Source organism: Oncorhynchus masou, chromosome 30 (assembly GCF_036934945.1).
Source record: "Oncorhynchus masou masou isolate Uvic2021 chromosome 30, UVic_Omas_1.1, whole genome shotgun sequence".
Classification (NCBI taxonomy): Eukaryota; Metazoa; Chordata; class Actinopteri; order Salmoniformes; family Salmonidae; genus Oncorhynchus; species Oncorhynchus masou.
In genome coordinates, this window is record NC_088241.1 from 24477395 (window position 1) to 24621573 (window position 144179).

Consider the following 144179-nt stretch of genomic DNA (forward strand, 5'->3'; position numbering starts at 1 on the left):
TTGGTCTTTTTACAGTTAACTTGTAATTGACCAATACGAAAAGTTCTACCGTATTATCTTTCTTATTAGATGTAAAATAAATATAGAGAATATTAAGCATAACCATGGCCAATAACATTTGTTACATAACATTAACCAAATGTATTGTTTGAGGTTAACACAAAAAACGGCAAGCGTGGTGGTTTGGGTTTGACAAAGCATCAGGCCTGCAAGCTGGAGCCAGTTAACTCTCCTACCCTCCCCCCACCCCACACTGGCGACTGACCTGTGATAATGACATAGTACGTCTGTAGTCGCCCCCCAACTAAAACAACTCCTTTGGCCTCAGTCCGACCTCCTCCGCCCCAAACCACCTCCCTGAACTCTCCTACTCGCCTCCTCTTCAACCTTGTCTCCTAGATAGCATTGACACTGCAGCTGAGAAATGGACTCCCTCAAAACTCTAGATAGATGCGTTCTTTCCCTTTAAAAAAAAGAGGCTACAATGAATCTCTCAAAGGCATACTGTGTTCAACCCACAAGGGAAACAGAGAGAAAGAGGCAGAGAAGGAGGCAGAGAAGGAGACAGAGAAGGAGACAGAGAAGGAGGCAGAGAAGGAGGCAGAGAAGGAGACAGAGAAGGAGACAGAGAAGGAGACAGAGAAGGAGGGAGACAGGGAGGGAGACAGGGAGGGAGACAGGGAGGGAGTCAAGGAGGGAGACAGGGAGGGAGTCAAGGAGGGAGTCAGGGAGGGAGGGAGGGAGGCCTCACATGCCTGTGTTGACCTTTGTTTTGAACTCTAGTGCCTTTAATTTATGGCAAAAAGTTAATTTATTTGCTGTGTTGTCTTGCTTGTATTACTTAGCAGCCTTTTTGCAAACGTAATGGATGATTTGGAGTGGATTATTTAACACAGGTTTCTTTCTTTTCACATTGCCATACAGGCTGTCACGACTTCTGCCGAAGTCGGTTGCTCTCCTTGTCCGGGCGGCGCTCTGCGGTCAACGTCGATGGTCTTCCAGCCATCGCCGATCCACTTTTAATTTTCCATTGGTTTTGTCTTTGTTTCCCACACACCTGATTTTAATTTCCCAATTACTGGTCATGTATTTAACCCTCTGTTTCCCCCATGTCTTTGTGTGTGATTGTTTATGGTTCAGGTCGGTACATTTCCGGTTGGTTTTGTCCAGGTGCTGTTTTCACCCGTGTTTTGTGGCAACCGTTATTGTTCGCACATTGGTACTGTTACTTGTGTAACAGTACCAATGTAAAGTGCGTTGTTCACTCATCTCTGCTCTCCTGCGCCTGACTTCATACACCAGCTACACCCACCGCCTGACACAGGCCAGTAATATGGAGTGAATGCAATATTGTTGATCCCTTTGTATTTTCAAGTATTGTGATGGCAGCATCATGTTATGGGTATGCTTGTCACTGGCAGAGACTGGGGAGTTTGTTAGAATCAAAATAAATATAAAAGAAGCAAAACCCAGGTAAAATGTATTCTGAAAACCTAACCCTGGCATATGGTTTTATTTTTCTGTGGGACAATTACACACATTGTTATGCAAAAGACACAACAAAATGGCTTTCCAAGTGGTGTTGAGTGATCCCGAGTGGTCTAATCTCAGCCCTGACTTAAATCTGCTTTAAAAATCAGAGACTAAGTTAGAATATGACTATCCATCAATGATTCCCAAATAAATTTACTGACCCTGACAATTTTGACCAAAACTATGAATATATGTTGTCCTAAGAGTTGCAAAATTGGTAGAGTCTTAATGAAAATGATAACACATCTTTAATGGCTGCTAAAGGTACTTCCAAGTATTAACTCAGCGGAGTGATGATTTATCCAATTATGATATTTCAGTTTTATTATGTTTTCTTAATTTGGACAATTTTCTATAACTTTCTTTCACTTAGAAAATGTGAAGAAGGTTGTGTAGATCTATGGGATTTGTTTTTATTTAATCCCTTTTTAAATGTAATTTTAAGATCGCAAAATGTGAAAAAAAAGTTCAAAGGGGTGTAGACTTTCTATAGGCCCTGTATACATGTCACTAATATTATTTAGCTGGTAGAATATAGAAAAAGTCAATATATGGAGTTCAATGTCTGCAGGAATCAAATTAGCATACTACTTTCATTGACGTTACATTCATCGAAATCCATGACTTTAAGCTAGAGACTTCTGGTTGGGTTGCGTCTCAATCCACTGCATCCACCATTGTCGGCCATTTGGTTCTGCGGTGGAAAACAGCTGACATACAACAGAGTTTGTGGGACGAGGAGACAACCCGGAAATAGGTCTTCTCATGAAAACATTTGTAAAGTCTGAACAGTTTGAGATTGTACTATTTTGATTCTAGACTATTTTGATTCTATATTGCCAGGCTAATGATAGTTATGCCCCTGTCTTGTGAAATTAAGTGAGTTAAATGTGAGTTAGTTAAAAAAACTACATGGTTGGGTCAATTCCAATACAACACAGAGTGAAACCCCCTCTATTTAATGGGTTATTATGGTTATGCATGTAATTTCAGGGATTGGGGAGTTTGTCAGGATCAAAATAAATATGAATGGAGCAAAGCTCAGGTAAAATGTTAGAGGAAAGGGGGGATCAGTCTTCTGAAAACCAACCCTGAGTTTTATTTTTCTGACATTTTAATGCCAAAGACACCAGAATGGCTTTCCAAGTGGTGTTGAGTAGGTTTGAATATTGGTTTGAATATGGCTGTGATGCTGTCCATCAATGATTCCCAACCAAATTGAATGAGCTTGAGCAATACCAAACATAAGGAACGCCTTCCTAATATTGAGTTGAACAGCCTCAATTCATTCAATTCACAGCATGAACTCAACAGGGTGTCGAAAGTGTTCCACAGGGATGCTGGTCCATGTTGACTCATGCATCCCACAGTTGTGTCAAGTTGGCTGGATGTCCTTTGGGTGGTGGACCATTCTTGATACACCCAGCAATGTTGCAGTTCTTGACACAAACCGGTGCACCTGGCACCTGCTATCATACCACGTTCAAAGGCACTTCAATCTTTTGTCTTGCCCATTCACCCTATATTCTTAATGTTTTGTATTCTCAGTGTATGTTGCCCTAAGAATTTAGAATATGTTCTATAACTTTTTTCACTTTGAAAATGTGGAGTAGGCTGTGTAGATCTCGAGGAAAAATTTGTGGAAGTAGTGGATACAGCACCGGGCGAAGTCAAATCCCAAGCCCCCTTCTCTCAGTTGATGTCCTATACGGTATATGAGTCACCAAGTTTGAGTCCCTCTACTCTACTGCCTCCACTCAGACAGGAACCCCAGGAACGGTATGCGGGTGCCTTGTGGCACTCCGGGCTGCAATTTGGTTAACACGTAAACAAGCCTTCCTGCCAACCAAGTCAAAGCATGTTTCAGATTCCCAGTTATTCCCAGCTATTCCTGGTCTATGGCAAAGAAAGAAAAAGGAGGATGTTAAAAAAAGAATTACCACACAAAAAAAAATAATTTTCGACTGTCTACTAGTACCCTGTTCAAGGCTACAGTGGGATTATGATTTTAGATCATGAGGCGTTTATACATGATAATCAATGGGTATCATTCATTCAATTATTTAAACAAAATGGCTGTAAATATCAGAGTAGGACTTTAAGGCTGTGAAACCTTGTGCAATCTTTTTGTTTCGTTCACCTGGGGGCAAACGTCCTTGTTTATCAAAGGAGGATTTCCTTGCTGATGGAGCTAATTTATAACAGGGTGTCTTTTGGTCAAGGAGTTCTAACTACTAAACACGAATGGCTTATGAGGACTAATGGCTTGTTTATGAGGAAAAAGCTGAAAGCCTCAGGAAGAGAGAAGCCCTTGTTTAGCAAGGCCAATAAAAAAAACTTGGCCAATCAAAGAGACACTTTTTCAGTAGTGGAAATGACCCTGTATTGTCACATTTGTGTTTTTGGGCCTACAAAAAGCAAGACATTGATTTACTACCCCAACCCAACCAATGAGCACTCCCTTGGGACAAAATCTGCCAATCAGGTGCCAGACAAATCCACATTGTCCCGTCACTAATGTGTCCATGCGCCAATGATAAACTTCCTGGAGCCCCAGCAGGTTTCAAGTCCTCACAACCATCATCCTCTCTATGAAAACACATAACCACCTCACCCGGTCCCGTAGACACTGTACTGTATATACACAGACAGACAACTAGACTTACAGACTCAGCCTGTGGAACTCTGTGACTCTGTGAACTGTCTCACAGATGTGAGCTATAATTACAAGCTCTTAATTCTTTCTTAGCTTCTCACATCTGTTACGGGAAAGAGATGAAGAGGTGAAATGTTAACCAAAGGCAACCATATGCATCGGATGAGGGTTGCATGAATCATAAGGATGCCGGTTTAGACCATAGACTGTATAAAGGAATACCCCCATTGAGGATTATAAACTGTAAAAAGGATAGACCCATGCCTTGCCAAAGCCACGGAGACAAACCTCACAGGACCAGATCTGTGTTAAAATATTGTTCAAAAACTTTGAGCGTTGGCTTTAGCCTGTACCAGGTAGACGTGTTTGCACATTTGGGACATTTTTATTGGTTCCTTTGCAACAGGCAATATCAATCAAGCACAGGTAAAGTATTTGAAATGATTTAAAATAGTATTTGAACCCAGGTCTGGATGGATGCGTGCCTCACCACAGCCAAGGAGACAAACGATCACAACACAGCCTTCCACATAATGACATGGAAACTAACTGGCAGCAACAATTTGATTCCGATAACAAACAATCTGTTTCCAGTCATCCGCTTCCCATAGTTTAATGCCTGGACTTGTGCATAGTGTATACAGTATGAATACTGAAATAACACAGAAAAAATGTGTACACATTCTAGCATTTAAACTATAAATTAATGTAGACTATACTGTGTGTGTGTGCTGGAGGCACTTGTTGGGGCATTTGTTGTTGTGTGTGTGTGTGTGTGTGTGTGTGTGTGTGTGTGTGTGTGTGTGTGTGTGTGTGTGTGTGTGTGTGTGTGTGTGTGTGCGTATTCGTGCATGCTTGTGTCTGTGTGTGTGCATTCGTGCATGCTTGTGTTTGTGTGTGTGGCTTCGTGCATGCGTTTGTGTGTGTGTGCATTCGTGCATGCGTCTGTCTGTCTGTCTGTCTGTCTGTCTGTCTGTCTTATGATGACGCAATACAGATCCATTAGCACCAGAGCTCTCCCTTTCATTAAGATGGAGCCTACATGAGCGTGCTAGAGAGGAGGAGTATGATCAGGATAATGACAGGGTGACACACATACTGATGATAGGCAATGGAGACCAGAGCCAGGTTAACAGACCAGGCCCACTGCACATTTACTGCAGTTGATCACCAGGTTCACTGCATATTCTTTCCCCAGCACAGGACCCAACAAGCCCAGGCTAGGAGAGGGGAGGGAGAGGACATGCCTATCCTGATGTTCCTCAACTTTGTGTTCTGTCTGTCTGTATCTCTCACACACACACACACACACTGTAGTCTACAATAGTTGTATTCCACACATCTACATGCTAGACAGACAATATGCACATTTTTCTGTGTGGTATTTCAATATGCTTACTGTATAAACAAGTCCAGGCATTTTGAGATATTTAACCTGAACTGTCTCCGTCTCCAATCCCCAAATGATTTGAAACACTAAAAATGTTTGTCTTCTGAATCACTCAGATTTCCTCTTACTGTTCCTTTCAACTTCAGATGGCTGCTGGCTAACTCAATCCCCATGCAATCCCTCGTCGCAGTGACCCTCCCCTCCCTCCCTCTGCCGGTAACTGTTGACTCAGAGTTAATTAAAATAAACAGACTGAGTTAGTGGCATCCTCCTGGGCTGGAGTCATTACTGCATGGTGGCTGCTCGGTCATTTGGCCTCCACCGGTTTAACGACCCAGGAGTGCTGCTCAAAGGACACCAGCACTAATGACAACAGGAAGCACTGCTTTTCATCACAGTCCATCCACAAGGAAAAGATTGACACTCCACATTCATCATTGGGGTTTAGACATACGGCAAGTGCGAAAGGAGTCTGGCCTCTTAGAAATGGGTGAAGAGCATATTCCAATGAGCAACATACTGTAATTCAAATGGGGTTTTAAGGCAAGAGTACTGCAAACAAAGAACCATGGGTTTTAGTTACACATGGCTGTAGTAAGGATATGCAAATGTCGTATTTTACTCTGTCACCATGGTAGTTTATAGATAAAACACAGTCTAAAATCCTATGGACCAATTGTCTCCTTCTTTTACATGGAGGTTAGATCAGCTTTAATATTGCAGATAGATTGTAGGTTCTATCAATTTAATTGTTTACATCATTATTGATCCCAATTTATATTTTCTCTAAATAGTTTTTCCCCCGTACCATCCCTATCCTAATTGGACTAAAGGACAAATCTTCTACTGCTATTTACAGCTATTTCACTCACATCTTTGGTACCTGTAGTTAAATAATTATACATATATTCCTAATTTCCTCTTTCTTCAACTGCTAGATTGTCACCCACAGCGGCCAATCCACCATTCATTCTGATTTTTAACTCCAACCCACCAATGTTCACAGATCAAGAGTTCATTTGGATGTATATGAGACTGGCCTTTATGTTAGAAGTGCAGCAAGACATAGACTGTTCTCTCTGCTATCGCCTGGCAAGCAGTACCAGAGCTGTGACCAAAAGGCTCTTGAACAGCTTCTACCCCCAAACCACAAGACTGCTGAACAGTTAATCAAATGGTTACTCTGACAATTTACAGTGACCCCTTCATTATTTATTCATCTTAATTGTTTTTGCACTGACTCATAGACACACTTTACATGTGCTTCTGCTACTCTGTTTATTCTATATCCTGATTGCCTGGTTACCAATAACCACATATACACACTGTAAAAAAAGGTTCCTGAAGTATCCTTTACAGGTTCTTCAAATTTGAACTGTGGGGGAACCCCTATAAGTTCTTCATAGAACTCCTTTTAATGGATACTCGAAGAACCTTTTGGGGTACTACCCCCGTCCCCTATTATTATTAATAACACCCATAACAATAACACAATAATTTAGCTGTCAGTGTTTATTATGATTTTAGTGGCAAAACAGAATAAAGAAATCCAAATATAAGGTTAACTTGTGAGGACAGATGCTGGGAGACGAGAAGCCAGTACAGGGAGTGAACACTTAATAAACAACGGGCACAAAACAGACCACGGACAGCGTGTGGACAGGGAAAACATAAACGACAATAATGCTGACACGGGATGAAATAGAGGAACAGACAAATATAGAGAAGGCAATCAAAACGTGAAGTAGTACAGGTGAGTTCAATAAAGCGCTGATGTGCGTAACGAAGGGGACCGATGTGCGTAATGATAGGCAGCCTGGCGCCCTCGAGAGCCATGGAGGGGGAGCAGACAAGACAGAGTACAGGTGAGTCCAATGAAGCGCTGATGCGCGTAATGAAGGTGACCGGTGTGCGTAATGATGGGCAGCCTGGCGCTCTGGAGCAGGTGTGACAAAACTCCCTGCAGAGCCCCAATGGGTATATCCTCTGGTGTGTTGATGTTAATGTGTTGATGTTCTCTGTATCCATTGCCAGAATTATTTTATAGTGCATGGTAACTCTGGCTGGATTCCAATAGGAATTACACATCACCTTGCAAGGCAGCTTAATGTAACTTGCAAAATTTGGGTAAATTTCCCAGGGTTTCCAGAAATCCCAGTTAAAAGATTCCTGGAAATCCTCCAACCAGGATTTTTTTTTTTTACATCTGGGAATTTGGGGAAAATTACTGGAATTATGCAACCCTACTTGCAGGCCTGATGTGGCCACTGTATTAGGATAAAGATAGGCCTCAAAATAAGTCCTTATGAGATACAATATGTAATGTACTGACATAACAGGTTTAATTGTAATGATAATATTCACTTTGGAACTCACATGGTGAAGGCCACTAACAAAATTAGTCATGGGTGGCAACTCTACAATTCACTCAAAAAATAAATGATATTGGAGGAGAGGCTTTTCAAGCTGAGAACTCAAATTTGGCTCCGCTACAGCACAGGTTTCAAACTCATTCCAAGGAGGGCCGAGTGTCTGTGGGTTTCCGCTCCTTCCATGTCCTTGATTGATGGATTAAGGACAATAATTAGTAAGGAACTCCCCACACCTAATTATCTATTATAATATAATAATACTATCAATAAGCATTTTTCTACGGCTGGCCATGCTTTCCACTTGGCTACCCCTACCCTGGTCAACAGCCCTGCACCCCCCACAGCAACCCGCCCAAGCCTCCCCGTGTCTCCTTCACCCAAATCCAGATAGCTGATGTTCTGAAAGAGCAGCAAAATCTGGATCCCTACAAATCAGCCGGGCTAGACAATCTGGATCTCTCTTTCTAAAATTATCTGCCGAAATTGTTGCAACCCCTATTACTAGCCTGTTCAACCTCTCTGTCGTATCGTCTGAGATTTCCAAAGATTGGAAAGCTGCCGCGGTCATTCCCCTCTTCGAAGGGGGAGACACTCTAGACCCAAACTGCTACAGACCTAACTTGCCTTTCTAAGGTCGAAGGAGATATTAGTGTGCAGCCGTATTCATCGACCTGGCCAAGGCTTTCGACTCTTGTCAATCACCACATTCTTATCGGCAGACTCAACAGCCTTGGTTTCTCAAATGAATGCTTTGCCTGGTTCACCAACTACTTCTCTGATAGAGTTCAGTGTGTCAAATAGGAGGGCCTGTTGTCCGGACCTCTGGCAGTCTCTATGGGTGTGCCACAGTGTTCAATCCTCGGGCAGACTCTCTTCTGATGTCGCTCTTGCTGCTGGTGATTCTCTGATCCATCTCTACGCAGACGACACCATTCTGTATACCTCTGGCCCATCTTTAACTAACCTCCAGAGCTTCAATGCAATACAACTCTCCTTCTGTGGCCTCCAACTGCTCTTAATTGCAAGTAAAACTAAACACATGCTCTTCAACCAATCACTGCCCGCCCGTCCAGCATCACTACTCTGGACGGTTCTGACTTAGAATATGTGGACAACTACAAATACCTAGGTGTCTGGTTAGACTGTATACTCTCCTTCCAGACTCACATTAAGCATCCCCAATCCAAAATTAAATCTAGAATCAGCTTCCTATTTCGCAACAAAGCATCCTTCACTCATGCAGCCAAACATACCCCTGTAAAACTTACCATCCTACCAATCCTTGACTTCGGCGATGTCATTTACAAAATAGCCTCAAACACTCTACTCAGCAAATTGAATGCAGTCTATCACAGTGCCATCCGTTTTGTCACCAAAGCCCCATATACTACCCACCACTGCGACCTGTACGCTCCTGTTAGCTGTCCCTCGCTTCTTACTCGTCGCCAAACCCACTGGCTCCAGGTAATCTACAAGTCTCTGCTAGGTAAAGCACCGCCTTATCTCAGCTCATTGGTCACCATAGCAGCACCCACTTGTAGCACACACTCCAGCAGGTATATCTCACTGGTCACCCCCAAAGCCAATTCTTCCTTTGGCTGCCTTTCCTTTCAGTTCTCTGCTGCCAATGACTGGAACAAACTGCAAAAATCACTGAAGCTGGAGACTCATATCTCCCTCACTAGCTTTAAGCACCAGCGGTCAGAACAGCTCACAGATCACTGCACCTGTACATAGCCCATCTGTAAATGGCCCACCCAACTACCTCATCCCCATACTGTATTTATTTATTTTTCTTGCTCCTTTGCACCCAAGTATCTCTACTGCACATTCATCTTCTGCACATCTACCATTCCAGTGTTTAATTGCTATATTGTAATTACTTCACCACCATGGCCTATTTATTGGCTTGATTCCCTTATCCTACCTCATTTGCACATATTGTATATAGACCTTTTCTACTGTATGTTTGTTTATTCCATGTGTAACTCTGTGTTGTTGTATGTGTCAAACTGCTTTGCTTTATCTTGGCCAGGTCACAGTTGTAAATGAGAACTTGTTCTCAACTAGCCTACTTGGTTAAATAAAGGTGAAACGAAAATAAAATAAAATAAAATCCAGGGCTTAATTGAAAGGAAAATCCATAAATCTGCAAACATTAGGCCTTCCACAGGAAGAGTTTGACACCTCTGCCCTACATGGTCACAGTGACTCTGTAGAGCAGACTACAAAATCACTTTAAGTAACTGTACTCAGATATATTAAGTGCAACGAGCTTCCTCAAAAGTTGACAGCACATTGGGGTTGACAGTGCCATGTACAAATCACCATCATAGCCACATCTTGTTTGAACCTTTATCATCAATGCATAGACCTCAAAGGATGCATTAATACCAAAATGACTTAATCAGTATCTCCTCTGCTCCACACACTCATCCCTTTGTGTACAGTTAGCCCATGTCGAAGCATGGCGCCTACTCTAGAATAGGCTCTTCTTCCTGCTGAGAATAGACACTGCCTATTCATTACTGTCCATCACATTTACAAGGGATCTCCTTTCCCTCCTCTACCTGGACCCGCCTCCACTGATTACTGTCCAATAAAGGGAAAGGGGGATACCTAGTCAGTTGTCCAACTGAATGTATTCATACGGTGTCCTTATTAGGAGGGAGGGCTGAAATTTAGAGAGTTCCGAGGGTCCATGCAATGATAGTATTGGCCTTATAAGATATTAAGAGGCCTTATTCACAGCCCATGCATGTGGATATCAATTTGAGCACTTTCATCCAAAACCTGGGAATTGAAACCCATCTTTTCAGCCCATTATAGAGCCTGGTGCGGCAATTTCCCCCAAGCCCAGACCATCAGCATTCTTTGCCTAACGACAAATCACTTCATAACAGAAGTAGTACACACAGCCAACTTTTACTGAGATAGATCTCCTTGATCCACCCCAGGGAATGCACAACTAGAATTCCATAACTCAGATAGATATAGGCTTCCCTTGTGCACACCAAATACATCAACTGAGTACCAGTTCAGAGTACAGTACGTGAAGGCCATATTTTCTGCACTGTGTAGGGGTGCATGTGTGTGTGTGTGTGTGTGTGTGGGGGATTGGTTTACATTGCATTTCTCAGCTCTCTCTTGACAGTGGAATGCAAATACACAACTCCCTCGAAGTCCAACCATCTGCTTCACTTGTAATCGGCTTGTGCCGTGTCAGAGTGTTTACAGTGAGACCGAGCAGTTTGAAAAACCCTCAGACTCCACCATGAATCAATTTCCACACAGGACGTATGAAGACACACACAGAGAGCACACGCACATACAGACACATGCACGCACATACACACAGACCAATGAAGAGACACACATGCGTATGTACAGTGGTGGAAAAAGTACCCAATTGTCATGCTTGAGTCAAATTAAAGATGCCTTCATAGAAAATGACCCAAGTAAAAGTGAAAGTCACCCAGTAAAATACTACTTGAGTAAAAGTCTAAAAGTATTTGGTTTTAATTATACTTAAGTATTGAATGTAAATGTAATTGCTATACTATCAAAAGTCAAAGTATAAATCATTTCAAATTCCTTAAGCAAACCAGACGGCACTATTTTCTTGTTTTTTTATTTCTTTACAGATTGCACAGTCCAACACTCAGACATAATTTACAAACAAACATTTGTGTTTAGTGAGTCCGCCAGATCAGAGGCAGTAGAGATGACCATGGAAGTTCTCTTGATAAGTGTGTGATTTGGACCATTTTCCTGTCCAGCTATGCATTCAAAGAGTACTTTTACATTATTTTCTTTAGGAATGTAGTGAAGTAAAAGTAATCAAAAATATAAATCGTAATGTACAGATACCCCCGAAAAACGACTTAATTAGTACTTAAAATATTTGTACTTAAGTACTTTACACCACTGCGTATGAAGACACACACACACGCATGCTGGCAAATAGATTATTCACCCTAACTATGCTGTGTGTTGCTTATCAGCAATGACTTCATGTTTAGGGTCAAGCCAGAGAGCTCTGCCCAGAAACATGGTGGTGTTAATAGGCACCTCTAACTGCTGTGGAGGGTCCACATACATCAGACTTTAACTGCCAATCCATATCATTTATGGCATCAGATGAAATCTACAATAGTGGATGGAAATGTGAACACACATAACCTAAGATATTATAATTAAGATTTCATAGAGTGATACATTGTAATTCATTTGAAAAAAGAACAAGAAAATAAATGAATTAAATGAAGATAAAAATACGAAATTGTTATTTGAGCAATTAGCATGTCACATCTATACTGACCAAAAATATCAACCCAACATGTAACGTGATGGTCCCATGATTCATGATCAGAAATAAAAGATCCCAGAAATGTTCCATACACATATTTATTTCTCTTTATTTCTCACTTATTTCTCTCAAATGTGCACAATTTTGTTTACATCCTGGTTAGTGAGCATTTCTCCTTTGCCAAGATAATCCATCCACCTGACAGTTGTGGCATATCAAGAAGCTGATTAAACAGCATGACCATTACACAGGTGCACCTTGTGCTGGGGACAATAAAAGGACACTCTAAAATGTGCAGTTTTGTCACACAACACAATGCTACAAATGTCTCAAGTTTTGAGTGAGCTTGCAACTGGCATGCTGACTGCAGGAATGTCCACCAGAGCTGTTACAAGAGAATGCAATGTTAATTTCTCTACCATAAGCCACCTCAAATGTCATTTTAGAGAATTTGGCAATACGTTCAACCGGCCTCACAACCGCAGACCACGTGTAACCGCACACCAGCCCAGGACCTCCACATCTGGCTTCTTCACCTGCTGGATCGTCTGAGATTAGCCACCCGGACAGCTGATGAAACTGAGGAAAATTTCTGTCTGTAATAAAGCCCTTTTGAAGGAAAAACATTTATTCTGATTGGCTGGGCCTGGCTCCCCAGTGAGTGGGCCTAATGGCCTCCTTGATCCATCCATGGCTGCGCCCCTGCCCAGTCATGTGAAATCCATAGATTAGGGCCTAATAAATTCATTTAAATTGACTGATTTCCTTCTATGAACTGTAACGCAATAAAATTGTTGAAATTGTTACATGTTGGCTTTATATTGTTGTTCAGTATAGTTCTATCCTTCTAAAGTTATTTCAAAAGGGAGATGGAGTCTTGAGAGGGCTGTGCATGGGCTATGAAACACCTTGATTCTTTATTATTAAAGAATGCAGAGCCTCCAGGGTGCTTTGTCTGCTCTCTGCATACAGTACAATGAACCCTATGGCATTCATTCAGTCACACAATCCATGGAAATATCCTTTTGCTCCACTGGGTGAAATATAATAAACATCTCTTGTTACAGCACACGCATTCCATCCGTGCAGCTGTAGCCACCATCTACAAAGCAGGCCTGGCTTTAGTGATGCATATGTGCCTCAGTTTCTCGAACAGACCTGGGTTCATATACTATTTCAAATTATTTCAAACACTTTAGCTTGGCTTGATTGAGCTTGCCTGGCCCAATGGAACCAATAGAACCGTCATGGAAAGTGCAAACCCCTTCCATCTGCCATCCAAGGCATGTCAAAGGAAACACTTAATGCCTTAGAATCGTTTTTTAACCTAGGTCTGCTCGTAGATGTTTCACCTTCCGAAACAGCACGTAACACAAGTCCATATGTCCCCATCACTTAAACACCATATTTCTCGAGGGTGCCATAGGGTGATATTTATATTGGATATAGATCATTAAAGGCCCAGTGCAGTCAAAAATGTGATTTCCTGTGTTATATATATATATTTCCACACAATGAGGTTGTAATAATACTGTGAAATTGTGGAAATTATGATAATGCCATTTTAATGTAAGAGCTGTTTGAAAAGCCTGAAAATTCAGTCTGTTTTGCTGGAATGGAGTTTCGGCCTTACATGGTGACATCACCATTACGTAAATGAGTTAATAAACCAACAAGAAAGAGTTCCAAATGGCTCTGCCAAAAACAACTAATTCTCAGTTCCCCCCCCACTCACAGTCCTAGCAAAACTCTTCCTTGAGATATTGCTCTTTGCTACGAAGCATTTTTTTCTTATTTTTGAACATTTTATTTGAAAACAATCACAGTAAGGTATTTAATTGTTCCCCAGAATTGTGTTGATAATGAGATAAAAACGGCTGCACTGGTCCTTTAAGTTGGACTAAACCATCAAATGGAAAATTGGGTGGAAATGCCAAGATGTGATTTGAGAGTTAGTCCAGGATTAATGCTTGGTAGGTTAAGAATGTTTAGCACGGTGACCCTAAGTCCAAACCAAACATCACTCCCGGATTACATTTGTCTATGGAATCTTGATTCTTGATTTAAAGGCCAGCCTACAGCTTGGACACTCAATGACATGATTATATTATTATGAACATTTAAAAAATAATTCAGAGTATTACAGACAGGTCACTGGTCACAGTAGCTTTTATTTCACAGGTCTGAGATCAGTATAGATGGGGATCATTCCCTGGCCAGCTAATGGTCGATTTTTTATGAGGGTGGGGACCACAAAAAATCTAAACTAATCATCAGGGGCCCAGTGGCTTGCGGGTCTGCGTACCCACATCCATTCCCACACATGCAGTCAGAGTCGAGCCGTCTGTAGCCTTTTGGGGGCCCTGAGCAAAACTTTGTTGCAGTTCTAAAGGATTTTTGCTGCAATTCTATACATTTTGCCATGGGGCAGAGAGAAGATTTAGCAATTTTATAGCAAATTTCATGCACTTCTACAAATTTTGCCATTGGTCTTAGAGGGAAAAAAATAAAGTTTTACAGCTAATTTCCTAAAATTCTACACATTTTGCCATAGGGTTGAGATACGTTTTTGCAGTTTTTATTATGATATCTGAGTGCGAGTGACTGACAAGATTATTGAAATCCCCCTGGTTGGTAATTCGACCAGGATAACTACAAGTTCAGATAGCCGTCAACTTAATTATGCAAGAAATGGTGGCTTAAAAAAACCTTTATGAGCAAATATTGATATAATAATCATCGTATCGAAGTAAACTTGGATTCAATCGTTGTGTTGTCCTCCCACGACGATTCGGGAAAGCATAAAGTATATTAGGCTACAGATTAAATCAATTATGATGAGCTTCACAGGGTGGTGAAAGTCAGTGGTGGGCCGTCAGGGCCAGCAAGGCCTTCTCTGCTGGCCTAAACATCATCAGAATATATATTTTTTTAAATATATTTTTCCACAAATATGTATTAAATTATTCCCCAGAGTAAGAGTTACACTCTTCATTTCATAGCGTTCCTCTTGGTTGCACTGCTTCCAGCCCCAGGTTGAGATTTGGAGGGCTGGTCTTTATGTTAGATATTTTATCCAATCATATTCAGCCTGCACGTCTTTTGATTCGATTACCAATATTGAGAGGCAGGTCCTATATGGGCAGGTCTCAGAACTAGGAAACTGAAATTGATCAACAAATTACTACTAATCTGTTTTTTCAACCCACAATGGCGGAAGGAGAAGATATCGATTTGGTTGAGGATATAATTATAACGCCATTCTCAAGACAAACTTTTCAAGAAAGGTTAGACATTGTCAGGAGAGGTAGACACCAACGCTACAAAGCCGACGCTACAAAGACAGGCTCCGAGAAGCACTGCAAACTGTACTGCTGGGAATGCCTATTATTTGCAAGTGATCGATTTGGTGTTTGGAGCCACACTGGCTTTGCAAACCTGAGTTGTCTAACCAAGGCAGCAACGAGACACCAAAGTACAGCTGGGCACTTACAAACAATGGTGCTTTTGAAAACTTTTGGGGACACCCGAGTGGATCTTCAGCTCAACGAACAAGCACGCAGGGCAACGAAGCTGCACAATGAAAAGGTATTGTACTCTTCCCCTGCAATTCTCTGAATAAAAATGTCAATTTCAAGATGACGCAACGCCTGGTTATACTGCGTTTCTGTCTAAATGTACAGTGTCTAGAGCCATGGCATCATAATGATGGTAATAAGAGGTGGATTAATTTTGGTGGGACTGTGTAGGACTTCACTGAAGGCCCAGGCCCCAGAACCACGGCACGCTACTGGTGAAAGTGCACCTTTAATGAGCTTGATGCTCCTTTCCAATAAATACTGAGGATATTAAATTCTTATTCTGGTGACATGATGATCAATTCTTGGATTCCTTTTGACAAATAAAAATAATTTTGTCCATAATAATCTCATCATGTAGGAAAACCTACACACACTGTATCTGTGAGCTGTTGGCTAGTGTGCATGTACCAAGACCAAAAATATAACAACAAATATTTGTCGACAAAACCATTAGCAGAGTTGAAAATGCAAGGGAAACCCATTTCACTTGTATTTTTTATTGGGTAAATGGGAATTTAACCTGCAAAAGTCATTATGTGCATAATGTCATCATGCACATCCTTTTATCCTCAACAAGTCAATTAGATGGAAACATCTCTGGTGGGAAAATGTGCAGATTTTTTTTAATATTAAAACTTGTCAGTGACTGACATAAGAGAAACTGCTGATGCACATCCACATTTTGAAATTGCACCTTGTGTATTCTACTATTCTCATTCTCAACAGTAAATTGAGACCCCACCCCCAAAAATAGTTTTATTACATTATTATTTATATATTTTTTCAGGAACATAATGTCAGGATCTAAGCCTAGCAGCCCTCCAGTTGCCAGGTCAGATCTGGCACTGTCATTCCCGATAGTCTGGGACTGTCGGTCCCGTGTCTCCTTATTTTAAACTAATCTTTGCTCATCCTAAAATTATCTGGCCTAGAATTGAAACAAATTAGATTTTCAGACAAACCACCGATATGTTCTGTGGAAATGAGTTGTACAGCATCCATATTTAGAAGTTGTCAGACAAAACTCTCAGTTCTCAGTTTTCAAACCATTCAAAACAGTATCACTGTGTCTCAAAGGGTTTGTCACATTGAAATCATTGTTGTTCTATCTCTAACCAAAAATAAAAGTATGTAAGGTCAGACGCGTAGCCTGGAAATGTGGACATGGTGAGTTCACTCCAGGACACAGACAAAAAGAAAACTGCCTCACAAATAATTCCCTGGAAACTAAAAGCTGTTTGTTGGGGCAATAAGTAAAGCTTCAAGTCTTTCCTCCCCAGGTGGGTTTGCCTGAGTTTTATGCCAGAGCATAAACACAGCTGACACCTGCCCTGGCAGAGTTCACTGTAAACAACCTGAAAATCCTCAAGGATGGATGTGCACGAACGCACACACACACACACACACACAGGCGTATGAAGACACACACAGACCTACGAAGAAACACATATGAAGACACACACACACACAGACCTACGAAGAAACACATATGAAGAACGGCACACACACACACAGTCCATTCACAGGTATGCTCCACCCTCTTGTATGTGCCTAATAGAGAATTGAAGGTCTTGCAGTAAACCACAGTGCCTTGTTCTCCTCCCCTCTCTCTCCTGCAGAGCCTTCCACGTCGTCCACCGTCTGCAGGCCTACTGTGCTGCAATGTTATCAGCTGGTGTGGATGGACCAGGTGTTTTGAATGAGGGTGTCTACGTAACTTCACCTAATGAGCACACACACACACACACCTCAGTGATGGAGGACAGAGGTGACCGTGTGGATGATGGAGGGTGATTGGTGGAGGAGCCTAATAAATAACAGAAGCACCCTGCTCTGCCTTTAAAGCTCCATTTTACAATGGGGTTCTCATTTTTCAACAAAAGCACTACAGCACAAAATGCAATCTCGCCCCAGTGCCAAGATATCCAAAGCATTTCCACAGACGGAAGATAGATATACTGCCCAGGCTTACAGGCTTATTTTATTACCGTTTGGAGAGATGTGAAGCGCCTCAAATCCTAGGTTTGAGTTTCTTTCATGTGCAGAACTTGAGTCTGTCCTTAGGCCTGTGCTTGCTTTTCTTCAGGGAATGTGTTGACTAATCGTTTTGCGTACATGGCTTGGTTTACACCATTCTTTGGTTGATCAAATGTCTGATTTGGGTTTTAATTCAGTTCAATCACATTCAAATCAAACAGAGAAAAAACCCATCGGGTTTCATGTTTGCTGAAGCTGAAATACCCTCTTTGGTAACTGAATTCAATTAACGCAGGAAGATATGTTGTTGGCGTAATATTCTGGGCTTGACTGAAACAGTTAATTTCTCCTTGTTATTTCAGTGTTTCTTAACATAGAACGGTCTGAGACTACGTCACCACCCAGAGAAAGTGTAAAGTTATGACCTTTCTACCACGTTTTTCAAATGCAAACAAATTATAGACTGTCAGGAATTCAAAAGCGACAGCCTAAAAAAACCTCCTCAAAATGTAAAATAAAACTCTACTGCTCTTAGAATGTCTAAATCAAACTCCAAGGTTTTTATTTTCCAAATCTGACAAAAGGTCCGTGGCACAACACCCATGTACTGTGATATACTGCTATCAGGAAGTTGGATCACTTTGCAACTCCTCATTGGATATAGACTGAACATTTACAAATTAATTAACTAAATTAAAACTATTTGGGATTGTATTTGAAAGATTTCATATATATTTCCATAGTTAGACCCTAGGTTATGTGGAAAGCTATGATATATAGAGTATATGGAAAATGGTATAGTGCCGTTCAGTTCAGCAGTAAGACAGCACATATTTCACACTACAGAAACACCATCCTTTACACACGCCTGGAATGAAAACATAAACACACTTCTTTACTTTGGCTAGAAAGGTGAGGACACTGTCGAGGACGCATCCCAGCTCGCAATGAGTAATCAGCCCAGAAGCGCCCCTTCTTCCGGGGGGCATGAACTGATTGAATCGACCCGGAATGACTGCCCTGAATCGGCCGAAGTACATCGGAATGCTTCCGACTTTGCCGGCATCTTACCAGAATCTCCCCAGAAGCGGCCACATGCAAATGTAAATAAATGTAGACAAAATTAGCCGAAATCAGTCATTTTAAATATTACTACTATACATGTTATACATACAAATTCTACCCATCCACAAAGAAAACATTTTGTGTCTGAGGAAACACCGTACACCTGGTGACCGTGTCAGCGTGCATGCGCCTGGCCTGCCACAGGAGTCGCGATGAGACAAGGACATCCCGGCCAGCCAAACCCTCCCCTAACTCTGACAATTGTGCGTTGCCTCGTGGGTCTCCCGGTCGCATCTGGCACGTGTCTCGGGATGCTCCATCCAAAGTTTTTAATGCTTATCAATTGCCTTGCACAAAGTATCAAAATACAAAAATACTACACACCACTCTTAATTTAAATGAAATGTTAATTGTATTTTTTGATCACAGAAACAATGACAAAATATGGAAAAATAAATAATGAAATGTTAATTACATAAAGCAGCCTGTGTAATCATCTGCCAGAATGTAGCCTCAATCGGCCTGAGCCCCAAGTAATATATTTGGGCCAGAAACGCTCACCGGAATTGTCCAAAGCTCAATCCTCGCATCCTAGCCATAAGTAATACTGCCGAAGGTAGACCAGCCTCGGGCCACATGACTTCGGCCGAGTCTGACTCTCAGCCAGAATCTGCCCAGATCCACTGTGGTAGCTGGGTTGTAATGATGTCGCCCAGACCGAGCCCCTTCTCCTCAGCCAAATCTTTAAAATGATTGACAGTGACGGCTTGACCTCATAACAGACCATATACTGCACCAGGTGACCCCCACAACACTGTCTGGATAGTAGCTATTCCAGCCACAGAGCTCCATTGGTTGTTCTTCCCTCACTCCCCTGGTTCTCTCCTCAAAATAAATAAATAAAAACAATAATGCTTTGTTTAAAAAGTAACATATTTTGGAGATTTCATTTTCATTTAACCTGGAGTGAGAAAAAGGCAATTCTTGAACATGGGGTGAGACTTTCTCCCTAATTTGTAAATAAAGCCAGTTTTTATTAGAATTATTTATTTCTGGAGAAACCTAACTTGATTATTTAGCAGACAACACTTGCTTATATTCAGTCAAGACACAGTTGAAATCGGAAGTTTACATACACTTAGGTTGGAGTTTTTAAAACTCGTTTATAAACCACTCCACAAATTTCTTGTTAACAAACTATAGTTTTGGCAAGAAGGTTAGGACATCTACTTTGTGCTTGACAAGTAATTTTTCCAACAATTGGTTACAGACAGATTATTTCACTTATCACAATTCCAGTGGGTCAGAAGTTTACATACACTAAGTTGACTGTGCCTTTAAACAGCATGGATAATTCCAGAAAATGTCATGGCTTTAGAAGATTCTGATAGGCTAATTGACATAATTTGAGTCAATTGGAGGTGTACCTGTGGATGTTTTTCAAGGCCTACCTTCAAACTCAGTGGCTCTTTGCTTGACATCATGGGAAAATCAAAAGAAATCAGCCAAGACCTCAGAAACAAAATTGTAAATCTGGTTCTTCCTTGGGAGAAATTTCCAAACGCCTGAAGGTACCATGTTCATCTGTACAAACAATAGTACGCAAGTATAAATACCATGAGACCACGCAGCCGCCATATCGCTCAGGAAGGAGGCGCGTTCTGTCTCCATGAGATGAACGTACTTTGGTGCAAAAAGTGCAAATCAATCCCAGAACAACAGCAAAGGACCTTGTGAAGAAGCTGGAGGAAACAGGTACAAAAGTATCTATATCCACAGTAAAACAAGTCCTGTATCGACATAACCTGAAAGGCCGCTCAGCAAGGAAGAAGCCACTGCTACAAAACCACCATAAAAAAGCCAGACTACGGTTTGCCACTGCACATAGGGACAAAGATCATACTTCTTGGAGAATTGTCCTCTGGTCTGATTAAACAAAAATAGAATTGTTTGGCCATAATGACCATCGTTATGTTAGGAGGAAAAAGGGTGAGGCTTGCAAGCCGAAGAACACCATCCCAACCGTTATGCACGGGGTGGCAGCATCATGTTGTGGGGGTGCTTTGCTGCAGGAGTGACTGGTGCACATCACAATATAGATGGCAACATGAGGAAGGACAAAATATCCACATAATGTAGGCAACATCAGTCAGGAAGTTAAAGCTTGGTCGCAAATGGGTCTTCCAAATGGACAATGACCCCAAGCATACTTCCAAAGTTGTGGCAAAATGGCTCAAGGACAACAAAGTCAAGGTATTGGAGTGGCCTATAGAAAATGTGTGGGCAGAGCTGAAAAAGCGTGTGTGAACAAGGAGGCCTACAAACCTGCCTTAGTTATACCAGCTCTGTCAGGAGGAATGGGCCAAAATTCACCCAACTTATTGTGGGAAGCTTGTGGAAGGCAACCCGAAACATTTGATCCAAGTTAAAAAATTTAAAGGCAATGCTACCAAATAGTAATTGAGTGTATGTAAACTTCTGACCCACTGGGAACGTGATGAAAGAAATAAAAGCTGAAATAAATCACTCTACTCCTATTCTGACATTTCACATTCTTAAAATTAAGTAGTTATCCTTTTCTGACATAAGACAGGGACTTTTAACTCGGATTAAATGTCAGGAATTGTAAAAAACTGAGTTTAAATGTATTGAGCTAAGTAAGGTGTATGTAAACTTCCGACTTCAACTGTAATCTTAAGAATATCATGGAATATCATTGAACATTTTAGTTTCTCCATGCTTGTCTGAGAGCAGCACAAAACGGTGCTGAAATAGACATTCACAGCGGGAAGGCTATATACTGCATAATGTTTTTTAATTTAATTTTCTTTAAATGACAGTGAGCGATTGTAATCTGAATAAAGGCCAAAATATATCCCTGCTAATAGCCATGATGATGCTGTACAATGTGATCTGTTTGAAAGAGTACTTTCCAGTAAGCAACCATTTGTTTGCCTTCATTAGACAACTTTGTTCCAATATTTTTTGTAATTCAGTGATAATTATTCCCATAGTAATTCATTATGGATCCATAACTGAAAGAGTATTTTTATCATTATTTTATTAACGAAAGCATAAAGATGCTGATGAAGAAATGCAGTACTGTACAGGCTATGCTTTTATATTTGGATAATAACGCATTTAAAGCATTTTGAAGATATAAGCCACCTGCATTTGTTTATTGGGCTACTGTGCAGTCTGACAAGTAAACATAACCTACAATACATACTGTAGTAAACATGGGAAAGTGTAGAATTCCTTACATAAGGGAGAGCAGGCAATGTCCAGACTTTCTCGGTGACCTCAAGTACCCTTAATTAATGGCTGTACTAGAGAATGCGGGCACGTGGGAGACCAGGGTTCAATTCCCTGATGGGCGTAAGGAGTAGGCTGTCCTTGAAAATAAGAATTTGCTCTTAACTGACTTGCCTAGTTAAATAAAGGTTACACTAAGAGCATAGTATTTCTACAACCTAATTTTTTTATATGACGTGACTCTCCGCCAATAATTACATCGAGGATATTTCTGTAATTTAGTGATATTTATTCCCATAGTAATTATTTATAGATCCATAACTAAATAAACATCGGCATTTGAAAGAGAATTTGTATCATTATTTTTTTTAATGAAAGCATAAAGATGCCATTATTAGTTACATTGTTTTAGTTTCAAAGTGCAGACTGGCACTAAGAACAGAACAGCGGGAACGTTTCCCGAGTCAGCTCCATTATTAGTGCAATCCCCTTTAAATATTTTGGAGATTTCGTTTTCAAATAATGTAAAATGAGCGAGAAAAAGGCCATTCTTGAACATGCGGTGAGACATCATTACTAATTTGTAAATAAAGCCAGTTGGTTATTTAGAATGATTTATTTATGTTTTTAGATGGAGAAAAATCAAAAACCTACAGTCATGTCTCCCAGTCGAGGCCAGCACGGGTATTGAACCAGGATCTGTAGCAACACAGCTTGTGGTGTCTCAGACCATTGCACCACTCAGGCACTGTACAACAACACTGGTCGGGAGAGGCCTACAAGTACTACAGTAAGAGCAAAATAATCATAAAATAAAATAAGAAAAACCTTAGTGTAACAACAGTTTTAGTAAGTAATACTGAAGTCGTGCACAATTATCAGTTTCTATTTAGGTTTATGTCACCCATTCATTGTCAGTTAGAGACACAGTAGGAATCAAAAGCATAATCAGTGCTCTAACTCCCCCCTTGCGCTGGTCTGGAGCAACGAAGTGGTGACGCAGGGTACTGTACTAAACCACAAATGACCTCTAAGTCCCAAGGCATGAGCTTGCAACTTTCAAAGGAGGAACCACTGTAGGTCGATGTATGGTAAATATGCAACTTATTAATAGTCACATTATGTAAGCCAACCGAGTTGCAGTAAAATGTACCTCCCAAAAACATACACATACGCAGCCAGCCAGCCACACACACTAACTCACGTACACAGTCCTGTGCCGAGCTCATCCTGTTCTTTGATGAGAGCTAAAGTGGTGGGCTTTAACAGATTAAGCTGGGCTCTGAAGTTTGGGGGCTTTAATTAGAGACTATTTACTGCATGTTACAGGGAGATGTGCTCCGACCACCTCCCACCCACACCAAAGCCTCCTTTTGAAGGGGCAGATTGAGACAGAGGAAGTCCAAGGGCTACTTCCCATCACTAGACAGAGGGGAAGAAAAGGAGGTTGTTTTAAGATCAGGAGTGGAATTAGGGGGGGGGGGGGGTTAGAATCACTCCATGAAACTCCCAAAGCAACATCCTAGGAAAAACCCTTTTTATATGTCATATAACTCTGTCCGTCCAATTCCACCTCTGGTTATGTTTGTACCGACACCATCATCCATAGCCCTGGAAAGCCTCAAACAGCACGGTTGGAAAATCCATGCACCTTCAGTTTTCTGCTGCTAATGATATATGTTCATCCCAGTGAAAGTAATAAAGCAACGGATATACTTAAAAGTAAATCACGTGTGATATGAGTCGCCATTCCCCTTTTGTTTCCTACAGTCACCCAAGGTGAGAAGGTAACACGGTAGGCTAAGCTACTGTGTGAGCCGCATGCACCTCAAAGTGCTCAATCTATTCAACAGACCCATATCAGCTTTCCTTAAATGTGGTGCCTGTAAATTCGGTTCATGTGAATAGAACTGTTCTACGACAGAGTAGGAAAGTGAAAAGTATGAGCCCCAAGACAAAGAGAGCACTTGCATTAAATAACTAGATAAAAGGTGTTAAATCTGTTTTAGCAGTCAATTGTTTCAGGCTTTCTGTTGAACAAGCCCAGTAGCATTCACGTCAAGCAATGTACAGACATCCCCGAAACAAGACTGGACCAAGAGTAGGCAACCATTGACGTCATCCTTTAAAATGTTGAAGCTCGGCCACATAATGAAAACATCACATATTTCACTGGCAAACGTGGTGAATGTACAATAATTGAATTGTCCGTGTCATCTAATTTGTGAGCAAGAAGTGAGAGGTTGAGGGAGTATGCTTCTACACATCATTAGGAAGGGAAAGTGTGGAAAGTAAGACAGCAGAGTTTCTTTCCCCCAGCATTCCCAATGCTCCTGGCTGGAACCAAAGTGAAGCTCAGCCCGATGTTTCCTCATTCCCTGGGAGCAGTGCGTGCGTGTGTGTGCTGACGGTGTGAATGGGGCCAGCTGTTAGAGTCGTAATCACTGAGTGTTCTGAGGCCTTACCAAGACATTCCCCACATTTGGCTGGAGCTAGACCTCTGTGGGATAGGTGAGGGCGTGTATAAGTATGTGTGTGTGTCTATATCCATTAAGTTGGGCTGCACTTGGGTCTATCATCCAGCGAGACCGCTAGAGTATTTGAGTAAGAGTGATATTGACTAAATGGCAGCAAAAAAAAACGTTTTGCTACGGTGTGCCCCAATAAACCCAACCCCAGTATGGTAGGAGGAGCAAAAGTGAGACAAGACACCAACGTTATCTAGTACAGTTGTGGATATTAAAAAGGTTCCTTTTCAAAATGTCTGTTGCAGCAACGGTCCATTGTTACTGTGACAATCTCTCTTGCTGGGTGACGCCAAGCAGCAACTTCATCAGCGAACATCTAGCAATAACCTATGCAGTTGAATACATTTCTGAACTGCAGTGCAGGTTAACTTTAGCATGCCCACGCCTGTATGATTACCTTGACCAGTCCTAAGACATACTATTAGTAAAATTCCAAACACCAACAAAACACCACTCCACAAATGTACACATGAACATACTCAATACTGTTCTGCACAGTGTCCTCATACATGTATAGAAACTCAAACATGCATACTCTTGTACGTGTTTCGTGCACACATGCTTGCATGTTCGCACAGGGACACAACACATACACGCATTTGCACACACACACACACACACGGACAGGCAACCAGAGCTTGCGCACACACACACACAGCCACACACACACACACACACACGGGCAGGCAGCCAGAGCTTGCACACACACACACACACACACACACACACACACACACGGGCAGGCAGCCAGAGCTTGCGCACACACAGCCACACACCCCTCCTTGTTCAGCTTGTGGTGGGCCGGTATCCTGCGTTGACAGCGCGGACAAGGACTCCCATTGAAAAGTTCCCTCTTCTTCCCCCCCCCTGGCAGATGTTCACAGTTAGCGGGCAGTTTGACAATGACAGATACGCTCACACGCCATTTTAGATATCCCAAATACCCTGTGACATGGCATGGGCAGAGGGAGAGAGGCAAAGAAGGAAGAGAAACCATGCATACCACACATGCTAAATGGATGGGATCGTCTTGTGTGACTCAGTTGGTGGCGCTAGCAATGTCAAGGGTTCAATTCCCACAGGGATCACATAGACATACTAAAAACGTATGCAGTCATTAAGTGGCACGTATTAAGTTACCTTACATTGCTGTATGCAGAAATCGACAAGTGAATTGACATCTATGAATCTCTATGGTACAGAGGAGTGACCCTTTGAATGCACGAGAGTTACAAAAAATCTTCACCCCTTCAGAGGACTCTAAATGAAACACGTCTCTTTATTGCCCAAATTCCAATCCTCTCTAGCACAGTGACCAGACTCCGATGCGCCATTCTTTGAAGAATCAAACATGTTATTTATCCTAATTCCTAGAGCGGGCCCAGTTCAGTTGGATCATCTCTCACCCCAGAGAGTTATGTAAGAAGTACATTTCTCCACGTGGAGCAGAGTGGAGTCCAGAGAGAAATATGAAAGGAAACCCCCATTGCCCTGCAACATGTCAAACACGAACACTGTGTGCCTGTGCTGCACAAAACGGGATGAGAAAGAATCATTAATGCCCACTCCAAACAGACAAGAACAAGTGCCAAGTTGGCCAAAGACAGGGCCGCTGCAATAGCTACACTGCAGTGAGAGAGAGAGAGAGAGAGAGCAAAAGATTGAGCGAAAAACAGACAGAAAAATACAAAGGGAAAGAGAGAGAGAGCGAGAGCGCAGTAGTGGGCAGCTGAAAGCAATCATCTGTCATGGGAAGAGGCCGTTACTGATGTGTTTCAGATGATGATGATGACTTAGTGGTTATGTTGCAGGTACAGCATGTGTAGGTTTCGTAGAAATGGCCTCTAAAATCCCTAGAGTTCATGAGGGTACACAATAACAAAACGCTGCAACGGAAAACGAGCATGTTCAAACAGTACCTTGCCGCATCACTCCGTTTCGGACCATTTTCCCTGGTCACAACCCTGGTCTCAGTCAGAGGTGGGTAGGTGGTGGGGTTGATGCTGGACTCATGCGTCAGGAAGAGAAGATCAGCCTGTGATTGGACGTGAGCGGCTAAAACAGATCGGAAATTTGGATTGATTACACTCAATATACTCTGGACATTCTCCTATTTAAAACGTTGTTGTATCACATTACGTCAATTACACAGTTATTGAGACAGTCAGTTGTAATCAGGGGTGGAATAGGTAAAAACTCACTCTGGATACAGACCATGTAGAATCGTAGGAATTCACCTTCAAAACCATTGCCTGACAACTCAAACTGAATTCTTCCTCTGCTCTGTTTGCTACACACTCCATTCGGAGACTGTCATGGTTGAAGTCGCTTGTGAAGTCGTTTGTGGTGACATCAAAATGAGGGGTGTTGTACAAAACAAAGTCATCAGCGATTGGATCATCTCTAACTAACCAGAGTATCAAAGCCAAAATGTTGAATTTTCAAAACGCTGCTTTACCCACGTATGTTCTGGCTCTTGCCAAACCCATTGATTTCATGGAATCAATCAGAATAGTTAGAATGTTCTGTTTGCGTTCTAGAAATCGGTGGAGAGGTACTCAGATCCAGACTCATTGCGGAGAAGGAACTAGCGGTGTGTGTGATCGGAGCAAGGAGTTTGGGGAACCAGGCAATGAAAAAAACACTTTTACATGTCATGTTTACTTGTCTTGTGCAGAACAAGTCTTTCACTGAGAGCAGTGATGTGTGGTGAACACTGGCCTATGCAGTTGTCTTCATTGATTTCGATTGGACACTCCGCAGATCTACATCCCATAACTGACTCCAATGCCACAAAGTATTTATTTTAGCTGGCACCAGCTTTACAAATGTGTCGAAAGTCAGTAACCCTTGTTGGATTTGTCTGTCCCCTTTAATGTGGGGACAGAAATAAGCCCTTGTGGTTTGGACGAGAGACCCAGATGGATTTCTAGGTCCTATTTAATGTGGAATTCAGAACACCATTAGTGGTATCAACTTCAGCAATGATGACTGGATCTGTGTCCATCCATCTAGGTCTGATTAAATCAACAGGAAGATGTCATTCTGTGGCTATAAACTGCATCACTAAACAAATAAAATCTCATTCCTACATAGTCACTCAGTCACCGCAGTGACTGTACAACTAAACTCCCCTGTGGACAATGAATCCTTCAGTTTATTGCATCTTAATCCAGTCTTAGATCTTTGAGTTTATTTCCTGTATTTACTAGAGTGAGGGAACAAAAAAATGACAGAAATATATGAAACTAGAGGGATAGTTGTTTGAACAACAAATGAAGGGCAGGAATCTTTTCTCCAAGTGTTTTCCCTGGCCGCTCACATGGAAACCTTATGCACATCCTGAACGAAGAAGAGATGCCTCGAGCAGCAACAGAACCTCCGCAAACACAAAGTAGATGCTCAGAGGAAAGTCATCAAAACACTGACGATGAGATGAGTGGGTGACACACAGGACACATCAAAACTGGGATGTAAACGGAAGAAAATGTCCTGAAACAGGTTGGGACTACCTGAATTTGTCCAATAAGAAACACTTGTTTTCGTTTTCAACTGTGTGCCCTAATCAATAGGACCCTGTAGTCAGTTAAGTCAATCATTCTAATCTAAACTACCTGACTGTTGATTTCCAACCTTGGACACTGAAGTGTTTACAATAGACTTCAACATGATCAGTTGTGGCATCTTTAAGACTCCGCAAAATGAGATCATCTTTGTTGACGTTGGCGTGGCATGAAAGCCAAACCCTAATGAGCTAAATCAGGACATCATGACAATGGCGAAGCCAAAGTGTAATGCCTTTTGTTCGGAGCCTGCCAGAGAACGCATCAGCCCAACAGGATCGACAGCTGAAACGCACCCACTTCAATTGAAACGCATCTGCATAGTGAAACATAACAAATTCATTACTAGAATGGAGGGATAAAAGATCTTCATACGAAAAATTTGGCTGCACCCTCAGAATGTCCGCTTGAACGGGGACATCCATTCCAGTAATTCTATTAATATGGTTGGCAGCTCGGAGCTATTGAGCCGACCCTCGTGGAGACCCCCCTTCTCCCCCAGCTAAGGAAAAACGGGTGGGGTACAGCCAAGCCTCCAGTTGCCAAGGCCCAGCCAACCATGACATACTCTAGTTTTAGGGGTCTCTGAGGGATGGGCAAGGCTCTGTAGCGTGTCAAACCCCTCGTCTGTCCACACATACATTGTGCCGTTGCTGAGAGACTGCTAGGTCACGGAGTGATGCGAGGTTTGGCAGGAGCTTAGGTGACCTGTTTCAAATCCCTCGGACGTCATCAGAGCAAGTTGAAAGCAAAGCAGCCGCATGGCGGAGTTCTTGTACAGACAGGAACTGAAAAACATAAGCTATCCAATCAGTGTAATAATAATTTACTTTAGTCCTTTTCATCTCGTGGGGACATAAGATAGTAAAAATCTTTTGTCACTGGAGTCTTTGGCCACAGCTTGCGGCCTATCCTAGTCCAGCTCAGCCGCTACTATAAATAAGATTTTTTAATAAGGCCCATCCATAACTCTAAATTATCTCACCGGAATCCATGTTACTGGACCGATCAGGAGCTTGTGTGCATTAGCAAATGCAAAGAAGTGTAAAGAAATTAATCCCCCGCTAGGATGTGTGTTTAAAAGGGATGAGGTGAGGCAGCAGAGTAGGGGCACATAACCGCGGTGCAGGGGGACCAGCAGGGGCCTTCCTGTTGGAGCAAATCTACCTTGGCCCATGGTCCAAAACTCCCTCAGAGAGAAAAGACACTGTTTCAATTGAGTATTACACACACACACCTCTGCAGGGAGTCGATACACATTCTGTAACAGTATGAGACAGACTGAAGAGTAATAACTACAGGAAGATAACCATTCCTTTCCATTTTGTGAACTGAGTACATAGGATTTCATTGACGATTTAGGATTAAACACTTGGGGTTATCATTACTACACAATATCTGGTGTTCTTGGTTATAGATAGAGCAAATATATTTATATTCTTTGAGAAAGTACTCCACCTACTGGCAATGACAGGAAGTATTGTCAACATTTCACATGAAATAAAATGGTAGGACTAGCGTACTTTTCCATATCAAAGTTTATTGCTGACATGCATGTAGAGATTTGATGAAGTACAAAAATATGTCTTTTATACAAACTTTTTTTTTCATCTGTACAATTAGCCAGGTTTTTGTATTAGATGCTCATATCCAACAAAGCAGCTTACAACAAATCCTGCTGGTTTTCAACCATTTTTTACCACCACATCATACACCATCTATTTTCCAGTTGTAATATTCAGCAAATCAAATACATCGTTAAACTGACAGATATTTCCCATATTTTTTGAATTATAGTAAAAATGAAAACTTAAGTTGAATGTTCATTAAATGAAAAATCGGTTGTATTATGAAAAACATTAGGTTTTTCTGTAAGACTCAAATTCCCAATTCTTCCTGGTTGGTTGATTTCAGGCAATTATAATTGTGGGACCACCTTGCAAGTAAAAAATAAAAATCATGCTAAATCACATTTTACAAAGAGCTCAAGATCATGCTTCATATGGTGCTTTCAGTCCACATAACATCTATGAAGGGGACAACTTTCATAGACAAATGGGACAAGTCCAACAGCCAAATGTGAACACTATCTTGATAATGCTTCAGATAATACATTACTATCAAGGGTCTTACCTAATAAACCTGCATATTTATATCCAATAGTGGGTTATGGTCACCCCCAAGTAAGACGGGATCACAAATTTGCCTTCAACTTCAGCAAGGGCTGTGGAGTTCACAAAATACCCTTCTCATGAACTACTGACACACTATCAACTACAATACTGCTTTTATACCCAGAAATTCACATTGAGGTGGGAAAAAAGCTAACATCTCAATCTCATTACATGTATTTATTTTTCTCAAAAGGTGGTGGCTAGCATTGCCTCTAATGCATGTCTATATATAATTTGTGTTAAAGCGGAGCTGTTCAAGAGTGTGCAATGTTACAAAACGTTCAGATGAAGATATGATTTCCTGTCATGTTGAATTTGGAATCATGTCAGTTCTATTCAACACATTCCTATCTGCAACATATCACCTTACTGAATGTACCCCTGATCAGAGCTGGTATCGTTCCACTAGATGGAAGCTCTACTGGTGTTGTCGCTGTAATGATGGTATTATATTTACATACTGACCAAAAGTCTGGTATGGGGCGATAAACAGTTGGCCTGGTCCCAGATCTGTTTGTGCTGGTCATTGTCAAGGAAACAGGAGTTGGCAAGTCTGCACAAACAGAACTGGGATCCGGGTAATAAACAGATCACTACCATAAATCATCATAATGCACGATTATTTGTGTAAAAAAATAGAACTATGCAGAGTCAGTCTCATTATTAGTGTAGCTTAAATCGACCACGAGTGTGTGGCAATGGTAAAATAAAATATAAAAAGAGATCTTTAATGAACATGGCTGATAGAGAAAAAACTGCAATGGCGGCCCAAGTTTGAATGTTTGGAGAAACAAATGAAACCAGAACACTTCTTGCTTAAAGCTAAAAATGGAAAATAGATTTGATGCCTGAAAATGGACAGTGAATAAATAACAAAATTAACATACATGAAATTGAGGAAAAAGACAATATACAATGAAATAGAACAAAACTGACTCAAGTTTCTACTCGTGATCAATTTGGATATAAATAGGGTGAAGGTCTAAGCAATGCGAATACCCATAAAGATGGGCAAGCTTATGTGAACCGATGACTAATATTGTTCACGAGTTAGTAGCTTAGCAACATTGGCAGCTATTTTTGACAAACTTTGCTAACAAATGACAACATTGCCATCTGTCTAAAGTAAATTTGCCGACATAATGGCAAACATTTTTCGTACTAAATGTCTTCCTACTTTAGCAATGTCATCGTATTTCAAGGACACTAGTGTACTTTAGACGAAACAGCCGTTAGCGTCTGTGCAGAATGATTGGATTGATCATGACGTTTGGCACCACTATGGCACCGCCAGCAGAGGGAGGCTTGAGAATGTGCATAACGCGACAGACAACCTCACTGTTGAGTTTCTCTATGAAATATTACACTATTTAATTACCACTATCAACACCATAGTAAGTATTTCATGCTCAGCTACTACTATATAACTTACAACAGCTAAAAGGGAGAGCTACTACGATCATCACGGTTTTGTTTGATTTTAAACTTGGCTACGCACTAGAGCATTCACAACTAAGACAGGGGCAAAATGAGGGATGCCCATCTTTCATAGCGGACACATGCAGTCCAGCCAGTCTTAGAAAAGCCTGTATGTTCTCAGTGTGTGCGAGCAACTGAGGCAGGCAAGATAAACAGATTGGGAAGGATGGTTAGTTTAAGGATCTGCACTGAATCACTGGGCTTCAATAACGTGGCTCGAGTCGGCACCTACCACTGAAAAGGCCCTGGCTTAGTCTAATACACCCCTGGCCCAAATCACACTTATCTACACAATGACAATCACTGGCATTACCATTCACTCAAATTCATGCCCAATACCTGTCTCACAATGATGATGTCACAGGATAAAACGGGAAGTTGAATACCTGGAAGTTGTTCAGTGGTGAATGAGGGGGAGGTATCATTTCCTTGGCTAACAATCAGTTAAGACACGCCATGATTTTACCACCCACCCCCCAAAGAATTAGTGTCCACGTCGTGATTAACCAAAGATGCCAATTAGAAGAGCAATAATGGGAGAGGATCAACATTAAACATCTAATAAACGTCGCCTCATCCAGCTCTTCCAGGTACTTGACACCTAAATGCAAAAAAATGGGGGTGAGAGCGAAAGCAATATAATCTGCTAGACTTAAAGACAGAAGTAGTCGATTTGGCCACCCTTTGATAGTTAGCATTTTCAATGTAGAATAGATAGAAGGGTAAAATGCTACTTATTAGTCATAAGGAAAAAAGCTTATTCATATTCCACATTCCAAACCATTATGCACCAAAACATAGTAATGCTTTCTGTCTACGTTGACAACACTACCCCGAATATTCCTTGTTTTCCGAGAATGGTGGACATGGCTTAAAATGCACACAAAAAAATAAAAGTAAAGATTGAGAGAGGTAGATTTGAAGGCTTCAGTTTAGAGACGGGACTAGTCCAGATAATTTTGGTTATGAGGAAACTAAAGAATTACATCCATGATCAAGTGATCTTAGTTTGGAGAGTTGAGGAGAGGGAGGTTAGAGGAAGGCTGCTACATGGTTCTTCTGGCCCTGTATTGCTCAGGGTTTTCAAGAATAAATGGGGGTAGGTAGGAGGGCGATGGCCAGGTCTAAGCAGAGAGAAACAAATTGGGGGGGGCATTTCCATGTCCAAACACACACATGCGTGTCTGGTATCCGCCTAGCTGGCTGGCTGGCTGAGTCCATATGTGCCCATAGCTGGCTGGCTGGCTGAGTCCATATGTGCCCATAGCTAGCTGGCTGGCTGAGTCCATATGTGCCCATAGCTAGCTGGCTGGCTGAGTCCATATGTGCCCATAGCTAGCTGGCTGGCTGAGTCCATATGTGCCCATAGCTAGCTGGCTGGCTGAGTCCATATGTGCCCATAGCTAGCTGGCTGGCTGAGTCCATATGTGCCCATAGCTAGCTGGCTGGCTGAGTCCATATGTGCCCATAGCTAGCTGGCTGGCTGAGTCCATATGTGCCCATAGCTAGCTGGCTGGCTGAGTCCATATGTGCCCATAGCTAGCTGGCTGGCTGAGTCCATATGTGCCCATAGCTAGCTGGCTGGCTGAGTCCATATGTGCCCATAGCTAGCTGGCTGGCTGAGTCCATATGTGCCCATAGCTAGCTGGCTGGCTGAGCCCATATGTGCCCATAGCTAGCTGGCTGGCTGAGTCCATATGTGCCCATAGCTGGCTGGCTGGCTGAGTCCATATGTGCCCATAGCTGGCTGGCTGAGGGGTGGGTTCAGTGGGAGCCTTTGGTTGAGATCTTCAGATTCTCCAGCCATGTCATTCCTGTGCACATCACCAACACCCAGACTTGAAGTGTGAAAACTATGAGGTTGTCAGGTGAGTGATCAGTTCTGCCCCCCCCCCCCCCCTTCTGTTCCCACTCCACCTATCTAACTCTCCACAGCTAGGGATCCCTCTACACAAGGGAGGGTCGGGCTAAGCTCCCATAGGTACTAGTTTCAGGGTACCTTCCCAACCCAACCCTTCTCCCCCACCCCACAAGGTGATGGGTGAGGGGGCTACTTCCGGAGGAAGCGCTGGGCCAGTATGGCTGCGTCCAGAGGGCTGACGGGTGTGGCATCGTGGCCTAGGCGCCGCACGGGCGGGATGGCGCTGAACTGGCGCTTGGCGAGGAAACTGGCCTTGGCCTCGTGAATAGTGTTCTTCTCCTCGGCCAACAACAGCTGCTGGCGCATGTAGTTCTCAAACTCGTACTGTGACGACTCCTCCGTCATTTTCGCCTGGGATAGAGAGACAAATACTTATTAGTTAGTTACACACTGGGTCGTGTTCATCAGGGCAGTGGTTTTCAAAACTCTTTTCAGTGACCCACAGACATTTTACAATTTTGTTATTGATTAGTTTAAATCAGGTGTACTAGATCTGGTATAGCTAAAACACATGGAATGGATGGGTGTCCCTGAGGAGAGGTTTGAAAACCCCTGCATTAGAGGACATGGAAAATGTCTTAAGACATTTTCCAACAGGTTGGACCAGGTCTACCAAGTACAGGTAGTCCCTTCCCAGTTTGTTAGTTGTCTTCTGTTTGGTGCCCACTGAACACGACCCTGCTGTTACACAGAGATACTGTTACCCAATAAAAACAAGTTAGAGAGCCTGGTTAATGATCAAGAGATCAGCATCCTCAAAACAGAGCTGATTAACTTACGCCACCATTCTCATCGACGGGGCTGTAGTGGAGCAGGTAGAGAACTTCCAGTTCCTTGGTGTCCATGTCACCAACAAACTAACATGGCCCCAGCACACCAATACAGTCGTGAAGAGGGCACAACAAAACCTATGCCCCTTCGATTTGGCACGGTTCCTCAAATCCTCAAAAGGTTCTACAGCTGCACCATCGAGAGCATCCTGACTGGTTGTATCAGTGCCTGGCATGGCAAATCCTCGACCTCCGACCGCAAGGCACTACAGAGGGTTGTGCATACGGCCCAGTACGTCAATCTTCCTGCCATCCAGGACCTCTATACCAGGCGGTGTCAGAGGAAGGCCTTAAATTGTCAAAGACTCCAGCCACCCTAGTCATAGACTGTTCTCTCTGCTACCGCAAGGCAAGCAGTACCGGAGCACCAAGTCGAGGTCCAAGAGGCTTCTAAACATCATCTACCACCAAGCCATAAGACTTATTTATTAGAACATCTAATAAAATTGATACCTGGACTATTACACTTTTACACTGCTGCTACTCTTGTTATCTATGCATAGTCACTTTAACTCTACCTACATGTACATAGTACTTCAACTAACCGGTGTCCCCTCACATTGACTCTGCACCGGTGCCAACTGTATATAGCCTCGCTATTGTTATTTTACAACTGCCCTTTTAATTATTTGTTACTTTTATTTATTACTATTAAGAAAAGTCTGCATTGTTAATTAGGGCTTGTAAGCATTTCACTGTAAGGTCTACACCTGCTGTATTCGGCACATGTGACAAATACAATTTGATTGTGATTTGAAAATACAGCTTTATGACTGAGAATGTTTGTCAAGCCACACTTGTACACACTTTATTTCTTACAACACCTTTAGATTTAAAAAGACTGGATTCAAATGTAATGAAAGTGCTTGCCTCATGGTGGCACTGTGAGAACAAACACCAAGGCACCAGTCAGTAAGGGAGGAGCATTTGGCTCTGTTCCCCAGAAGGCTATGGATGAGCTGAAGTTCTGAGGATTAGCCATGCACTAATGATAAAGGCTGAAGGAGGGTCAGGGGGTTGTTGACCACAGGGATCTCACCTCCTGGAGATGCTCTGGGTGGCTGACCTGGTCATCGATGTCCGGTACAACCTGAAGAGGACCGGTCAAAGAGGATACCGACTGCCTACAAAGCACACACACAAAAAGACAGTTTATCGACACAGCAAGGGTTGACTGGTGATTCTATTGTGCAGCGTTTAAATTAACCTATTACGCTATGTTGCACCAAGTTAAACATCTTGATGTCATTATAGATGGTATTCTCACACCAGATGAGTATATTGTTAAGCACTTTTTCAACCACAAACCACTACTGGCAATATTTACAGTTCTCTCCCTGTCCACCAGGAGGGCGTGACTCACCATGAGGCAATAATGCCACTTAGAGACTCCAGGACCTCGGCAGCGGTCAGCCTCTGCTGGGGGTCCAGCACCAGCAGCTTCCGTATAAGACCCACAGTGTTCTCCGACACACGCCCGTCCCTGAGGGGAGAAAAAGGAAGAAAGAGAGAGGGAGAAAGGGGGAAGGGTTATATTTATGGCCTTCAGTACCAGAATGAGAAACTGTTGAATAATACATAGGAGGAACCAACAAAAGCATGGTCCTCTGTAGCTCAGTTGGTATAGCGTAGCATTTGCAACGCCAGGATAGTGGGTTCGATTTCCCAGGACCAACTGTACATAAAATGTCACTTTGGATAAAAGCATCTGCTAAATGGCATATATTACTATAAGTTCAGAACTTTTACGCAAGTCTTCCAAAGTCCTTGAGTAGACCAACTGTCATTAGCATCATTGTAGAGTCTTCCAATTCACACCAACGCAGTATAAAAAGGGCCTTGAGCAATGCCTGTGTGGCGCTGTATGGAATGGAAGGTGTCGTATGACATGTAGCACACAACACTGTATGGGGGTGCATGGAACAATAATGCTTGTGTGGTTTTGAATGGGATGTGGTATTTTATTGGTGGGCGGGGAGGGGTTGTATGTTGACCTACTCTGGGATGGAGTACTCTGCAGCCTTGATCTTGCGGAATAGCTCCTGAGGTATGCTGTCGTAGAAGGGGAACTGGCCGTAGAGCATGGTGAACAGCACCACTCCAAGGGCCCACATGTCACTGGGCTTTCCGTGATATGGCCGGCCTGCAAAGGAAGACGTTGGATTCATTTAAATTGTTTCACAAGCTCGGTCTCTTTTCAATTGGCGACAGCCTACATGAGATTACTGTTCTGAACAACAAAAATTGCGCAAGTTTTTATTTGTCAAACGGCAGCCAAGCATCGTCAATATTGATGCGAGAATAAGACCCTTGATATTTATTGGAAAGGAGCATCAAGCACATTATGCACTTTCACCATCCTGTGAAGTTAATAATTTATTTCATCTGTAGCCTAATAAACTGCATGCTTTTGCGTGCAGTCATTGTTGGAAGTCAGTGGGACCAAACAACGTCTTGGGACCAAGTTATCAATATGTTATTATATTAATGAGCATAAAAGCATTTCAAACAGCGTTTCACATAATTTTCCTGACAATTTTTTTTTTTTAAATTGTATTTTTTGTTTTGTCAACAATTGGAAAGTTTACCGTTTCCATCAGGCCTGTTGTCAGACACAAAGTGTCAAATGTTCTCACATAAAAAGTTTGGATGGAAACCTGGTAAATGTTTGACGTTTTGCAACTGAGAAAATGACGCTTCCTTAAAAACATGTTTTGCATATAGGCTTACATATGATGTAACAGTAGGGTGCATGTACATACATGTACATACATGCACCAGTACAATCACACTCAAATCTTAATTCAACCACAAACATGGTTTGTTGTTACTCCTCAACCCACTGTCCTCCTCTAAAACCATACGTAATACCCAAAATATCTCACGAATGATTAACCAATGGAACACAAACCGAAGACAATGTGACTACCACTCTAACTGCAGGTCTAGGCTTATCTTTCCAAAATTCCCAACCACATCTGGCAAAACCGTACCGCCATTATGCTTAAACCTATGAAACAGTAAAAGCATGATGAGTCAGAAGCCAGTGATGGTAAGGGAGGAGCAATGAGCATGGTGCTCTGCTTTAAGAGCAGAGGCAAGTGTTGTTATAAAGAAGAGGCGGCAGTTGCTTCCCTCCCTCCGCTCATGGGGCAATAAAGGTAATGCAGTTGACACACACAGGGGGGAGGGCTTTGGAGTAGTTTCCCCTCTCGGTGAGTCATCAGTGTGACTCACTAGAGGTCAGTTTCATTGTTCTGTTTTGAACTTGTCAATGTTCCGCTCATATATGCCTAGGTTGTGTGTTTTAATGGAGAGGGGAAGCAAACACCAGACAAATCTGCTCTTTTCACACATTTCCCGCCAATTGTGTCTAGACCGAAGGGCTGAGAATAACTTTTCAAATGGTTAGAACCCCAGTGTATGCATGACGTTCCTGCACAAACTACCGAGTGATGGAATATTGTGTGCCGTCTCTGCAGCAAGCGATTAAACTAACAGCAAAACACAGTAACATGTTTGCAATAAAACCAAACAAATCAACAACACATACCATAATAAATGGCTTATCACGAGAGAAGATCATGCAACAGATGATCAAGTCAATAAATGAAAAAAAAAAAGAGCCTTGAGATACTTTTAGCCACTGTCAGCCTGCACTAAATGTTCCAAATTTGCAAAATAGGCGGCGTTGCCTAATAACCGGAAAAACCAACAGTGGACTGCCAAACATTACGCAAGCCTCCTGACTGACTCGCAGATTCCCAGCTCGACCCAGATTAAACTAGACTGACCCTTATTTTCAACAGAACAGTAAAATAAATAACAGGAGTTTATCAGTCAAACCACATTACAAAAATAACATGTGAATTACACTTGGAAATCAATAGGCCTACATGATTTGCATCCTCTTGTTACATAAAGTAAGCATGGAGATATGGAAGTTTCAATTGAACTGTTGCGATTGTGTTTGGCATCAGTCAGTAGCATTCGTGACAGACTTATAGAGGACTTCCTTCTCCTTTCCCCTTCACATGCCATCTGTGTGTGTGTGTGTGTGTGTGTGTGTGTGTGTGTGTGTGTGTGTGTGTGTGTGTGTGTGTGTGTGTGTGTGTGTGTGTGTGTCCTCTCACCACTCAGTACGTCAGGACTGATGTAGGCTGGACTTCCTCGCTGGTCCTTCAGCAGGTCGTCCTCACTCACCAGGTGCTTGCCCAGGCAGAAGTTGGTGACGGTAATCCGATGAGTTCTAGGGTACAGACACACCAACACACACAGCAGGGTCATATTCAGTAAATGAATGAAACTGAGCGAAAGACCAAAATGCCGCACAGTATGCCCTAATGCAGGTATTTCCAAACAGGTGTACAAGTACCCGCAATGCCGTCAAGAGCACGCCAAATAAAAATGTGATTCACATTTTATATTTTGGTATAAACAAAAATAAAATTCTCTTCACATTTTCAAACAGTCCATTTAAACATTTAAACAGCCTGAGTAGCCTCTTTTCACTGTCCAAAATAAAACCATCTAGCGAAATAACAATGTCAAATACATGTAGCCTAGTCAAATAATTAACATCCAGTTCACATTAAACCGTCACTCTCTCGCGGGAATTCCACTAACAGTCCGTATGTAGTCAAACGTAGCTGCTGTTCATTCCATTTGCACGAAAATTTATAAAATGGTAAAAAAAATATATATATATAAAAAAGATTTAAGACCCGCGTCCATAGACACGTACCACCAGCTCTAATTGTAGTACTGCTACTACAAGCAGTATTACACCTATCGACGACAAGTGGTTCTGCTTCCATGAGCACATCCAATGCTAGTATCAGTAATTCTAAATTTGTTGTTAGCCCAGCTGGCATGGACACCAACAGTTGCCCATCTGATGTAGCCGAGCTGCATCAATTCCTCTACCGAACAGACAGGGATGTTGGACCATTAGAGGCACAAATATGATGAGAACTACATTGATTTGGGGTTCACTTATATTGGGAGTAGTGCCCTTCCTCAGCCACAGTGTGACTGTACAGTATACGCAGAAGTACTCTCAAACACAAAACATTCACTCGTGCGCAGACATTTAGAAACATAACCATTTGAAAAATAAGCCCTGGGAGTTTGGATTGGATTCTCAGCCCTCACTACCATGGAAACTAAATACAGGCACAGACTGTGGAAAATTATTTAAGACAGACTCTCTCCAAAAACCCAATATTGCAGTTATGTGCATCCTTTCAAGCACACCCTTCTCATTAACCTGTGGCGAGTCATTCACAATTTGATGAACAAATAAGGTTTTATATGCAAGATGGCTAAATAAAAAGCAAAATGATATTATTATTTGTGCCCTGGTCCTATAAAGATCTGTGTCACTTCCCACGAGCCGGGTTGTGACAAAAACTCACTCATTATGTTAAATAAATGTATTGTATAGTGTGTGTGTGGCCGGCGTACAATGACAGCAAAAAACAACATTTGAGAGTGCGTTGACCCTGGTGCTAGAGGGTGTACGCAGCTGGAGGTTGAATGTTTGAAGGGGTAGATGACTATAACAAGTTTGGGAACCACTGCCCTAATATGACCCAGGAAACTCCACGTCAGTTCAGTTCCTGATTGTTAAGGTTTGCCTCATCACACACAAAAAAAATAAGTGTTCGGTTGGCCTGGGAGACAAAGGGTGCTTCATGAAATAATTAAACAGATGCTGGCTGACGTGGGAGGCATAGTTCACTCACTGCTTAATTTGACCATCACAGTTATCTGACCATAGCATTATGGACTCTGTTGCATCATCTTAAAAGAAACCTAAGGAAGTTTAAAAGAAACAAGACAATACGATCACCACCACCAGTTGAAGGGACAACTCCAAACCAGGAGGACAGTGATAACTCCAGACAGTCTGACGCTCAAGCACCGTTGCTAGGGTAAACTCCAGACAGTCTGGCGCTCAAGCACTGTTGCTAGGGACATCATATTGGTTTCTGTGGAAACATCATAGGCCTATCAGATGTTTGCATGAGTCATCGTAGATAAACTGTTTGTGTGTGTGTGTGTGTGTGTGGGGGGGGGGGGCATGCAGGGTTTAATGGTAGGCCTTCATACAGTATCTCTGTCCTTACCAGAACATGGAGAGAAAGAGGAAATTTAAAAAAGGCTACACTGACAAACATGTGAGTCAACCTGTGGTTTGGGATAATTATCTCGATGACTAATCCTGCATGCCATTGGGTTGACGAATGTGTATGCAAAGCACATAAGGAAAAGTGCACACACAGGGTTAAGTCCACCCACACACGCAAGCATGCACAGGCTACACAATCACAACTGCAATTTAGCACCATGGTCTACTCAAGATCAGTCTCACCCACATCCCCTTTCTCCAAGGACCGAGGTCAATGCAGCTTCCCCTATTCTCTCTCACTTGCACACTGTATGCAGTTCACATTCTACTCACACAGACAGAAGGCCACATTTGGGCTAAGGTTAATTGCGGTGAAGAAAATGCCACATTGTAAAAAAAAATTTGAAGAGGAAACCTGTCTACAGTCTACCATCTGAGGCTGTTCAAAATGATTTGTGAAAATGAGCCGTCTATAATGAATTCACAATGACAGCAGGTGACGCTTGAAGGGCTCTCGATAAAAAGCTACTTTATGAAGGGGGCCTTTCTTTGCCTGCATGCATCACACAACTGCGGTTGCTATTTTACTCTGTATCCTCTCCATGAATGAGATAGCGTGTTTGCCTCGTGAGAGGGACCCTTAGGACTGGAGGGACCAAAAGAACCACACCGTCTCCACTTTCTGGTCATGTGATCCCAGGAGACAGGAAACCAGAAACCTCCACATCCCCAGTGACTCCCCCCATCCTGCCCAAAATAACTTGACTGATGGGAAAGGGGTTGAATATGGCATCCACTGGCTCCACATGAAGCTCAGCAGCAGTGTCCCTCAATTGAAGCCATATTTCAGATTTAATTTTCAGAAAAACAGAACATTTTGGTGAGGTCAAGGACTTCTGGCAAACATTTTGGCGATTTACCTGTGCATGACTTTTGTCCCATCAAACACAATTTACATGATAAAAGAGTCAACTTCGCTTTCCAGTTTTAAACACAGATAGACTTCGAAAATCTACTAAAAGATGTTCCTATTTTTGTATTGTTGCTTTTTTACTTATTTGTGAACCCGGCACCATCAACCAAACCCTTTTAAAAACCCTTTTTTACCAAACCCTTTTGCGAAGTTTATTTCCAGCATAAGCAAACTCCTGACAATGATACAGCACACTGAGCTTTGCAGGACGGGGAGAAGTTGGTGGAGGGAAGAAGATTGTACAGGTGTAAACTGATCTTCAGCACAGTGGGAATATATACAGAGATGTCGATGTCACTGTCAAGTGTCAGCTGACTGAATGCATGCTGACAAACAAACATTATTCGCAACTCAGTCTAAAGACTGTGCAGAGACGGGCGAGAGAGAGAGGGATGACCTGACAAGTGCAGCCTCTAAATTCTAGTTTGCAATCAAACAAACATCTTACAAGCCTAAAGTACACCCGCAATGTAACAGTTAATTTAAAAATTACTAGCCCACAAAACACCAGCTATTTAAAACAACTTGCTGGCAAGATGCAATAACAGCCTCATTCCATCCATTTCAAGCAGATAAATGACCTGAATTGCATTTCCTGATGGAAACAGGAAATGCAGGTACATTAAATGTTGGCATGCAATTTGTTTGTTCGACAAGGTTGGTTCTTTTTTGTGTCTAAAATTAATTATGCGAGAAATGGCAGCTTTTACACACAAATATTTATATGATAGCAATCATATCGATGTAAACTTGGATTCACACGATGATAGGCTATGTTGTGTCGTCCTACCACTAGGACTGGGGAAAGCATGGAGTTTATTAGGCAAAAGCTGAAATAAGTTGTGAACTTCACAGGGTGGTAAAAGTGCACAGTGATCCAAGATCAAATAGGGGGTGCTTACATTTGTCCTGTTTCACACATGTACAAGTGTCTGGTGTAAAATGGTTTGTTGTACATCCCAAATCTGGGTGAGGCCTTCCTCCATACATCTCTATCCATCCAGCCCCCATACTGTAAGCATGCACACTCAGCGAGGACATGTGAAACACGTAGAGCAAAGGCGAAAGACAAAAAAGGAAAACAATGACAAGGAATGGAAGAAAGGAATCATGAAAAACAGAGAAAGGAGTAACGAGCAGTGTGTGAGAAAAAAAAAAGACTTCTGACAGACAGGAGGGAAAGTAAATAGAGGGCTGGGTGTGTGTGTGTGTGAGTGAAAGACGTGTGTGTCCATGGTGAGTCAGCCCTGAGCTATGGAGGGCCTTTGGCAGGCCTCTCCTTTTGTCTCCAGCTGGGACAGTGTTCCACTCGTCTGCTACGTTCAGCAGCCCCACCAGCCAGAACAAAACACTTTGTTTCATCACCACTACGGCTGCCGAATGGTGCTCACTAGGGATGCACGATTAATATAAAATTGCGATATTTAACATCCACGTCACAAGAAGCTGCGATATATCGTTCTAGAGTCACTATAGATGGGTTAGCTGACAATGTCACGAAAATTATGTGCACGCCTCCAGAGTGCAGAAGTCAGCGTGTTGTTGAAATTCTGGATGGCCAGATTGCTAGAAAGAATAAGAAACGGTCATGTGGGGAATCGTAAGTGGCTTGTTTCATCTTATTGATACAATGTCTTGTTTTGGAGGTGTTGACGGATTTCATGTTAATGCTAATATGGTAAAAATAATCACTAGCTAGCTAACCAATAACTAACAATGTATTTGAGAGACAATTGCTCATGGTGCAAATGTTAATAAACAGATTAAATATAGCTTACATGTTGTTTTTCCTAAGCCAACCTCTTCTATTCCCCCCTCCATAGTTGCGCACGCCTTTATTTTGTTGCTAAACAACCAACCAATCTATGCATGCATTGACTGAACAGAAAGCTCTCAACAGATTTGTGCAAACATGAACGATGTAGCTATTCACTTATATAAAAATCCACATTTTCTATTAATCATTTGTGTAACTTGCTCTCTGCAAAACACTAGTTTGTTGGTCTTACCAAGCTGCTGAATTTAGCTAACTCCAAATCTTGCTAGCAAACTTTTGCTCTAATACATCTTGGTACCAGTGGGAGTAGATCAGCATTGGTTGTACAACAGCTTGTTCTTAAAATCAGAGAGGAAAAGATGTAATATTCTATGTGAATGTACCTATTGAAATCTTAATTAGGGTCCCAAACGAAAAACCCTGAACAACACTCTGGTTCCTACTGTCATACCAACTCCTCCCCTTTTCCCATTAGTTGTCATACCAAACAAAACTGCATTCCAAGTGCCCACTGTATTCCAACCACATAAATAGAATGGTCATTCTAAATTGTGTGATGCCAACAGCAGAACCAAGTGTTTTGATCTATACAGCTCAAATAAAATAGCAATATATGGTACAAAAATTGCACTTTGATTTTTTTGCAGCGCCCACCATTACGGGCACAGGCTGGCTCAGTTCCCAGTGTTGTACAGCAGTGTTTCCCAGTCCTGGTCCTGAGGATCCAAAGGGTTGACCACTTTTGTTTTGGCTTAATTCAACGAATCATCAAGCCTTAAATTGACCCGGATTGGGATGCACTGCTGCACAGTATGTTCGTGTGTAATGGGGGGAGAGAGAAAGAGAAGGAATTGAGGTAGTAAACACTTCCTAGCAGTGGCTAATATGATTTTAGGTGATGTATGGGCACTAGTATTTAGATATGAATGTATATGCATGAATGAAACCCATTCAGACCCATGAATATGCCACATTCTCAATTGTTTAATAGTCTACACATAGACATACTATGAGCACATGGAGCCAAGAGGAGGTATTGAAAAAGCCTGCACTCTGTTGATCAGTTACAAAACAGTCACTAGCATACTCCTACATTTCATGGGCTCAAGGTAACAGCTAAAAACACATTCACTGTAAAAAGAAAAAAGAAACCCGTGTCTTTAAAAACATACAACAACAAAAATAAAGAATTCCAGCAGGGTTTTGAGAGGCTCTGGGTGCACAATAAGGCTGGGATTTGACAGGGACCTCACAATACGATATTTAGGTGCCGATACGATATGTATTGCGATTCAATACTGCGATTTTATTGTGATTCAATGCTCCAAACATATCTGCTACAGAGGGACAAGCGAGAGGATGAGTAAACAAGTTCTGATCAGCCATGGAAATAAGTGCTGAAAACAAATAGTCTCCCTATTCACAAAAAGGAGAACAAGCTATGAAGGAAAAATGCTTCCGTTTGGTGCAGATACAGCAAACTAGCAAGAAAACAATATTGCGAAAGTCAAAATGATACAATACCGTCAAAAATAATATTTTGATATGGAAAGGGGGTTCAACTGAAATGTGTCTTCGATATGCAACTATTGATTTGTTCCCAGATCACTAGTGCACAATTCTCTTCTACATGCATTTTTGTTGTTGCAGAAATGCCTTTTTGAAAATGTGAACTTTCTTAATAAGAAACTTGTACGTAACCTATAAATATATATAAAATGTGAAATCACGAAGCGGTTTCGCCCTGGAGAAAATACAGAATATTGCCTAGCCATGATTGGTTGAGATAAAGGGTGTGGGTCATTCCCAAGAAAGAGCAATTCTGTCACTGGAGGCTTCCCTGTCACGTCCTCTCTGCTACCGCAGATATTTCTAAACTCCTTTGGATTAACTCATTTTCATCAATGATATGCAAAGTGTAGCTACAGCTTTAAATAACAGAGTGGTTCTGAATACAGCTGCTGGTCTCGACACAGCTCTTTCTTCTGTGGCAAAAGCAGTCTGCTTTAAAACAGTGGGAAGGATATTTTTTTTGTGTCTGTCATTAATCATATTCTAACAGTTAAGAGCTTACAGTTAAAACCAAGAGTTATTGTCTCAACTGTATAAAAAAAAGTAATTTACATTGTTAGCTAGCTAGACAGTTGCATACAGGTAACGTAATAGGCGGCTCGCTAGCTGAGATGGCCAGTTGCATCCTGCAGTTAGTCGATTGCTGATGTGCAAAGCCATGACGATAATATGCGTGTCAGTTTATTATGTTTAACTAGCTAGCTACCGAAAATAGCTACTGTGGTGCGAATGCTAATCGACTAGCAAGCTAATCAAACCCAAGTTAAGTGACAGGGACACATTAAATGGCTAAATAACTAGCTATCTACACATGTTCAACTAGCTTAATACTAGCCTTGTTTAGAATTTGAGAGTGAAATAGTTACTCGTCTCTAACATGTAGGCTCAGCATTCCCAAACAGTCACATTAAAAAGTTAGAATGATGAACAAACTTTATTTCAACTTACTTTACCGGTTGTCCACCGATGTTGTCCCTATGGCAGAGGTAATTGGATGCAAAATATCCACAGGGAAGTGTTATAAACCCAACATTTAGTACGCTGTCTGTATTTCCAGTTGTTATTTTCAAAACTGATGCAATTCGCACATGAAACAAACCCCAAACACATCTAGCTGATTGTGAGGGAACATGTCAGAGGACAACATTCCGGTTACATTTGGTTATTGTTTACATAGTGTATCGCGTCAAGAGATTGAAAATGCAAGTGACAGAAACTGCAGGCACAGCAAAAAGTCAGGTAAACGTCACTATCCTGTGGATACACCATCTCCACCTATCAACAGCATATTCAACCGGTAAAAGTGTAAATATAATTTCATTCAACATTCTGGCTTGTAGAGAATATTGCATTGTTTTTTAGGGCGACTTCAGTCAGACAAAAAAAAAATCCATGGAGTAACCATGGTAAGTCTGTTTAAGCAAGAGGAATACCATATACATCTAGCCTACTGCTAATTGTCTTGCAATGTCATTGTTTGGCTGGAAGCCGGTTGTGTGTGTACAGGGCATTTTAGTAACAGGCAATAACAAGCTATAGGAGGTGAATTAATTCGTTTTTTTTACCTATTGTTCTGGAATTTGTCTTTCAGCGGTGTAAGGAGACGAACAAGCAGCACTTCAGGTATTTTTTCTTTGTACTTATTGCTTGTGGTTCAAAGAATGTTATTGCTGGTATGAAAGGTTTTAATGCCTCATCTATTTGTGTCTGCCTTTCTCCTTTACAGTTTAAAATTGTCTGGAGCCTGGTGTTGTGGCCACGGAGCTTTCACTCTGATGGAACTAGGTTTCCGCTGCTGTGTAACAATGATGTCCTTCCTCCCAGAGATGAGCAAGCATCCTCTGGACTGGACACAACCAGGCAAAACAAACTGAGAAGATAAGGACTTTTGCAAGGAAAAGGCCATAGACAATTACATGTCCTGCTCCAAAGAGCAAGAGAGAAATATGTTCAGTTTGTTCATAACATAACTTGGAAAAAAAGTCACTCAAACGATCTCATAAAAGCCTGGATACTGTTTTACCTAAGCCCTTGTGTTAAGTTCTCTAATTTTAGGCTACTACCTTTAGCACTTGGAAGTTAATAAAATATTTTAATCTTGAAATATTTTCAGTCACGTGTTGACGTGGATTCTTGGTTGGGTCTTAAGGCTTAACGGGTGTAAAACAAAGCAGCACTGTAGTTCAATGTAAAAGTTTTTTTTAATTACAACAATAGGCAATTTAATACTGTTAATGTTTGCCTAATCAGGAAACTTGGTGAGATAATGTACAGAGAATTCATTTGGCAATTCGGTGAAAGTATTCCTTTTCTACATATACGTTTTCCAAGGATTAATGGGGTGTACGTGAAAAATCGCAGCAAAATGTTTGAATGCCCTTCTCCTAAAAAGGATACGTTTATTTCTCCAATTACAGTGTATGATGTACCATTTTGAATCCCAGAGTCTGTAGTTTTATTCCATGTAAAACATTGGGGGGTGTTTGGTAAGGGGGCTTTATGGATAAGGAGCTGGCTGCATTCTGCAGGGCCTATCAGATCCCGGCAGCACAACACTGACCTGATGTGCACTCAAGCCAGAGTTCCAACCATGTGCGGTTCCACCCCAATCTCTCTTCCAGAGAGAACAAAGTAAGAGGGCACGTTCTTCGCACCCTCTTTTTCCTCGCTAGGTTCCCATCACTGCCTTCCAAAACCCGACCACAGGGAATGAGTCACTGACTCATGCGTGAGAGGGGGGGGAATGCAGAGAGCAAGAGAAAGAAAGAGGGGTGAAGGGGGGCTGGGATATCTCGCTCTTATTGAAGCTGCGAGGACTTGACCCTGCTCGGGTTGAAGGCCAGTTGCACACTGGATACACACTGGATGGGGCATCTCGCAAGGCTGAACCAAATATGAAAGTGTGACTGAGTCCTTACCGTTTGTTCAGCACCATGTTTCCAAGCTTCAGGTCTCGGTGCACAATGTTTTTCTGCAGGGTGAAAGAGGTAGAGATGGATCAGATATGTCACTATCAGACTGCTGTTGAATGAAGCACTGGTACAAAAGCAACTCAAGTCACTGCTATTACTGCTCTATAGGAGCGGTTTAGCTTGGATGATGACTCAGAGGGGCTACATAACAAAAATGTAACAACATTTTGACTTGTCTGAACATGCCCAAAACTTAAGTTGGAGACCGTAAAGAAAACACTTACATAATACATCTTTCAAAAACAAATTGTCAAAGCTATGCGTCATCTTGGCTCTCGATGACTATACAGTCAAGTCGGTGACCAATTACTTGATCATGAAGGTCAGCCTGTGAAGGCAATAGGCATTGACCAGATAATCTGATCTACAAATCATTAAACTTCCAAAACAACTGGCCATCAGATAATGAAAAGTCTGGGAAATCTGCAAAGTACATAGCAGACTGAAACCTAGTCAAGAAGCAGATGGAAAGTTCAAAACAGCTACATTGTAGTCGGACTGAGTTGAATCACTGATCTACAAATCCCCTCACATTCCAAATAATCAGGCATACGCATTGTGATCATGATTTGCGATTCTGCTTCTCATCTTCCTCAAACTGATCCCCTCAAATGTGCTGTACGTGTTTTGTTGGTCGGTCTCACCTTGTGCAGGGCCTCCACCACGCGCACCACATCGTAGAAGATGACGATGGCCTCGCGCTCGCTCAGCCGCTTCTCCTTGATGACGTAGTGCTGCAGGTTGATGAGGTCCGCAGTCTTGTCGCTGAAGTCATGAGCACAGAGGCAGTCCAGCACCAGGCAGATCCGCTTCTTCAGTCGGCGCACCTTGCCATTGTTGGCCTCCGGGTCCTCCACAATCTCATACGCCCGGTCCTAAAGTGGACAGGGAAGAGAGCGGGTTGGTTAGGGTGATTAGAGAGGAGACTATCCTTTATCTGTACGTGTTAATCTGTTGATATGGGTAGTGTTCAGTAAGCACAAAACAAAAAGCCACGAAACAGAATAAAATGTTGTCCAATAAAACGTTGGTTTTCTATTGCAAAACATGTTGCTACGGTGTGCCATGAACAATACAACTCTGAGGCATCTCTTTAGAAGCATGTAAGAAATAATATGGATTCTGACAAAAGACAGACAATTGAACGGCATCCAAAGCGTATGTGTCATAAGCCATCACCTCTTCCATTGCCGAGTGAAATTCCACTCTGGCTTCAATCAACTATGAGAGAGAGAGAGAACAGTGGAGGAGATGACAGGGCTCAGTGATGTGTACAACCATCCCATCTCCAATGTGAATAGAACACAGTCTGGGGGGGGGGGGGGGTTTAGATGAAAAACAAAGGTCATTCTTCTCTATTCACCTCAGAGTGAACCACTGTCCCCGTCCCCAATGGTATTGGTTTGTCCAGATTTAGATGGCTGGGCCTCTAAAGGCTTTCTGAGACAAATCATTATTAACTGGTCCGCTTGGAGGCGGAACTATAATAAACCAATCAATACCGTTGTTGAAGCCTTGAATGAATCACGGCTCAATGTAGCTATTTTAGGAAGAGCGTGTCGAGGAGGAATAGTGTTGTGAAAGAGAGGTGACAGATGGAACAATAACAAAGTTATAAAGATATGGGAAGGGCGGGAGGGCTGAGTCACTGTGAGAGTGGATGGCTGGGAAAGTGAATGCTAGAAAAAAAAGGTGCTTCAATATCTCTACAGAAGTATCTCTAAGCTCCACTGGACTTGGATCGTGCAGTGCGGTTGGTAGGGAGGGGGTGTGAATAGAATGTTTTTCCCTGAAGGGGTGTCTTTTGGTCGTTGGTAGAAAACTATGCAAGTCTCTCATCAGAAAGAATAATGTACAATCACAGTAATTCAGTACAGGTCTGTGAAGTTCTCAACATTGAAAGACATTACAATTGGCTGCAGCGCCAAGCAATGTACCTGAAAGTTTGTGGTGCACCAAGTAAACCCTTGCTATTTACCTGGAACAGGCCATGGTGGTGCACCACTCCATCCTGGTTATGGAGCAGCGAGAGGAGGGAGTACTCGGTGTGCAGCAGCATCTTCCCCTGCCTCTCCTCCTGGGTCTCCCCGGTCGAGTCTCCCCGCTCCTCCAGAGTCAGGATCTACAACAGAAAGCAGCAGCAAGGTCGTGTTCATTAGGAACTAAAAGGAAGAAAACTGACAAACAGGGAAGGCCAACCTAGATTTGTCCAATAAGAAACACTTGGTTTTTGGTTTCCCATTGCAAAACATCTTACTACTGTGTCCCCTAATGAATTTGACCCCAAGGTCACGAGCACAGACGCTCTGGGACTGGGGAGAAATCCCTGAACAATGAACCACATGAAGTCGTCACCCCACAACAATGCCTAAAGATGCACCATAACAGCTGACCCCAGCAGCTGATCTAGAACTTGGGAAAGAACTTAGGAAGAGGGGGTTGAGAGCCAGAGGGGACAAAACAGGCCTGCATATTTGGCACAACAAATCTAATTTTATTTGTCACATGTGCCGAATAAAACAGCTGTTCCACCTTACAGTGAAACTCTTACTTACAAGCCCCTAAACAACAATGCAGTTAAGAAAATCATTATTTAATAAAAAAATAAAAAAGTATTTACTAAAATAAACAAATGTTTTTTCATGCTGGTTTCATTTTATCCAGCGCAAAAACACGTCCCTACATACTAGGGTCAACACACTCAGGAGGCAGGCCACTTTTTCACTCCTCCTCCTAAAACACCTTGTGTGTAAAACAGATTATTGGATTGCCCCAATAAACAAATTGCCTCTACAGTTTGTCTTCCGCCCAAGCACGAGCAGGCTGCTGCACTCAAATAGGGCCGTAAAGAAATAACTGAACACTAACAAAGATGTCTGTTTAGGAAGGTCAAAGTTTCAAAAGGCTATTGGGACACTGTAGCTAACTAGCTATTGTTTGAAGACACTAACTCATCTCCATCAAACAGTGAAAATAAATCATTCAAAAGAAACCGTCTGAGTGTGTCCACTCACCTTTAGCTGGTAGAAGTCATCCGTCCCATCCCTCCTGGCCAGACACTGCACTATGCTTGGCACGGGCGAGTTCCCCAAACGAGGCCCTGTAAGGAAGAAGTGGCAACAGCTGCATGACCAAAAGGCAAGGAGTGTGTGTGTCCTAATGCAAACCATTAGGAGGCATGCAAACTTCAACCCCCCCTAACATAACGTTATTTTACACGTCATCTAGCAGACAGCAGGAGAACCTATGCTAATGTTTAACAAAGTTAAGTTTACATTTTCTGAAAAGATTGAAGAAACAGCAACTTTGCTTAATAGATTCTGAGCCATCTATCCAATGTTAAAAATTCTTCACATTCTTGCCTCAAGCTAACTGAATCCCCCCCACCTCTTTCCTAGTTTCCTTGCGCACACAGTTGTAAGAGGCCAACCTTTCCCCTTTTCTGCCCCTGCAAAAACCCCATCTCTTACCCAGGACAAAGGGACCTGCCCTCTTGGCGTTGCTTCCAGCTATTCCAGGACAGAGGAGCTTGCTGGCCCTGCCCGAGGTCTCTCCGGCCCCCCTCTCCAATGAGCGCCGCTTAGACATGCTGGAGCTCTGCAGGAAGAACACAGAGACAAAAAGCTAATCAGATAACATCAGATCAGGGTAGGCACATTAATAAGTGGTGTTGGGACAGAAATGTAACCATAGGGAAGCAAAACACTCAAACTGATACGGTCTTGATGTTCTTCCAGGCTACTAGAAAAGAATACATCTTGAGTTGCATAATTCCAACACTAAGATTCTGACCAAAATTCTGTCAATGTGTCATACAGTAGAAAATACATTAGTTCTCAATCATCCCTGAAACTGCATGACTATACCTGGGTCTCTCCAGAAGTTCTCTATTGACTTGGCTAATGCAGCAGACGGTCTTGTGGTATGAGAGGGGAGGGTTTAATCCCGCTCAACCACGTTACAAAACCGCTCCCACAAGTTTACTAACACAGTGTGAATGGCTAGCCATTATAGGTTCATTCAGATGTCGTCTCTGGTGAGAGAGATGGCACCTCAGCTTTAAATCCTCACAATGTGACAAGCAAACAAAACATCCATGTACTGACATTGAATGACAAATGCCACGATGCAGAACGCAGTAGGATTTCTGCAACATCAAATCCTGCAAGGGTGGAGTTCTGGTGAAATGCTAAAGATGGCAAAACATGTAATAGGGCTAGGCTGAATGCTATTTTGCGCATACATGCTTTTTCATTTTATCCTTTGCAATTACTTTCTGAAAATCCTGCTGCAGCTCTTTCACACAGGCGGTGTGAAAGGAAGGCACGGAAAATTGTCAGACTCCAGCCACCCAAGCTATATATTGTTCTCTCTGCTTCCACACAGCAAGTGGTACCGGTGCATCAAGTCTGACACCAACAGGATCCTGAACAGCTTCTATACCCAAGCCATAAGACTGCTAAATAGTGAACAGAATGGCTACGAGGACTGACTAGGTTAACCCTTTTATTTATTTTCTATACACACACTCACAGGACTCTCCAACATACATATTTATACTGACGTCACACACATGCACTCAGCATTTATGCTGCTGCTACTCTGTTACTGATATATCCTGATTGGAACTGACTCTATATAGCTTCTCTCTATGACATTTTTAGTACTACATTGATAACTGCATTGTTGGTTTGGAGCTTGCAAGAAAGGCATTTCACTATACTAGTGCACGTGACATTAAAACTTGAAACTTAATCTGCACTGGTTTGCGGTTCTCTAAATCTGTGGCCTAGGCTATGTGGTGAGTTATAACCATTGACAGTAAAAGGATAAGACTTCCTCTCAGAAGACAGTTTCCCATAAAAGGTTGGGCTCATGGCTTTTTTCATGACAGAAAGTTAAATACCAACCCTACCATTTCCGATAAGGAACTGAAGGCACATGCCAGGGGAACCTGTGTGTGACACATCGTGACATCTATTTACAGTAACATACCTACCTCTATAGGACCTACGGTATTCTATCTTTGAGAGGTATTTGCTTTTTTGCTGCCTGTCTAAAATGAGTTCCTAAGTGATAAAACGCACTCTGGTTCCCATAACAGGAAAGTAATGCTCAGAACCAACTGGGGTGAATCACTCAGTTCAGTCACCCCAGGGTTATCATGGAGTAGGTTTTGTCAAAAATGCTAAAATGTCAGAGGAATGACACCAATAAGAGTGCAAACTGACATGTCCTAGAGGCATCGTTTCAGAGTGAAAACAATGTGCGACTTTCTGTAGTGAAACTGCAGCACAAGGGTGATAGGTCAATGTGTCTAAAGACAGGATTGTGGTGACAGTAGATCTTTAGTGGACACATGCCAGTACAAGTTCAACCCGACTACAGATGTTCCAGAGCGAGAAGATTCGGGCTGATAAAAGTGGGAGCATAGAGGGCAATAACAATTCAGTTGAATTACCTGCATGAGTAGACATTGGAAACTGACACACACCCAAAAAACTCAATGCATTACTGGCAACACTAGTCAAAATACTCACACATTAGCCAACACAGCGAAGCCACGGAAAACAAGATATCTTTCCATTTTGAAACTGTTCCACCATGGGCCACAGTTTGGCTCCAGTGAGGACAGGACAGTTTGCAGCAGTCAAAGTGGGCCTACACAAATTCTCACTTCTATGAGGATTTTTTCAGATACCAAAGAGCAGACTGTGTCGTAATCATGTCTTTCACCATCTCAACCAGTCATCAATCACCTAGGGAGACTTATGAACAGTGCTTTTCATGACTCCCAGTCACATGTGCAACTGTAGGAGAGCAGCATATTCTATCAATCAACATACCATTTATTTACACGAGTCGGCTAAACTAAATGTTAGCCATTGCAATTTGCAAAGATGGAATGGTACACAGGGTATGCTGCTAAAATGACTGTCCAACAAGAACTATTATTAACTGAATCAGAGCCGACAGGTTGTGATGTGCATTTCTACAAGAGCACTGTACTGCCCTAAAACCATTTGACAAAACAATTACCTTACTGTAACGCATGCACCTTAGGCTTGCCTGAAATGGGCAGCTCACAACATGACTTCAGATTAGTTTGGCATTTGATGAATGTAAGCCAACTACCAATAGTTCAAGAACCAAAAGGTCAAACCACCCGAGGAAAGCACAATGCATTGGCAAGAATTACTTCAGCGCAATGGCATGCTAAGATGCAGTTTTATCTGATGCTGACTGTACTGAGAGAGAGTAGGAACATAGCCTACCGAATCATATCAGACACAAGGCACCAGAGAGAATCTCCCACGCTGAACATGCGCTCTTTAAATAGCTAGAGAGAGCACACACGGCCACCATAGATGACTGGAGATCCACTCACGTCCTATTATAGCAGCATGAATCAAGCATTTCACACCGTGCTCTGTTGCAAAACAAAATAATTAGCTAAAGCACTAGCTAAAGGAGCTGTCTCTAAATAAATCTAATAGAACCAAATATCATTTTTACACGTTCATACCTGGAACCTAGGCTATATCCTGATAAATGATTGAAAAATAATAGTCCAAGCTATCACAATGTTGTCAGAGGAGATGATTCATACAAATCACGTGTGGTCGATGTTGAACAAAGGATTTCTTGTCTTGAGGTTGCACAAGTCAATCACCCTTTAACTATATTGGACATCATGATAAATATACCAAGCTGGCTCGTAATGGGCATGTTGATGTACCTGGATGAAACCGCAACTGCCTTCTGCGCTCTTATGGTTACCTACCATCTTGCAGCTGGCTGCCTATTGTTACATTTTGAATGCAATTGGCCATACAAGGTCACCAAAAAATAACCAGAGACATAGGAACGACAGGATGTTGCAAGGGGGTGTCAGTTGCAACATTGTATCAGGCGATCATTTGAAACGAATGAAAAGGAGCACGCATCGCAGGGATGTAATCCCCCAAGTGTAGTGTACACGACCCCCTTTTGACTCCTACAACGGACACGAGTGCCAACAATCACCATTTGCCCACAAGCCATTGAGTCATCCTGATCTTGTATCATGACATGAGTAAAATCTAACTAGGTACCATTTATAGTACCGACTGACCGACAACCTACGAGCGTTTACAAACGAGCCCCACGCCCGAACGCAATGTTGTAGCAAAATAAGTTCTCAAACGTATACAACTGAGTAAAACACAACGCATATACAGTGCATGGGAACAGTGGTTATGTTAATTACAAAATAATGTACGATACTCGGCGTCAGCGAAACTGTTAGGTAGCCTAACTAACGTTAGCTAAATCTGCTGAATTCCATTCGGCACGAGCAACCCAAAGCTAGCCTGAATTACAACAATGCACACCGTTCACACATCGGAACTACCCCAATGACAAATGTGCATGTATGCGTGTTAATTCATATTTTCGGTTTTCAATTTATCCATTGTCTGCTAAAAAAATACACATTGTGCAGAACGGGGAGTCCATTTAAACAAAGTACATGCTAGCTACTACTAACGTTACTACCGCTAGAGCAAGCTCGTTCGCCACCTCGCTCACTCAGGTCTTTTTTTCCTTTAACAACTTACCTCGAGCTGAAAACGCCGAGGAAAGTCTGCGTTGTAATGCTACAGCATGGACATTTCTTTAAAAGTATTTGTTCGGTGCATACGCAGTTTTTTGCCCCCAACCAAAGGAGACCGTATATGGAGGGTTGATATCCCGCAATGTTTGTTTTAGCCACTATTACCGAAGTGACCACTCGGGAAGAGCTTCCATTCGTCAGCTTTCTGATCGCATCTTTCCATAGCAGCGCCACCTGACAACGGAAATGACGCAAATTGCATGACTGGCAGACTTGCCCGGCCAATAAAAATAAAAACATAATTTGATTTAGTAGCGTTGTCTAGCAGATGCAGCTGATTGATTGAGCGTCTGATGAAATGTGTTTGATAATATTACTAGGAATGACCTGACGTTGAGCAGTGGTTCAGTGTTCAACTATGTGTCAAATTCGATATAGTTTCAAAATGCACACATTGTTTCACAACTTTGTTTTACACAAATGAAAAAGTAAATTGTGAGCTAGGAGGCAACTATTGTATCCATTCATAACTAATCAGTGGCAACAAAAAAGTCCAGCATTACACTCCATTCACATGCTGTGATATCTTGGTGCCTTAGTGAAATTCTAACCTTATATCCTTGATTGCTAACAATTCCTCCATTCATGAGAAAGGATCTAGCAAGGGAGAGGAATGTCCCTTGAGAATGGAATAGGCCACAATAACTGTATTACTCCTTTCATTATCCTCATCTCTACTCAGATGGCTAGCATGTTTTTGGTTAAACTCCCAAACATATCTACACCTTCATTGTGATCCATGCCTATCGTACGTATCGTACATATTGTTCGAGATAATTTGAGTATTACACAATTATACATACAGTACATGTATTTGATTGATTAGCAATCTTAGAAGCATAAATGATAGGTGTAGATCCACTCTGAAAAAAGAATAGTTCCATGTGTCTGAAATGTGCTCCCTTTCCTCCCTGACCTGTTATGCTAACATTTCCTTTGGCCCCAAAAAATGAATCCTTCTACAAGCAGATCCTCCCATGCTGATCCAAATTTAGTATCCCTCTTTTGGAACAATAATCCCTCCCCCACCTACTAGTTTCAATCCAGTGGGTAGGTACAGGGGGATATAAAGGGCACAAAGTGATTTGGGCTGCACTAGTCTTCCTGTGTTGACTCAGCACAGCGTATGCCCCTGGCCACATGAAATACTTGTCAGCCTGTGTGGTGAACAGTGTCCAGCCCACAGCTTTTGATGAGGAAACTGTGAATCATACCTTAGGTGAGCTTAGAGGTAGAGAGGGACATACATTCTAGTGTTCTATTTAATTCTGTGGGAAGTCACCCAGCCTTGTAAGAGTCTGCCATTTGCATCCATGGATATTGCACATTCTCTTTTTACATGCTTTAATTAAAACATGAAACATAATGAATGATTGGTTTAGGAATATAATGTATCGTTTTATTGGTTTGTTTATTATTTAACCCTTGTTTAAGAAAACAATCAGACTGAGAACACAGGAACAAACTGGAGATGAGTAGCAGAGGAGAGGGAGTGCTTCAGTGAATTTGTTTTCCAAAGAAACCATGCCCTTGGGTAAGGCGCTGGTCTGACGTCTCTCTCTCTCCCCAGCAGACTGTTAGGAAGGCCTCACCTGAATCCCCCAACCTCAGGTCCATTCAGCACAGCCATGTCTCAGCATGTTTTGACTGCTTGGTATGCACTAATCTTGTGACGCTCTCTCTGTATGTATGTGTGTGTGTGTGTGTGTGTGTGTGTGTGTGTGTGTGTGTGTGTGTGTGTGTGTGTGTGTGTGTGTGTGTGTGTGTGTGTGTGTGTGTGTGTGTGTGTGTGTGTGTGTGTGTGTGTGTGTGTGTGTGTGTGAGTGAGTGAGTGAGTGAGTGAGTGATTGAAAGAGAGAGCGTGTGGGTGAGTAGTTGACTGAGGGAGAGGGTTCTCCAGAGACATGCCCAGACTATCCGTTTCTCTTTGACTTGATTTGTGGAGGCACTCAAATAACCCAAACCCATGCAGGTACAGCATTGTGCTGTTTCTATTGCAATCTTAATTGTAGGTGCAGACAAGGAGGGAGTTGAGGCCAAATTTGGGATGGGTGAGATTTGGACAGTGTTTGTTTTGGACAATATTAGGTTTATATGTTATGATGGCTAATCCCATGTTCCATATAATCCTGTGATGTTTTTATAGATACGAGTTGACTAGTCTTTCGTGACAGATTTGTTTCTGGGTGCCAGTATTATGAGTTGACTGACTTTAGATGGGCAATGTGGGTGTCTTTATGCAAAGGTAAATGAGTGATAAAGTCACAAACCAGGGAGTGGGAGTAGACTTGTCACCCCTGTAATGAGAACAACTTTTTCAGTATTGCTCGATTCAAAACAAATTAAAAACTAAATGTATCAGCAGTGTGTGGGCAAGGAGGTCACATTGTGGGCGAGAATAAACTAGATGACAAGAAATGAGGAGCAATATTATCCTCTCTCTTGCCTTGAAAATTACATGGAGGGATTGAATGAATGTGCTGAATCATGATTTTGCCTCAAGGCAAACTGTTTGTACTCTGAAGGTAACGAAAACTCTTGAAAAAAATGACTTTCTGCACTCGCATACTGCTAGTCAAGCAGTATATACATGACTAAACGCAAAAAGTTATAAAGTAACAGCTCCCTCTAGCGACATGACTCCTCTAATACAACAACAACAACAAATGTAACCTTTATTTAACTCATTCTTATTTACAATGACGGCCAAACACGGACGACCCTGGGTCAATTGTGCATCGCCAATAGCGGCCGGTTATGACACAGCCGGGATTTGAGCCAGGGTGTCTGTAGTGACGCCTCGAGCACTGAGATGCAGAGCTTTACACCGCTGCGCTACTCGGAAGCCCCGTTAGCACCCAATCAGCTGTAGAGAAGCACTCTATTGCATCATCATAAAAGGGCCAATCCACAATTGAAACAAAAACAAAGCAGGCACCCCACCTGCATTGGTAAAAAGCTCAGGATTGGGCCAGGAGAAATGTAGAATCAATGGGTAAATATAATGAATGTATAAGTCCAACACAGGATGTATCAACTGCAGATTGTCCCTTTAAATATAAATGAACACTGTACATAAATTAAACAAAGCTAATGAGAGTTTCATATTTATTTACTTTTCAATCTATGTATTATGAAATTTCTCTCTCATGTATATATTTTAATAACACACAGTTGAAGTCGGAAGATTACATACACCTTAGACAAATACATTTAAACTCAGTTTTTCACAGGTGCTGACATTTATTCATAGTAAAAATGCCCTGTCTTAGGTTAGGATCACCACTTTATTTTAAGAATGTGAAATGTCAGAATAATAGTAGAGAGAATTATTTATTTAAGCTTTTATATCTTTCATCACATTCCCAGTTTACATACACTCAATTAGTATTTGGTAGCATTGCTTTTAAATGGTTTAACTTGGTTCCCATGTTTCAGGTAGCTTTCCACAAGCTTCCCACAATAAGTTGAGTGAATTTTGGCCCATTCCTCCTGACAGAGCTGACGTAACTGAGTCAGGTTTGTAGACCTCCTTACTCACACACACTTTTTCAGTTCTGCCCAAAAAATGTTTTTAGGATTGAGGTCAGGGCTTTGTGATGGCCACTCCAACACCTTGACTTTGTTGTCCTTAAGCCATTTTGCCACAACTTTGAAAGTATGCTTGGGGTCTTGTCCATTTGGAAGACCCATTTGCCACCAAGCTTTAACTTCCAGACTGATGTCTGGAGATGTTGCTTCAATCGATCCACATAATTTCCCTCCCTCATGATGTCATCTATTTTGTGAAGTGCACCAGTCCCTCCTGCAGCAAAGCACGCACACAACATGATGCTGCCACCCCCATGGGATGGTGTTCTTCGGCTTGCAAGCTTCCCCTTTCTCCTTCAAACATAATGATGGTCATTATGGCCAAACAGTTCTATTTGTGTTTCATCAGACCAGAGGACATTTCTCCAAAAAGTACAATATTTGTCCCCATGTGCAGTTGCAAACCGTAGTCTGGCTTTTTAATGGAGGGTTTGGAGCAGTGGCTTCTTCCTTGATGAGCGGCCTTTCAGGTTGTCGATATAGGACTCGTTTTACTGTGGATATAAATAAGTTTGTACCAGTTTCCTCCAGCATCTTCACAAGGTCTTTTGCTGTTGGTCTGGGATTGATTTGCACTTTTTGCACCAAAGTACATTCATCTCTAGGAGACAGAACGCGCCTCCTTCCTGAGCGATATGACGGCTGCGTGGTCCCATGGTGTTTATACTGCGTACTATTGTTTGTACAGATGAACGTGGTACCTTCAGATGTTTCTGTTTCAAAATTTCTCCCAAGGATGAACCAGATTTGGGGATGTCTACAATTTTTTTTCTGAGGTCTTGGCTGATTTCTTTTGATTTTCTCATGATGTCAAGCAAAGAGGCACTGTGTTTGAAGGTAGGCCTTGAAATACATCCACAGGTACACCTCCAATTGACTCAAATTATGTCAATTAGCCTATCAGAAGCTTCTAAAGCCATGACATCATTTTCTGGAATTTTCCAAGCTGTTTAATGGCACAGTCAACTTAGTGGATGTGTACTTCTAACCCACTGGAATTGTGATACAGTGAATTATAAGTGAAATAATCTGTCTGTAAACAATTGTTGGAAAATTACTTGCGTCATGCACAAAGTAGATGTCCTAACCAACTTGCCAAAACTATAGTTTGTTAACAAGAAATTTGTGGAGTGGTTGAAAAACGAGTCTTAATGACTCCAAACTAAGTGTATGTAAACTTCTGAATTCAACTGTATATATATATATTTTTTAATTTTATATTTAATATTTCACCTGAAGAAAAAAAAATTCAAAAGTACACCTCATGATAAATAAGTAAATAATTCCATAAATATACATCTTGGTCCATCTGTCATACTGCATCAGCTGTTTCGATACATTGTGGTTACATTAGTGTTGTGTCACACTTACTCCATTAACCAATAGCATCCCATTTGATGGTGACATATTGTAATAATTCACATACAATATATTTACAAATAATTTGTCTTCCGTTATTTGAAGACACTAAAGGTCACCCTAAACATACTGTATATATTTATCCCATACAAAAAAAAATCTAGGTACAGTAGAACTTTCTCAAAATATGTTTTGGGATCCATGGTTTTGAATTACAATGACAAGTGCACTTGGGTTTCTTTCAGTTCCACCAGTCTCTTTAGGTCAGGGGTGTCAAACTAAATCCCTGGAAGGCTGTGTGTTTGCTGTTTTTTGTCATTTTCTTTCAATGTGTGTCAAATTAAGGCCTAGAAAACTAGATGAGAGGAGCGAAAACCCGCAGATACAAGGCGCTCCAGGAATTGAGTTTGACACCCTCTAGTTTAGGTCGTGTCAATTATTTAAATACTCAGTCAGACAGAGTAAATCAGATTAGCAAAATTGTAAATACTGTATTACAGCAGATATGTGATAGAGAAAACAGCATGATATTAACATCATGAGGTGATAATAAATTAAATGTATTTGTATTTAACTAGCAAGTCAGTTTAGAACAAATTCTTATTTACAATGACTGCCTAGGAACAGTGGGTTAACTGCCTTGTTCAGGGGCAGAACGACAGATGTTTACCTTGTCAGCTCAGGGATTCGATCTAGCAACCTTTTGGTTACTGGCCCAACACTCTAACCACTAGGCTACCTGCCACCCCAAAGGGAAAGTTGTCATTTATCTGGGAGGAAAAGTAACAAGAAATATTGTTTAACGTGACATCCAAGGAATGTCATCTTTAAATACATTGATTGAAGCAGGATCAGCAGAGCCAAAACCATTGATTGAATTGGAACAAATATGTCCCAACGACTCTATTTGATGTTTCAGTGTGACCAAATACAACAGTTCTGTACTATCTGTAACTTAAAAAACAACAACTTGAGATTACCACCATAAAAGCACAAAATACACATTGGCCAGTTTATTAGGTACACCACCCAGTTCACAAAAAATGGATCGTTCTTACAGAAAGTGAGTCTGATGGCCTGCTATATAAAGCAGACAGACAGGCATCAGGTTACTGTTCGATTGAACGTTAGAATGGGCAACACGGGTGACCTAAGCGACTTTGAGCGTGGTATGATCATTGGTGCCAGGTGTGCCGTATCCAGGATCTCAGAAACGCCCACCCTCCTGGGCTTTTCATGCACGACAGTGTCTAGGGTTTACCCAGAATGGTGCAACAAACTAAAAACAGCAGTCCTGCGGGTGAAACACAGCTCTCTGATGAGAGGGGTCAAAGGAGAATGGCAAGAATTGTTCAAGGTAACAGGTGGGCCACAAACAGACATAACAGAGCAGTAGAACAGTTACGTGGCGAAGGGCATCTCTGAACGCCGAACGACATCTCTGTGCACAACATGTGGATCCTTGTCAGGGATTGCAGCAGACAACACCGGGTTCCACTCCTATAAGCTGAAAACAAAAAGTATCGATGGCCCCAGTGAGATATTTGAATGCCAGAGGGTATCTAAACATTGTTGCTAAACAGGTGCATCACTTCATGGCTACTGAGGAGTCCAACCCGGTACAAGATGGGTGTACCTAAACAAAAAAACTGGCCACTGAGTGTATATTCAAGCTTATGAAGTTTCCCCACTCTCTCTTTTGCAAAATGCACAGTCTTGCAGACAGTTTACAGTTGGTCCTTGCTGAACAAATTAAGTGACCTGCTCACGTCACATCAGCATCGAAAAGCTCGACAGACAAACAAAGATGAGGTTTGTGTTGTGTGTGCTTTTGTTGGACAGCTGCCATATTTGCAGAGTGAGACAGACGGCACAGCACAGCACGGCAGAGCAGACAAGACACTGTCCTACAGTAGAACACACCGTTCCTAACCAACTCGGCCTTGAGCCCTGCCCTCAGATTCTGGTCACCATGGTAACTATCACAGCCCATCCATCATGGCCAGAAAGTCATCCCCTTTACTGCTGGCACTCAATGGGCACGGTTCGCCAGCCTCCTCCGAGAAGTCCCCCATGATCTTGACCAGCTCTGCATTGGCTTGATGTTTCTGAAAGAGAAGGCAAGCCACCAGTGGCAGATCTGAAAGGTCTCGTTTGGGGAGGGGATTATGTTCGATTACGGTACATCTTGTTCGACTGGCCCATCATGATCCTAGTGCATGTCAGATAACTTACAATCCTTAGCCTGTCAATTACAGAATCTATTCAAACTGGGCAGCAGGTCTGATCATGGGTTGTTCGTAAGTGATAAGAGATGACTGCACGGAGGGAGTAAGTCTCCTGTGAGAGGTTTTCATGGGGGACCATTTTGACAGTTACACCACAGCATGTACAGTAGGACAGTCTCAATCTATGAAATGCTTCCATATCATCCCTTCAAGTTACATAAAGGCATGTTATATGGTTGAATATTTATCTAGCCTCTGTGACTGAAAGAATACAGGTTAGAATTAACTTTACCTTAGTCGCTTGGATTTTATGACGTCATATGAAAACTCGTCTGGTCTCAATATCAAGGCCTCCCTGAGAGGAAGACAAATCAACATTATTGTTAAAGGCCCAGTGCAGTGAAAACGTGATTTTTTTCCCCCTCTGTTTTATACACTTAGACCACTGTGTCACTTGGGAGGCCCGATACTGTTGTAATTCCATATTTAAATGTATCCACAATGAAACATAAATACAACAAAACAATGCTCATAACATAAGAGGACTTACTCTTCTTCCTCATCTGTGGCAAAGAGGTTGACTCGGAAGCCACTGTCTGCATTTCCTGGTTTCTGGACTTCCATACCCCCCCATTAACCTGGCCAACATGTTCAGCTCCTCTTTGGCCAGGGGGTTTGGAGCTGTGTTGATCTGTATACACAGTGAAGGTACACATAATCATTAACATAACACATGAATTGGATGATTTAGCTGTTTAGGGCATTTCCCATTGAATTTAAGGCTGGTTTCCATTACAATTAAGGCTTAATTACAGATGAAGCTTAGTCTGACTTGGAGAAATTGTCCTTACTGTAGCCTAATCAATGATGAAATAACACAGATATCAATACTATTTTTGACCCTTTGTCAAAATATTATATTATAGGACATAAAGTAAAATTACATTCATGAGCAAAAATGCAAGGCCTTGGAGGATGAATGCCTGTAAGGAAATAAATACAGCACAGTGATTAAGCATAATTCCAACTCACCGGACTTTTGTTGTGCAGACTTTTTGTACGTCCCTGACATGTGTATTTCTACGGGACGGCTTACACTGTACCTGTGGGTAAACAGAAGCCAAGCACTTGACAAGCTGAAATACAATGTAGCATCACAGGGGAGGCAAGTAAACCTGTCACTGTGTAAATTATTCACATAACAATTTGCAGTGACTTTGAGCTACCATGTTGATTTAGGCCTACAGTATTTGACCAATGACCACAGTGAGGAAATAGTAGAGAATTTAGTAGTCTCCGTGGGGGTAAGTCCAGGAACGTCAATGGTTGTCAATACAGTGTAGAGCGGCACATACATGTTAGTGCCCAGCTTGATGACCCTCTCTCCAAACATCTCAAAGGAGCCCTCGCGGAGAACACTGGTGTAGTTCCCACCGTCACGGAACTACAGTCTCTTCACCTCTTCGCCATTGCAGCTGAACATTCTGATGGTAGCAAAAAAATACAGACGCGCAAGATATTCAGCAAAAATACCTTTAACATCATGAGGCAACTGATCATTTCCTAAATATAATTTCCCAGAAGACACGTCTAAAACTGTGTCTACTGCTCAAGATGGACCTTGCCTCAGATGTTTAGCTAAACGGTTGCAATGTACTTGTAACAGAGTGGTCACTAGTCTGACATCATCTGTCTACACTTTCAAATTGTCCAATCTCAAAATTCACCACATGAGTTTAAGTTCCTGAAACACAATAAATGAGTTAAGCACAGCTGCACTCAATCCCTTCGCAAATAGAGCTATACTAAAAGCAAGCTTTTCTAAATTTAGACAGCTGCTCGTTCAACACCCTCAGTAATGCAATTAGCTGCAGATACGCAGGTCTAAATTAAGCCGACAACGTCTGCGAAAGGAAAGCAAATAGATGCCACCAAAAAGCACAAAACACAGTAAAAAACAACAGCAATGGATACAGACATATTCAATGCATCTAATAAAATTGAGATTTTGCAACAAACTTGGCTTTGTTGGATTCCACGTCATTTGGGTGTGGACAATTCTGGCTGTGGTACCTGATCAGACCTGGGGTGTGTGTTCCATGGGGCACAGGACCTGAGATCGGGAGGACAAAACGTCCGTTGGAATTCTGCACTTTGTCTTTGAGGAAGATGGACACCTGCAAATGCAGGTGAGCAAAACATAGTGATAATCCTTGTGTAATCTCTCACGAACAGACTACTAAAACATAAATTATACCATAGTTCTGTCCTGATACAACGTGATGCGTGAGATAACGAACAGCATTAGTTCGGGTGCTTTTGACAAATCAAGATTTCGCAGGTGTTAGCAACTGACCAATTACGCAAGAATTTAGTTCAGGGTTAACCGAGATTACACTGTGTATAATTCATTATGATGGGGTTATAATGCATTGTAAAGGGATAGTTCACCCAAATTACAAAATTAAATACTGGTTTCCTTACTTTGTAAGCAGTTTATAGACTAGTTATTACAGCAATTCATCATTTGGTTTAGCTTCCTGCTTTAGCACTGTTTTCAAATGCTAACATTTTAGCAGTTGACGCAAAGTCATGGTACAATTAACATTTTTAATCTCTGAAACCCATCAAAAGATGCCACACTCCCCCTTCCCAAAATACTCATCCTCTGTTGAAAAAATTAGACAAACTTCTGCGAGATCATAAACTCACCCTTATTTGCATGTCTTGAAAGAAGATGAGGAGTGTTTGCCGGATGAGCTGAAATTCGCCACTAGACACGGGTGTGTACATCTATAAATAAGAACACAAAACATGCAGTGAATAAGAGATCATACTGAACACTCAGCGGAGGTTTGAGCAATTGAAGGGAAGTTTATTGTAACTCTATGAGCTGTCTGTATGTCTCGTCAACCTGGCTGAGAACGCTTGGGGTGTCCTTCACAAAAATCCTTGATGGTTGAAGGACACAAGGAGGATATCTTTGGCCCGCGGGCAGAGGAGCACCCGGTACTTGAAGGCCATGGTCATCAAGTCATACAGCTGTGTGCACGAACAACAGTCATATGGATGATGATGGGTTACTGTTATGCTCCAAAATATCTGCTGCCAGTTCATAATGTACACCAGATGGAGCCCTCAGCATACTTGAACAAACTAGGATCATGCTCTGCAGGTGGATTTATGCAATATTTAGGCTTATAACCAGAATTAATACTTCAAAATGCTGAAGATATTCTGTTTGATAGCCTATATAAAACTTTATAAACAACAGATAGAACTCTTCAAAATAGTCAAGCAATGATGGTGCAATAAAAGATGAAAGCTTAAAAAAAATATAGGTCTACATGGGGTTTTAAGTGACTTGGGCAATTTCCCCAAGTACCTAGAAGTAAGACAATTAAAGCATCACTGGGTACAGAGGAAGTGATTCTGAGAATGTAATGATAAAAATTATAATGTCGTCATGACAGCTACTCAGCTGACTTCAAAATGAGGTGAATGATAGTTAGATGTTGTTAGATAAATCGCTTTCTCAGAAAGGGGATAACAACTCGATGGCCTTTCACTTCCGATAAAGGGTCCTTTTAATCAGGGATGAATTGGACGAAAACAGACTGAAACACAGACAGATTACACATCCTTGTCCAATAAGGAACACTTATTTTTGTTTTCTATTGTAAAACATTTTGAAATGTTTTGCTACAGTGTGTCCTGAACATGAACCAGGTGACACGATTCCATCCATACCTTGTCCATGCTGGCCTGGTTGAGTCTCATGATGGAGGCATGGGCCAGTCGGTCAAACACGGTCCTGAGGGTCTTCTTGGAGTACAGCTCATGTGGCTTGAACAGCTCCTCCAAAAATGTTTTATTGAACATGGTGGTGATGATGTCATTCATAACTGGCAGAGTGAGGGCACAAGGTTGAGGTCAGGTCACAATTAGGGAACTGGAATAATGTCGGTCTGTAAAGTTAGACTCATCAAGATGGCATCATCACCATAAACATTAGGAGGTCTTTCCAAATTAAATACATTAGATTTTTTGTTTCACAAATCTGCCAAGACTGTCATTATTGGCTCTTCCTAACGTAGGCGTGCAAATTGGAAAGAGCACATGATATAACACAGTCTTGATAGAACTGGGTCCATGTTCAACAAGTGTCTCTGAGTAAGAGTACTGATCTAGGATTAGGTTACCCAGTCCATTAATTATAATCTAAAAGGCAAAACGTATCCTGGATCAGCACTCCTACTCAGATGTATTATGAATCCGAGCCCTGGTTTTAACTGTTGATGTTTGTAGATGTGAAGTCGCCCCCTTGTTTTTGATTATGACAACTGGGGTGTATTCATTACGGAAACCGTTAAAGAACCAAACAGAAGCAAACTGAGCAAACAGAATGGAACGGGGAGGGACCTACCTGAATTTGTCCAATAGAAACTGGGTGGGTGTAATTTGTGGAACATCCAACAGGAATCTGTTCCAAAAACTTTGGAAAGTTCATGGTTTGCCAACAAACAAACTCATACAAAGTAGCATGATCAGTTCACCTAGCTAATTAGCTGCGAAAAACGTAATTAAATAGCCCACTCCCTACAACGTTGTATGCTTTGTTTGTTGGCAACCTTGTTATGATGTTCTTGGAACAGATTCCTGTTGGAACGTTCCACAAATTATACCCACCCATAGAAACTTTCGTTTGCGTTTTCTGTTAGGAGTAAGCGGTTTCTGTTGCAAAACGTGCTCAAAGGAGTCTACCTTTAAGAAAGCAGATGTGCATTCTATAGGCAAGGTTTAACGTCCACCTATTCCCAATTGACCGAAGAAAGCAACAGCCTTTTAAACCATCAGTAGCTTGCAAAGTACAATGAAGAATTTGCAGGTTAAAACACAGGCAGGGAGACAAATGAATGTACTCCAAAGAATGGCAACCAGTTTGTGAACACAACAGTTTGTGAACATGACAAAGTCAGTGATTCACCTGTTGGCCAGGTACAACCAGACAGCTAAACTAGCTAACTACAATGTTACCTTTCTTGGCTTTGTCAGCTGGAATATTCTGAGCTCTTAGAAGTTGATCCAAGATGTAGAACATTTCTCCACCGAGATTAATAGCTGCTGGATAGCTGGATAGCTAGCTAGCGAAATATCCCCATTCTGTCTTGTTTAAGCGTATGTAAACTTCCACTTGTTTGCCAGGTCATAAAGAAAAAATACCAATCAGGTAGAATGTAAGCATACGTGCAAATATTTGATATGTTTTTGTTCACCTCAGAAATTGAGACGTAACCGTTCATGATAATTTAAACCTCAGTGTTATGAACGTCCCTGATACATCAGCCTGTAAATGATCCTGAAAAGGACAACATGCCATTGGAAACAAGAAAAAACGGAACTTTATTGTACATCTTAGGTTCATACATGGTGCTATGAATTCTTTGCGCAGTACTGTTTGAGAGTAGGGGGTCAAATTTAATCAATACAAAAGTTAAAATGTACATAGTATAACAATGACGATTTGTATCAACAATATGTGACATGAGGTTAATTTAACTTCCACTTGAAAATGTCTTCAATTGACTGTCAAACGTCGCCATTCCTGATGCGAATTTCACGGGCCATCCTGCACATCTCAAAGAATCCACAGCAACAGGTCATCAATGCATCGTTGCATATCGTCCCCTGTAAGAAAATATGATGAGAATGAATCAACCAAATATTTGACAGTTCAAGTTCCTCAAGCTAGGGAAAACCACTAGGCTAATTTGTCAATATGTGTACTGATGAAATGGTCCCTTCCTGTCTTTCATAATAAAAGGTTTAGACTGGCTGGGACAGGAATGAGTTGCAATTTCTCCCTAGTGTGCATTAAAATTACATACTGAATGCATTAATGCCTCACCATTCCTAATTTCTTTAGGCTCCTAATGGTAACATACCTGAATCCCATAGGTCAATCTCATGTGTGTCCTCATGGCTGTCATGCCTCCTGGAACACAGGCCAGGCATGCGTTCTCACCATATTTGTTAGCTGTGTAGCAACTCAATGCTAGTGGGCAGATGAAGCCCAAGGCACCTGTATGACGACATTTTACCTTATTGTAAAATCCAAAAAACAGGAAACACTTTTTACTTGAAACACTTGACAACCATTAAACCCTATGGTATGGAACCAGGTAGGCCTACTTAGTGATGATATTTAAGGTCTTATTATTTGTCTCGATACTCACAGACTAGGATGTCACTGCAGCAGGAGCACAGCCCAGTGCTCCACTCGCCAGTCTGCACATTTGTCCCATAAGAGCCTGCTCCTGGCTGGTGGGTGATGACTGGGTTCGACATGTCAATCAAATGGGGTCAGCTTCAGTCACCTAAAAATGAACCACGTTCAACAGTGAGCACAGTGGTTGAAGTTTGATCATTTCCCCAATACAGCAATAAAACAAAACTATCAGTATGTAAACTGTTGTGGGATGGGAAATGTTCATTGGTGTTTTTTCCTTCCTTCGAGATAATTGCATATAGGAAAGTTCACATAAAAGTTCCATACACTGGTACTCAAGTTATTATATTTTTGGTACTCAAGTTTATACACAGGTCCATTCCCTGAACCACCATCTTACTTCATATACTGCAACCCTCTCATGTATTGCAATAGGTTTTAATATAATTGCATATGTAAAATGAGACATTGTTGTATTGGCATTTCATTAAAGACTAATAATAACTGTTACATAACTGTTATGTATCATCAGAATTGTACAAGGACAAGACGTTAAGACTCTGAGAAACTACTTTAAATACTTTGTATACTCTGGTGTACAAATATGACAAATGTTGTAGATGATCAATTTGTACTTTTTCGCAGAAAGATATAAACCTGAACATTTTATGTAGTTTATTGATAAGTAGTTACTCTATTGTAGCTTTTTCTACATACTTGAGAGCAGAGGAAAGAGCATGCCACTCACCTATCTTGTCTGCAGCTGAGCTTCTCCAGATCTGAGTCGAAACACTTTAACAGGAAGTTGTGATACTAAAGCTGTGAACAAGCGCTGGTTACACACTCCTACTATGTTTCTCAAGACAACTCTCAATAGTAGTGCAAACACAAAAATTCACAGTAGAACAGTTAAGCTGTTTAATAACCTCACCATTCCTCAGAATTATAGGTTTCAAGGTCAATTCACAGGTGACAGATTGTGAATATAACCTTGGTTTAACATATTAGGTTGATAAACACCCATTATCTGATGTTCTTTCAGTTCTCGTAAACACGATTGCAAGCTATGTTCAGGGAAGTCATCATATGATTAATCTTGCACTTCAGTTTCAACCACAGGGCGTAATTGACACGAACTGATCGAAGTATGTTGTGTTTGTCTTTATTTATTTGGTCAGGCCAGGGTGTGACATGGGTTTATTGTGGTGTGTTTTGTCTTGGGGTTTTGTTAGGTATTGGGTGTGTGGCTTAGTGGGGGTATCTAGCATAGTCTATGGCTGTCTGGAGTGGTTCTCAATCAGAGGCAGGTGTTTATCGTTGTCTCTGATTGGGAACCATATTTAGGCAGCCATATTCTGTGAGTGTTTCGTGAGTGATTGTTCCTGTCTCTGTGTTTGTTGTTCATCAGATAGGCTGTATAGGTTTCCACGTTCCGTTTGTCGTTTTGTATTGTTAGTTATTTCATGTTGAGTTCCCTTTCATTAAAGAACATGAATAACCACCACGCTGCATTTTGGTCCGCTTCTCCTTCGACAGACGAGAACCGTTACAGAATCACCCACCACAACGGGACCAAGCGGCGTGGTAACAGGCAACAGCAACAGCAGGAGCAGCAAAGAGAGGAATGGACATGGGAGGATGAATTGTACGGAGATGGACCTTGGGATCAGCCTGGAGAATATCGCCGCTCCAAAGAAGAACTGGAGGTGGTAAAAGCGGAGAGGAGCCGGTATGAGGAGGCAGCACGGCGACGCGGATGGAAGCCCGAGAGTCAGCCCCAAAAATTTCTTGGGGGGGGGGCTCAGGGTGAGTGTGGCAGAGTCAGGAGTCAGACCTGAGCCAACTCTCCCTGTTTATCGTGAGGAGCCAAGGAGGAGACCAGAACCAGAGCCGGTGTTGGACGTGAGCGAAGCAGAGACTGTGAAGGAGTTAATGGGGAAATTGGAGGAGAGAGTAATGAGGGAGTTGCTGTGTTGGTGCTTTAAGCATGGAATTCGCCCGATGGAGCGTGTCGGGGATTTGATGGCACCTGGGCCAGCGCTCCATCCTCGTCCTGAGGTGCGTGTTAGTCGGCTGGTGAAGATGGTGCCAGCCTCACGCACCAGGCCTCCTGTGCACCTCCCTAGCCTTGCACGTCCTGTGCCAGCACTGCTCTCAAGATCTCCAGTACGCCTTCATGGTCTAGCCCATCCTGTGCCACCTCCACACACCAGCCCTCCAGTGGCAGCTCCCCGCACCAGGCTTCCTGTGTGTGTCCTCGGCCCAGTACCACCAGTGCCAGCACCACGCATCAGGCCTACAGTGCTCCTCGCCTCTCCAGCGCTGCCGGAGCCTTCCTCCTCTCCTGCGCTGCCGGAGTCTCCCGCCTGTTCAGCGCTGACGGAGCCTTCCTCCTCTCCTGCGCTGCCGGAGTCTCCCGCCTGTTCAGCGCAGCCAGAGCCTTCCTCCTCTCCTGCGCTGCTGGAGTCTCCCGCCTGTTTAGCGCTGCCAGAGCTGCCAGCCTGCATGGAGCAGCCAGAGCTGCCAGTCTGCATGGAGCAGCCAGAGCTGCCAGTCTGCATGGAGCAGCCAGAGCTGCCAGTCTGCATGGAGCAGCCAGAGCTGCCAGTCTGCATGGAGCAGCCAGAGCTGCCAGTCTGCATGGAGCAGCCAGAGCTGCCAGTCTGCAAGGAGCTGCCAGTCTGCAAGGAGCTGTCAGTCTGCATGGAGCAGCCAGAGCTGCCAGTCTGCAAGGAGCTGCCAGTCTGCAAGGAGCTGCCAGAGCTGCTAGTCTGCATGGATCAGCCAGAGCTGCCAGTCTGCAAGAAGCCGCCAGAGCTGCCAGTCTGCATGGAGCAGCCAGTCAGCATGGAGCAGCCAGAGCTGCCAGTCAGCATGTAGCAGCCAGAGCCGTCAGTCTGCCAGGATCCGCCAGTCAGCCAGACTCTTCCAGATCCGCCAACAACCAGACTCCTCCAGATCTGCCAGGATCCGCCAGTTAACCAAACTCTTCCAGATCTGCCAGTCAGCCAGACTCTTCCAGATCCGCCAGTCAGCCAGACTCTTCCAGATCCGCCAGTCAACCAGACTCTTCCAGATCCGCCAGTCAGCCAGGATCTGCCAGAACCGCCAGCCAGCCAGGATCTGCCGGATCCAACTACCTGCCTGAGCTTCCTCTCAGTGCCGGGCTTCCTCTCAGTGCCGGGCTTCCTCTCAGTGCCGGGCTTCCTCTCAGTGCCGGGCTTCCCCCTCAGTGCCGGGCTTCCCCCTCAGTGCCGGGCTTCCCCCTCAGTGCCGGGCTTCCCCCTCAGTGCCGGGCTTCCCCTCAGTGCCGAGCTTCCCCTCAGTGCCGAGCTTCCCCTCAGTCCCGAGCTGCCCCTCAGTCCAGTGGGGTTCTGGGTGAGGACTACTAGGCCATGGTCGGCGGCGAGGGTGGACTATCCTAGGATGCGAGGAGGAGGGACTAAGACATTGATAGAGTGGGGTCCATGTCCTGCGCCGGAGCCGCCACCATGGACAGACGCCCACCCGGACCCTCCCCTATTGTTTTGATGTGCGTCCAGGAGTCCGCACCTTGGGGGGGGTTCTGTCACGCCCTGGTCGAAGTATATTGTGGTTGTCTTTATTTATTTGGTCAGGCCAGGGTGTGACATGGGTTTATTGTGGTGTGTTTTGTCTTGGGGTTTTGTTAGGTATTGGGTGTGTGGCTTAGTGGGGGTATCTAGCATAGTCTATGGCTGTCTGGAGTGGTTCTCAATCAGAGGCAGGTGTTTATCGTTGTCTCTGATTGGGAACCATATTTAGGCAGCCATATTCTGTGAGTGTTTCGTGAGTGATTGTCCTGTCTCTGTGTTTGTTGTTCACCAGATAGGCTGTATAGGTTTCCACGTTCCGTTTGTCGTTTTGTATTGTTAGTTATTTCATGTTGAGTTCCCTTTCATTAAAGAACATGAATAACCACCACGCTGCATTTTGGTCCGCTTCTCCTTCGACAGACGAGAACCGTTACATTAATGTTCTTATTTCTCATATCTTTCATTAGTATTTTAATCAGCATCAAGTAGTGTTTTATCTCTGTCAATTGGGGTAGTTACACTTCACCATACAAGTGACTACACGTGATCAAAGTGAAACACGCAACAAACAAAAAAGAGAGCAAACAAATGTATTGTATAATCTATTTTATTAAAATCAATGATTAATTGTGGGTTTATTTGATCGTCTCAGATCACATATGCTGAGCACATAGATATTGCCCACACCAAAACCACATATCTGCGTCACTGCATTTATTGGGCCAAATGTGGTTTGATGCATCAACATGCATTGGGGACAGGAAGAATGAAGACAGTGTACTACAAACAATACGTTTTTAATGTTTCTTATGACAGTTTAGCAATACATGGGAAAATGTATTTTACATGGCCTGGTGGGTGGAGATTTCTCCTTAGGACAAATGGAATAGTCAAAAAGGAGCAAACGCCACCCACCTGAGGCACTGTGCCATGCAAAACTAATTTGCCCATTGAGTGCAAGACTGAATGCATCGAGTAAGACAGACATTGGATACTGTAGTAGTTTATTGGTTTCCTGTAGCTGCTGTTTTGGCTGGTTCTGCCAGTTTGGGGGGAGAGGTCTGCTTAATTTTCTTCCTTTGCTCCAGTTTCTGTTTCTGCACCTCTTTGAATACCTAAGAAAGGACACAGCCATATAAACCTACAGCAAGAAGCCCAACAACAATGACAAAATTATAAAAGTCTTCAACTTTGCCTTGACTTTTACATTAAGTCATGCATTAGACTATTGGTAAAAGCCACGGCTCAACACCCTGCATACAGCAGAAAGATTAACAAGACAATTGCTAGTCTGGTCCCAGATCTGTTTGTGCCGTCTTGCCAACCATACAGTACAAACTACTCTGGGACCAAGCTAGATAATTGCACAAAGTAAAGTGAATGGAGGTTTGTTGTGTACCTTTATGCACAGGGCCTTCTTGGCCAGCCAGCGTTGGTGGCATGTCTGTAGTACTCCGGGGGGAAAGTGTAGGTGATGCCCAGCTGCTGGCAGACATGTTCAAAGGCGTCATAGCGCGTCACCCCGAGGTGCTTGAGCAGCTTTTTTCTGCAGTCAATGGCCATGAGCATCCATCGCTTGTTCGCTTTGTCCTGATACAAAAATGGGGGCCAAAACACAGTCAGAGGACAAATGGAGAAAAAAAAAATATGCGTAAAGTGAAAACAATATTTAAGGCTTGATTCAAACCGTGGGGCTGAAGAGCTGCACTGTAGCACGATTGAAATGTAAAGGTAATTTCCGATTGAGCTGACTAATGCAGTGTTCACTGTGAATGAAGTCTCTGCGAAGACGGGAACATTGGCTTTACATTTCTATTGTGCTGTAATGCAGCTCTTCAGGACTACAGATTGAATCTAACCCCTAGTCTAGGAACATGTATTTTACATAATAGAGGAGTTGCTTTTCTTATTAAAAATAGCAGTGATTTTGAGACTGTCAAATCCAAACGGTCTAAAAGTGAGATACAGTATAGTGACAGACTGCCAAACCTTGGCTTCAACATTTTAGCTGTGCTAAAGGATAGTTATATTTTGCAATATGTCTGCAAAAATGTTGGAGACAATGTTACATGTATACATTGTGACAGTACATTCCCAGCATGCAGCAGCACCACTACGACTCTGTCAAATGTCATAGTGGGTGTACGCACTACACAGGAAATCCTGTTGACAAACCTCACACCAGACAGGGAGGGGATCGGAAATTAAACGTGTGGAAATAATATGCATTCACGTCATGGTTACTATAGGGACTTAAAATGACACACTTGCATTTAGCCTTCAACCATACCCACCTTAGTATGTTTGTGCAGGTGCTCCTGGTAGTTTCGGATTTTGGAGGTCAAAATAGCCACTAAGAAGGTCAAGAAATGGGTTAAGAAGTGAACAAACGATTGCTGAAATAAGGTGGTTCCTCAGAGGAAAAGCACGGTTGTTCACTAGGTCCAAAACGGGAACCTACCCTTGACTTCTGTAGAGCTGCGGTCAGCTTCATCCCTCCAGACTTTTGCAATCAGCTGCTCTGTTTTCAATTTCAACTTTTCGCTCTGGTGACACGAAACATGGTGGTTTGATTATGCAATATCCAGCATAGGTGTAGAAAAATGGTCTTATCGTAATGTGAACTATAGCAACCAACAGAGGTATACACAAATTGTAGTTACTCTTATGTAGTTATTCTTATGAGCACAATGAGAAAGACTAGATGAATAGAATATAGTAACAAGGTGAAAAGAACATACATGGCTTGCTAGTTCCAGTGTCAGAAGTCTTTTGACCAGGTCATCAGCTCTGTAGACACATGATAACAGAAGAGATGTACTGTATAGTAGAGGTATAGTCCAATCGCTGAGTATGCCTATATATTGTACAAATAAAGACATAGAATAACTATTTTAAACAGCATCATCTTGTTGCTGTAGTTGTTTGGACATGGGAGAGTTGAACATACATGAGCCATGTCTGCATGACATAAAATGCACTTCGTTTAAGTCTGGACAAATGAAATGTACATACGTTTGAGCGAGTGGAACAGCGGCATATTCCATTTTCAGCATTGTCGGAGGAAGATCACTCATCTGACTTTGCATCACTGATGGAAAAAAACTTAGACAGTAAATATCAAACATCCAAGTGGTCAAATAGTTGGTATAGTTGGTATTAGGTCCTCCATACCTGGCTTCTTCTTTCTTATGGCACGGGTATAGTTTCTCACAGGCTGAATGGTGAAACTCCCCATACCTGGTAAGAATGAAACGAATGATCAAACAATACATAATGACTCTTAGTCCATTGCTCTATGAACCATAGGACGGTGCCAGATTTATGCCCGCAACTACACTGAGCGTACAAAACATTAAGAACACCTGCTCTTTCCATGGCATAGACTGACAAGGTGAACGCTACGATCCCTTATTGATGTCACTTGTTCATTCAATTCAATCAGTGTAGATGAAGGGGAGGAGACAGGTTAAAAAATATATATTTGTAAGCCTTGAAACGATTGAGACATGGACTGTGTATGTGTACCATTCGGAGGGTGAATGGGCAAAACAAAATATTTGAGTGCCTTTGAACGGGGTATGGTAGTATGTGCTAGGTGCAACGGTTTGTGTCAAGAACTGCAATGCTGCTGGGTTTTTCATGCTCAACAGTTTTTTGTGTGTAGAACGGTCCACCACCCCTAGAACATCCAGACAACTTGACACAACTGTGGGAAGCATTGGACTCAACATGGGCCAGCATTCCTGTGGAACGCTTTTCGAAACAGTCTATGCCCCCAAACCAATTGAGGCTATTCTGAGGGCAAAAGGGGCGGGTGTAGTGCAGCTCAATATTAGGACGAGGTTCTTAATGTTTTGTACATTCGGTGTATGTGCCTGCATGAGAAAGTGTCTGTAAGCATGTTCAGCAGCAACATGGTTTGCAGTAAGAGTTAGGATGTCTTACTGTAGTAGTACTTGTTTTGATGTAGGCCTACATTTTGTGAACTGTCGTGCAGAGATCATAGAAACAAGAGTGGAGTGTCATGTTCTGTATACATGATCAAGAGTGGTGGAGTGAGAAAAGCTGCTGCACACATTGCAGGGGGCCTGTGGGGAAAATAACTCTGGTTCCCACATCCTCTTCATAAAAACCACTTACTAGCAGACTGACTGATTACACGATGAGAAATGGATTAGTCATATGTCTGGGTTAAAATGGTATTAGCTTTGCACCAGTCTGGTTACAAATTATTCCTTTCATTTCAGCTGTTTAGACAGGTAGCTACTAGCTAAAGTTATCACTACATTAGTACATTTACATTACATTTAAGTCATTTAGCAGACGCTCTTATCCAGAGCGACTTACAAATTGGTATACAATAATGATCTATTTTTATGTCATCTATTTTTATGAAACCATATATTTAGCCTAGTTAGTATACACAGGATGATAAGGACAATGGAGTAGTGCTTGATGTCCCTATACAAAGCCCGTGTCACTGTGTACACAAAGATAATAACTCGTGTACCTGCCTATAAATGTTGTTGTTGTTGTGATTAGCTATCTGTACACTAGATATCCTAGATAATTGCTGCAGGGCCCTCTCCTGGCCTACACAAGGAAGTACTCGTTACATGACTATTGAAAAAATAACATTTTTACGAGGTGTTATGATGATGATAAGTGGGTTTTCACGCAGAATCTACCTATTCCGTCTTTTTCAGTAATGGTTAATTGATTCTTGTTGGGCATGTGCAGCTAGCTAGTTGACATGCATGCGAGCAAGTGCAGAAAATGAACAGGCACGCATCGACAAGATATATAAATATATATATATATAAATATATATATAAATATATATATATATATTTATATTTACCTGTCAATACAGTCTCATTGTTGCTGTGTGAAGGCCCTGTGATGACAGCTTGACGTCCCATATTTCAATGTGAGAGACGCACTGGTTCCTTTCAGCCTGGATAAAACACCACATTCTCGCAGAACGACAGATGTCGATGTAAGAGCACTTCTTAAGAGCCATACTTTAAGAGCCATACTTGATAACATGGCTGATTCAGAGATTATTTGATATGTATGTCAGGTATTAAGGGTCAAAATGTAATGAGTAAACAGCATTCGTCCCCTACATGAGGATCGCCCTTTTGATTAGACAGAACTAATCAGACGGAGAAGTCGATTCGGGAAATGAGAAGGATGCTTGAATAATCTTTCGAGGTCCTGCACACTCATCGTATTTCCCTAGTAAAAATAGCATTTGAATGACCAAAACATCACCCATAATATTTTCATGCTATTAAAATGCTCAGAATTGCATTCTGAAACTATCAGGAAGCCTGAAAGAACAGGCTGAGTGAGCAGGGTTTCCATGTCTGCAGTTTTCCCGAAATTGGGCAACTTTGAAAACTGATGCGGGTGAAAATGTATTGGTTGCGGGTTGCAGGTTGCAGGTTTTGGGCTACTTCTAAATTTCACTGTGGCCACCATGGCATCTCTTTACATTTTTGTTTTTATTAATTTCACACTGCTACCCTCTACCCTCTGGAGAGCCTTACGGTTGTGGGCGGAGCAGTTGCCGTACCAGGCGGTGATACAGCCCGACAGGATGCTCTCGATTGTGCATCTGTAGAAATTTGTGAGTGCTTTTGGTGACAAGGCTAATTTCTTCAGCCTCCTGAGGTTGAAAAGGCTGCTGCGCCTTCTTCACAACGCTGTCTGTGTGGGTGGACCAGTTCAGTTTGTCCGTGATGTGTACGCTGAGGAACTTAAAACTTATTACCCTCTCCAGTACTGTCCCGTCGATGTGGATAGGGGGGTGCTCCCTCTGTTGTTTCCTGAAATCCACAATTGTCTCCTTTGTTTTGTTGACTTTGAAGGTTATTTTCCTGACACCACACTCCAAAGGCCCTCACCTCCTCCCTGTAGGCTGTCCCATCGTTGTTGGTAATCAAGCCTACCACTGTAGTGTCGTCCGTAAACTTGATGATTGAGTTGGGTCGTGGGTAAACAGGGAGTCGTGGGTAAACAGGGAGTACTGGAGAGGGCTCAGAACGCACCCTTGTGGGGCCCCAGTGTTGAGGATCAGCGGGGTGGAGATGTTGTTACCTACCCTCACCACCTGGGGGCGGCCCGTCAGGAAGTCCAGTAGCCAGTTGCACAGGGCGGGGTCGAGACCTGTAGTCGATGAACAGCATTCTGACATAGGTATTCCTCTTGTCCAAATGGGTTCGGGCAATGTGCAGTGTGGTTGCGATTGCGTTGTCTGTGGACCTATTGGGGCGGTAAGCAAATTGGAGTGGGTCTAAGGTGTCAGGTAGAGGAAATAATGTGTTGAAAACTTTACACTCTTAGGGTGCCGTTTGTAAATTCACTCTGGTTATCTACTCCGATTTCAGAGCACTCATCTGAGTTTGCCAGAGTGCAGAATAACTGATGAATTTACGAACGCATAACACCCGTTGAATATGACCGTTATGAGTAAACGTAGTAAAAAAAACCCACAATTAATTTGTTGCCAGCAGCATAGTTAGTCACCAACACTCTACATAACATGAAAATAGACCAACCAGCTCTGCTAGGGGGAGTAAAATGGTCAGAGTGAGGTGTTCTCTCGTTTGTGCATCGAAGTAGCTAGCGAGGTAGCAAACTTTAGCCAGTTAGCTTGACCTATGTGAGGTCAGAACACTTGGATTAACCCTATTGTACTCATAGCTTCCAGTGTACAGTTGTGGCCAAAAGTTTTGAGAATGACACAAATATTAATTTCCACAAAGTTTGCGACTTCAATGTCTTTAGATATTTCTGTCAGATGTTACTATGGAATACTGATGTATAATTACAAGCCTTTCATAAGTGTAAAAGGCTTTTATTGACAATTACATGAAGTTGATGCAAAGAGTCAATTGACTCTTCTTTTTCAAGACCTCTGCAATCCACCCTGGCATGCTGCCAATTAACTTCTGGGCCACATGATGGCAGCCCATTCTTGCATAATCAATGCTTGGAGTTTGTCAGAATTTGTGGGGTTTTGTTTGTCCACCCTCCTCTTGAGGATTGACCACAAGTTCTCAATGGGATTAAGGTCTGGGGAGTTTCCTGGCCATGGACCCAAAATATTGATGTTTTGTTCCCCGAGCCACTTTATTTATCCCTTTTGCCTTATGGAAAGGTGCTCCATCATGCTGGAAAAGGCATTGTTCATCGCCAAACTGTTCCTGGATGGTTGGGAGAAGTTGCTCTCAGAGGATGTGTTGGTACCATTCTTTATTCATGGCTGTGTTCTTAGGCAAAACTGTGAGTGAGCCCACTCCCTTGGCCGAGAAGCAACCCCACACATGAATGGTCTCAGGATGCTTTACTGTTGGCATGACACAGGACTGATGGTAGCACTCACCTAGTCTTCTCTGGACAAGCTTTTTCCCAGATGCCCCAAACAATCGGAAAGGGGGTTCATCAGAGAAAATTATTTTACCCCAGTCCTCGGCATATCAATCCCTGTACCTTTTGCAGAATATCAGTCTGTCCCTGATGTTTTTCCTGGAGAGAAGTGGCTTCTTTGCCTCCCTTCTTGACACCAGGCCATCCTCCCCAAAAATATTTACTCTGAGCTATGCTTCAGTAGGTGGTGGTAGATGGAAGGCATGTTGCCAAACCGAGTCCTTTGAAGAATGCCTCTGGTGGTCAATTGGATACGCTGTAGTAACGTCGTTGTGTGATAGACGAGATACTCTGTCTGTTCCTTCCTAACCATCGTTTTCAGCTGTTGCTAACTCAACGGCTAGGAGGTATACATTTACATTACATTTAAGTCATTTAGCAGACGCTCTTATCCAGAGCGACTTACAAATTGGATATCACTTCTGTAGTGAATAAGAGTCCAAAGTTCATACCATTCGCAACCAAAGCTCATGCTGATGTTGGCTTCATTCTGTAATTATTATCTGAACCATTCTGACATTGGACCGTCGTCCTCACATCCTCGGAACTGGAGGTTATATTGTTGTCAAGGCTTTATATAGGAAGGGAGAGGAGGGCTTGTTTGAAAGGTTTTATAGCCCATGTCCCTTCACAGGTGCGGGCCACTGACTGAGCAGAGCCCTAACCTTATGAAAACCCAAATCTCACATTTTAGAAGCTAAAATCCCATTTCATCCCATCACAAATAATTTAATATTCAAACATTTAAATTGAACAACAATTCCATGTGAATCCGACAACTCCGATGTGTAGACTTTTCACTGTCGAGTTTGTTTCATTTTATCATTGATGAGAATGTCTCAGATGACAACCGAACTGACATGATATTCATTAAGTACCACCGCATATGTTCAATTGGTCGGATTACCAGAATATATATAAATATTTTCCCCCCACCTTCTGATGTTCCCAGAATCTCTATGTTAACCAAGGGGTTTGCAAATGTAACATCAGTAGGATATGCTGCAGTAGTTTATCGGGGGGCTAGGGTCAGTTTGTTATATCTGGAGTACTTCTCCTGTCCTACTCGGTGTCCTGTGTGAATTTAAGTGTGCTCTCTCTAATTCTCTCTTTCTCTCTTTCTCTCTCTCTCTCGGAGGACCTGAGCCCTTGGACCATGCCTCAGGACTACCTGGCATGATGACTCCTTGCTGTCCCCAGCCCACCCGGCCGTGTTGCTGCTCCAGTTTCAACTGTTCTGCTTATTATTATTGGACCATGCTGGTCATTTATGAACATTTGAACATCTTGGCCATGTTCTGTTATAAACTCCACCCGGCACAGCCAGAAGAGGACTGGCCACCCCACATAGCCTGGTTCCTCTCTAGGTTTCTTCCTAGGTTTTGGCCTTTCTAGGGAGTTTTTCCTAGCCACTGTGCTTCTACACCTGCATTGCTTGCTGTTTGGGGTTTTAGGCTGGTTTTCTGTACAGCACTTTGAGATATCAGCTGATGTACGAAGGGCTATATAAATACATTTGATTTGATAGAGAGAGGAAAAAGGGGGGAAGATGTATTTATGACTGTCATAAACCTACCCCCAGGCCAACGTCATGAGTCCCCCCATGTTGGGTTCAATCTTGCGATTTACCTGCATGTTGCAAACCAACATAAAAATGACTGTGGGTTGTGGACCATTGTCGTCGTCCCCATTTAATTTTTACCTTTATTTTACTAGGCAAGTCAGTTAAGAACAAATTCTTATTTTCAATGATGGCCTAGGAACAGTGGGTTAACTGCCTGTTCAGGGGCAGAATGACAGATTTGTAACTTGTCAGCTCGGGGATTTGAACTTGCAACCTTTTGGTTGCCAATCCAATGCTCTAGCCACTAGGCTACCCTGGCGCCCCCCATCTGGTGGTCGACCCGGGTAGGGTTTCTGCGAATTAAGTCCGCTCCATGGCTGGACAGCAGATGTCCAGTTGGTGATCGCTGTTGCAGTCCTCCCTCTGGTGTGGTCGACCCGGGTAGGGTGTCTGCAAATGAAGAAGTCCGCTCTATGGCTCGGCAGCGAATGTCCAGATTGGGATTGCCGTTGCAGTCCCCCCTCTGGTGGTCGACCCGGGTAGGATGTCTGCAAATGAAGAAGTCCACTCCATGGCTGGGCAGTGGATGTCCGGATTGGATCTCCGTTCCGGACCCGTTGTCTGGTCGTCCAGACTGGAAGATCTGGGCAGTAACTTAGGCAGATGTTAATAACGCACACACACTCATGAAATGTATCATTACATTTCCTCCCAAATGAGCGGCGTTGTGGCACTAACTGATGGTTGTATGTGGAAGTTGTTTATGGCTCTATCACTTTCTACGTACTGAAGAAAATGAAACAAAATTAATGAAAGCATAAACAAAACATCTTATATTTAATTGGACTGTATTCTATCTACGTCCATGGTCTTGGCAAAATGACCCTATCATGGCATTGTCTAATATCATATCTAGGGCTTTCCTAATTTGCGGGGTGTTGCTTAGGGTACTATCCAAAGTTGATAACTATATGATAAGTCTACAGCTGTAAGGCACTCGTTTTGGGCAGTCTACATGGACGACCTATGGACTTCTGAGAAGAAAACTGGTGAGTGCTGTAACTGTAGAGTTAAAGGCCTCAAAATAAATGTTCAACTTTACTAAGGCTGGTATTTTGCTCGGACCTTTAAGTGAGCCTAGCATAAATCCTAATTGGATGTTCTGTTGTGCATGTGAGTTTATGCTTACGCAAGCACACATGTCAAGGGAAGGAAACCAAGTATCCTGGCAGATTGTTCAGAATGAGTCTGACATAGTCAGGTAATTTTCAGGTCAATCCCTGGATGTCAGTGTCGAGGGAATTAGTGTCGAGGGAGTCTGTAATAGTTTTACTACCAGTCACTGTCTTCCACTATTGTAGTGGCGGTAGGTATGAAGAAGTCTTTTTCATAGCTATGTTATCCACGGATGAGCTAACCTCATGACGGAAGTACTCTAAGTATTAGACCAGTCGTATGTGGTGTGATCGTGGTTCATGACTCTAATAACTTTTCTCCTGAACGGAGGGTTCTATTTATTAGTGGCATGTGTAACCATTGGAAGAGTGCAATGGAGATTCCCTTCCCCGTGTTGCACTCTGAGTAACTCCTATGTCACTGTTATCAAAAGCAATTTAACTTGTGAGGTTACTAATCCTCTTACTGAGTGTTGCTGGACTGACTTTGGTATTGGTACTGGTACTCAAGGGGTCCAGTTGTCCTACCGATTTATTCTGAAATGTTATCCTATAGGAATACATGATTAGAGAATTTTACTCGTTGTCTTGTTGTGATTACTACACATGGCAAGGAATGATTATTGTTGCCATTTGTTTTGAAGGTGGACAAGTTCACTGGACTTCCTTTACGACCTGTGTGGTACACCTCAGTACTTCTTAGATGTGTTCTAAGATAATCCCGTCTAGGGGCCTGTCTGCTCCTCACTGTTCTCAAATGGGAGTTTATAACTAGATTTGATTTTTGCTCTGGTGGCCTCGTACGGTGTTGTCAATAGTCTCGACCCCCCCACCGGCCTCGATAAGGCTCATCATGGGTCTGGGCTACTATTCCCCCCTTTGTGTCTCGGGACCCCCCCACCAGCGGGTGGTGTTGGTATACGAGGCGCAAACAAAAAGTTTGGACCCTATGTACGAGTTGTCAGTGGCCGCGTTATTATGAGAGTGGCTGTAACCTTTCAACCAAATCTCCTGGTGTTTGTGCTTCAACACCCTCAGTGGCTGTTGAGGTCTGTCAGTCACCACCGCGTCCGCGTGTGGCAACCTCTTCAGTACCTGAAAACTGAGACGAGGATATCGGTCTGTGATATCGCAAAGTGTTTCACCAATGGGAGTCATCGGGTCAGTTGCTGGACTGACGCGATTAGTGTCATTGTAAGGGTTGATAGTCCCCCACAAAGCGGAAGGTGTGTCATCGGAAGCAGAGTATACTCTGCGCATCAATGTTTTTCTTGCTGAGACGGTTTGTGGAAAAAACCGAGTGGTCAGGGCTCTTAGTGTTGCGAGCTTTTGATGCCTCAAAAGCTGTGCTTTTAAGCTCTCTGAGTTGTAAGATAGGCAAGCCAATGTGGGCTGCAGGGCCCACGTAGGTAATGAGGGTAGGATACATGTTCCACAGGAACATTTGTTTAAATGGTAACAGGTCTTCCATGCCTGTTTCAGTGAGTAAGCCAAAGTAAGCTGAACAAAGCCTATGATAGTAAGCTTGTGGGTGTTCGTTCCGAGCTTGTTTGACCATGTTAGCCAGTGAGCTACCGTGTTTGCGAGTCGCAGAACCACTGAATTCTAATTTCAAAGCTGTGGCAAGTTTTGCGTAGTCATTTAGCACGTGTTGCTGTTGTAGGCGAATGAACCTTGTCACGTGTCTATTCGACATTCGCTTCAACAGGTAAACCCTGTCAGAACCCGTAGCATTCGGGTAGCCATCCAACGCGTCATCTATGTCAGCTAGGAATGTCTCAGTATCGTTTGGCTGCCCTGGAACGGGGTCAAAGGTGGGGAAATTCTTGACGAGTTTGTCAAGGTACTCCGCGTCAAGCGGACGGAGAGGGTTGGCTTCATCCTGTGGGGAAAGTGGGGACGAAAGGCCAAGAGGAGAAGCCAAACTTTTGCTTTGTCGGCCAAGAGGCGCCATATTACTCAGTGCCGAATGGCCAAGATAAATCGAGTTGTTCCTGGAGACAACGATTTTGTTGAAGAGTTTGTGCTCATTCATCGTCATAAGTATTTGCAATTACTTTCAATTGTTCAGATTTCAAACGCAGTTCCTTGACTAGCAGAATGTTTTCATTTCCTGCTTTTGTCAGAAGTTGCTCAGTTCTCTCCACCTGTCCCCTCATGTTAGCCATGTCTGGCATGTGCTTCAGCTGTGCACTGTGGTATTGGACCGATGCCACATTTTTATGGTGATACATCAGTGCAAAATTGGGGAGAACCGTCACAAAGCCTGTCTTTGATGGTTGATTTTGGAGAGCGTTCGCAATTTCGGCTGTTTTTTCACTTATGGCATAATTAGGGTTGGTATCGCTGCTGAGGTCAGAGATCAATCATTTTATGGGTGGAGGTTCACTAATTAGCGGAGGAGTGGTGACCACCTCCTTTAATAGCTTGCACTTTATTAAGTTGTTCTGAAAGTAACCAGTTAATTTTTGGGTGCAACGTTCAGACATTCACTGAAGTAGCAGTAGTATAACACAATCATCCAAACTGGAAAATGTAGGCTACGTTAGTCCTAGAGATAACTGAGCAAAGATTGACAAGCGGTCATATTTTTTTCTTAGAGTCAACCAAAGATAATAAAAGGAGACAAGATGAGTTTGGTCTGTTTTCCATACGTATGTTGAAGGGGGTGTGTCGTTTATGATCATTCACTTCCCTTCATTCATTTCCAGGATGTTTCACCTTTATTTAACCAGGTAGGCAAGTTGAGAACAAGTTCTGGAATGGTCGATTTGCAGTGGAAGAATGTGCAAAGTAGAAATAAAAATAATGGGGTGCAAAGGAGCAAAATAAATAAATATGATGTTTACTGTCACTCCCTCTCCTGCTTTCTCCCTCCCTCCTGCACTCAACATCGTTGGCCTACTAACCACCTGTCCTGGCAACTGTTATTACGCACACCTGTTCCCCATCATTATGCACACCTGGTAATTTTGTCAGAGATTACTTCCCCTTTATATAGCCCTCAGTTGACATCAGTCATTAAGTAGTATTGTTTTCTCTCACGTTCTGTACGCTTATCATGTTGGGTCATCGGTATCATTTCTTTATTAAACTCATCTTCTGCACCTGGTTCCTGACTCCCAGCGGATATGTTACATTTACATGACACCCAGAATGCATTGTATAATGTCAACAAACATGGCGCCACTGGCAAATAGCTTAGCTTTAGCTCATCATAATCAGTGTAACCTTCAAAAAAGTATTATACACACATCATAGGTGTCCATTACAATCTATGCAATCTATGCAATCAGAATGCATTATTTGTCACCAGTACTTGAAAACATGAAAAAACCTCTAAATACATTATGCTCCATACATATATACAGTATGCTAGAGTAGAAACAACACGATATACAGAAAATAAGGTACTTACTTTGATAGGAATGCACACATATCCAAAGTTATTATTTGTAATGAAAACATCAAACAATGCGAGCGCCAGCCAGAGAATATGCCACAGGGAAAAAGTTAGTGCAAGACTGCGCAAATGTCTGCATGCTTGATCTGCAGAAACACTGGGAAAGTGCTTGGCCTTGGGCTCTCCTGAAGAGAAAAGTTTGTCCGGCTCAGTAAAGCCTCAAACATAAATTGCCTGCAACAGTGAAATGGGCTACTTTTAAGAATTGAACACACCTCAATTCATACTGTTGTTCAGAAAATACTTGTTAGAAAATAATTTGAAATTCACAAGTTGAAACAGCCTATAAATAATTAGCAGGCAGCACGGGATAATTGTCCTGTGCGTAACTATCACATTTTGGAACAGTGACTGCATTCTGACATCACGTGCACAAAACAACTCATGCTGGGGCGACCGTTAGAGATATTTGGAACTCACACATGAAAAGGTTACGTGATGAATAAGACTGAATGAGATCAAAGGTCATTCAATAATAAATATTGTGCTGCACCTTTAACCAATAGCCTAACAAATGAACAACTCTTGAAAAAATACAATAAATGTCTTTGTTATCCTCTAAATCAAATTTCAACCAGCCAGCCCGAGCAGCCTGTCTAGTCAACAACGCAACTCTCTCCCAACACAATTTCCTTCACAGTTCACTCCTTACATTTTTTTTCATTCCCAAGGGAAAGGTTTGGAAACAAGAACAAAATAAACACATACCTCAACTATCCATTCAAACACATAATCAGCAAATCCTCCATATTATTCATCTCATAGGACTAATAGTACTGAATAACTATTTTTACTTGCACACAATATAGCTGGGTCGCCCCATCCTGTCCCTAAGGGTCCACTGCCCTGCAGCGCCCCAACCCAACACACCCCACTCAGCTTTAGGATCTTAGTGAAACATTCATTATTGCGTTTCTTAGCCGCTATAAATGCTTGGTTACACAGTACCTTCAGATAACAGTTTGCAGAATCAACATTTCCAAGCAAACAAAAACAAGGAGAAATGAAAATCTGTAGACATGCTGAGATAAAATAACATACTCTTTGCCAGAATTCAGCCAGCCTTGTCACTTCCATCAATGTAATTGTCTGCATCATTTCCAATCCCCCATATATTTTTTGGGTAAATATATATATCCATATACATACACATATGCATACATATACATACACATACCTATATAGAAGGCTGGTTGAATATGTCATCATTTGTGTTATACACCTCCAGCAGAGGAATAACATTTCTTAAAGCATGTTCCACCGACGTACAGTAAATTCGTTAACCGCAGCAATTTATGTCTGAGATGATACGGACATGATTGGGCATTCAAACATATCTGTATCCATTCATCATCAGGAATAGCTTCTACCAGGTTTTCCTCACATCTTTGTTTTACATGTTTTGTGTCATTGAGAAAAGCCTCTATCAACCCTTGATACAGTTTGGAAATCAACGTTGGAGGTTTGTTAGACTGCCTTAAAATAGCATCTGGCTTGTCCAGTGTTTGTTGCACAGAGAGAATAAAGTGTTGTATCTGCAAAAATGTACCTCACCTCTGTCACATACTGGTCTTCCCTGGCTGCCTGACTCTGCTGAGTCCACTGTCACCATCTGATCTTCTTAAATTGAGGCATGACAAACCATGACCTTGGTGTACATTTATACATGATATTATCCAAGAATATAATCAATGGTTCAATAATTGAAATGACCAGATCCCAGAGTGTAGCTTTACGCTTTAAATGCTGTCCTGTAGCTACTGTAGGTCTACCCATCAATTCCAGATGGAACTTTGTATTATTCACTGATATTGTTAATATGCTGCAAAATTCTCCTGAGTTCTGTAGACGGGTCTTCCCTGGCTGTCTGATCCTGCTTAGATATGATGAGGTTAGTGTTGTGTACTGACTGCACTAGAGGGCTACATCCCACGGGAACTGCGGTCCCGACAGAGATCATTGCGTCGCGGAGTCAGACAGATGACTTTGGGATGAAAATATTGTTGTTCTCCCAAAGCTTATTTGGAAACGTTAGTCTACCTACTGTATTAAAAGGATATATTTTTTGCATTACTCACACAGTCAGAATTCGCTGCTTCAACTTCAGTAGCCTGCCTCTTCTAGTTGGGCATGAGAGTTCAAGTGTGCCTCGTATGTGTGGTCTAACTGAAATAGAATATGCTGCCTACATGGCCGGAGAATCACGGGGCAGTTAACTTGAATATGAAATTAACTTAAATCCAATTAGACTGTAGTCTACTACAGTGTCTGTAAATAAATATTGATAATGGAACGGTGTGGAGGGCGCTCAACCAATGTGAGTCGAAGTACAATAACAACAAAGTAATCATCATTGAAAAGGAAAGAGCACAAGGTGCATATAGGTTAGGCTAGTATGGGGAGCTAGCTTTGTGCCTTTTCCTTTTCAAGAAATATTCATTACCCATTTATTTGTCTTTGCCTGCAAATCGGCCTCCTAAAAGATAGGCAATTTCCAATAGACCTATGCAAAACATAGCAAGTGTTGCTGTCAGTCATTCTTGCTGCTTTCAGTGACCTCACCCATTACAACTAGCATGTCCAGAGATACAACCTCTCTCATCATCACCCAGTGCCTGGCTTACCTCCGCTGTACCCGCACCCCACCATACCCGTCTGCACATTATGCCCTGAATATATTCTACCATGCCCAGAAATCTGCTCCTCTTATTCTCTGTCCCCAATGCTCTAGGCGACCAGTTTTGATAGCCTTTAGCCGCACCCTCATACTACTCCTTCTCTGTTCCGCGGGTGATGTGGAGGTAAACCCAGGTCCTGCATGTCCCCAGGCACCCTCATTTGTTGACTTCTGTGATCGAAAAAGCCTTGGTTTCATGCATGTCAACATCAGAAGCCTCCTCCCTAAGTTTGTTTTACTCACCGCTTTAGCACACTCTGCTAACCCTGATGTCCTTGCCGTGTCTGAGTCCTGGCTCAGGAAGGCCACCAAAAATTCTAAGATTTCCATACCCAACTATAACATCTTCCGTCAAGATAGAACTGCCAAAGGGGAGGAGTTGCAGTCTACTGCAGAGATAGCCTGCAAAGTAATGTCATACTTTCCAGGTCCATACCCAAACAGTTCGAACTACTAATTTTGAAAATTACTCTCTCCAGAAATAAGTCTCTCACTGTTGCCGCCTGCTACCGACCCCCTCAGCTCCCAGCTGTGCCCTCGACACCATTTGTGAATTGATCGCCCCATCTAGCTTCAGAGTTTGTTCTTTTAGGTGACCTAAACTGGGATATGCTTAACACCCCGGCAGTCCTACAATCTAAGCTAGATGCCCTCAATCTCACACAAATCATCAAGGAACCCACCAGGTACAACCCTAACTCTGTAAACAAGGGCACCCTCATAGACGTCATCCTGACCAACTGGCCCTCCAGATACACCTCCGCTGTCTTCAACCAGGATCTCAGCGATCACTGCCTCATTGCCTGTATCCGCTACGGAGCCGCAGTCAAACGACCACCCCTCATCACTGTCAAACGCTCCCTAAAACACTTCTGTGAGCAGGCCTTCCTAATCGACCTGGCCCGGGTATCCTGGAAGGACATTGACCTCATCCCGTCAGTTGAGGATGCCTGGTCATTCTTTAAAAGTAACTTCCTCACCATTTTAGATAAGCATGCTCTGTTCAAAAAATGCAGAACCAAGAACAGATACAGCCCTTGGTTCACTTCAGACCTGACTGCCCTCGACCAGCACAAAAACATCCTGTGGCGGACTGCAATAGCATCGAATAGTCCCCACGATATGCAACTGTTCAGGGAAGTCAGGAACCAATACACGCAGTCAGTCAGGAAAGCTAAGGCCAGATTCTTCAGGCAGAAGTTTGCATCCTGTAGCTATAACTCCAAAAAGTTCTGGGACACTGTGAAGTCCATGGAGAACAAGAGCACCTCCTCCCAGCTGCCCACTGCACTGAGGCTAGGTAACACGGTCACCACCGATAAATCCATGATTATCGAAAACTTTAACTAGCATTTCTCAACGGCTGGCCATGCCTTCCGCCTGGCTACTCCAACATCGGCCAACAGCTCCGCCCCCACCGCAGCTTCTCGCCCAAGCCCTTCCAAGTTCTCCTTTACCCAAATCCAGATAGCAGATGTTCTGAAAGACCTGCAAAACCTGGACCCATACAAATCAGCTGGGCTTGACAATCTGGACCCTCTATTTCTGAAACTATCCGCCGCCATTGTCGCAACCCCTATTACCAGCCTGTTCAACCTCTCTTTCATATCGTCTGAGATCCCCAAGGATTGGAAAGCTGCCCACAGTCATCCCCCTCTTCAAAGGGGGAGACACCCTGGACCCAAACTGTTACAGACCTATATCCATCCTGCCCTGCCTATCTAAGGACCTCGAAAGCCAAGTCAACAAACAGGTCACTGACCATCTCGAATCCCACCGTACCTTCTCCTCTGTGCAATCTGGTTTCCGAGCCGGTCACGGGTGCACTTCAGCCACGCTCAAGGTACTAAACTATATCATAACCGCCATCGATAAAAGACAGTACTGTGCAGCCGTCTTCATCGACCTTGCCAAGGCTTTCGACTCTGTGAATCACCATATTCTTATCGGCAGACTCAGTAGCCTCGGTTTTTCGGATGACTGCCTTGCCTGGTTCAATTACTTTGCAGACAGAGTTCAGTGTGTCAAATCGGAGGGCATGCTGTCCGGTCCTCTGGCAGTCTCTATGGGGGTGCCACAGGGTTCAATTCTCGGGCCGACTCTTTTCTCTGTATATATCAATGATGTTGCTCTTGCTGCGGGCGATTCCCTGATCCACCTCTACGCAGACGATACCATTCTATATACTTCCGGCCCGTCCTTGGACACTGTGCTATCTAACCTCCAAACGAGCTTCAATGCCATACAACACTCCTTCCGTGGCCTCCAACTGCTCTTAAACGCTAGTAAAACCAAATGCATGCTTTTCAACCGATCGCTGCCTGCACCCACATGCCCGACGAGCATCACCACCCTGGATGGTTCCGACCTTGAATATGTGGACACCTATAAGTACCTAGGTGTCTGGCTAGACTGTAAACTCTCCTTCCAGACTCATATCAAACATCTCCAATCGAAAATCAAATCAAGAGTCGGCTTTCTATTCCGCAACAAAGCCTCCTTCACTCACGCCGCCAAACTTACCCTAGTAAAACTGACTATCCTACCGATCCTCGACTTCGGCGATGTCATCTACAAAATTGCCTCCAACACTCTACTCAGCAAACTGGATGCAGTTTATCACAGTGCCATCCGTTTTGTCACTAAAGCACCTTATACCACCCACCACTGCGACTTGTATGCTCTAGTCGGCTGGCCCTCGCTACATATTCGTCGCCAGACCCACTGGCTCCAGGTCATCTACAAGTCCATGCTAGGTAAAGCTCCGCCTTATCTCAGTTCACTGGTCACGATGGCAACACCCATCCGTAGCACGCGCTCCAGCAGGTGTATCTCACTGATCATCCCTAAAGCCTCATTTGGCCGCCTTTCGTTCCAGTACTCTGCTGCCTGTGACTGGAACGAATTGCAAAAATCCCTGAAGTTGGAGACTTTTATCTCCCTCACCAACTTCAAACATGTGCTATCTGAGCAGCTAACCGATCGCTGCAGCTGTACATAGTTTATTGGTAAATAACCCACCCAATTTTCACCTCATCCCCACACTGTTTTTATTTATTTACTTTTCTGCTCTTTTGCACACCAGTATCTCTACCTGTACATGACCATCTGATCATTTATCACTCCAGTGCTAATCTGCAAGGTTGTAATTATTCGCCTACCTCCTCATGCCTTTTGCACACAATGTATATAGACTCGCCTTTTTTGTACTGTGTTATTGACTTGTTAATTGTTTACTCCATGTGTAACTCTGTGTTGTCTGCTCACACTGCTAAGCTTTATCTTGGCCAGGTCACAGTTGCAAATGAGAACTTGTTCTCAACTAGCCTAACTGGTTAAATAAAGGTTAAATAAAAAATAAATTATTATTATTATTTTTTTTAAAGTTCAGTAGCCATACCTGCGAGATCAGGTGCACGTTTGGTCTTAAATAGAGTAGGTTATAGCCTATGCATGAGGGGATAAGGACAGAGCAGTTATCTTTCCAAGGAAATGTACCTCCTAAATAGCCTATGAATAGGCTATAGATTACTACATTTCATAGAAATAGGCCTAAAATATTTATTTACCATATTTCTTTGTCTGAAAATCTTCCCACTCCTAAAAGGTAGGCTTTATAAATAGCTCAAGAGAAAGTGTAAGTCTCTCCAACTCTGCTCTCTTCAAACCTCATCTAGCATATTGGCTGATATAGCCCTGTAATAATATATAAGGGCCATAAGAGAACTTCTGTTAATTTAACCTTTATCTTAAGTTATTTTTGCTCATTTGATATTGCCTATAGGTCGCAAAATTGCTGAGACCATGGCTGGGTTTGGGACCAGTTCTTCTGGTAGGGGGTGGGAGTTGGACAGAAAGCCAGCAGGTACAGGTGGGAGTGGGATGATGAGATCGTTCCTACAGACCTCTACTGTGCACCATGGCAGTGAAGCATTTAAAGCATAAGCTGTTTGTTACTGTGTCAGTGTGAAAAGTAGATAATTAGCTAGGGAAACAGAAACGTGTATTGTTTTTAAATAGTACAAAGACACAAGTATTTACTGACATGAAGTCAATGTTGAGTTCTCACCGTTCATGTGTTGAGAAGCAGGCCAGAACTGAGATAATGATGGGCAATGACAGCTCACCACCAGAGGAAATAACTATCAAGATGATAGCAAAGGCATCTGAAAATATATGCATGTAGATATAGGACATATGTTTCAGACAATTTCCTGATACAGTATCTGACCTCACATCGGGTGGAGCGCCATGAGTTTGGCAAGCGAGACTAGTCCTCAAATAACACTGCATATGACTTGTATTTAAAAGCACTTTACTCTTATTGACAAAATTGTAATACCAACCCATTGGTTCAGCTTTGAGGGTAACCTCTGATCCATTCAGACTCTTGCCACCTGTGCCAACCATAATAAAGGCTTTGTATGAGGAGGAAGGGTTGAGCTCTCTTAGAACCACCCTCTTCTTTCCCAGCTCAACAGTCACAACTGTAAAAGAGGGACACAGCAACTGCAGTTTGAGGTTACAAGTTTATTTATTTAACCAGGCGAGTCAGTTGGGAATAAACACTGGAAACACTTTATTTGGATAGTCCATCTGTAGATGCTCCACTAACTATCTAACCTCAACCCTAGCTCTAGCTCTAACACTAACCTTAACCATTATCCTAACCCTAGATGTAACCCTTACCCTAACCCTTATTCTAAACCTAACCACAACCTTAGAAAGCAGTTGCTTATCAACAGCAAGTCTGTTGATCGTATGAGCATCTGTAGAGCATCTAGACTATCCATGTACAGTGTGACCTAAATACTTATTTACAATGACAGCCTGGCAAAATAAGGCTTTTGAATGAACTGTCAGTCATCTATAGCTGTATCATCAACAGCATCACAATAAGCATCTTTCCACCTTTGGTGTTTCCCTGCTCATCCCAGTAGAAGACCTGGTAGCTCTGCACGATCCCATTCCTCTGGCATAGCGGAGTTTCCTCCCAGGTAAGCTCAATACGAGAATCCAACGTCTCCCGCACCCTCAGATTTGGGGCGGCAGATGGGGCTGCCAGAAACAATAGAGAACATTGAGGACTATATGGATTAAATGGCAATAAAAAAAGTGTTGATTACCATATCAATTATATAATGTCATAAACCTAATAGTGTTCTGATTTGTTGGTATTGTCATGCTGACAAAGAGCTACAATGTAGGTGTTTGATATAAATAGAATAGATTAAGCTTATAGTAAATGGTGGAAGAAGTATGCGGAGGTGTAATTTGCTCTATGTCTCCAATAGAGGGAAGCATTGTACCACCTTTCATCAGTATGTTTTGCAACTGATTCGCACCTCATTGGCTCAAAGGAAGCCTGCAACACCTCCTTTGATATTGTAAAGATCTTACAAAGTCCAAGGTGTAAGGGTTAGTGTTTACCGACTCACCCTTTTGTCTAGAGTACGCCTCGACGGTTTGAGGAAGGCCAATTCCGTCCTTATACTGAGGATATACAGAGATCCCATAGGGATTGTATGGCTCGATGCTCTCTGTAGACAAGAAGAAAGAGATAAGAGTGGATCCAAGTCCTTAAGCTCATAGCATGTGGACAAATCCTGCAAAAGAAAAAGTCTGCACAAATCAACCCAAACAACAAACTAGAGAACACACTCACATGCTGATACCGTAGATGCAATTCAATTAAAACGTCATTGTCCCTGCAGATAAATTAATTGTGCAGCCAGGAGAATTGCAATATAAAAGAAGTACATAGTCCTCCAACAAACTTCTAACACAGAACTAGAGGCATGACAGGTGAATGAAACCACAGTATATGTATGTATACCTTATAACTGACATAAACCATACCTGATATTAGAGTGCTGGATTGATTCCTGTCCATGTGGTCAAACAAGATGAGGGAAGGGTCCATTTTCCACAATGGCCTCCACTCCACCACATAGCCTGTGACACTGGATGAATGTATGCTTGTCCACTGGACCAGTAGTGATCTCTCATGATGAGGAAGGACATTGACGTCAGAGACTGCTGCCAGAACTGGGGACAGATGCAGATATTTACCACACAATATGTCACAGGTAAGCTTAAAGACACAGAGTGAGTCCCAAATGACATCATATTCCCTGTATGGTGCACATAGGACTCAAAAGTAGTGCACTATATAGGGAATAGGGTGTTTGGGATGCTGACATAACACACAGAACACCTTCTGCTTATACATCAATTCTGATTTTTGAATTGACCCCGAGCCTTGATCAGAGGAATGCATAGGTGGAAGAAATATGTTGACATTTCCACCCAACCAATCAGATGAAGCTATTACCATAATGCTGATATACAGGTACAGCATATGCAATCCTCTCAGATTTACAGGAGTGGTAGGGGTTGATTTGGAATTCAGCAACAGGTATATTTAGTTTTCGCTCTGTACTGAAAGTGCTCCATCTTGAAAAATGTACTATTGACATACTATTGGGATTTTACAGTGGACAGTGGACTAATGAACAAAATGCTAAAAGATTGTGTATAAAGAGATATTTTACTCAATCTAACTAATAATAAAGCTTTACCTCTGTGTTGAAACACCTCCACCTCAGGAGGGGCTGGATGTCCCTGCAGTGTTCCCAGCACTAAGGAACACTTCCATTGCCCCCCTGGCAAGCTGGAAAATGGCTACAAAAGGAAGAAAGGAGATGAAGGAGGAAAGGCAAGTTGTGTACCACTATCACAGGAAATATTCAAGTTTGTGACGTGTCAAGTTTGAGTGTGTTCTGTGTGTTGTTCTTACCTTCCAAAACAAGTATACACCGTGATGCTTTTGTCTCTGCTCCCTAGATACCTTCATCCAAGATTTGAGTGGTCTGGTGGGAGCTGAAAAGAAGCAGAAGTGGCCATTTTGAAACTCATCAAATATCTGTGCCTCTCAGTTGTGTGAAGAGAAGAGGAGAATTCTTCCAGACTCGACAGGTGTCGGCTAGAAATTCAGTAGTAAAATAGTAAAATACATAGTCAATACATACATTCTACCAGAGCTGTAAAAAGTGGGCTAGAAAATGTGGGACATTTCATTAGCATAGAGTGAAAAGCAAGGCCAATTAATGGAAGAATAAGAAATAGATTAAAAGATTTGTACCATGGGAGTGATAAATGACATTACATTAAACAGAACTGATGCAGGACATACCCCTCTCAAGCGTGACTGCAGTATTGCTGTTACTCCATTCGCTCCATGGACTCTGGTGATACCCGACCCATATCTGGATGTGGTACTCTGTCCCGTGGAGCAGACGACACACCTCCATGGGTCTCTGGCGCATTAAGCGAGGCACTGGGACCTAACACATATGCACACAAACATACATACACACTCAAACATACACACACACACACACACACACAGTAATGTAATCATTTTTATGGTTACCTAGTACAGTTGGTATGATCATTTATTGTTCATGTTGTTTAATCCAAATAATGTTTGTTCAAACGGTTGCAGTATGTGGACACTTAGGAAATGGACATTCCCTTACTGGTTCTTCACTCCACTGCTTGCTGTTTGCTGTTTTCAGTCACACCTCCAAGGTCACAATGGTCACCCACGCTTGCTGTTTAGAGAGACCCCAGCTGAGCCTTAGGCAGCCATATCTGTTTGGCTCTGCTTGGACCTTCAGAACTTTTGGACGGTCAAACTTGGCTGCAATGTGAGAGTTATATTAGAACCCCTATGATGGGAACAGCTTCATCTCAATACAATGCCACAAAGAACATAAGGTTCCCTATGAGCTTCAGAATAACTGTCTTTACAGTGTCTGTATTAAGTGACACCAAGTCCGTGTGACTCATCTCAATATCCTGTAAATGCCAAATCAAAGACTCCATTACTGTACTTGATCCAAGGTTCTGTCTATTTAGGAAGAGAACAAAACCAAATGGTATACAGTGAGCTTCAGAATAACTGTCTTTACAGTTATCTTCCACTTTAAGTTCTTTGGATAACCACCACACATATGCATAGTGCATTTACAGAAAGTAAACAGGTTCTCTTTGGATAACCACCACCTATGCAGGCAAAGTAGCTAGATTGTCCAAGAAAGCATTTAATAAATAGCCTCGTAATTACAATATACATTTGACATGTAAATGTATATTTAAAAAACACAACATATTCACTTGTTCTCCACCAATAGCCACTTGTTACCTGATCTCAGTGTAAAGAGTGTACTGTGTGGGCAGGTGGGTGTCCTGTCCTGGTTCCCATTGGCATGAGAGGGTTTCCAGTTTTGTAAGGTTAGTCAGACAGCTAAGGTTTTATGGTGCTGGGGGTGGAACTATAGAAAAAACAATTATTGGGGTGAGCACAACAATGTTAAAGTTAGTTAGCGCTCACCGCTCAGAGCCGCTGAGCCACTGTGCATCTACATCTTATTCCATGCTGTTTTGGGGTTTTAGAATGGGTTTCTGTATAAGCACTTTGTGACCTCTGCTGATGTAAATAGAGCTTTAAAATGACATTTAATTTGATTTTGGAACAGCAAATGATAAAATCTTCAGAACTACATTACAGAACTGTTTTTATGAGGTCAGGTTTTTATTCTTTATCTGAGGTGAAGCGTATGTTTAAAACATGTAAAGGTAGACTCAGCGACATGAAGTAGATGCAGAAAGTAAACAGCTTTGTGGGTCAATTTCTGCAATAACTAAGAGGCTCAACTTCACAGCTGTTTTGGTCCTGTGGCTACCATGCTGTAACAGCGTGAGGCGAACCCGTGCACATGCGCAGATACTGTGTGTGACCGTGTAAAAACATTTGAATTTATGCTTATTTTATGTTCAGTATACTTAGATTTCTAAGGGAGGAGTGGATTTCTCAGGGAGGTGTGGCACTGCAAGACAGACCTGTGTTTTTTCATTCCAACATTTAAATTTTTTGATAAAATAATGAAATGTCATTCTTTACCATGGTCCCCATCTGTAATCTTTTTATGTGGGGTAAGGGGTATCCCTTACTATGAATGATAATGGAGTTATGGTAGACTATACATACGGCACACCACTGAACAGGGATAAACAAACAAAGAAACAAAGAAAGAAAACAAATCTCTCTCACATCCAGCTTTTATCTCCACTGCTCCTACGATCTGGCACGGGAAGGTGTGGAGGACACAGCACGTGAGATATTCACTGGTGTCCATGAAGCTAGGTATAAACACTTGAGTTCCAGCCACTGATTGGCCACAGAATATAAAACTGTGGAGATCCGACCATTTTCATTGGCCGCTGCAGTGTTTCTACCACTCTCATTGGCTGCTGTAGAACTGCTGGGAATACGGAGTTGGTTGAGGTGCCAGACAATGTGAACGGCTTCTCCCTTTATGAGGGGGCAGTCATCTCTGATGACGCAAGAGGCAGTCACCGGTGACCCCAAGGCCACCACAGGGGTGGAAGTGTGTACCCGCACAGATGGAGATGTGTGAACCTCTGTCAGGAAAGGAAAGAGAGCCAAGAGCAGATCAATTCATCAGCAACATTGAGGGAGATGGAAAAAGGGCTCCTTAAGCCACCAAATAAATAACTTATTGTGAGATACAGCTCCATATTTCTTGCCTATATTCCCATGTCTCAGTGAAACTCAAATTACATTGATATTTTGAAGATATACATTTCAAAACAAAATGTTTAAGACAATGGAATGTGAAGTTTCTATTCTATTGTCTTTGCTACTGCTGGCAAGGTATTGCCATTTAGAGAAGGCTATTTATTACAGAGACAGCACTCACCATCTTTCGCTCCATTCACAAATGCCAGCAGCAGCGTGGCAAACATTGTAATCCAGGCTGATGCCATGGTGATACAAACCTGTGAGAGGGGAAGATGTGAAATGACTGATTTTGAAGAAGGGTGAAAGCACATTGCATTCAATGGAATCAAAACAACATTTGAAATTCCGGGGCTCTTATTGATGGACAACTGTGTATAAATTGCAATGGAAACGATAATGACTATATTTTTTCTAACCTGAACATACTGTTGAACATACTGTTTGACACAACAAGCTGACATGAGTGAAGATGCATCATACACAACTGACACAGAAATTACGAGGGGAAAAAAGATTAGACAGCTGTTTATAACAAACCAGCAAACAAACACTGGGATACTCACAATTCCACAGTCATAGGAAATGTGTTAATTACTTAAAGACTTTGACTCTAAAGTCTAAAGATGAGTGCACCAGTCACCAATGGCAAGGTGGCCATCAGCTGATTCCCTCAGGTCATGCTTGTGTATGTTCAACTATGACAGACAAAATGAGAAAAAAATCCAGAAAATCACAATGTAGGATTTTTAATGAATTTATTTGCAAATTATGGTGGAAAATAAGTATTTGGTCATCGACAAACAAGCAAGAATTCTGGCTCTCACAGACCTGTAACAACTTCCACTCGTTACCTGTATTAATGGCACCTGTTTGAACTTGTTATCAGTATAAAAGACACCTGTCCACAACCTCAAACAGTCACACTCCAAACTCCACTATGGCCAAGACCAAAGAGCTGTCAAAGGACACCAGAAACAAAATTGTAGACCTGCACCAGGCTGGGAAGACTGAATCTGCAATAGGTAAGCAGCTTGGTTTGAAGAAATCAACCGTGGGAGCAATTATTAGGAAATGGAAGACATACAAGACCACTGATAATCTCCCTCGATCTGGGGCTCCACGCAAGATCTCACCCCGTGGGGTCAAAATTATCACAAGAACGGTGAGCAAAAATCCCAGAACCACACGGGGGGACCTAGTGAATGACCTGCAGAGAGCTGGGACCAAAGTAACAAAGCCTACCATCAGTAACACACTACGCCACCAGAGACTCAAATCATGCAGTGCCAGACGTGTCCCCCTGCTTAAGCCAGTACATGTCCAGGCCCGTCTGAAGTTTGCTAGAGAGCATTTGGATGATCCAGAAGAAGATTGGGAGAATGGCATATGGTTAGATGAAACCAAAATAGAAGTTTTTGGTAAAACTCAACTCGTCATGTTTGGAGGACAAAGAATGCTGAGTTGCATCCAAAGAACACCATACCTACAGTGAAGCATGGCGGTGGAAACATCATGCTTTGGGGCTGTTTTTCTGCAAAAGGACCAGGACGACTGAACTGTGTAAAGGAAAGAATGAATGGGGCCATGTATCGTGAGATTTTGAGCGAAAACCTCCTTCCATCAGCAAGGGCATTGGAGATGAAACGTGGCTGGGTCTTTCAGCATGACAATGATCCCAAACACATCGCCCGGGCAATAAAGGAGTGGCTTCGTAAGAAGCATTCAAGGTCATGGAGTGGCCTAGCCAGTCTCCAGATCTCAACCCCATAGAAAATCTTTGGAGGGAGTTGAAAGTCCATGTTGCCCAGCAACAGCCCCTAAACATCATTGCTCTAGAGGAGATCTGCATGGAGGAATGGGCCAAAATACCAGCAACAGTGTGTGAAAACCTTGTGAAGACTTACAGAAAACGTTTGACCTCTGTCATTGCCAACAAAGGGTATATAACAAAGTATTGAGATAAACTTTTGCTATTGACCAAATACTTATTTTCCACCATATTTGCAAATATTATTTTTTTTTAAATCCTACAATGTGATTTTCTGGATTTTTTTCTTCTCATTTTGTCTGTCATAGTTGAAGTTTACCTATGATGAAAATTACAAGCCTCTCTCCTCTTTTTAAGTGGGAGAACTTGCACAATTGGTGGCTGACTAAATACTTTTCTGTGAGGAAAAAGAGAGGATGGTTATTTCCTGTGGGACTGTCCCCTTCTGGGAGTTGACTGGGGGTTGCTGGGTTGTAGTCAGGTTCACTCTACATTTGGGACGCACCCTATGTAGTGGATGCATGATGCGAGGCCACTGAAATCTTCTTCTATTTACTGCTTATCAGCTGTCTGCATAAAGGCCTCCACTTCGCTCTTCCTCCTTTGCAGTATTTTGCCTAATTATTATTGCAGGGCGCTAATTGCCTTCGGCTCCTAAATGTGCAATGCTGCCTTGAGAGAAAGAGAAAGTGACAGAGAGGGAGAGTGACAGACAGAGAGTGTGGGAGAACGAGAGACCTAGAGCAAGATGGACAGAAAAAAAGTTATTACATTTGAACACAAATGAGAATGCCAATTTCCTATTTTCCATTAAAGGAAAGCAGGGTTATGATATATTTTCCATCTATAGGCTAACTTATCAGTGTAATACAAATGTCAGAATGTTCAATAAACAAGCTTAATTTATGTAAATGTTTGAGTACCTTTAGATGCCATGGTTATAGGCATTCCATAGAATGCCTATAACCATGGATTTTGGATTTTATTGGATTTTGGATTTTATAATGTCGTTTATGGGGTGGACTTTTGTGACCTAAAAGGTTGTTTCCCAAACTACCTATAATGGCACATTATTCTCACAAAAGCATCTTCCTGTTTCAGAGTGATTTTGACACCGTTTGTTGTGTAATGGATGTGTGATAACATCTCAACATCTCAACATGTTCTATACCTTGTTCCTCTGTCTCTCCTTAAACATGTTCTTCTCTTAAGCCATTGTGGTAAATGTTACAATAGTCCCTCTTTCTCAATTAGGCAATAACCTCTAACAGGGTAACAAAGTTAAAGCTATGACTATTTCTCTGCAAAGCTTCAATTGTACTTTTAGTTAATGTGGTGAACAGATCAGAGATACTGTATGTACAAATCCTTATTTGACAATCTGTCCTTTAATTTTCTATTAGAGGTATTTTCTCTGCTGGAACGTGACCTGAGACAGTCGACCTCACAATCAGTAATAATTTGTCATAAAAACAAAAACAAAAAGGTCAGATAGTGGCAAATAATCTCTTTCACAATCGTCTTTAGCGTATATTCACAGCACATAAACATGTTATACATATCCCAGAATGAGAGATATAGTTTTTTCCCATTAATATTCCAAAAGAGTATAAGTAGCATGAGGGCAGATCAGGTAGTAGTGCCAAAATTGTTGTATAATTGTTACATTAAAACTGAAGAGGTCATGGCATCAGGTTGGATTCAAAACATTTCAAATTAGATACAAATACATGATGATATAATACACTAAATCATATTCAATTACCAATAAGTAAATCATTTGACATATCCACACAGTTGAACATGGAGATTCAATTTTCTAATTGGAGCTTCTCAAACTCACTCACCAATAACAGATATTGTGATCTATTCCCCCCTCTCTTCTGTTAGATGCAGGTGAATCAGAAGGAAAGGCTTGGTAGGTAGAGTGATTTAGAGATAAAGAAAATCAATTAGAGAGCAACACCCCTCACCACACAGCCCCAGCAGCCAGAAAGACTTTCATCAGACTCTGGTGTAGACAGGATCAGATGGAACAGTGGGGGAATGGAGCTCAGGTTCCAGGGCCACTTGAGTAGAACAGCCAGCCACATCCTTATTTTGAATTCACCATATACAGAAAGATAACATGACGTGGGGTGCTGGGGCCCATAACAGTAGAGATAGGGAAGTCAAGTTAAACGTCTTGAGATTGCTCATTAAGTTATCTTGGAAAGCCAGAAGGAAAATCTCACGTAATTTAGTCAGATGCTTGATGTTCTGTGTGTCAGATGTTGATGTTCCACAAGAGATTACAACATTTGTCAAACTATTTGAAATAAAGATTATTATTATATTTGAAGTATTTCACATTTGGAGGATCATAGGTGTCAATTGTCACTGTCCTCTTCAAAGAAGGACAAGCTAATCCAACTCTTGTGGAGGACAACATTTACATTTTAGAGCTGGAAAGTAAAGACTGTCAAATAGATATTATTGATTATTATGTTATCTATAGATATCCATGCATTACTTGAGAATGGTTTTGTTTTGAGCTCTTTCATAGAACATTCTGTCAAATGTACGCATATAAAAGCACCTCTTAAAGATTTCTCAGAAGGCAACCATTTTGGGGACCATGCAGTCTTTTTGAAGAAATGTTTGGGGTGTGGTCGAGTATTGTGAGAAGGTATGTTTGTTCATCTGTATCAATGTTTGTTTATCTAAGTTTGACAATATTCCAAAATATTTGCTTTATTAAGTTATGCCACTTCAATAATGTATTTTGTTTGCAGTATATTCTGAGTGTTTGGAGAGATGTTGTTCAGGCTCCAAGCATCATATTGAACCTGTCTTCCTAAGCATAAAGTGATTGTTTTCCGTTGTGTATTCAAATGACAAAACTATGTGCTTAATTAAATGCAGTGGCGGACTGAGAACAGAATCGTCCCCGGCATTTCTAACACACACTGTAAAGCCTTTTTGAAATCGGAGACGATGGGTAGATTAACAAAAAGTTTCTTTAATTTGCTGTATTGGACTTGTTAATATGTGAAAGTTACATATTTAAAAAAAATATTTTCGAATTTTGCGCGCTGCCTTTTCAGCGGAATGTTGTCGAGGGGTTCCGCTAGTGGAATGCCTGCGCTAGAATTAAATCATAGGGAGTCGGTAGAGATTGCATGGTATCTACTGGCCCAAAGTTTGGTTGCACATTACCAGAGATCAACAATAAAAGCATAACAATATATCTGTTGGCCAATGCGTGAGGACTTAGTGGAACTAGTACCATTGTCAATAAAAATGAACTGAGTCTTTCGACACAAAAAAGTTATTCAATAGTTAGATATTTTGGAAGTATGCCAAAGATAATTCACTCACCCATTGATCATTCAGCCTATTTAATCCAGGATGGTATTGAGTAAAGAGCAGGTACTGTAACAAACACCTCTAAAAACCGGCATTACGTATTTCAGCACAGGTGTGCAACGACCAGTCGAAGTTGTGTAGAACAAGGTAGATTTTCACACTGCCCACGGTGCATCAGGTTTTCCAATCCGATAACCGCTTCTCCGCTCCTAGCCTTCAGTGCGCACCTGCGCTCCTGACACTGCGAGCTCCAACTCCAGAAAGTTATATAAAAAAATAAAGGCCTTCTCAATCCGAAATCTTTGTAAATTTCGTAAAATAGCGACAGATCTAAAAATAATAGTTGTTATATACAGCATCCACCTTCACATAAGTATTTGCTTCTGTCGTTTTGCCCCTGAACAAGGCACTGTTCCTAGGCCGTCATTGAAAATAAGAATTTGTTCTTAACCGATTTGCCTAGTTAAATAAATGGTAAAAAATGAAATACAAAATTAATAAAAATGTCCACGTGCGCACACACAAGCATGGCCTAGAAGGTGAGATCAGATGGGAACATTCTAGCCAATGATCTTTTGTAGAAACATATACACTCGAAAAACATAAGCATTACGAAACTTATATTTGATCAAATAAGCCTCACCTATCAAAATAGCAATTCATTTTTAACTTTATGTCACAACTTCTATCGAAGTTGGCTCCTCTTGTTGTTCGTTCCGTAGGTGACGTCACTGGCTTTCTAGCCATCGCCGCTCCATTTTTAATTTATCCAGTTGCTTTGTCTTGTTCCCTGCACACCTGGTTTTCAACACACTACATGTATTTATTATTCTGTTCCCCCTCATGTATTTGTGTGAGATTGTTTTGTTACGTGTCTATATTGACGCGCTATACTGGTATGCGTTTATTTTGTGTTTTATTTCTCAAGGTATGTTTGTACGTTTGCCAATTGGATGGAGGTTTCAACGCAGCGGCGTCCGTCTGTTGTTTTCTCCTGCCTAAATAAAGTGTGCGCCTGTTTACAACTCTCTGCTCTCCTGCATCTGACTCCGCTCCCAGTACGCACATCATTGACACTTTACCAAATTTGACACTCTCATTGCCCCCCATACAATAACTTCTCACTTGGTCTTCTTAACGCTACAGTATAAGCCTCCTCTCGCTTTGCCTCTTCCTCTCTGGTATGGCCTTGACAAAGGCTGCTATATTTGCTCCCAAAGAGAAACGAGGTATAAGAACTGTAACGGTTTTCTTCCTGGGAAGGAGAGGAAGACCAAAATGCAGTGTGGTTATTTATAAACATCTTTAATGAAAGATGAAAACGTGGAAAAACCAAACCAGTCCTAACTGGTGCAAAACACAGAGACAGGAACAATCACCCACAAGATACCTAAAGAATATGGCTGCCTAAATATGGTTCCCAATCAGAGACAACGATAAACACCAGCCTCTGATTAAGAACCACTCCAGGCAACCATAGACTTACCTAGAACACTCAACTGAACACAACCCCATAGACTACAAAACCCCTAGACAAAACAAGACACATAAATCACCCATGTCACACCCTGGCCTAACCAACATAATAAAGAAAACACAGAATACTAAGGCCAGGGCGTGACAAGAACTATTGACTGGCCATTAAAGGAATTAGCTCTTCCTCTTTGTCACATTAAAAACAATATTTTTCATAAAGAAACATGGCTTCAGATTCCAGTAATATTGTACAGAACACAAATCTCAACTCTGACAGAAACCTAAACATTTTTAAATCTATTCATATGCAAAGTTTTATTGGAAACCAAAAAACACATTTTCCATATTTAACTATTTAGCAAAAACATTAAAATGGAACATATAGTGCATGAGACTATGTTGCATATCTACAGTTCCCGTATCTAGGAACAACATAAGAGTTTAATATGAATTCCTATTCTTGAGTTTCCTCCATTTTAAGTGTCAAATACACCACTGTCTTCTCCAATGTGTAGTGGCCCCTCTCTATTTTGTTGCTTTGTTAATAGAAACAGCTCTTAAATATGATTGTAAACTGTGCCTTGACCCTCATGGGCACTCGGAGCAAGTCACTGTGTCATGTTTATTAGCTTATTAAATTGTAAAATGATTTTGTTTTGGTGGCCTCGGTTTCAAATATAGAGGCTTACCCACTCAACTTTTCATCTAACTACCATATCCCCGCTCTCCCACTCTCCTGCGTGCTTACAAAACATAATGAAACCTAACTGTTAATCAGAGGGCGCCAGAGAGAGAATTGCAGGAATGCATAGCCAAGTCATTGGGTGAAAATCAACAGAGAAAAGAGAAGTAGACACTAATTAAAAATGCATTAACTGATTATCGTGCAGTTGACATATTTTGCTTGATCATTTTCTTTAATCAGCGTTAATGAACGGAGTGCTCTCAATCTATTGGGTATTACATGTTACATCTCAGTGAGCAGTTAAAATTAGCTTGGGGCCCCGAGTGAACACGGGCTGAGGATGAACCGTCCTCGCTTGATTGGGGTTCCTGTGTATGTACTGTATTTTACTGCTCACTGACTGTCTCTCCCCTTTAGCGTCTTACGCAAATTAACAAATTAGACATTTCAGGAGAAATATTTGGCACTGTATATTTTCCAGGACCCTTTTCTGGTGAAATACATGGAGTGTACAACACATCCCCGTGTAATTCTTTCGACACCTTGTAGAGTCCATGCCCCAATGAATTGAGGCTGTTCTGAGGGCAGAAGGGGGTCCAACTCAATATTAGGACAGTGTTCCTAATGTTTTGTACACTCAGTGTATATTGGTTTTAATTTATTTGTATTTATTTATTTAACCTTTACTTAACGAGGCAAGTCAGTTAAGAAAAAATCTTATTTATTATGACAACCTACACCGGGGCAATTGTGCGCCGCCTTATGGTACTCCCGATCGGATGTGATACAGCCTGGATACAAACCAGGGACTGCAGTGAAACCTCTTGCACTGAGATGCAGTGCCTTAGACCGCTGCGCCACTCGGGTGCCCAAATAGATACATGTACATCAAAGCTCTTATTGCAATGGGTAATGAACCCATAATGTATTCAAGATAAACCCATACACATGTGAAGCTCCCCTCATGGATTTATCTATACATTTTTACTATACAACAACTACAATATATGATTCACTTGTTTGACATCAAAACATATTTTGTCCCCCCGCCCCCTGCTGCTTAGCTGGCATAGTGTTTTTGAACTGGCAGTAGTTAGAGGAAACAGGACTTTGGCTGCATGCACTTCATAGGGGAGGGTGAGACTGAGGGAGGGAGGGAGGGAGGGGGGGTCAGACAGGCTCAGACTCACGGTCCTGCTCCTTACATGCATCCAATCCACTCGTATCTAGTACCTGTCAAACGCTGGCCGCAAAATGGAATTGACTATTGATTTCCCTCTTACCACAGGTCAGTGGCGCTGGCAGCCTAGTGGGCTCACAGAGAGAGGCTGCTGTGGGAGGGAGGACAAGAGGAGGAAAGAGGGGACGAGGGAGGTAGGGAGTGAGGGATGGATCGGGGATAGAGGGGATAACCACAGTCTTATTAACCACACTGTGCCTCCTGGGATTGCGTGTTAAGAAGATAATTACGTTTGAAGAGGTGTTTGAGTGTTTGTCGACATGTTCCTGGAAAGACAAGGTGCATTCAAAGAGTCAACTATGTTAGAGAATGTTGTCCAAAAACAGAGCAACAATGACTGATTACAATGCAAAACTGACTTCAAATGTTCAGATAAAAAACATGGAAATAGAAACAGGCCAAATTGTATTTTTGCTGTATAGAGGAGGAGGGTGAAGAAACTCGGGGTGAACCAGATTTATACTGGTTGTGGCACATCACACTTCCATCTCATTGTTTCAGCATTTCTCCATCTCACAGTCTCACCTTGGCTCCCAGTTGTGTACCTATAGGTGAACAAAAAGCCTGATATAGACCACATACTGTATAAAGTAATGCTTGCACGCACACAGGGATGGATGGTTGGACACACACACACACACACTTGAGCTTTCACCTCTAGATGAGTATACCAATGCTGACAATGTGCCAGACCTGAACTTCACTTTTCCAGCTTCAAACTGGACCGCTCTCTTCAAAATGATGAGGAGAGACCAACAACGTAAAGAGGGTAGCTGGAATATAATTAAATACTGAGTATACAAAACATTAAGAACACCTGCTCTTTCCATGACAGACTGAGCAGGTGAATCCAGGTGAAAGCTATTTTCCCTTATTGATGTCACTTGTTAAATCCACTTCAATCAGTGTAGATAAAGGAGACAGGTTAAAGAAGGATTTTTAAGCCTTGAGACAATTGAGACATGGATTGTATATGTGTGCCATTAAGAGGGTGAATGGGCTGGACATAAAATGTAAGTGCATTTGAATGGGGTATGGTAGTAGGTGCCAGGTGCACCAGTGTGTGTCAAGAACTGCAATGCTGCTGAGTTTTTCACTCTCAACAGTTTCACGTGTGTATCAAGAATGGTCCACCACCTAAACGACATCCAGCCAAGTTGACACAACTGTGGTAAGCATTAGAGTCAAAATGAGCCATTATCCCTGTGCAATGCTTTCGACACCTTGTAGAGTCCATGCCCCGGGGAATTGAGGCTGTTCTGAGGGCAAAAGGGGGAGATGTGAGTGGGGGAGGGGCTGCAACTCAATATTAGGAAGGTGTTCCTAGTGTTTGGTATACTCAGTGTATATGGCCCATATAAATTCCGCCAGCGTCCAAATGGCACCTGATTTTTGATATAACACAGTACTTTTGACCAGGGCCCATGAGGCTCTGGTCAAAGGTATTTCACTTCATAAGGAAGAGGATACCATTTGGGACGCTGCCTTCATCTCAGGCTATGTCCACTCGTGTGCCTGCCCAGAGTAAATAAACAACGTCCTTTACATAATAAGCTCTGTCTATAATGTTGTCCTTTCCCTTCTCTAGTTATGGGGATGAGAGGTGCTCTACTGGAGGGCTTGGAGAGCCTGCTACCTCTCTGGAAATACATACACACCTTGAAGCGAGTGTGCGCACACACACACACACACACACACACACACACACACACACACACACACACACACACACACACACACACACACACACACACACACACACACACACACACACACACACACACACACACACACACACACACACACGGAGGGCTCCCCTGAAGCATGAGTCACATGGTGTTTGAGAGTGAGTCACAGTACTAATAAAAGAGTGTTTGTCGTGTTTGTGAAACAAGTGTGCTTAATTAGCCTCACTCAGGTTAGGCAGAGGTTGGCTCCAACAGCCCCAATATAGTCTCTCGCTGTGCTGTACGAGGGAACCGGGTCATTAATTCATTGATTGAGAAGAAACAGAAGCATACTGGTGGTGTCATATAGTAGATACTGTGTGGCACTAATTTCGCTGTGAGATTAGACAATTAGTAGCTGACGATTCATTTTCTTAGAGGAAGTGAAGTCTACGAACCCACATGTATGATAGGTTAAGATTACATGAAAGGTACAGGTACAAAAGTTTGGTGAGATACTATTGTGAGTGACAACAAAATTACCCATCTAAATATTGTCGGTATAATTAAGAACGTAGTCTCCCATGAGAGCCTTAACATGGAGTAACTGGCCAGCCCACAAAATATTTGGCTCTGGGTGCAGAGATGATAAAGGATGTAAGTATGCTCTCTCTAATTCTCTCTTTCTCTCTCTCTGAGGACCTGAGCCCTAGGACCATGCCTCAGGACTACCTGGCATGATGAATCCTTGCTGTCCCCAGTCCACCTGGCCGTGCTGCTGTTCCAGTTTCAACTGTTCTGCCTGCGGCTATGTTACCCTGACCTGTTCACCGGACGTGCTACCTGTCCCAGACCTGCTGTTTTCAACTCTCTAGAAACAGCAGGAGTGGTAGAGATACTCTTAATGATCAGCTATGAAAAGCCAACATATTTACTCCTGAGGTGCTGACTTGCTGCACCCTCGACAACTACTGTGATTATTATTATTCAACCATGCTGGTAATTTATGAACATTTGAACATCTTCCTTCCATCTTCCTCTTTAAGGAATACCTAGGATAGGATAAAGTAATCCTTCTCACCCCCCCCCCCCCCTTAAATGATTTAGATGCACTATTGTAAAGTGGCTGTTCCACTGGATGTCATAAGGTGAATTCACCAATTTGTAAGTCGCTCTGGATAAGAGCGTCTGCCAAATGACTTAAATGTAAATGTAATGTAATGTAAATCTTGGCCATGTTCTGTTATAATCTCCACCTGGCACAGCCAGAAGAGGACTGGCCGCCCCTCATAGCCTGGTTCCTCTCTAGGTTTCTTCCTAGGTGTTTGGCCTTTCTAGGGAGTTTTTCCTAGCCACCGTGCTTCTACACCTGCATTGCTTGCTATTTGGGGTTTAGGCTGGGTTTCTGTACAGCACTTTGAGATATCAGCTAATGTAAGAAGGGCTATACAAATACATTATATTTGATAACTCCAAGCCAGGTGAACCTTCACCAGGTGTTTTTCACTTAGTCATCCCACCTAGTGGATGACAGGTCCCTCACCCCTTCACACCTGCCCACACACCACCCATTTGACAAATGATGTATGACCACACTCTCCTGCCCACCCCTCCTTTAAAAACCCAGTTAATTGCTTCACTTTGTTCTGTCACTTACTTTCCTATTTGCGTTCTGGACGAGTGTTCATAGCTGGCTCTCTTTGCGCGCCTGAGATTGATTTATGGCGCGTTCAGTGTAACCTTATCTGTCTCTCCTTCTTTGCACTCCTCAAACTGCTTTTCAGGGTGAGATGAAAGCTGGGAGTGATGTGTGAGGTCCTTTCACTGAAGGCAAAGGGAATGGAAGCCTTGCTTTAATTAATCACCCCAATGGCAAATTCAATTGTGTTTTTCATGCCTGCTCTCCATTCAAAAAGGCAGAAAGAAATGTTCATACTGTATACTGTCCTGGATCTACTAAACATATGGCCAGTGGGAAGTGGACTTATATTAACAGAAGTACAAATTTAAGGTCTGAAAAAAAAGTGGCAAAGTTTGATTTTGGAGTGTCATGTCCCTTTAACATCTTGTAAAATGCCTATGCAGTGAATCCAAACGTCTTGAAATCCCATACAATATTTCTGAAGAACTCTGTAAAGCAAATGAATGTATGCCTTTGTTCAAATGTTAAGTCAGAAAACAAGCCTTGAGCCTTTGAAAGATCAAGTCTACTTGGTGAAATTAACATCACAATCCTGTTGGTAAAGCAAGAGACTGACGTTATGGTATTTGCCAAGAGTAATATGTTTGATTCACAGTACTGGTTGGACAGCAGTGTAGTCCAATATGACAACAGCTTGCTTGCACCAATAGATGGCACTCTGGTAGTATCGAGCATTCTGAGATCAGTAAGGTTGGACACATTTAACAGTAGATGTGAGTCCTACAGCAAATACATTTGAGGTTAATGAAGTGTAGGCAGAGAGGAAGAGGCTAAGAGAGAGGATGTACTCTGCTCAAATTCTGCCCACATTAAGCAGATCATTAATTATTAAGCAAGTGAGGAGTTTTTGTATGGGGGGCAATGAGAGTTGAATTTAGTCAAGATAAAAATATTGCTATTTTGATAAGTGTCACTTATTTGATCTAATAGAAGTTTTGTACTGCTTGGCTTGTTACGAGTGTACAGATATACTGTGATGCACATGAAATCCTGGCAACTTTGGGGACAATAAGTAGACCAGAGCCAGCTGTTCCCTCGCTCATGTGAGCATGCCAGATATAGAGTAGTACAGTATGGGTCATATTAACCATAAAACCTAGCGGTCAAATAGGGAAATGGTTCTAATCATTTTTCCAACATTCAATTTTCCCATAGGGGATTTTAGAAACACTTAAAATAAAAGCTGTGTTTAGTGTAGGCTTACCCTGGCCGTGACATTTTGATAACCATGTAAATCTCTCTAGGTTTAGGACAATGTGACTTTTAGCAATGTATTCACCTGCGTTTATCCCCCCAAAAGAAAATGCTAATTAGCTGCTAATACGCTATCAGAAAGAACTACAAATGCAATGATGATTGACACGAGACTGCCAAATCGAGGAAAAGGTAAGAATCTCTGGATTAACTATCTAATCAGTGGTGGAAAAAGTACCCAGTTGCCATACTTGAGTAAAAGTAAAGATACCTTAATAAAAAATGACTTAAGTAAAAGTCATTGAGTAAAAGTCAAAGTATTTGGTTTTAAATATACTTAAGTATCAAAAGTAAAAATAATTTCAAATTTCTTATATTAAGCAAACCAGACACATTTTTAGATTAAAAAAAATGTATGGATAGCCAGGGGCACTCTAACCCACTTCAACACAATTTACAAATGAAGCATGTGTATAGTGAGTCGACCAGATTAGAGGAAAAAGTGCGTGAATTGGACCATTTTCCAGCCCTGCTAAGCATTCAAAATCTAATGAGTACTTTTGGATGTCAGGGAAAATGTATGGAGTAAAACATACATTATTTTCTTCAGGAATGTAATGAAATAAAATAAGTTGTCAAAAATATAAAGTACAGATTCCCCAAAACACAACTTTAGTACTTTATAGTATTTTTACACCATTGTATCTACATTTAGCTAAATGTAGTAATGAATAAATTGGCTACATTTCTTTAAATTGACAATTGTATGAACTGTATTGTGCAAGTTCTAAATTGAAACAATAGCTGTTAGCAAAGATGTCAGCTAGAGATGATGTGCATGAGCTTGCAGGGACTTGAAATTTTGCATGATGTCTACTTTGATGCTAATTAGCATTATCAAATAATTAAATAGAGCCGAATAGATTGATAAGTCACCTTGTCCAACAGAGATATACATGGGTATTATGCCACCTCCACTGTGGGGCTCTGATATGGAGAAACTGTAAGCTCACATAGGAAAGCATGCTCACACGAGAGAGGGAACACCCACTTGGGGGAATATTTTTAAACAGCTCGAGTGAACCAATTTAATTTATCCACCATCTTTGGAGTAGGTATTTAGATTGGATATGACCTCTGGTTGAGTTTCTATTGGTTTACAGGGACACAATCACTTAAGGTGATCAAAAGCTGAAGGTCACAAGCAAACTGAACAATTTTTCAAAGTGTACATTTTAAACTACACTTCTGGTGCGTCGCTTAGTGCTGGATAATTTGTCTTAAACCAAAGTTCTATAAATGTAGCAAATTGTTAGTCTTTACTTGGTCTAGCAGTTAAATTTTTCCTAGTAATAAAAAAACCCCGTCTCAAAACACAATGGACATTTTATTTGAAGGATAAACACTGGACAGTGGGGGGGGGGACAAAGGTAGTTTGCAAAGGAAAGTTTGTCCGTTAGGATCTTAACCAACCGGAGCCCTGTTTTTTCTGACACTTAATCAAACTGCTTCATATTTCAGCTCTTTGATCACAGAACGGACAGCACCATGCCCTGGGATCAGAATGTTCTTAGCTCGAGGGCTGAGGAGTCCACTCTGGGATGGTGGAGCGGATTTAGAGGAAAAGTCTACTGTGGCCATGACCACAGGATACTTTTTCCATAGGGTACAGCACCTCTGCTCTGGTGTCGTGAAACCACACTCTGGGCTGTTCTACGTCTGCTGGTGACAGGCTGAACGACAACAGGCTTATAGTAGCCTCGATTGTCCACTTTCTCGGAGTACTCAAACTGACTAGGGGCTATCATTACATTTGGTCGAGGCACAGAATTCTTGACCTGCTCAAAGTTGGGCTTGTGTCTGCTAACAAATTGTCCCTTGGGAGTGTAGACAGAATGGCTGACAGAGGAGTCAGCCAAACTGAGATCAGAACCGTGATGGTTTAATGTAGACGGTTTGGGTTGAAAGCCTCTGGGGAAGACTTGTCCATAGGCCCAGTCATTTGGATATCCATCCCCTTGAATTTCACCGTTGTGCGGAAGGATAGGCTCAAACTCAGCCTCTTTGGGGCCATAATTATTTTCATAGTGGGTTTTTATGGGATCAAAACTTCTATGGCGTGTTGGTCGAAGATGGTAAGGGACAAACTGGGTCCTAGGGAGGTCCAAACCCAGGGCAGCTGCTCGGGCTAAAGTGAAAAGACAGCAACAAAACAGAAGTGTTAGTGTATGTATCTTAAGCCAAAATATGGCATTAAGCGACAACATTTAGGACACGCACACAGTACCTCTTGCCGTGTTAGCACACCAGGAACCTCCAGCAAAGACATAGCTAATCAAAAAGACACTGCAAGAGAAAGAAATTCAATAGAAATACATGATCTAATAAGATAAACATTTTTCAAGAGCCACAAGTTTTACCTTAGATATATGGGCAGAGCTCGATGCATTGTTTCTGTGGAATGGACACAAACTACCTGATGACCAAATGATTCAAGTACCTTACAGCCTCTTGACATATGTAGCCACTCTGAGCCTCAACCCTTGCCTGCCTTGATTAACTAATTACGGACAGCTGGTTGCCATGGAACCCAAACCCAAACATTTAATTTACTCAACCATTAGGCAAATTGATTTATTACACGAGCTGATTAGATAGAAATGTCTGCTCAGCGGCAGTATTGTGGTGGTTTAACCTATCAATATTTAACAGTGTTCTATATATGTGGTTTAACCGTCCATTTTTGCTGCATTCAAGTAAGCTGTAAATGAATTGAATAGGTCTTTTGAATGTGGAAGGTTACAATCTATAGGTAGATGGGAAAAAATGATACAAATAATCAAATGATCATTATGACAGACTATGGCTGTGTTTACACAGGTAGCCCAATTCTGATATTTTTTCCACTAATTGGTCTTTTGACCAATCACATCAGCTCTTTTCACATAAGATCTTTTTCAGAGCTTATCTGATTGGTCAAAATAACAATTAGTGGAACAAAATATAAGAATTGGGCTGCCTGTCTAAACACAGCCAAAGCGTCTCAGCTGAACTAGGATCAGTTTGGCTTTTTATTTCATAATGAATAATGTGAATACGGGGCCTGACTTTCATATTAAAATTGATAAGAATGAGTGAAAAGCTGAGTAATCATAGGTGGGCACAATAATTCCCAAATATACACAATTTCTCCCATTTTTTTGTTACCATGCACTGCTTTCCTATGGTAGTATGCAGTAATTGCATTTTTCAATTAAATGGACAGAAAATCATGATAACAATCTGCAATTTGGAAATATTAGACTTAAAAATCCATAATTGCCTCAGATGAAATGAATGACAGATGCCCCCCTTCTTGCAATATATATTTGGTAACAGCATGTCAGTAAAAATACAAATAGGAGTCACAGTAAAGTCTTGTTTTGGGGTTACTTTAGTCTTTGGAAGACTATCAAGCTAGTGTGAGAAAAAAACAACATGATTAATAATTTTGCTTCATTAAAGGGAAAAAATACTTTGCTTTGACTCGTGCAGTGTGGGGATGTCTGACGTTGAAGTTAAGGAGACCAGTAGAGGTATTTAATAATTCACCCAAATTATTTCTGTCAGGACTGACAAGCTAAATGGCAACTTGATTTAATTCGGTAATTGCACTTTCACCTTTACCCTGGACCCATACTTTGGTAATTAATTATTTTTATTTTACCTTTATTTAACTAGGCAAGTCAGTTAAGAACAAATTCTTATTTTCAATGACAGCCTAGGAACAGTGGGTTAACTGCCTGTTCAGGGGCAGAACGACAGATTTGTACCTTGTCAGCTCGGGGTTTTCAACTTGCAACCTCTTGGTTGCTAGTCCAACGCTCTAACCACTAGGCTACCCTGCCACCATTTTTGTCAATTTTTGTTGCATTCAAGTAAGCTGTAAAGTATGAATTGAATAGGTATTTTGAATGTGGAAGGTTACAATCTTTAGGTAGATGGGAAGTAGTAATACCATTATTTGAAAAGTGGCACCGCAGGTAATGGAATTCAAATTGAAGGTGATGTGAAACCAAGGATGTGTACGCTTACTTAGCCAAGGAGCTCACATTTCTCCTGGCCGGGGTGTCACTGGGGAAGTACTGTAGCCAAATGTAATGGTGCAACCTTTGGAGGGACCAAGGGCAGCCTACACTATTGTTCCTTTATAATCAGAAAGCATATTTACATTGTCATAGGTTAGATCGACTGTACCTACATTACTCTGTGTTAATAAGCATATGTTCTTCAACAGACAGTTCAGGATTTTGGCAAGAAAGCCTTTATCTACTTCCCCAGTCAGATGCACTTGTGTATACCATTTTTATGTCTCGGTGTGCAGTTTAAGGACGTTTCTTACTAGTGTTTGCACAATTGCAAACTAGCATTAGCACAATGACTGGAAGTCTATAGTAACTGATAGCATGCAAGTAGATACCATAAACGTCCAACCATTGTGCTAACGCTAGTTAGCATTGGCTTGCCAAACTACCTCTAATTTCCTTCATGCTGGATGCAGAGACATAGAAATGGTATCCATGAGTTCATCTGACGCTAGGGAAGTATATAGATAAAGGATTTCATTGCCAAAATCCTGAAGTATCCCTTTAATTGACTTGTTCTTAATGAACTTGCCTGGTTAAATAAATGATAAATAAATGTGTGTCCAAAAGTATAGCCCAAACTGACTTCTAATGTAATTATCTTTGTGAAGGAGAAGAAAAAAAGAAAGTAAAAGAGTTAAATTGTTTTACCTTCAGACTGCTTTCCCTTCTTTCCCTCAAGCCTGTGATTGGTGGACTGTGTTAACACAATTCATATCCCAAGTGGAGGTATAGCTAGGGGGCTTATTTCACCGACATTCCTGCCTGAGCTTGGCTGAGCCCTTCGGGGATACAGTGTCAGCCGAGGAGGGTCGAAGCTGGTCCCCTCACTCTGGCCCCCCTGGCCTCTGTCTCGCCTCTGGGGACCAATTTGTAGCTAGCCGGGGGTATTCGATGTCACCTCCACAGGATTGGCCCTGGAAGACACTTAGACCTACACTTCTCTGGTTAACCACCAGTCGACAACCAACCACATCTATTGTGGAAATAAAAAAATAAAGGACTGTAACTGGGTTGTACAGTGCACCAAGTAAAACCTTAAACTCACAATTAGACAAATAATTACAACTCTCTACGAGAGGTTTGTTTTCGGCTAATTTTCCTAAACCCATGCTAATATGTATGAAAATCAGTTAGGCCTTATAATATGCTGTCCCCCGAGGTTTGAAACACATCAAAGCCCATATGCACACAATCCAATTATGAGTGTTTACTGTGTAGATTGAAATGCTGAACATTGCCCTCTTAAGCCCAAATCCCCAAATCAGTAAACAATATTTGCCCAGGCGTGTCTTTTGCAATGGATTTGTGTGTGTGTGTGTGTGTGTAAATTGTTTTGCCTTGCTCACTCCATCGCTGCCCACTGAGGTAGAAGGTCTGAGGAGGTATTGGAGTTTTAACATTGCCTCGCCTAGTACCCTTACTACCCTTGGCAACTCCACGTAACCACTGGCCTTCTGGCAGGTGACTCATTATTACCCTCTTGTTTCAGAGGCAGGGTAGCCTCTCTTGAACTTGTCTTCACATTATTCCCCCCTCCTCCTCCCATTACCTTTGCTGCCTGACGGTATGGTCACCAGACACCAGGCTCTTGGAGGCTCTAGGGCTGAAGCTCGCCCACAGCATGAATTTCAATCAGCAGAAGGAGGGAGGGAGAAGAGAGGGAGGGGAAGATGAATAGAGATAGAATAAAATAGAAATAGATGGTATTGGAGAGAGGAATGGTGGTAAAGTAAGAGAGAGAGTGTGTGTGGGTGGGTGAGTTTGAGAGAGAATAATCTATTTAGTCTTTGCACTACCACATTACCAAGTCATCCAATTCATCCTGCGCTCAAACAACATTCATTAAAGTGAAAAGCAAGATATCGGGCCAGCAGAGTCTCGCACAACAATTCATTTGGAAATCTTATTTTCTACCCTTCTCTAAACCGACTGAACAATGACTGTCGGGACACAATCTGTCGTCATCCCTGTACTGGTGAAGAACGGTGTTGAGACACGGCATAGCGACAACACACAGTGATAATTAACAGTGACAATGTGATGGCTCCTTTATATTCTGTCCCAATTAGGGAAGAAAACTTGTCGTCAAATATCACCAATGATATCCCAAAACAAATACCCCGCCAATGAGCCAGGGTGCAGCAGGGATGCAGTCACCTGTCAGGCCAAATTTAGATGCTGTGTATTCCACATCTGCAATGTCCTACCTTCCCCCATCCTCCTCCACCCTACCTCAGCATAACTTTGCATTCAGGGACTAATTAGTTATGGCTGGTCTGTACAGAGGGGATGAGACTCAAGCAAGAGGCATATAAACAAATAATCATTAATGAACAACGTTGTCTTATGTTCTTTGCTGTATTACTGCCGTCTAAGAAAATATCAGGATAATTCTCTAGATGCACAGCTACAGCATGCTACTACATATTGGTAAATGCTATGAGGTTATGTAACAACTCTAATTAACTCATCATCTGTCAAAATGATGTTCAATCTATTACCTTAAAAAGTCCAGGTTAGATAATTTGGGTATATTTTTGTTCTGTGTAACATGTATTATATTTGATTTATTTAACCCTTATATTACCAGGTAAGTTGACTGAGAAGACATTCTCATTTACAGCAACGACCCGGAGAATAGTTACAGGGGAGAGGAGGGGGATGAATGAGACAATTGTTAACTGGAGATGATTAGATGGCCATGATGGTATGAAGGCCAGATTGGGAATTTAGCCAGGACACATGGATTCTTTCAAAAGGTTCAAGGCCATGTTTCCCACGTATGCTGACCACTTGTTGGCTGTTTTTTCTTCACTCTGCGGTCCAACTCATCCCAAACCATCTCAATTGGGTTGACGTCAGGTAATTGTGGAGACCAGGTCATCTCTACGCAGCACTCCATCACTCTCCATCTTGGTCAAATAGACCTTACACAACCTGGAGGTGCGTTGGGTTATTGTCCTGTTGAAAAACAAATGTCCCACTAAGAGCAAACCAGATGGGATGGCGTATCGCTGCCGAATGCTGTGACACAGACAGTGTCACCAGCAAAGCATCCCCACACCATCACACCTCCTACTCCATGCTTCATAGTGGGAACCACCGGTGGAAATCTGTCCTTTGGTCTGATGAGTCCAAATTTGAGATTTTTGGTTCCAACCGTCATGTCTTTGTGAGACGCAGAGTAGGTGAACAATATCACCTACTCTGCGTCTCACAAAGTCATGACGGTTGGAACCAAAAATCTCAAATTTGGACTCATCAGACCAACGGACAGATTTCCACCAGTCTAATGTCCACTGATTGTGTTTCTTAGTCAAAGCAATTGTCTTCTTCTCATTGGTGTTCTTTACTAGTGGTTTATTTGCAGCAATTCGACCATGAAGAACTGAAATAAAAAATAAAAGGAATTCACGCAGTCTCCTCTGAACAGTTGATGCTGAGATGTGTCTGCTGAGATGTCTCTGTTACTTGAACTCATTTATTTGGGCTGCAATTTCTGAGGCTGGTAACTCTGATGAACTTATCCTCTGCGGCAGAGTCAACTCTGGGTCTTCCTTCCCTGTGGCGGTCCTAATGAGAGCCAGTTTCATCATAGCGCGTGATGGTTTTCGTGACTGCACTTGAAGAAAATATTGAAAGTTCTTGAAATCTTCCTGAATGACTGACCTTCATGATTTAAAGTAATGATGGACTGTTGTTTCTCTTTGCTTGCTTGAGCTGTTCTTGACATAATATGGACTTGGTCTTTTACCAAATAAGGCTATCTTCTATATACCGCCCCTACCTTGTCACAACACAGCTGATATGCTGAAATGCCCTACAGGTGACTACCTCATGAAGCTGGTTGAAATAATTCCAAAAGTGTGCAAAGCTGTCATCAAGGCAAAGGGTGGCTACTTTGAAGAATCTCAAATATAAAATATATTTTGATTTATTTATTACTTTTTTGGTTGCCACATGATTCCATGTGTTATATCATAGATTTGATGTCTTCACTATTATTCTACAACGTAGAAAATAGCAAAAATAAATAAAACCCTTGAATGAGTAGGTGTGTCCATTCTTTCGACTGGTACTGTAGATTGAAGACTGTTGAACGTTGAGTCGTTTGACTGCCTGGCTGCACCGGATGACTGTGTGCGAGTGTGTTTCTTTTGACAATGTCAATGAAGCACCGGACTACAGCCATATAGTTTTGAACCTAGAAGAAGACAGAGAGACAGGAGTAGGTAAGAAGGAGTAGGCTGATATTGGTGTGAAGTATGTCGAGTTGGTCAGAAAAGCATGGTAAGCTACGGAGTGAGTGTCTTCAAAACGGCCTATTTGGTTAACTATAGCAGTCTTATAGTAAAATTATAGCAATAACTATAGCATTATTTTAGTGATCCTATAAGATTACCATAGAATAATATTATAGAGATATCACAGAAACTCTTATAGAATGACTATAGTAATCTTAAGGGAATACTATAACATATTCTTATAGTTATACTATAACAATAAGTAATATAGATACAAAGACATCGTTTTTGAAAAATTATCAATTTAATACATTTTCACTTACTTAACAAATCAAAAAGTTAGGCCTTAGCCTCCAAGTTACTCCCTTTAAGTAAAAAATAGCAGTTTTAAACCTAAATCTTGGACTTCTTAAGCAATTTCGACTCATTGTTGAGCTTCGATCTAATTGTTTTTAAGACAACCTTCTCCCCATCTGGTTTTGCCTAATTAAAAAGGCTGTGGAGAAAAAGAAAAGTGTTTTAACAAATTTGCTTTGAGTACAGAATAGCCTGCCTAACCCAAATTAATCAACAGTCTTGGCACAAACTAATAGACCTGACATCAGGTTACACACACACATTCACACTCTTGTAATAAATAATAAAATAAACTACAAAACCCCTTTTTGGCCATTTCCAGTACTAGTAGGTCTGCTGTATTTTCAAGTAAAAGTCTTTCATAATTCTACATGTTGTTTTACAGTATTTATAGTAAAAAATAACTAAGCAACTTACTTTGAATGGCAAACACTTTGGTTGGGCACAGCTGTTTCTTTACCTCCTGGTCCCGGAATGTGTTTTTTCCTGTCAATGAAGAGATGGCCATCACCTCTCTGGGAAAAAGAGCTGTATTGAGCCCAGAAATGCACTTTGTGTCACACCCTGACCTTAGAGAGCTTTTTATGTCTCTATTTTGGTTTGGTCAGGGTGTGATTTGGGTGAGCATTCCATGTTCTTTTTTCTATGTTTTTGTATTTCTTTGTTTTTGCCGGGTATGGTTCCCAATCAGGGACAGCTGTCTATCGTTGTCTTTGATTGGGAACCATACTTAAGTAACTTTTTCCCACATGGTTTTTGTGGGTAGTTGTTTTCTTTTTAGTGTTTTGCACCTGACAGGACTGTTTCGGTTTTCGGTTAGTCACTTTGTTACTTTGTTATTTTTGTTTAGTGTTCAGTTTCAATAAAATGTCATGAACACTTACACTCACCACGCTGATTCCTCTTCATCCGACAACGACACCCGTTACACTTTGATGGTTCTTTGCTCAGTCGAGTGATAATGTTCGCCTGGAGTTTAACACCATCTGCCAGTTGCACCTGTAAAACATCATAAAACAATAACTTTAATAAAAGACAGAAAAATAAATAAACCTGTTACACATGATTTTGGGCCTTTAGAAGCTGCTGACAACATTTTTGTCTTTGTACAATACTGTAGTAGTTATCAACAATGTATTCATTCTTTCCTTTGTGATGGACAGAAACTTTGTTTTTGTATGATATTGGAATATTTAAAAAAAGTATATTCGAAATCAATACTGTATGTTAATATTAGGATTTGCTCTGACTTCCAGTTTGTGTGCACCGGTTCTAAAAACCCCTTGCCTTGTTAGTATGTCTTTAATAGGGTGTGCCGGGTATTCGGACAAAACCATAATTGTTACCGATATTAGGACTTTGCAGAACACAAATATGAATAGATGATTAACATCATTATCCGTGATTGTAAAACGTTTCTGAAAACAGAATTTCTCGAGTCGACTACAAATTTAACAAAACATTGTTTTTGACATTGTCATGTCATCGCCATTGATGATGGATGTAGCCCTATCCCCCAGCACTAGTGGTAACTATACAACTCTTATCTCCTTCTTTCTCTCTCTGTCTCTCTCACTGTGTCACTCTCCCCTTCTTTCTCTCTACCCCAATTACAGTATATTAGATATGAGTTTTGGACTTAGTCAAGCATATGTTCTCTGCCTACCTCTCAGATTCATGTTTAGATAAATGCTTTGTTCGTAAAATATTATCTTGAAATGTAAATGGTTGTATTACCTTGTTTAATGTTTTCATCAACTATGTAAAGGGGTAGTTCATTAAAAAATATGTTTTTCTCACTAGAACATTTTCCTAGGCATTAGCCTTCACCCGAGACAGTTTTTTGGTTGGTTGGATACATATTTAGTCTCGCTCATTATTGAGATTAGCTCTCCCATAGAAACCCCATTTAATGTCAAGGTTTACCATAAATACCTCCAAAAGACACCACTGGTGCCTCCAATCACAGCAATATCCCTTGTAGTTAAAATCTCGATAAGATTACTTTGCTCAAATATTTACCTAGCCTTATATTTCCCAACGATATCAGTAATGTTTTCATTCAAATCCAGGAAGTAATTTTCGATTAATCCGCGCCGAGCCATGACTTCGGTCAGAGTCAGAACCAGATGACACAAACGGAAGAAAGCATAGCTCTAGTAGGTTGATTTCTGTAACATGTTTTAAAGCAAAACATATTGTTTTTGGGCAATACAATGATGAGACAACATTTGTTGCATAAAGTGAGGATAAATACATACAGTTTTTCATACATTCTAGATAAAAATTGTAAATGTTGCATTTAGATTTTTTTTCAGAAGTCTAAATACTGACCCAACTAATCAAATAACTGTCTCTGGTAAAGGCTAATGCCTAGGCAAATGTTCTAATGAGGTTAAAAGTATTTCCGATGAACCACCACTTTTAGTAAGTAAATGTATTTGAATTATAAAACCATTCTCGTAGTCCTTTCTGCCATGACTCAAGATGTTTGTTTGCTCTACTCCTATAGATAGTTTTAGTAGTCAACAATAAATAGTTCTGTGAATAAAATAGTTTTGTGAATATGTTTTGCATAGTCCTATATGGCGCTCTATAAGTTAATAAAACAAATTATCATTGTACTACAATATGCATTAAAACATTTACGTTAAATTAAGCAAAACTGCACATGCATACATTATTTTTCTGCTTGCTGTATTGTTACAATGTTAATACACCTGCTTTTCAAATTGTGACTAGTTTGCATCCCCGCTTTACAGCTCAAGGTTTGAAGTCACCCTACCACGTTGTCTGGTAGGATTGTGACGGCTATGTCTCGGGGTGCTGCTTTTGGGGGTTGGAGGAAGGGTGTGGATTCACCAGCCATGATGTCTGGGAACATAGTATGACAGACAGTTAGAGAAAGTGAATACAGATTCATTCAACCACCTCCTTCCAATTTCTAATCCTATTTCTTACTCTCAATCTCTACTCCTCATATTCTGATAATCATGCTTAAAAACCTCTCTAGGCTAGATGGGACTCTACCGTCCCACCTGACCAACATCCAGTGAAAGTGCAAGGCTCCAAATTCAAACTACAGAATTGTAAATATTTAACATTCTTGAAAATACACATGCAATAAATATGTTCAAAATAAAGCTTAACTTCTTGTTAATCCAGCCACGGTGTCAGATTTCAAAAAGGCTTTACGGCGAAAGCAAACCATGCGATTATCTGAGGACAGCACCACACCAAACAAACACAGACAATCATATTTCATCCCACCAGGCACGACACAAAACTCAGAAATAACAATATAATTCATACCTTACCTTTGGAGAACTTCTTCTGTTGGCACTCCAATATGTCCCATAAACATCACAAATGGTCATTTTGTTCTGATTAATTCCATCTTTACATCTCCAAAATGTCAATTTATTTGGCACGTTTGATCCAGAAAACACCGGTTCTCGTTCTTAACAGCCCTATTTCTTCATATCTCAAAGGAAAAACATCAACCAATTTCTAAAGACTGTTTCCACTGGACTGACATCTAGTGGAAGCAATAGGAACTGCAAGCAAGTGCCTAAGAAATCTAGATTCACATAGAAAACTCATTGAAAAGAGAGTGACTTCAAATGTATTTTTTTCCTGGATGGTTTGTCCTCTGGGTTTTGCCTGCCAAATAAGCTCTGTTATACTTTGTTATTCTCACAGAAAATCATTCAAATAGTTTTAGAAACTCCAAATCTACTAATAATATGCATATCCTAGCTTCTGGGCCTGAGTTGCAGGCAGTTTACTTTGGGCACACTTTTCATCCGGACTTGAAAATACCGCCCCAAGCCTAGAGAGGTTTTAAACCAAACACACACCGTTAGAAACTGTTTTTCATCTCTCACCATTGTGAGTTTTGGAGATGGGTGTGGATCCACTAGCCATGATGTCTAGGAACACACAATATGACAGACAGTTAGAGAAAGTGAATACAGATTCATTCAACCACCTCCTTCCAACTTCTAATCATCTTTCCTACTCTCAATCTCCGTGTCACTGAGTTCTGGCCTGGAAGGACAAAGTTACAAATTTAGACATGAATACGGGACATATTTGTTAAAGACAAATTCACCAATTGAAACTATTTGTGGTGTTTTTAGTCTCAATGTTTGGAGGTGTTTCAGACATAATTATTAACCACAGAAATATTTTTTAAAGGTATTTGGTTGTGTTGAAGAGAACTCAGATTTTTATAACACAAAGTGTTATGCTAATATTAGTGAGTAGTACATTAAGCAGGTGAGACAGGGTTACATTCACCATTAATGCATCAACTTAAATTGTACAACTAATGCTACATAGTGTTTGGAACTTATTTGACATGATACACTGGTCATTAGTTTCCGCATGATGGTGTTTTTCATACTCGGCCGTCTTCTTCTTCTGTGATACACTCTGGTAGAGCAAAAAAGCTACAGTCAGGAAATTACAGGTTTTGCACAAAGATATAGCTAGTCCCTGAGCAATTGGGTCCTGGACTTAATGATGGGCCACCCCCAGGTGGTGAAGGTAGGAAACAACATCTCCACTTCGCTGACCCTCAACACTGGGGCCCCACAAGGGTGTGTGCTCAGCCCTCTCCTGTACTCCCTGATCTCCCACGACTGCGTGGCCATGCACGCCTCCAACTCAATCATCAAGTATGCAGACGACACAACAGTGGTGGGCTTGATCTCCAACAACAACGCGACAGTCTACAGGGAGGAGGTGAGGTCACTCAAACTTCCGACTTCAATCACTGGACACTTTAACCAATGGATCGCTAGCCACTTTAAACAATGCCACTTTAAATAATGGCACTTTAATAATGTTTACATATCTTACATTACTCACATGTACAGTATATAATGCATTTCATGTCATCTACTGCACCATGCCTATGCTGCTCGGCCATCGCTCAGTCGGAAGTTTACATACACCTTACATACATTTAATACATTTACATACATTTAAACTCAGTTTTTCACAAATTCTGACATGTAATCCTAGTAAAAATTCCCTGTCTTAAGTCGGTTAGGATCACCACTTTCTTTTAAGAATGTGAAATATCAGAATAATAGTAGAGAGAATGATTTATTTCAGCTTTATTTCTTTCATCACATTCCCAGTGAGTCAGAAGTTTACATACACTCAATTAGTATTTGGTAGCATTGCCATTAAAATGTTTAACTTGGGTCAAACACTTCAGGTAGCCTTCCATAAGCTTCCCACAATAAGTTGGGTGAATTTTGGCCCATTCCTCCTGACAGAGCTGGTGTAACTGAGTCAGGTGTGTAGGCCTCCTTGCTCACACACACTTTTGCAGTTCTGCCCACAAATTATCTATTGGATTGAGGTCAGGGCTTTGTCATGACCACTCCAATAACTTGACTTAGTGGTCCTTCAGCCATTTTCCAATGCTTGGGGACAATGTCCATTTGGAAGACCCATTTGCGACCAAGCTTTAACTTCCTGACTGATGTCTGGAGATGTTGCTTTAATATATCCACATAATTTTCCTTCCTCATGATGCCATCTATTTTGTGAAGTGCACCAGACTCTCCTGCAGCAGTCTCTCCTGCAGCACCCCCACAACATTATGCTGCCACCCTCGTGCTTCACGGTTGGGATGGTGTTCTTCGGCTTGCAAGCCTCCCACTTTTTCCTCCAAACACAATAATGGTCATTATGGCCAAACAGTTCTATTTTTGTTTCATCAGACCAGAGGACATTTCTCCAAAAAGTACAATCTTTGTCACCATATGCAGTTGCAAACCGTAGTCTGGCTTTTTTATGCCGGTTTTGGAGCAGTGGCTTCTTTCTTGCTGAGTGGCCTTTCAGGTTATGTCGATATAGGACTCATTTTACTTTGGAAAAATATACTTTTGTACCTTATTCCTCCAGCTTCTTCACAAGGTCCTTTGCTGTTGTTCCTGGATTGATTTCACACCAAAGTACGTTCATCTCTAGGAGACAGAACACGTCTCCTTTCTGAGCTGTATGATGGCTGCGTGGTCCCGTGGTGTTTATACTTGCGTACTATTGTTTGTACAGATGAACATGGTACCTTCAGGCGTTTGGACGGTTGGACATGACATAATTTTCTGGAATTTTCCAAGCTGTTTAAAGGCACAGTTAACTTAGTGTATGTAAACTTCTGACCCACCTGAATTGTGATGCAGTGAATTATAAGTGAAATAATTTGCCTATAAACAATTGTTGGAAAAATTGTGTTATGCACAAAATAGATATCCTAACGGACTTGCCAAAACTATAGTTTGTTGACAAGACATTTGTGGAGTGGTTGAAAAACAAGTTTTAATGACTCCAACCTAAGTGTATGTAAATCTCCGACTTCAACTGTACATATTCTCATTCACCCCTTTAGATTTGTGTGTATTAGGTAGTTTTTGGGGAATTGTTAAATTACATGTTATATATTACTGCACTGTTGGAACTAGAAGCACAAGCATTTCGCTACACTCACATTAACATCTGCTAACCATGTGTATGTGACCAATAAAATTAGATTTTATTTGATTTAGTACCTGTTAGGGAGCTTTCGTTGATAACCAGCAGCTAGGTAGCAGGTGGATCGGCCTGCTGAACAGATAACTAGCCAGTGCTACCTACACATACTAGTGAACCAAAGTGATATAACTAGCTCCTTAGCTAGCTAACGTTAGCCACATTAGTTGTTATTGTTTTATAGGTGGGATATCTGTTCCCCATGCGCTGCCAATTAACAGTACATTCTTTCAAATTGTTGCACGTCCCATCTAACTCTTCAATGTTTTAATCTGGAACAATTTCCAGATGTCCTTCCTTTAAAAAAAATCCACACGTGCATACATGTTTGATGATATTTTGCTTGTGCTGCAAAGTGCAAACTGAGAGTAAACTGTTATTTCATTTGCTCACACTGTTTTTTAACTTTCGCCCAATGCGCTCAATTTAGTTTCGTAGAGCTTGGCGCCTTTTATGCTTTGCCGCAAAGTTTTTTTTATAGATAGCTATGGAATCAGTTTCATTAGCAGTTGACATGATGCGAGCAGTTTTCAACAATTAGCTAATTTGCTTACCCTTGTAAGAAATGCCTCCAGTCTGAGTGATAATGGGACCATATAAAAATGGATGCGTGATGAAAACTTCCATTTTCCAAGACAGACCAGGTCAAGCAGGAATATTAAGGTATTGTTGTTGTTATATTGCCTTAGCTAGGTGTGAGCTCTAGAAAACTAGATTTAGCTACAACCATATTACTGCTTGGGGTTTTCAACTGCTTATGCTATGCTGTTACTGGTATGTATACACTAGCTGTATATCTGCTGGCTAGATACAGTAGCTGGTTAACTTGATAGCTAGATGGTACATTGTCAGTGTTTGTATTCACTATCTAGTTACAAACCTCAATCAACATGGCTCAGATTATTTAGAGCTTAATGAGGATTTAATTGTGTGTCAGGTACACACAGACTCCCCCCCCAGACACACATGTTTGTTTTTCTATCCTTGTGGGGACTTGAGGCCTAAACTTGACCCCACAAAACATGTTCCCTAGGCCTAAATGTAATCCTAACCCTAAAACTACTTTGGGATAGGTGGTACGGTAGCGTCCCACCTGGCCAACATCCGGTGAAATGGCCGAGCGCCAAATTCAAATTAAATTACCTGAAATATTAAACTTTCATGAAATCACAAGTGCAACACATCAAAATAAAGCTGAACTTGTTGTTAACCCAGCCAAGTTGTCAGATTTCAAAAAGGCTTTACGGCAAAAGCAAACCATGCGATTTTCTGAGGACAGCGCCCAGCACACAAATGCATTAACACATTTTTTCCAACCAGGGGGTTGCGACACGAAAGTCAGAAATAGCGATATAATATATGCCTTACCTTTGAAGATTTCCTTTTGTTGGCACTCCAAAAGGTCCCAGGTAAATTACAAATGGTCCTTTTGTTCGATAATGTTATTCTTTATATTAATAAAAACTCAGTTTAGCTGGTGCGCTTCAGTCAATAATCCACTCGTTTTCCCTCCTTCAAAATGCATACAAAATGAATCCCAAACGTTACCAATAAACTTATCCAAACAAGTCAATCAACGTTTATAATCAAACATTATGTACCTTTATACGCAAATAAACAATACAATTTAAGACGGAGAATCATTATTGTCTTTACCGGAGATAAACAAAAAGAACGTGCTGTCTCAGCCATGCGCTTGGAAGCATTACAGCCAAAATGGGAGCCACTTAGAAAAACTTCAACTTCTCCCTCGTTTAAAAAAAAACAGCCTGAAACTCGGGGACGATTTCACCCTATTATAAATGTGTCAGCCATTGAAATCAGTGGTATGCTGAATTCTTTATATTTTTTATGGTTTGTTCTCAGGGTTTCGCCTGCCATATCAGTTCTGTTTTACTCACAGACATGATTTTAACAGTTTTAGAAACTTCGGAGTGTTTTCCATCCAACTCTACCAATTATATGCATATCCTATTGTCTGGCCTGAGTAGCAGGCAGTTTACGTTGTGCACGCTTTTCATCCGGATGTCAAAATACCACCCCATATCCCAAAGAAGATTTATTAACCACACCCTTTCTTAACCCTAACCATAATCTTAACCTCAATAACCTAAACATTAAGACTAAAATTCACCTGGCCCTAATGCCTAACTCTAAACTTAACCCGTAATGCCTAACATAATAGTAACCCCATTTCTAACACCATGCCCAATTGTACATTTTCCCCTAAACTTAACCCCTGAGCCAAAAATCACAATTCCCCTCATGGGGACCTGTCAAATGTCCCCATGAGGTCCAATTTGTCAAGTTGTTTATACATGTGGGGACATCATCAAACATACACTCACTCACTCACTCACTCACTCACTCACTCACTCACTCACTCACTCACTCACTCACTCACAGTCACATATACATTCAGTTTCTTAGCCTCACCTTTGTGAAGTCAGTGTTATGTATTCTACCAAATACTTTAGTTAGATAATGTTCTGTGTTGGTTTTTTCCATGTATACCTAATTTAGGACCCCCTGGCACACCCCAATCAACCTGGCTCTGATGATTTAGACCTTGATGATGCCCCTGAGATGGTTAGTGTCTGTGCACAAACACACACAACGCTCAGGCCTTAGCAGTCTGTTCAGTCTGTTCTACATTTGCAGATTTATTATACATTTCCTTCTGGCTAAAACAAATGTCTAAATATACCTTTCATCTAACTATTTTCAGAACGAAGGAAGGATTTACACTGGGGCATCAGTATTAAAGGGGCAATGCCTTATAGCAATAATGCTCTTTGTTCTGGGTCATCACCTGACTGGAACTGCCCTGAAAGACCTACCTGCCTTGCTGAATTTGCTTGTCCCCAACTTGGTTCCAACATATACATATCTTGTTAAAATGTTTTTGGGTAATCCAGCCCTGACAGCTGTCTCTCAATTATTTTGTTATGAATGCCAAAATTTCTTAGGAAAGCAACCAGAAGACACAAATTGCTCACATTGTGGAACGTCCATCAGAGAAACAAAACTTTTATTTTTGTCAATACCCTTCAGGGACCTTCTGTGAGATACGCTGGAGAACCATGGAATATATATTTTGAGGAATACAGTGAAGGAAGAAGAATATGAAATCGAGGATGTCATGGATGGAAAGATGTTCCACATTACTGAAAGAGAAGAGCCTATCTGCTGATGATTTAACATTAACCTGGAGCTGTGATGGAGTACCCATTTTTAACTCCTCAAATTACTCTGTTTGTCCCCTTCAATTTACCATAAATGAACTGCCTTACATACATTGGAAAGAAAATGTGATGATGGCAGGACTTTCGTTTGGCCCAGGAAAACTCAGAATGGATAGCTTTTTAAAACCTTTTACTGATGAATGTTGGAATTTAGCCCACAACCCATTACTTTGGATAGATAAGAGTGGGATTCTGAAAAGGACAAAGGTCTTCTCTTTGATTTGTTCCTCAGATGCAATTGCCCGGCCAATCCTGTGTTACTGTAAGAAATTCAACGGTGAATATGGTCATGGCTGGTGCTTGCACCCCAGTAAAGTTGTCCCCTAAGGCAGAGGATATGTAAGATCCTATCCTTACAGTCAACAACTGTAAAAAAGATCACACAATCAATTTGAGGATAATGCATTCACGCTACTCGACATTCTGCAAAATGGTGTAAAGGGGTTGTTAACACTGTTTTTGCTTCCATTGTTCAACATTGTGTTTGGTTTTGTGCTTGACTACATGCATTCTGTTCTCCTCGGCATCTCTACAACTTCTGTCTCTTTGGTTGGACAATGTTTGAATCCATGGTACATAGGTTGACAAATTACAGAATTAGACTCTCGACTGCTAAATCTCAAGCCACCAAAGGGAATCACAAGAATACTGCGATCACTGCATATTATAACATGTTGGAAAGCATCGGAGTGTTGTGCTTTTCTTGTTTTATTCAATCACCTTTCTGCCTAGCATCCTTATGGCTCCATTTCTACCCCAAAAAATCCTACTTACATTCAACATGCATATTTTGTTTCAAGGATCTTTTTTTCACAGCGTAACCTTAGATTAGCTCACATTTCTTTAGTCCTCTTTGTCAAGAAGAAGAATTATATAGACAAGAACATTTTTCTTTCAATTGTCATCAGTTAATCCACCTTACTGACAGTGTACTGAACTGGGGGTCTCTATGGGCAACGTCATCTTTTACATTTGAGGGTAACAATGGGAGTTTGAAATCTCTTTTCCATGGGATGCAGTGTGTTCCACAACAAATTTGCCAGATTTTCCTTTTTGGTGAGACATTCCCGAACGTCTTAGTGTTTTAGTCAGAGTCAGAGTTCGGTATATTCCTTACAAAGCTTGCAGGCAAGAGACTGAAAGGAGAAAAAAATACCTGGCTCCCTCAAAACTCTTGGAAAACCTCTACCTCTTCACCTCAAAGCTTCTGTAAAACTTGCTGGAGAGGAACTAATTACAGAATATGTCCCGTCCCAGCCTGTGGAGTCATACGGACAATTTATTTATGAACAGATTGATAATCACACAACTGACTACACAATCTCAGAAAAATATTACCTCAGTTGTGTTCAAAAATGGATGTTGTGCACAACTGCTGATCTTTTTCTTTGTTAGACTAAATTGCATTTGTCAAACTAACTGCTTATGTCAACTTATTCCCATTGCTGTGGTTCAACCATATGTAATTCAAGCTTTGTGGATTGTGGTTGATGACAGTTTGTTCATCAACCACAATCTAGGCATCACATCAAAAAAAGTGTGTGAAAGTTGAGAGGTCGAGACAAAAAAAACAACATTTTCTTTGGAAGGTATCAAATGTAAATGTATTTACTGTATGTGGATGGCTGGCTTGCCCCTCTGACAGTCACTTATGAGAGATATTAGTTAAGGGTGTTTTTTAGAGATCTGGTTGCGGCTATGGAACCCTGACCTGTTCACTGGACGTGCTACCTGTCCCAGACCTATTATTTGACCATGCTGGTCATTTATGAATATTTGAACATCTTGGCCATGTTCTGTTATAATCTCCACCCGGCACAGCCAGAAGAGGACTGGCCACCCCTCATAGCCTGGTTCCTCTCTGGGTTTCTTCCTAGGTTTTGACCTTTCTAGGGAGTTTTTCCTAGCCAACGTGCTTCAACACCTGCATTGCTTGCTGTTTGGGGTTTTAGGCTGGGTTTCTGTGCAGCACTTTGAGATATCAGCTGATGTACGAAGGGCTATATAAATGGATTTGATTTGATTGATAATGAGAGCTGATTCTCATTTGCAATGGTGACCTGGCCAAGAAAAGCATCAACACACTTTAATTCAGGTCCGTCCAGTGTGAGGACATGTTAGGGACGTGCAGCTTCCAGTTAACACGCACACGTTTAAATTCACTGGAACTGAGCAATAGTTGGAGATCACAGAATGTGTGTTATGTCATTTAATCTGTGTGATTCTAGTAGTATCACTCATTGATAACTTATCAGGCACAAACATCTGTTTTTTATTTTTTTTTATTTAACCAGGTAGGCTAGTTGAGAACAAGTTCTCATTTGCAACTGCGACCTGGCCAAGATAAAGCATAGTAGTGTGAACAGACAACACAGAGTTACACATGGAGTAAACAATTAACAAGTCAATAACACAGAAAAAAAGAGCGTCTATATACACATTGTGTGCAAAAGGCATGAGGAGTGATAAATGATCAGATGGTCATGTACAGGTAGAGATATTGGTGTGCAAAAGAGCAGAAAAGTAATTAAATAAAAACAGTATGGGGATGAGGTAGGTAAAAATTGGGTGGGCTATTTACCGATAGACTATGTACAGCTGCAGCGATCGGTTAGCTGCTCAGATAGCAGATGTTTGAAGTTGGTGAGGGAGATAAAAGTCTCCAACTTCAGCGATTTTTGCAATTCGTTTCAGTCACAGGCAGCAGAGAACTGGAACAAAAGGCGGCCAAATGAGGTGTTGGCTTTAGGGATGATCAGTGAGATATACCTGCTGGAGCGCGTGCTACGGGTGGGTGTTGCCATCGTGACCAGTGAACTGATATAAGGCGGAGCTTTACCTAGCATGTACTTGTAGATGACCTGGAGCCAGTGGGTCTGGCGACGAATATGTAGCGAGGGTCAGCCGACTAGAGCATACAGGTCGCAGTGGTGGGTGGTATAAGGTGCTTTAGTGACAAAACGGATGGCACTGTGATAAACTGCATCCAGTTTGCTGTGTAGAGTGTTGGAAGCTATTTTGTAGATGACATCACCGAAGTCGAGGATCGGTGGGATAGTCAGTTTTACTAGGGTAAGTTTGGCGACGTGAGTGAAGGAGGCTTTGTTGCGGAATAGAAAGCCGACTCTAGATTTGATTTTCAATTGGAGATGTTTGATATGAGTCTGGAAGGAGAGTTTACAGTCTAGCCAGACACCTAGGTACTTATAGATGTCCACATATTCAAGGTCGGAACCATCCAGGGTGGTGATGCTAGTCAGGCGTGCGGGTGCAGGCAGCGAACGGTTGAAAAGCATGCATTTGGTTTTACTAGCGTTTAAGAACAGTTGGAGGCCACGGAAAGAGTGTTGTATGGCATTGAAGCTCGTTTTCAGGTTAGATAGCACAGTGTCCAAGGACGGGACGGAAGTATATAGAATGGTGTCGTCTGCGTAGAGGTGGATCAGGGAATCGCCCGCAGCAAGAGCAACATATTGATATATACAGAGAAAAGAGTCGGCCCGAGAATTGAACCCTGTGGCACTCCCATAGAGACTGCCAGAGGACCGGACAGCATGCCCTCCGATTTGACACACTGAACTCTGTCTGCAAAGTAGTTGGTGAACCAGGCACGGCAGTCATCAGAAAAAGCGAGGCTACTGAGTCTGCCGATAAGAATATGGTGATTGACAGAGTCGAAAGCCTTGGCAAGGTCGATGAAGACGGCTGCACAGTATTGTCTTTTATCGATGGCGGTTATGATATAGTTTAGTACCTTGAGCGTGGCTGAAGTGCACCCGTGACCGGCTCGGAAACCAGATTGCACAGCGGAGAAGGTAGGGTGGGATTCGAGATGGTCAGTGACCTGTTTGTTGACTTGGCTTTCGAAGTCCTTAGATAGGCAGGGCAGGATGGATATAGGTCTGTAACAGTTTGGGTCCAGGGTGTCTCCCCCTTTGAAGAAGGGGATGACTGTGGGCAGCTTTCCAATCCTTGGGGATCTCAGACGATATGAAAGAGAGGTTGAACAGGCTGGTAATAGGGTTTGCGACAATGGCGGCAGATAGTTTCAGAAATAGAGGGTCCAGATTGTCAAGCCCAACTGATTTGTACGGGTCCAGGTTTTGCAGCTCTTTCAGAACATCTGCTATCTGGATTTGGGTAAAGGAGAACCTGGAGATGTTTGGGCGAGTAGCTGGGGGGGGGGGCGGAGCTGTTGGCTGAGGTTGGAGTATCCAGGCGGAAGGCATGGCCAGCCGTTGAGAAATGCTTGTTGAAGTTTTCGATAATCATGGATTTATCGGTGGTGACCGTGTTACCGAGCCTCAGTGCAGTGGGCAGCTGGGAGGAGGTGCTCTTGTTCTCCATGGACTTCACAGTGTCCCAGAACTTTTTGGAGTGATGCAAGGGCCATATTGTATTGTATATGTGGTTAACATGTTCAGTGGAATAGACGTTTCTTTAAATAAAAATACATAACATTAATATTACTGGTCTGTTTTTACAAAGACGCAACATGTTTTTTAGTGGATGTAATGTATTGAAAGTATCCATCCAAAAATTCACACTACTTTAAAAGTAACATGGCTATGCCCATGTTGGCATATAAAATAAATATTGTTTGGCTTTCTTTTTTGCTGACAGGAAATGTTTTTTATTGGATCATTTTCATCTCCTCATTAGAATATTATTGCAAATCAGACAGGAATAGCCTATATAAATGCTTTCAATAACTTCAGGGGAACATTATAAAAATAATACAGGAACACTATTTAAGTTCACAAGAATACTATAAAGATACTGTGTAATATTTATACTATTGAAATCATTTTATAGTATTTTCATAGCAAAATAATATATCATAGCATACTATAAGATAACTAAGGGGATTATTTAAAAAAAAGTTTCCTATAGGAATGCTATAGTGATTTTTTGTAAGGGTGCAACTCCCCACAGGCTTGGGAGGCGAAGGTTGAGTCATGCGTCCTCCGAAACATGACCCGTCAAACCGCAACATTATCCCGCAACAATCACAGGCATCTGGCTAAGCTAGCTGCTTACTCCAGTTAATTAAGAAGTATGTTGTCATGATGACATAAGTCGAGGTAGAAATTGTCAGACGTGGTGCTATAATTTAAATACTTGCTGAGCTATAAATTCACGTGGACGCCATGCAATTTGTTATAGCCATTATCACAAAATTTTTGTATCATCTCTATTCACTACTGTTGTCATTTACACACAAGAATCATGAAGTAAACTAACTGATACATAATACAGGTAGGGTTCCATTTTCTTTTGTTAATCTGCAGGTTTGTAATCAGATTTAATGGAGTCTGGTGGAGATAGATGCAACCACACTCTAAGGCAGGACATCAGTAAGACATATGATTTTTTCCTTTACATTGCGTGATACCATTTTAAGAGCTAACATCACAAGAAGTGGGGAAGCACTACGCAACATACACCTGTCTACTCCTGAGGACTCTCTCTCTTTCAAGCACACTCACTACCTGTATCCTTCTCTCTCCAGGTGCTAAAGACACAGAACATTCCATGGACCTCCAGAGCCTTTTGACCAACTACCTGTGATCTCTGCAGAGAGCAGCGATATCACGTTGCTATAAATGGGTCAGGAGACAGGTGCAGGAATGCGTTTAAAAAAAGTATTCATCCCAAATTACGGGGTGCCGTGTAAAGGCAAGGGGACGAAGACCAAACAAACACCTACACAAAACACAGGGTTGAAACCCAAACAAAAGAGCGAGGAGTACCTTGAATAAATATACACACAGAGCCTTAGTTATCTGTGCAATCCACATGGGCACAAAAGCCCAAAAACACACAGCACACGTACTCACACTCACCAACAGACATAGTAACAGTAATCGTCAAGACCATGGAAACCAAATGGCACATATATACAACTACTAATCAGTGGGAATAGGGGACAGGTGTGCGTGATGAAAGTTCTAGAAGGATCCGTGACAAGATAAGTAAGCTCCTCTCATAACAGTATCCTTAATAGCACTATGTAAACCTCCATCACTATGGCTGTCTGCCTGTGTGATGCTAGCATATTATCCAGGACCAATGGTTAGTTTTACTGTACTCACTCCATAACTCATGTTCTCTCCTCCCTGTAGTCTTAATAAAGACTAACATGTGTCCATCCCCCTATCGCCAGGTGAGTATGCTGGGCTATGGAACTCTAGAGCAGCACATAAAAAACCTGCCACCATGTTGTTAGCTATTGGCACACCGTTCACTAAGGAAGGATGGATCTATCAAGGCTTTCAATTAACACATTTTGGGAATGACCAAATGCAATGAAGTTCTTTTTCATTTTTCAATTATAAGATTCCAAAACAATAGCTTTTTCACAGCATATTTGTTACATTAATCTACACATTTTTACCAAATTCAGTGGTATCTTAAACATCAAGACAAATACAGTTACAGTGCCTTGCAAAAGTATTCATCACCCTTGGTGTTTTTCCTATTTTGTTGCAATCCAACCTGAAATTTAAATGGATTTCATGTAATGGACATACACAAAATAGTCCAAATTTGTGAAGTGAAATTTAAAAATGAACTGGTTTCTAAATAATTTGAAACGGAAAAGTGGTGCGTGCATATGTATTCACCCCTTTGCTATTAAGCCCCTAAATAAGATCTGGTGCAACGGAATAACTTCAGAAGTCACATAATTAGTTAAATAAAGTCCACCTGTGTGCAATCTAAGTGTCACATGATCTGTCACATGATATCAATATATATATACACCTGTTCTGAAAGGCCCCAGAGGCTGCAACACCGCTAAGCAAGGGGCACCACCAAGCAAGTGGCACCATGAAGACCAAGAAGCTCTCCAAACAGGTCAGGGACAAAGTTGTGGAGAAGTACAGATCAGGGGTGGGTTATAAAAAATAACAGAAACTTTGAACATCCCACGGAGCACCATTAAATTCATGATTAAAAATGGAAAGAATATGGCACCACAACAAACCTGCCAAGAGATGGTCGCCCACCAAAAACTCAAAGACCAGGCAAGGAAGGCATTAACCAGAGAGGCAACAAAGAGACCAAAGATATTCCTGAAGGAGCTGCAAAGCTCCACAGCAGAGATTGGAGTGTCTGTCCATAGGATCACTTTAAGCCATACACTCCACAAAGCTGGGCTTTACGGAAGAGTGACCAGAAAAAAAGCCATTGCTTAAGGAAAAAAATAATCAAACACGTTTGGTGTTCGCCCTTAAAGGCATGTGGGAAACTCCCCAAACATATGGAAGAAGGTACTCTGTTCAGATGAGAGCATTTTGGCTGTCAAGGAAAACTCTATGTCTGGCGCAAACCCAACATCTCACATCAGCCCGAGAACACCATCCCCACAGTGAAGCATGGTGGTGGCAGCATCATGCTGTGGGGATGTTTTTCATTGGCAGCGACTAGGAAAACTGGTCAGATTTGAAGGAATGATGGATGGCACTAAATACAGGGAAATTCTTGAGGGAAACCTGTTTTAGTATTTCAGAGATTTGAGACTGGGACCGAGGTTCACATTCCAGCTGGACAATGACCCTAGGCATACTACTAAAACAACATTTGCGTGGTTTAAGGGGAAACATTTAAATGTCTTGGAATGGCCTAGTCAATCCAATTGAGAATCTGTGGTATGACTTAAAGATTGCTGTACACCAGCAGAGCCCATCCAACTTGAAGGAGCTGGAGCAGTTTTGCCTTGAAAAATGGGCAAAAATCCCAGGGGCTAGATCTGCCAAGCTTATAGAGACATACCCTAAGAGTCTTGCAGCTGGAATTGCTGCAAAAGGTGGCTCTACAAAGTATTTACTTTGGGGGGGTGAATAGTTATGCACGCTTAAGTTTTCTGTTTTTTTGTCTTATTTCTTGTTTGTTTCACAATAAAAAAAATATGTTGCATCTTCAAAGTGGTAGGCATGTTGTGTAAATCAAATGATACAATCACCCCAAAAATTCAATTTTAATTCCAGGTTGTACGGCAACAAAATAGGAAAAATCACAAGGTGGTGAATACTTTCTCAATCCACTGTAGAGCTTATGATTCTAATCATCTAAAATAAATACAAGTCTCATGTCCAGAATAAATACATTTGTATTCATGTATATCAGACACATCACACAGGTGTCAACTAAAACACAGGTTCTCTGGTTTTAACATCTATAGGTATGTGTTTGGGTAAAATTGACATTTGTTTTTTGTTCTTTGGTAGAGTGGCAAGACGGAAGCCAGTCCTCAGTAAAAGGCTCATGACAGCCCACTTGGAGTTTGCCAAAATGCACCTAAAGACTCTGACCATGAGAAACAAGATTCTCTGGTCTGATGAAACCAAGATTGAACTCTTGGCCTCATTGCCAAGCGTCACGTCTGGAGGAAACCTGGCATCATCCCTACGGCGAAGCATGCTGGTGGCAGCATCATGCTGTGGGGATCTTTTTCTGAGGCAGGAACTGGGAGACTAATCAGGATCGAGGGAATGATGAACAGAGCAAAGTACAGAGAGATCCTTGATGAAAACCTCTTCCAGAGTGCTCAGGACCTCAAACTGGGGTGAAGGTGCACCTTGTAACAGGACAACGGCCCTAGGCACACAGCCAAGACAACGCATGAGTGGCTTTGAGAGAAGTCTCTGAATTTACTTGAGTGGCACAGCCGTACAGAAGACTCGAGGCTGTAATCGCTGTCAAAGGTGCTTCAACAAAGTAATGAGTAAAGGGTAAATGCAATATTTCAGTTTAAAAATGTTAATAGATATGCAAACATTTATTGGGAATTGTGTGTAGATTGATGAGGGAAAAAACAATATGATCAATTTTAGAATAAGGCTGTAACATAACAAAATGTAGAAAAAGTCAAGGGGTTTGAATACTTTCTGAATGCACTGTAGCCATGACTTCCTCTAAAACCCATTTTTTTTTAAAATATTTGTGTCCAGAGGGCAGGGCCAGATGGTGTCTGCAGTTTGTTGTGTGTAGGAGGCATCTATGGAAGGGACCACCATTAATCCAGAGCAGCGGCAGCAGCCACACAGCTGTCCATCGGAGAAGATGACTGACTTGGGTATAGATGTACGAAGGTTGCCTTAGGCTGGTTAGTGGGATGGGAATTGATCGTAGGACCGTTGTCAAGACCATCATGGCATCCTGTGACTTATCCAGTAGGGCAGAACTGATTTGGGCAAGGATTTTTGTTTGGAGCCCTAGGGCATGGACTACAAGGTGTTGAAAGCATTGCAAAGGGATGCTGGCCCATGTTGTCTCCAATGCTTCCCACAGTTGTGTCAAGTTGGCTGGATGTCCTTTGGGTGGGAGACCATTCATGAAACACATGAGAAACTTTTGAACATGAAAACCCCAGCAGCTTTGCAGTGAATGACACACATACACAATCCATGTCTCTGTTGTCTCAAGGCTTACATATCATTCTTTAACCTGTCTCCTCCTCTTCATATACTCTGATTGAAGTGGATTTAACAAGTGAAATCAATAAAGGATCATAGCGTTCACCGATATTGTCATGGAAAGAGCAGGTGTTCCGAAAGTTTTGTACACTCAGTGTACAATGTGATATTTCCCCTCTGCTTTTCCTTTGTTATTAAAAATGTAATTAATTCAATATAACATAAAATGTATGTATCTTATCCCAGATGTTTAGAGTCAACGGGTTGCTTATTTTCTTTTAAGAACTGTGAACTGTTGTTCTATATAGTAAGAACTTATTGTGTACACTCATGAGCAAATTTCAGGTAATATTCCAATATTGGCCTGCCATATGCTAAACTCAGAGGTATGAAAGGGCAGTCTCCGTGACATTTCCTGGCTGAGCCCTCCCACACTATAATTAGTAAGCATTGGTGAGTACTCAGACTTGTTAGATTAGATCTTCGTGAGGTGTGGCCGTGTCAGTTCGATGATCTACCACCTTGAGAAACCTAACGCAACTCTAACCTGCACCTCCCGACTCACAGAGAGTCAGCCATCTTCTGATAGGAATATTCTGAACATTGTGGTGGATGAATCAGAATTAGTAGGGTAGCATAAGTAATTAAGATGTCTTATCTGCATAATATTCTTATGAGATGTACTTTTTATTAGAATGTATTTCTAATGACTCTGGTGTTGGCAGTTGCATTTCTTCCCTCAGCTGGGGCTCAGTCACTTGGGGCCCAGAGAGGGGAGAGGTCAGGCTTGTCTTTTACATGTTTCTGGTGCTATGCAGAATATCAGAAAGGGAAGAGGACAGGATGGAACATTGTCTTCATATGTGAATGTATCTGTTAAACCATGTGAAGTGATGGCTTGATTAAGGGGGAACCAATTATGAGACTCCACAATGTCTGTGCACAAGTCACTCCCTCCTTTGGCATTTGGGGGAGGTGTATGGCAGTGTCTGGAACCATTGTATGTCCACTCTGATGTTATACTTATTCTGGCATAGTGTATGATCTAGAGGCTCACTCCCCTCAGTGAGCTTGTCTGGGAGAGGGGTCAAGAAGGGGTTTTACTTGAGATGGGAGTATCTAGAGTTGACAATTGAGTTATGCCATTGGATAAGGTAATGGTTCTGTGCTATGAAGTACCAGGAACGAGATCAGAACCTCGTCTTAGGGACCAAACTGAACAATAATTTATAGCAAATGTTATCTGGCTAAGGGATAATACTTTCTCAAATAAAAAGTCCCTTTGTGAACTGTTCCTAAGATCTGTGGTCGTCATGTAGGTTGAGAGGGGTGTATCTTGGCTATAAATGGTCTTTGTACTTTTCTGTTGTCACTTTCAATGGTTCATTAGAGATGGTGCATCATTGAAAGTCAAATGCTACAATTTTGTACCTTTATTTAACTAGGAAAGTCAGTTAAGAACAAATACTGATTTTCAATGACGGCCTAGGAACAGTGGGTTAACTGCCTGTTCAGAATGACAGGTTTGTACCTTGTCAGCTCAGGGGTTTGAACTTGCAACCTTTCGGTAACTAGTCCAACGCTCTAACCACTAGGCTACCCTGCCTCCCTAATTGCTATTGCAAAGCTCTTATTATTATTTAAGATGTAGTTTAAGTATAACTGAGTGGTGTCACAGATCATCCCGTCTTCAATTTCATTGATTATTTACGTTAAAAAATACCTCAAGTTGTATTACAAAAGTAGTTTGAAATGTTTTGGCAAAGCTTACAGGTAACTTTTGAGATATTCTGTAGTCACGTTGGAACCGGTGTTTTTCTGGATCAAAAAATAAATGGACATTTGGATATATATTGATGGAATTAATCAAACAAAAGGACCATTTGTGATGTTTATGGGACATACTGGAGTTCCAACAAAGGAAGCTCGTCAAAGGTAAGGCATGATTTATATTTTAATTTCTGCGTTTTGTGTCGCGCCTGCAGGGTTGAAATATGCTTCTCTCTCTTTATTTACTATGGTGCTATCCTCAGATATTAGCATCGTTTGCTTTCGCCGAAAAGCCTTTTTGAAATTAGTCAGTAATTTCCAATGAAGAACACTGACCTTTTCCCTGTTTTCTCTCACGGCAGTAATTTCAGCAAAAAATACACCTAAAAACATCATTGACCTTTTGACACTGTTTCATATCTGTCATAAAAACATCATTGCATTTAATATCACTTATGGATGACACTGTGTTTGTAAAAATACACCTAAAAACATCATTGCATTTAATATCCTTATGGATGACACTGTGTTTGTATAAAAATACACCTAAAAACATCATTGCATTTAATATCCTTATGGATGACACTGTGTTTGTATAAAAATACACCTAAAAACATCATTGCATTTAATATCCTTATGGATGACACTGTGTTTGTATAAAAATACACCTAAAAACATCATTGCATTTAATATCCTTATGGATGACACTGTGTTTGTATAAAAATACACCTAAAAACATCATTGCCTTTAATATCCCTATGGGTGACACTGGGTTTGTATAAAAGTGATGGCAGTAATTGATTATTGTAAGACTTAGCCTGAATTACATTTGAAAAACCAATACTATCCCAACACTGTCCACGGTGGGTGTTAAGCTGATTAGGGAGCCTATAGTTTCACAACTGTAAAGCTTTACTGATGTAGTTTCTCCTTCACTCCTGTTTTCATGAATAAGAATTTCCAATTCTCCAAAGTCCTTTTAAAGTCTTGTCATATCTGCCTGTGAGTAGGCTACATAAGCCTATTCAATTGATCTGTGTAAGTGCTATTTAATCAAGAAGGAGAGTAATGGAGTTCTGCTGTCACACCCAGATCTGTTTCACCTGTCTTGGTGATTGTCTCCACCCACCTCCAGGTGTCTCCTGTTTTCCCCATTAGTCCCCGGTGTATTTATCCCTGTCTCTCTGTGTCAGTTCATCTTGCCTAGTCAAACAGCGGTTTTCCTAGCTCCTATTTTTCCCAGTCTCTGTTTTTTCCTAGCCCTCCTGGTTTTGACCCTTGCCTGTCCTGACACTGAATCTGCCTGCCTGACCACTCTGCCTGTTCTGACCTCGAGTCTTCCTGTCACCTTGCACTGTTTGGACTTGGACCTGTTCACTGAACCCCTGCCTGTCCTGACCTCGAGCTTGCCTATAGCCTGGTACTGTTTGGACTCTGACCTGGTTTATGAACTCTCGCCTGTCCCCGACCTGCCTTTTGCCTACCCCTTTTGGTATAATAAATATCGGAGCTCAACCATCTGCCTCCTGTGTCTGCATTTGGGTCTTGCCTTGTGCCCTTATAGCTGCATCAGATGACCTGGTCTCCAATCACCCGACCTCAACTCAGTTGAGATGGTTTGGGTTTAGTTGGACTTGAAGTATTGAAGTAAAAGCAGCCAACAGGTGCTCAGCATATGTGGGAACTCCTTCAAGACTGATGGAAAATAATTCTAGGTGAAGCTGTTTGAGAGAATGCCAAGAGTGTTCAAAGCTGTCATCAAGTTAAAGGGTGGCTACTTTGAAAAATAAATGTTGATTTATAGTTATTATTATTCATAGTTTTGATGTCTTCACTATTATTCTACAACGTAGAAAATTGTAAAAAATAAATAAAATAAAAACCCTTGAATGAGTAGGTGTCCACATTTTTGACAGGTACTATATATCCCACCATTATGGAATCAAAAATGTAATATTGCTAATTGGAAAACAAATATTCTCATTTACCAGCGGTAAAGCAGGAAACAAGTTTTTGTACTATGAACTTTCCAGCCCTGACGACCATGGATTTGTTACGAAGTATCGAGAGAGAAATTGGTCACCCGCTCACTCCCTTCTGTTTTCTTCTTTCTGCCGACAAGGGTTATGCATTTAACGAGCGAGTGGAAGGTGGGTGTTCATTTGCTTTGTTAATGAGAGGTGGACAGCTGGTGTGTAATACACCACATGGAGACTATTGATGGCATCAACAGAGAAACATGCATCACAAATAAAGGTTATTGGTCTCGCACCACACTGTGCTCATCCGAAGGCCACAACTGGCTGTGCATGGGCCAAGAGCCAATGAGAATTCTCAGAGAATGTTTTAGAGTTATTATAGACATCATTCAAGATTTTACTCCCTGATGTGAGGGTGGCCAAAAAGTTACGACGCCACGTAAACTTTCCTGGACCCGTAGTAGTAAAAGGACTGATAACAGTGTCTCGCAACAGCATCAGGTTGCATGTTTTCTTGTGAACACGCAATATGGCTACCACAACAAAAAGAGTCGAAAAGGGAAAGGATCTTGATGCGTCATCTCGCCTGTAGGACCAGTGAAGGCCTTGAGTCTCCATCGTGGCACCAGCACCTGTTAGTCTAGGAGAGATGCAGCCAGGATGGGAGGCAAGACAAGCTGAAGAGAAGTAGGGTGTACATGATACGGTGAACATTTTAGGACACCCTAAGCCTCACAACTCACTGCTCTTTGAGTCAATCACCAACCATGAGAGGTTAGGGCCAAGGGGAAGGGGTAGAGAGGGT

The 144179-nt window shown here is 41.8% G+C and overlaps 4 protein-coding genes, 1 long non-coding RNA gene and 1 pseudogene across 14 annotated transcripts; 1 reads left to right on the forward strand and 5 right to left on the reverse strand.

Moving 5' to 3' along the window:
• Nucleotides 1–33084: 33084 nt before the first annotated feature.
• LOC135522403 (serine/threonine-protein kinase 40-like) lies at nt 33085–55878 on the reverse strand. The gene is made up of 11 exons (XM_064948613.1): nt 55659–55878; nt 51531–51657; nt 51075–51160; nt 50039–50182; nt 48705–48935; nt 48007–48059; nt 38767–38882; nt 36632–36776; nt 35997–36116; nt 35673–35757; nt 33085–34154 (listed from the first exon to the last, which is right to left on the reverse strand). Exons 2-11 carry the CDS (start codon nt 51646–51648, stop codon nt 33933–33935), a joined length of 1320 nt encoding a protein of 439 aa, XP_064804685.1. The 5' UTR covers nt 51649–51657; nt 55659–55878; the 3' UTR covers nt 33085–33932.
• On the forward strand, nt 43061–47063 carry LOC135522404 (uncharacterized). The gene is made up of 3 exons (XR_010452680.1): nt 43061–43339; nt 46680–46711; nt 46815–47063. It is a non-coding gene; the product is annotated as an uncharacterized LOC135522404 (long non-coding RNA).
• Nucleotides 55879–62682: 6804 nt separating the features above from the next.
• Nucleotides 62683–68250, reverse strand: LOC135522405 (protein OSCP1-like). Its single transcript, XM_064948615.1, has 9 exons — nt 68169–68250; nt 66643–66797; nt 65605–65685; nt 64966–65069; nt 64248–64376; nt 63925–63995; nt 63443–63583; nt 63185–63247; nt 62683–62772 (listed from the first exon to the last, which is right to left on the reverse strand). Exons 2-5 carry the CDS (start codon nt 66793–66795, stop codon nt 64337–64339), a joined length of 378 nt encoding a protein of 125 aa, XP_064804687.1. The 5' UTR covers nt 66796–66797; nt 68169–68250; the 3' UTR covers nt 62683–62772; nt 63185–63247; nt 63443–63583; nt 63925–63995; nt 64248–64336.
• Nucleotides 68251–68276: 26 nt separating this feature from the next.
• On the reverse strand, nt 68277–70031 carry LOC135522406 (cornifelin-like). Its single transcript, XM_064948616.1, has 4 exons — nt 69870–70031; nt 69129–69269; nt 68838–68974; nt 68277–68580 (listed from the first exon to the last, which is right to left on the reverse strand). Exons 2-4 carry the CDS (start codon nt 69238–69240, stop codon nt 68482–68484), a joined length of 348 nt encoding a protein of 115 aa, XP_064804688.1. The 5' UTR covers nt 69241–69269; nt 69870–70031; the 3' UTR covers nt 68277–68481.
• Nucleotides 70032–73266: 3235 nt separating this feature from the next.
• Nucleotides 73267–77814, reverse strand: LOC135522409 (small ribosomal subunit protein uS15m-like; annotated as a pseudogene).
• Nucleotides 77815–78692: 878 nt separating this feature from the next.
• LOC135522407 (interleukin-31 receptor subunit alpha-like) lies at nt 78693–102469 on the reverse strand. 10 transcript variants are annotated; one of them, XM_064948622.1, is made up of 15 exons: nt 102220–102468; nt 100878–101110; nt 98783–98861; nt 98113–98483; nt 97204–97333; nt 96536–96699; nt 96190–96340; nt 95794–95876; nt 95576–95678; nt 94854–95042; nt 94433–94534; nt 93906–94052; nt 93341–93481; nt 93064–93160; nt 78969–82322 (listed from the first exon to the last, which is right to left on the reverse strand). In XM_064948622.1, exons 7-15 carry the CDS (start codon nt 96320–96322, stop codon nt 82151–82153), a joined length of 1167 nt encoding a protein of 388 aa, XP_064804694.1. In that variant the 5' UTR covers nt 96323–96340; nt 96536–96699; nt 97204–97333; nt 98113–98483; nt 98783–98861; nt 100878–101110; nt 102220–102468; the 3' UTR covers nt 78969–82150. The 10 variants fall into 10 exon arrangements, with proteins under 10 accessions (XP_064804696.1, XP_064804694.1, XP_064804692.1 ...); XM_064948620.1 differs by having other exon boundaries at nt 96190–96372; XM_064948626.1 differs by adding an exon at nt 87872–87934 and having other exon boundaries at nt 82248–82322; nt 96190–96699; nt 102220–102467.
• Nucleotides 102470–144179: the final 41710 nt, after the last annotated feature.

Bases quoted from the DNA above. Each gene is read 5' to 3' on its own strand.
- LOC135522403 (XM_064948613.1), bottom strand. From the start codon at position 51,648: ATGTCTAAGCGGCGCTCATTGGAGAGGGGGGCCGGAGAGACCTCGGGC. The intron at 35,758-35,996 runs GTGAGTCACGCC...TGTGCTTTGTAG, and splicing joins AGTGGCATTATTGCCTCATG to GCAGTCGGTATCCTCTTTGA. The intron at 34,155-35,672 runs GTGAGATCCCTG...TCTCTATCCCAG, and splicing joins ACCCAGAGCATCTCCAGGAG to GCGAAAATGACGGAGGAGTC.
- LOC135522405 (XM_064948615.1), bottom strand. From the start codon at position 66,795: ATGAATGACATCATCACCACCATGTTCAATAAAACATTTTTGGAGGAG. The intron at 65,686-66,642 runs GTATGGATGGAA...TCTTATTTATAG, and splicing joins ACCAGGCCAGCATGGACAAG to ATGTACACACCCGTGTCTAG. The intron at 64,377-64,965 runs GTACCACAGCCA...TGCTACCATCAG, and splicing joins CACACCCCAGGTCTGATCAG to AATGTTCAGCTGCAATGGCG.
- LOC135522406 (XM_064948616.1), bottom strand. From the start codon at position 69,240: ATGTCGAACCCAGTCATCACCCACCAGCCAGGAGCAGGCTCTTATGGG. The intron at 68,975-69,128 runs GTGAGTATCGAG...GTCGTCATACAG, and splicing joins CTGCAGTGACATCCTAGTCT to GTGCCTTGGGCTTCATCTGC. The intron at 68,581-68,837 runs GTATGTTACCAT...ATTTTCTTACAG, and splicing joins GATTGACCTATGGGATTCAG to GGGACGATATGCAACGATGC.
- LOC135522407 (XM_064948621.1), bottom strand. From the start codon at position 96,322: ATGCGCCAGAGACCCATGGAGGTGTGTCGTCTGCTCCACGGGACAGAG. The intron at 95,043-95,575 runs GTAAAGCTTTAT...ATCTGTCCCCAG, and splicing joins GGAGGTGTTTCAACACAGAG to TTCTGGCAGCAGTCTCTGAC. The intron at 82,323-93,063 runs GTGAGAACTCAA...GTTACTGCCCAG, and splicing joins TGCTTCTCAACACATGAACG to ATCTTCCAGTCTGGACGACC.